At 44.6% G+C, this 143,780-nt stretch overlaps 3 protein-coding genes across 4 annotated transcripts; 2 read left to right on the plus strand and 1 right to left on the minus strand.

Annotated features, from left to right (window-relative positions):
* The first annotated feature begins 78 nt into the window (after nucleotides 1-78).
* Nucleotides 79-78,845, plus strand: LOC111161795 (mucin-16-like). Its single transcript, XM_022525756.1, has 68 exons — nucleotides 79-1,171; nucleotides 3,558-4,103; nucleotides 5,601-5,714; nucleotides 9,484-11,304; nucleotides 11,380-13,182; nucleotides 13,694-13,710; nucleotides 14,295-14,468; nucleotides 14,563-14,630; nucleotides 17,066-17,251; nucleotides 17,491-17,617; nucleotides 17,866-17,869; nucleotides 20,059-20,094; nucleotides 21,110-21,240; nucleotides 21,345-21,412; nucleotides 22,413-22,585; nucleotides 25,438-25,473; nucleotides 25,717-25,782; nucleotides 26,906-27,030; nucleotides 27,125-27,192; nucleotides 29,170-29,400; nucleotides 29,945-29,980; nucleotides 30,185-30,250; nucleotides 33,374-33,530; nucleotides 33,683-33,750; nucleotides 36,426-36,598; nucleotides 36,911-36,946; nucleotides 37,206-37,277; nucleotides 38,767-38,802; nucleotides 40,340-40,464; nucleotides 40,663-40,730; nucleotides 41,309-41,481; nucleotides 41,589-41,624; nucleotides 45,652-45,773; nucleotides 46,130-46,197; nucleotides 47,801-47,973; nucleotides 48,317-48,352; nucleotides 48,618-48,680; nucleotides 50,430-50,554; nucleotides 50,768-50,835; nucleotides 52,896-53,068; nucleotides 53,199-53,357; nucleotides 53,685-53,809; nucleotides 54,004-54,071; nucleotides 54,653-54,825; nucleotides 54,938-55,010; nucleotides 55,144-55,325; nucleotides 55,516-55,551; nucleotides 57,107-57,231; nucleotides 57,327-57,394; nucleotides 57,854-58,026; nucleotides 58,320-58,355; nucleotides 61,353-61,477; nucleotides 61,558-61,625; nucleotides 63,314-63,486; nucleotides 64,845-64,880; nucleotides 66,016-66,081; nucleotides 66,969-67,090; nucleotides 67,191-67,258; nucleotides 67,418-67,590; nucleotides 68,848-68,978; nucleotides 69,314-69,381; nucleotides 70,201-70,349; nucleotides 71,429-71,592; nucleotides 71,936-72,003; nucleotides 75,403-75,569; nucleotides 76,967-77,008; nucleotides 77,214-77,293; nucleotides 78,676-78,845. Exons 1-68 carry the CDS (start codon nucleotides 79-81, stop codon nucleotides 78,772-78,774), a joined length of 11,778 nt encoding a protein of 3,925 aa, XP_022381464.1. The 3' UTR covers nucleotides 78,775-78,845.
* A 2,542-nt stretch (nucleotides 78,846-81,387) lies between these two features.
* Nucleotides 81,388-82,890, minus strand: LOC111161629 (methyl-CpG binding domain protein 3 like 1). The gene is made up of 2 exons (XM_022525390.1): nucleotides 82,845-82,890; nucleotides 81,388-82,041 (listed from the first exon to the last, which is right to left on the minus strand). Exon 2 carries the CDS (start codon nucleotides 82,021-82,023, stop codon nucleotides 81,388-81,390), a length of 636 nt encoding a protein of 211 aa, XP_022381098.1. The 5' UTR covers nucleotides 82,024-82,041; nucleotides 82,845-82,890.
* Nucleotides 82,891-94,424: 11,534 nt separating this feature from the next.
* Nucleotides 94,425-114,448, plus strand: LOC111161801 (zinc finger protein 558). 2 transcript variants are annotated; one of them, XM_022525770.1, is made up of 7 exons: nucleotides 94,425-94,488; nucleotides 95,526-95,614; nucleotides 103,218-103,846; nucleotides 104,458-104,584; nucleotides 109,655-109,750; nucleotides 110,409-110,491; nucleotides 111,227-114,448. In XM_022525770.1, the coding sequence occupies exons 3-7, from the start codon at nucleotides 103,634-103,636 to the stop codon at nucleotides 112,007-112,009; spliced, it is 1,302 nt and encodes a 433-aa protein (XP_022381478.1). In that variant the 5' UTR covers nucleotides 94,425-94,488; nucleotides 95,526-95,614; nucleotides 103,218-103,633; the 3' UTR covers nucleotides 112,010-114,448. The 2 variants fall into 2 exon arrangements, with proteins under 2 accessions (XP_022381478.1, XP_022381479.1); XM_022525771.1 differs by lacking the exons at nucleotides 94,425-94,488; nucleotides 95,526-95,614 and adding an exon at nucleotides 98,288-99,445 and having other exon boundaries at nucleotides 103,218-103,310; nucleotides 103,758-103,846.
* Nucleotides 114,449-143,780: the final 29,332 nt, after the last annotated feature.

Consider the following 143,780-nt stretch of genomic DNA (forward strand, 5'->3'; position numbering starts at 1 on the left):
ACCACAGAGTTGGAGACACATTCAATGTCAGCCCTTGGCCCAGAACCATGGGGTACCGGCACTTCCCAACACACCATCATGAACTCTGAGAAAATCACTGTCCCTTCTCTAGTGTCCCCTGAGTCTACCATGGAAGCCTCCAGGACCAACATCATCTTCTCTAACAGGACATCCATCCCTGGCCTTGCTCAGTCCACGATGTCACCATACATCGGAATCTATACCAGGCTCTCTACCTACCCCGACATGACCGTTACCACAGCTATCTCCATGGTCCCCAAAACAGTTGTCCCTGTGGCTACTTCACAGCACACAAGTACCACGGATGCAACAGCCACGGCCTCCTGGGCTGAGAGTCACTCCACTGGGACTCAGGGTTTTACCCACCCAATTGTGATCATTAGCGAGGACACGGGTTCTGAGGTTGTGTCACAGACAAGCCCTTCCTCTGACCAAAATACCACATCGCCATCCCCCCTGGAGCCCTCGAGTGCCATGACGTCATCTTCTCGACTTTCCCCCACATCACAAGGCAGGGACCTTTCTCCACCCTTCCCTGCCACCTCACCAGGCACACCTGGTTCTCTGGGGATCCCTGGCACATTGAGCACAGGTTTGGGACCTGTGACGAATCCACCTTCAGGTTTGAGCAGGACCTTAGGTGACACCCAGGTAATCTCAGAAGTGTCTGCTGCTACCGAGGTACTCTACCTTTCTGGGAACACAACAGTAACAAACATGGGCGCAATCATGTCTGCACAGGAGTCCCAGTCTTCTACCCCCATGGGCTCAGAGACACCGAAAAGCACCACTGCCATTGTCACCTCTCCTCTCAGTGGGGACACCTCATTTTCCACTCCAATGTCTGACCTTTCTGAAACCACAGAGTTTAGGACACATTCAGCGTCTCTCTTTGGCCCACAACCACGGGACACCAGCACCTCCTGGCACACCATCATGGCCTCAGGGAAAATGACTGTCCCTTCTGTAGTGGTCACTGACACTACCATGGAGGCCTCCAGGACCAGCGTCATCTCCTCCAGCAGGACATCCATCCCTGGCCCTTCTCAGTCCACGATGTCACCAGACATCCCCACAGGAATCAACACCAGGCTTTCTACCTCTGCCCTAGGTGTTGAACCTGGGACAATCAGCTTCATTACCCCGAAAGGTACCCTTTGTTCTATGTCATAGAATATTCTTATCTTGGGTGCATTAACCAGGTTCTGAATAGAGCCATTAGGTTTATCACAGGGTTCATGACCACTAGCATCATAAATGTTTGCAAAGAGTTAACATGTGCTAGTTTTTTTTTTCTTTCTGCGAACTTTTCTTTGTTTTTTTTTATTTTTTAATTTCCTTATTTATTTTTTGTATTTTTATTATTTTTTTAAATTTTATTTTATTTTTTCAGTATTCTAAGGTTCATTGTTTATACACCACACTCAGTGCTCCATGCAGTACATGCCCTTCTTAGTACCCACCACCAGGCTCACCTAACCCCCCATCCCCCTCCCCTCCAAAACCTCAGTTTGTTTCTCAGAGTCCACAATCTCTCATCATTCATCTCCCCCTCAAGTTTTTCCCAATTCACTTTTCCTCTCCTTTTCCTAATGTCCTCTGTGTTATCTCTTATGGTCCACAATTAAGTGAAACCATCTGATAATTGACTCCCTCTGCTTGACTTATTTCACTCAGCATAATCTCCTCCAGTCCTGTCTATGTTGATACAAAAGTTGGGTATTCATCCTTTCTGATGGAAGCATAATACTCCATTGTATACATGGACCATATCTTCTTTATCTACTCATCCGTTGAAGGGCATCTTGGCTCTTTCCACAGTTTGGCGATTATGGCCATTGCTGCTATGAACATTGAGGTGCATAGGGCCTTCTTTTCACTCATACATATCTTTGGGGGTAAATACCCAGTAGTGCAATTGCCAGGTCATAGGGTTGCTCTATTTTTAATTTTTTGAGAACTCTCCACACTGTTTTCCAAAGTGGCTGCACCAACTTGCATTCCCACCAACAGTGTAAGAGGGTTCCCCTTTCTCCACATCCTCTCCAACACTAGTTTCCTGTCTTGTTGATTTTGGCTACTGTAACTGGTGTAAGGTGGTATCTCAATGTGGTTTTGATTTGAGTCTCCCTGATGGCTAATGCTGATGAACATTTTTTTGTGTGTCTGTTAGCCATTTGTATGTCTTCTTTGGAGAAGTGTCTGTTCATGTCTTCTGCCCATTTTTTTGATGTGATTATCTGTTTTTTGAGTGTTGAGTTTGAGGAGTTCTTTATAGATCTTGGATACCAGCCCTTTGTCTATACTGCCATTTGTGAATATCTTCTCCCATTCCGTGGATTGCCTCTTTGTTTTGTTGACTGCTTCCTTTGATGTGCAGAAGCTTTTGATCTTGATGAAGTCCTAAAAGCTCATTTTCGCTTTTATTTCCTTTGCCTTTGGAGACATGTCTTGAAAAAAATCGCTGTGGCTGATGTCAAAGATGTTACTGTCTATGTTCTCCTCTAGGATTTTGATAGATTCCTCCCTCACATTGAGGTGTTTTATCCATTTCGAGTTTTTATCTTTGTGTATGGTGTAAGAGAATGGTCAAGTTTCATTCAACTATACATAGCTGTCCAATTTTCCCAGCACCATTTATTGCAGAGACTGTCTTTTCTACTGGATAATTTTTCCTTCTTTGTCAAAGATTATTTGACCATAAAGTTGTGAGTCCATATCTGGGCTCTCTACCCTGTTCCACTGGTCTTATGTGTCTGTTTTTGTGCCTGTACCATGCTGTCTTGGTGATCATAGCTTTGTAGTAAAGCTTGAAATCAGGCAACATGATGCCTCCAGTTTTGTTTTCCTTTTTCAACATTTCCTTAGCAATTCAGGATCTCTCTGCCCTTCATTTTTCTGGCAGTGATGACTTCCACAAACTTACTCTCTTTTGATTCCTTCTCAGCATAAGTTATTAAACACCTTTCCCATTCCTGACCCCATTTCTCATCTCTGTCCCTATAAAGCTCAGTTTTTTCTTTGTTATATAGTCTTTGAAACCACAATCGTTTTTCCTCTACTTTTCTAACAGTGGCGTCCTTTGATGTTAGTGCAGATAAAAAGAGTGTGAAATTTTTCATTTATGTATTTGTAAGTAATGCACAGAATAGCTCTTGTACGTATGAGGCACCTTCCTCTGTCCCCATTCACTGTGACCCATGCAGAGCCTCTTATCCAATGGATACTATCTATTCCATGGAGGTGACCCCTATTTTCACTTCAGTACCTGTCTTCTTTGACCCTAAAACTTTGTGGCAGGGCCACTTTCCCATCTCTCTTCTAGAGGACTAGAGTCATTCACATCCCTGGACTCTCATCCAGTCACTCCCATAAGCACACTTTTATCTCTTCTGCCCATTCATGTTTTCAAATATTCCAAGACTGATGTCACCTCTTCTCTGAAAATATGAGTTTCAGACCAGCGTTTGTCTTAGCAGTGTGCTGAAATTTCAATGGAAACCTCTCTCTCCCTGTTGTGCTTCTCTCTTTTGCAGGGTCTGCTGGCAGAGCCTCCTTCCCAGAACCCAGGCTTTCCATGTCTGTATCAGAAAAGACTTCTCACCTGAGTACAGTAATGCTGTCCTCATCTGAGACCATTTCAACTGACACATGGGTGCCTTCTTTGTCTACAGCTTCATCTGGAGTTCCAGGAGCCAGCTCAGCCACCTTCTCAACCAGTCCATATTGGAGGACAGAACCAGGCCCTGGAGATGCTATGCCCACCATTGCAGAGAACCTGCCTTCATCAGCTTCAATACCATTCCCCTCTTCAACCTTCACTACTGCTTACTCTTCAACCAACCCAGCCCCCCATGGGATTACTTCCTCACTCGCTACCCAACGTATGGTGGGCACCAGCACTGCGGCAGAGAGGAGCACTGCCAAAGGACCCTTGGTTGTGGCCAGTACTTTGGAGACGTGGACTGAGCCAGTCAGGACATCTTTATCATCCATTATGGGTACCAGAATGACAGAGCATATTCACTTGGGAACAGTGACACATGCCTCTCAACTTCCTTCACAGTCAACACAGTTGACAAGTAAGGTCCCACAGCTCCTGTACTCCCATTATTACTGGCTCATAGGAAATGACTCTTTTCCTGAGAGACATAAAGGAGTTAATTAGAAGTTTATAATTGCACAGAAATTCTTTTAGCAAATGTTTGTTGCTCTAGCCTCAGTTCTAGGCATTGGACTAGGCATTAGGGAAACAAAGATAAATAAGCAAGTAGATGATTCCAGTACCATGATAGATGTTCTAACGTTACTATGATTATGCCAGGATAATGCTAATGACAACAGACTTTTTCTAGCGTACTTATTCTCTGTTAAGAGGTGTTCTATTAAGTTATTTAATCCTCATTGAAACACAATTTGAAGAAGGGATGATTATAAGCCCATTTTACAGATTAGTAAGCTGAGACACAGAGGGTTAAGTAATTTACTCAAGATAATAGAGTTAATATATGGTAAGAATTCGGACTATGTGGCACTAGAAATCTGTGCTCTTAGTTAGGCTAAGTAGGAGTGGTCAGAGAGGAAGGAGAAAATGCAAGAGATTCTGGCATTGCAGAAGCTGTAGGAGGAGAGAGCTTTAGGAAAGAAAATGGTCAGTTCCATCAAATGATACTATAGTCAAATTGAAGTAGGGTGAGACCTTTGACATGTGGGCCCTCAGAAAGGGAGAGAGTGTACATTGAAAAGAACTAAAACTACAGCCTAATTACACATAGATACAGGGGAGATACCCACTTTGAACTGAGTGTGTTTTTATATTGAGGACAGAGTCAAAAGCAAGGGAAAAAAGCAGAGTCAAAAGCAAAAGAAAAAGATGAGCAAAGAAAAATGATGGCACAAAGTACCTGTGGGATGTGGGAAGGGCTGGGGGCCTAGAGGGAGGCACATCACCTCCAAGAGATCCATAGATGAGGAAGGGAACCTCTTGAGGATTTCATTCCTCTGAAAAGTTGAATTTGCCCCCAGCTTTTGTTTGGGAGACAAGTGCAGGGAAGTCCTCTAACTCGTTTAGCACCTGCTTTGCTAGCCAGTATCTATAGGAAGATGACTTGGTTACCTCTCAATTCACAATAAAATTAGACACATTAATAGGTATTGATCCAAGTCTTAACCTGTGGCTCAGTAGTTGAGTCATGGGTGTTCCATAAACAAGTGATGTGCAAGAGGGTAAGAAGGTAGAAGAGTGGTTGGATGGGATAAAGAAAGAATGGAAAGACAGATAAATGAAAGAAGAGAGAGCAAATGTGTAGAAGGGAGGATGGATTTAGAGAAAGGAGGAAAGAAGGAAGGATGGATGGGTAGATATAGGGATGGATGGAAGGAAAGATGAACAGATCTACAGGTGGATGAGTGGGTCAATGGACACAGGTGGCCATTTGTGGCGCAGAGCCCTGGCTCCATCCCATACAGCTGGACTTGAAAAGAATTGAGTTGTATAGTCAATTAAGTGGATCCATTTGGACAGTACTCTTCTGGATGAGATGAATTAACCCAGATTTCTTTTCCACCCTCACCTGTAGGGACTGATGGCATTGTGGAGCAAATCACAAAGAAACCCGATGAGGCAGCCCATGGAGGAGCCACAGGACCAGCCCATGTGTCTGTGGCACTCACATCATCTGCTAGTCCAAAAGGTAGGTTCAACTTCGCTTACTTCCCAGTAGTTTCACTTGAGGTCTTACTTCCTCTTCCAGGGAGAGGAACTGTTTGTTTCTTTAGAGGAAGAACCATGTGGGGTGTCCGTGGGCTTCCTGTCTTAGCTGGATCTTTGTCTAATGGTTACCAAGTGGACATGACCACTTTTCTTTTCCTCATAACATGCAGAGTGAGTTTAGTTCAGGGTTGGCTATGTCAGTTCCACAAATGGGACCCAGTTTAACTTAACTCTGAAAATGCTTATTAATCACTTTCTCTGTGTTAGAGACTGTTATAAGCAGAGGATGAACAGATGAAAATACTTGGGCACTATATCCATGAAGCTCTCAGACCAGCAGGGAAGCAACAAAGGAACGGAATAACTATGATGCAACTTTAAACATATGCAATGAAGATGTATTTGAACTATAGAAGGAAGGCTTAATGAGGAAGATGATATCTGAATCGGGTTTGAAAGGAGGACTAGGGATTTACCAGAAAGACAAAGGGAGTTGATGAAGACATTCTGGAGAGAGAGAACAGCCATGTACAAAGGCACAGAGAGGGGGTAAAACTGGAAATATTTGGGAGATACAAATAACTCGCCTTTGCTAAAGTATGAGGGAGAAGGATGGGGTGGTAGGAAATGATACTGGAGACACGGGCAGAAAACAACATTCAGGAAACCTAAGGCTTGGTAATGCTTGGATATCCTTTAGCAAAAGGACAAAGAATTTTGAGGCAAAACATAAATCAATCAATCAATCAATCAATCAATAGGTTTGGCAGACGTGTTGCTCCTTCTTAAAGAACCATAATATGCATAAGCATATTAAAGACTCTGAGAAATCCTACTGTAAAATGATTTGTTTAACTTTATTCCAACCCTGAGTTTTATACAATTGTTTGGCTGCCATAATCTTTCTCTCTAAAAGGCATCTGCTAACATTTCTCAGTGTGATTGTTCTGCCTAAGAGTTTAAGAGGTACAGGTATAGATAGCAAGGGGTTCTCCTCACTGTGGGGTTAAAGGTAAAGCTCCCCATACCCATTAATTTATTCCCAAGATTTTTGGAGCTCAGACTATTATACATTTTGGGAGTTTTCTGCAACATGCAGGCTTTAGACAGTTAACCCCTACACCACAGTCAGATGATTAGTCTTATCCTGTGACCCAGCCATCTTTGGTTCAATCTCCCAGAAGAAGACTTGAGTTAAGGGTATGGGGCAAATGGTTTGTCTCAGGTGGGGGATGGTCCCAGGAAGCACTGGAGAAGACAAGGAAAGGAAGTCAATGCAAATTGTATCTATGGGCAACAGCGTCAGTCCCACTGGGAAGCTCTGGGAGACAGCATAGAACATGTCAGTGTTGGGCACCTGGGTGGCTCAGTTGGTTAAGCATCTACCTTCGGCTCAGGTCATAATCTCAGGGTCCTGGGATGGAGGCTTGCATTGAGCTCTCTGCTCAGTGGGGAGTCTGCTTCTCCCTCTCCCTCTGTGGTCTCTCTCAAATAAATAAAATCTTCTAGTGTTGTTCTATCTGAGGAGTAAAGTAGATGGCACATTTTTTTTTTATCCAACTCTTCTATTGTTGGCTGTAGGACGCTTGATCCTAGGATAATAACCCTCAACACTTCCAGGCTACCCCCTTCTCCTGCCACAGGCTAAGTGAAAGCCCTTAGGTGTGGGGTCACAGGGGCCGCATCAGGACCCCACTGGGGTCACGATATGGGATATAAGTAGGGCATGGATAGGGTTGGCTACATCAGTTCACCAAGAAATGAGTCACTGGGTTTCAGGTGGTGACCAATATCTAGATGGCTAACAGTCCTCATTGACTCCTTTCTACACAGAGCAGGGTTTCTCAGCCTCAGCCCTATCAGGCAAATAATTTCTTGTGGACTGTCCTGTGTACTATAGGATGCTTAGCAGCATCTTGGCCTCTACCCACCAGATGCCAATAGCACCTCACATACACACACACACAGTTGCGATGAACAAAAATGTCTCCCAACATTTCCAGGTATCTGCTGGGAGCAAAATCACCCCAGGTTGAGAACCTGAACTAGGAAATTTTTGTTTGAACTTCTCTCCAGATGGATATTTTCTCCTTACATCATTCTCTTTTTATCCTGGCCCCCACAAAATCCTGAGATTCAGTTAGGGAGTGATATATTACAGTGCTGGAGAGCATTGGTTTAGCAAGACAGAATGATGTTCAGATTTCCACACAAGCAGTCAGTAGTGTGTGCCCTTGGCAGATAAAGATCTCTGAGCATCTGTCTTTCTCTTCTATGAAACCACAAGAATAATATAATGTACATTCAATGTTCTGGTGAGGATCAAAGAGATAAATCATGCTAGGTGCTTGTAGATGTCCCTCCTCCCCCTCCTCTCTCCTTCCACTCCTCATTGCCAGATACATATAAAGCATTTCAGTATGTCCACTCTTGGAAATGTGAGAGTTCAGGATAGTCTTAGCAAAAGAGGGACATCACTCCCCCATCAGAGTCTAAATCCTCTTTATTTTATCCCTGGATCAAGTGCCAGTGGGCTTTGGGGTCTTTATAGAGAAGCCTCCTGGTGGTTCTCCCTCCTTTCTGGGGACCATTTTTAAAAATATATTTTAAAGGGTAATGTGTTTTATTTACCATTACTTGAACCTCCAGTCAGTAGTTGCTTCTCAGCCAATGTAAGTTTACTCATTTTCAGAGTCTGAATTCCAGGCACCTTGGCCAGCTTTAATACTGGTCTAGCGTGGTTCCTGGCAAATATGACTCAGCAAACACTTATTCTGTAGTGGAAATACAAAAAGGGAGTAATAGTAGTAGAAACAGTAGTAATAACTCCAGTGACAGTAGATAAAAGTAGCAGTAGTAACAATGGTCCTGGGTGGGAAGAGCAGTAACAGTAGTAATGGTAGGTATTAGCAGTGACAGTAGTAATGGCAGTAACAGCAGGTAATAGTAGAAGTAGCGGTGGTAGTATGTTGCAAGCCAGCAGGCATTGGATTTGGTGCATTATTATCAGCATTCTGAGATAGCCACTGTGCTTATACCTACTTCACAGATGAGAATATGGAAATCTAGCAAGGTTTGGTAACACATCGAGTTAGCATAGGAGCCAGAAGCTAAGTGCAGGTCTACCTTCTTCTTAAGAGCCCAAGCTCTTAAGCACAATGACACATGATCTCTCTTAAGCCCACAGAGACCTGTCTCTGTATACAACCATCCATGTAACCATTCATTCACATACTCACTCAACAAATATTTGTGGCCACCTACTATATGCCAAGCAGTCTTCTGGCTAGTAATAGCTGTTACCAAGCAGACTGTGAGGTGTGCTATGGTGCAGATTCAGACAGTAGGGTAAGGAAATATTGAGAAGGGAGAGATGAATTCTGACATGGATTTGTGAAAGTTGATTTGAGTTAGGGTTTCTAGAAGGGCAGAATGTAAGGAATCTGATGAAAGATGGACAAGGCAGACAGAGAAAACAGCCTGAACAAAGGCTTAGGGGCTGTAGAGTACAGACAGTGTTTGGGAATAAGGAGTGGTTAAGAATTCACAGAGTTACTGCACAAGAGGAGAAGGGGAAGGTGCGAGAAGGTCAATGACAATTCCTCTTCCCATCTCAGAAGCATTACGTGCATATCTCAGGCAGAGACATTTCTCTCCCTTTCCTCATTTGGAGAAAAAAATAAGTCCTTGCCAGTCTGATAAGTGGCAATCATTTTGTCTAAACTGTGTGTCCATCCCCCAATTCACAGGACCACCAACAGAGTGGACAGAAAGCACAGAAATCACAGCTCTGAAGACCACCTCTACAGCAACTTTGACCACTACAGTCTCTACTCCCACTTCCGGAATGCTGACTCTCCTCAGGACATCAGGTAAAATGGCCAGCACAAGCACAAGAGGAACGATCTTTACAACCCCAGATGTTTCCCCTGATGTTCTAGAGATGACAGCCTCACTGGCCACCAGACCTGGAGCAGATACCAGCACAGAGCTTCCCAGGACAACCTCATCTGTTTTCAACAGAGGGTCAGAAACCACACCCTCACTGGTCCCTAGTTCTGGGGCAAAGAACAGTCCCGCTGTTCCAACTCTGACTGTCTTCCCTGGTGTACCAGAAATGGTGACCTCGCTGGTAACAAGTCCTGGGGCAGAGACAAGTATGGTCATTTCAACTCTAACTGATTCCCAAGATGAACCAGAGACCTCTGCCTCATGGGTCACCCATCCTGTGGTGCAGAGCAGTTCATCCACTCCAACTCCAAATGTCTTCCCTAGTGAGCCAGGGCTGGTGACCTCACTGGATGCTAGTTTTGCAGCAGAGACCAGCCCAGCTGGTCAAACTCTGACTATTTCTCCTGGTAAGCCAGATACAAAAGTCTCATTGATTACACGTCCTGAGTCACAGACTGGTTCAGCCATTCCAACTCCAACCATCTCCCCTAGTATAATAGGGGTAGAAATCTCACCAGTCACCAATTCTGAGGCAGAAGCCAGTACAGCATTTATAACTCTGACTGACGAACTAGAGGCAACAGCCTCACAGGTCACCCATGCTGGAACAGAAGCCATTTCCACTGTTGGAGCTTTGACTGTTTCCCCTGGTGAGCCAAATACAAGAGCCTCATGGGCTCATTCCACAGAGAACAGCACACCTGTTTCCAGAATAACTCTGGATTTTTCTCAAAGTGAACTAGACACCACACTCTCAATGGCCACCACTCCTGGGGCAGAAGCTAGTTCAGCCACTCCAACAATCACTGTCTCACCTGGTGTACCAGATATGGTGACCTCACAGGTCACTAGTTCTGGGACAGATGCCAGTACAACCTCTTTGACTCTGACTGAATCCCTGCATGAATCAGATACAACAGTCTCCTTAGTCACTTATCCTGCAACATCCAGCCCAACAGTTCCCGGGACAACCCCCCATGTTTCCCATAGGGAATCAGACAGCATGCCCTCAACAGCCACCAGCCTTGAGACAGAAGCCAGTTCAGCTGCTCCAACTACACCTATCTCCCTTGGTGTACCAGACATGGTGACTTCACAGGCCACTAGTTCTGGGACAGGTGCCAGTAAGGTTCTTTCACCTCTGACTCTTTCTGCTGGCGAACCAGTAAGCACAGTCTCCTGGGTTAATCATAATGGAGCACAGACCAGTTTTTCCGTCTCAACTCCAACTGTCTCCCCTGGTGTATCAGAGGTGGGGACCTCACTGGTCACTAATTCTGGGGCAGAGACCAGTGCAACTTTTCTAACTCTTACTGATTCCTCGCATGATTCAGAGACAACAGCCTTATGGGTCACCCATTCTGCAAAGACCGGCACATCTGTTTCCAGAATAACTCTGCACGGTGAATCAGACATCTTATTCTCAACAGCTACCACTCCAGGGGCAGAGATCAGTTCACCTTCAGCTACAACTGTCTCACCCACTGTGCCAGGATTGGTGACTTTATTGGCTACCAGTTCTGAGGTGGAAGCCAATACAACTCTCTCAACTCTGACTGATTCACTGCATGAACTGAAGACCACAGCCTCATGGGTCACCCATTCTGAGAAAAAAGCCAGTTCAGCTTCTCCACCTCTTTCTGTTTCCCCTGGGGAGCCAGAAACAGCAGTCTCATTGGTCACCCATTCTGCAGAGACCAGTCCAACTATTCCCAAGGCAACCCCCAGTTTTCCCCATAGTGAATCAGATACCACACACTCAGTAGCTACCAGTTCTGGGGCACAGACAATTTCAGCCATTCTAACTCCAGCAGGCTCCCCTGATGTATCAGGGGTGGAAATCTCACTGATCACAAGTTCTGAGGCAGAGAGCAGTACAACTCTTACAACTCTCACTGTTTCTCCAGGTCAACTGGAGACCACAGCCTCATGGGTCACCCATTCTGAGAAAGAAGCCAGTTCAGCTGCTCCTACTCTTACTATTTCCCCTGAGGAGCCAGAAACAGCAGTCTCATTGATCACCCATCCTGCAGAGACCAGTCCTATAGTTCCAAGGACAATACCCAGTGTTTCCCATGGTGAATCATATACCACACCCTTAGTGGCCACCAGCCATGGGGCAGAAGTCAGTTCTGTTGTTCCAACTCCAACTGTTTCCCCTGGTGTACCAGATATGGTGACCTCACAGGTCACTAGTGCTGAGAAAGAGGCCAGTATGGCTATCTCGACTCTGAATCTTTCTCCTGTGGAGTCAGTGACCACAGCCATGATGGTTACTCATTCTGGGGCACAGACCAGTTCAGCCATTCCAGCTCCAACTGTCTCCTCTACTGTGCCAGAGCTGGTGACCTCAATGGTCACCAGTACTGGGGAAGAAGTCAGTACAAGTTTTACAACTCTGACTGTTTCTCCAGGTCAACAGGAGACCACGGCTTCATGGGTCACCCGTTCTGGGACAGAAGCCAGTTCAGCTGTTCCAACTCAGACTGATTTTATACATAAGCCAAATATAACAGTCTCATTGGTCACCCATTCTGCAGAGACCAGCCCAAACACCTCTGTCCCCACAACACCTCTGGTTTTTTCCAAAAGTGAACCAGATACCACACACTCAATAGCCACCAGTCTTGGGGCAGAAGTCAGTTCAGTTGTTCCAAATCCAACCATCTCCCCTGGTGTACCAGATATGGGGACCTCCCAGGCCCCTAGTTCTGAGACAGATGCTGATATGACTATTCCAAGTCTGACTCTTTCTCCTAGTGAACCAGCAACCACAGCCTTATTGGTCACCCAGTCCAGTACAAAAACAATCACGAATTTTCCTAGTTCGACTGCTTTTCCTCACTTACCAGAGACCATAGCCTCACTATCCATCCGGCCTCAGCTGGAGATTAGTGCAGCTCTTCCAACTCAGACTGTTTCCCCCAGTCCAGCAGAAATAACATCCTTCACCACACCTGTGACCAAGACCAGTGGAGGTGATCTAGGTCCAACTATCTCACTTGGTGTTCCTGCAGAAACAGCCTCACTTTCCACCCATCCTGGCACAAACGTCAGCACAGCTATTTCAACCTCAACTCTTTCCCCCATTTTACTGGAAACCACAGGCTTACTGGCCCCCAGCCCTCCATCAAATGCCAGCACCAGTATCCCAACTTTGACTCCTGGTGTTCTTGGGCCTGTCAGTACCCCTGCAACCACTGGTGAACCCTCACCACCTGTGACTTCAGTTGGACTCCCTGAATTGTCCAAAACTGTGACTCTGATAGCATCAGAGACCCCAACACCACCGAAAACTGGTCACAGAGAAGGACTGAGTTCAACCACTGTCCTGAAAACCACAACTCTTGAGACCACCAATGTAGCTGCTACAGGTTCAGGCCCCATCATGGCAGAGAACACAACCACCTTCAGTACATCAGCAGGAAGTCCCTTTGTCCCTGAGACCTCACCTGGGACATCCACCATGACCTCTCTGAGTGTGACTTCAGAAACAGGTAAGAATTACTTTTTTTTTACTGTGGTAAAATATTAAAAAAAAATATATATATATATATATACACACACACACTATAAAATTAGCTATTCTAAATGTACAGTTCAGTGGCATTAATTATATTCACAGTGTTGTATAAATATTATCCTATCTTTCTCCAAAACATTTTTTCACCCCAGACAGGATCTGTGTACCCATTAGACTTTAGCTTTCCTTCCCCACTCCTCTCAGCCCCTGGTAACTCTAATTCACTTCTATTGTCAGTTTGCCTATTTTAAATATCTCGTATATGTGGAATCACACAGTGTGTGTGTGTGTGTATGTGTGTGTGTGTGTGTGTGTGGCTTATTTCACTGAGCACAATGTCATCATGTCATAGTGTGTATCAGAAATCAGAACTTCATTTCTGTTTACAGATGAATGATATCCCATTGTAAGGATGGACCACATTTTATCTGTCTGTTCATCTGTTGATGGACACTCAGACTGTTTCCACCTTTTGGCTACTGCAGATAATGCTGCTATGAATGTGGGTGTGCACGTATCTGAGCCCCTGTTTCCAGTTCTTTGGGATGCATACCTAGAGAAAGAACTGCTCAGTCATGTGATGTATTAGTTCATTAGGGCAACAGTAATGAACTTCCAAACACTGGGTACCTTGAACATCAGAAATTTAACAGTTCTGGAGGCTGGAGGGGCCCCTGGGAGAATGTGTAGAACAGGAACTCTGGAGTCATCCTCTCTGCAGGGGGAGGGGGGCGAATAAGGGAGCTGGGGTGTTTACCCACCAACTCCCATCAATCATTGCTAGTGGGGGTACTCCCTGGGCCTGTTCATTCCCCCAAGTTGAAGAGAGGCAGATGCTACTGTGTACTGAAATGGTAAGAGTGAAGGGGAAGTGGGAGTAGGGTGACCAACTCATCCTGGTTTCCCAAGACTGTGTCACTTTTCCACCTGGACGTCGGCATCCCAGGAACTCACGTCATACTGGGAAAAATGGGATGGTTGCTCACCCTATGTGGGAGGGTCTTGAACAGCAGGCCAGTCTAGGCCAAACCCCAGCTCTGTGCTGGAGTTAACATGTGCCCTTGGAGCCTTCCCTTCCACCCCCAGCCCAGGCCTGACTTAGGACTGGGCTCATTTTCTCTTCCCACCACCACAGCTGCAGTTCCTTTCTTGATTCCTTTTACTGTCAACTTCACCGTCACCAACCTGTACTACACAGAGGACATGGAAAACTCAGGCTCTGAGATATTCAATGCCACTGAGAGAAACCTGCAGCACCTGGTGAGAGCCCCCTGCCAATGCTTACCTTGTCCCAAGCCTGCCACACCCCAAAGTCTTGGCCCTTCCAGCTCATCACCCTCTCCTTTGTTCCCAGCTCAGGACTTTGTTCAAAAACAGCAGCATTGGTTCCCTCTATGCTGGCTGCAGGCTGACCTTGCTCAGGTAAGGCATCCTCCAAAGCACCTAGGGAAACCCAATTCTCTCTCTTCTTGCTCCCTCACATCCCAGTCAACCACGGCCTTGGGCCTTATGCCAAGACGCAGCATATCAAGGTGAATCCAAAGTGTCTGGGTTTGAACCCTTGCTCCCCCATTTGCTAGGTCTGTGATCATGGGCAAGTTGCATAACCTCTCTGTTCTTCAATCACTTTATCTACAAAGTAGTGGTAATACTAGTACCTTACTATTGGGGTTATTAATCATTCATCACAATGCCTGGCCAATTGTGAACACTCCGTGGGATCTCATAGTATTAGCCAGTGTAGTATCTTTGCCAACAATGTCCCCAGAATCCCTGACACTCTCCCTGCCCCAGCTCCTATCTACCCTATTGGAGACAAACTCTGGACACTTCAATTCTGCAGTATATTCCTTGAAAAGAGATAGGGACCTTCCCAGAGGATGTTCCGTAGAACCAAAGGGGAAAACAAACCAAGTGTTGTTTTTAGGATATATTGCAATTTTAAAAGCCCTAAATAGACCTGAACCCTACAGAAATGGCCTGTTTTCTCCTCTCTGCCTGTTCCCATTTGGCGTCCTCTGAGGTCAGTGGGCTCAGAATTCTTTCCTTACATGTCACAACCCTATGACCTCTCCTTGGGATACTGCATTCAGCCAGTACCGGTCATCCTGCCGGAGAGGTGGGTCCTCTACTCACGGGGCTTCACGAGAAGAGGTCCCTGGAATATTGTAGACCAAACCCATCCTAAATGAGCTCCACCCACCTCACCTGCCCCCATCTCCCCATGAGACGGGGGAACCAATAAGATAATATTACCCATATGATAATGCCCCCCCAATCTAAGTGATGTACGTGTTTTCATCCATTTCAGCTTTACAACAACATGAGTATTATCTCACATTGTAAAAACAGAACACTGGGGCTCAGAGTAGTTTCCTTGAGAGGAGCTGGGATTTGAACCCAGAGGTTCTAGTTTTTGAGTCTCTCTTGTTAACCACAATACAGTGGTGCTCAAAGTCACTGGGCTCAACATGTTACTTACATCCTTAAAAGGACTCAAAACTCCAATGAGCCTTTGGACTTGAGGGTTATATTTGCTCGTATTTACTGAATTAGAAATTAAAACAAATGTTATAAATATGTACTCATTAATTTATTCAAAGTAATGAATCTATCACATGTTAACACAAATAACAGTTTTTATGAACAATAGCAATATCCACCCCCCCCACAAAAAAAGCACAACAAGAAGAGAGCCACTGTTTACATTTTTTGCAGATCTTTTTAATGTCTGGTTTAGGAAAAGACAGTACGATATCTACTTCTGCATTTAGTATTTGTAGTATTTCACTTTGTGGCCTCTGGAGAACATTTCACAGTATACTCCTGAGAGAATAAAAGTTACAATAATGTCCCTGGGCCACACTTTGAGAACCATGCTTTAAATAGCATGGACAATAGCAAGAATTCCCAGGCAAAGGAAAAAGAGGGTCTTTCTTCCCGTAAGGTCCCTGCTTTGGGTCAATCACTATAGGTTCAGCTTAAATTCAGGAGAACAGTATTTTTGAGGGGCTCCTGGGTGGCTCAGTGGGTTGAGCCTCTGCCTTTGGCCTAGGTCGTGATCTCAGGGTCCTGGGATATAGCCCTGTATTGGGCTCTCTGCTCAGCAGGCTCTCTGCTCCCCCAGCCCCTGCCTGCCTCTCTGCCTATTTGAGATCTCTCTCTCTCTCTCTCTCTCTGTCAAATAAATAAAATCTTTTAAAAAATAAAAAAAAATTTTTAAGTATTTTTGAACCACATTGTCCCTCCTCACCTCTTAATTCATTTTCTCTGTTTTTCTCTAAACTTGGTTGCCTACTCCAAAGGTGCTCTTAAGGGGTTGACCTCAGCCTTGGGATCCACCAACTTGAAACAAAGTCTTCCCTTCAGGCTCCATGATGGTTCTTGCACAATGTCACAAATGCCTCACTCACCTCCTCCAAGGTCTTCTGTCCTTTGCTGTTCCCTTCACATGCTGGGAATCCTGGGGCTCAGGATTCTCATTTCCTCCCTGGGAGCTACACACCCCCAATCTTATGGCCCAAGCAGGACTCAGCTCCTGGAGAGGACGCTATCTGTACTTACATTCTTGCGTGGACAGGGACTGTACTAGGTGCTGGTACTTGAAACAATGAGCATGAACCAATTAATAAAAGGTTTGGGAAATGAAAGAAGAAACTTAGGTGCAGAGTAGCCCTGGAGAACACTTAAGGTTGGGAGGTCTGGATCCCCAAATAAAAGAGAAAAAGATATGTTTGAGACAGGAGATGAAACCCCAAGAAGACCGCTAACATAAACACCAAGGGGTACAATCGTCAAGAGTGACCGGACCTCAAGTGTCTCGGAACATCCCTATTCCCGTGTCCTTCCTTTCCCAGGGCTGAAAAGGATGGAACAAGCACCAGAATGGATGCGGTCTGCACCTACCACCCAGGTCCCACAGGCTTTAGGCTGGACAGAGAGCAGTTGTACTGGGAGCTAAGTCAGCAGACCCGTGGTGTCGCTCAGCTGGGCCCTTACACCCTGGACAGGGACAGTCTCTGTGTCAATGGTGAGTACCTCCATTGCTATTGGAGTCTCCTCCTGAGCCCCAGATGGGATCTCCTTGAAGTGAAATTTCTCAGGACCTGTGTTCATAGTTTTGGGCCAACCTAGAATTTTCATAGGGAAATTCTCTTCCATCAGAACACCAACAAAGCAGCCTTCCTTCCTTCCATCCTCCTTCCTTCCTTCCTTCCTTCCTTCCTTCCTTCCTTCCTTCCTTCCCTCATTCTTCTCCTTCCTCATCCTCTTCCCCTTCCCCTTCTTCTTCTTCCCCTTCTTCTTCTTCTCCTTCCTCCCCTCCTCCTCCTTCTTCTTCCTCTTCCTCTTCCTTTTCCTCTCCTTCCCCTTCCCTTCTCCTCCTCCTCCTCCTTCCTCTTCTCCTTTCCTTTTCTTTTTCTTTCTTTCTTCCTTCCTTTCTTTCTTTCTTATAAAACTAATATTTATTCTGTACCCTGTCATTTTAAATATTAGAAACTTTGAGAATGAAAAGTTTTAGGGGGTGGAAATTCTTAGGAACCTTCTTTTTTCACATGATTTACAATACAGAGAATACCTTTTTCTATGCAAGGGTGAATTGTCATATTACTTTCTAAGTTTCGATCTGATTCTAGCATTTTACCCTGTGTGCTTTCAGTATGGTAAACTATCTCTGAAAATTTCATTAATGTGAAGTTTTATTTGCTGATGTCACTTCCTTTGCCTATCCTCACCTTTTCTGTTACAACCCTTCTCATGAATGCTGATAAATTTGTCTTCACTACATTCCATGGTCAGTTAATTTGTCTCTAAGTCCTACTAGTATTTTTTAATTGTTTATTTTTTTTAATTTCTTTTCAGTGTACCAGAATTCATTGTTTATGTACCACACCCAGTGCTCCATGCAATACGTGTCCTCTATAATACCCACCACCAGGCTCACCCAATTTCCCACCCCCCCGACCCTTCAAAACCCTCAGATTGTTTTTCAGAGTCCATAGTCTCTTATGGTTCATCTTCCCCTCCAATTTTCCCCAACTCCCTACTAGTATTTATTTTTATCTTATTTAAGTTTTTTTTTTTTTAAATCTAGTTAGTTAACAGACAGTGTTTTATTAGTTTCAGGTGTACAGGATAGTGATTCAACACTTTCATACAACACCTAGTGCTCACAGGACAACTTCCAAGGTCTGAAAATAGAGGCTCCCTGCATAGTCTTCTTCATTGCAGTGACCTTTCACAGAAACCCAACTGGAGCATGAAGCCATCAGGGAAGGAAGAGAGTAAAGCAAGCCTATAGTGGCTGTTGGAGTTTCACTCCTCCCCAACAGGCTATGAGTTCCCAAGGTGGTGACTGATTTGCTTCTGTCTCTCTGTTATGATAGCCTGTGGCCCTTCACTCATCCTCCAGAGGCCAGCCAGACTGTATCCCACCTAAGAATCAAACAACAGATCTGTTAGCAATGTTTTTAGTAATAAATCCCTCAACAATGCTCTTAGTAACAAGCCCACAGTAACACCTATACTAAAGGCTAATATTTGTTGAGGGATGCCTGTGATCCCGAACATTGTATATATTATGTTTTGCAAATCCTGTCCAACACTCTATGAGGTATTATGTATATTTTGTGTATTTTATAGAGGAGCAAACAAGGCTCAAGCAGGGAAATCTATTTTCCCAAGATCAGACAGTTAATAGGAGTGTTAGCAACAGAACTCAAACCCTAATTTGGCTCTAAGGCCCCCAAGAGACCCCTTCACTACTAGGCTACACTGCAGATGAACCCAGCTAGAACAAGCCTCAAATCTCAGGATGGAAAGGCATATCAAGGAGCCCCTAATACAACAATTTAAAGTAATGCTCAATTAAATATGTCTCCACTGTATTGCCTTTGACATTGTCTTTCTATCTGGATTAAAACCTGTATTATATTTCAATAGTCCTCGAGATTAACTTAGAGCTGTAGCTGACAGTGTGGGTTTGGGTGATTTATAGGTCTTTCTTTAAGCCTTGGTCCTGTTTTTTTGCTCATCCTGTGGCCCTGGGCAAGCCACACAACCTCTCTAGGCTTCAATTGTCTATTTTTAGAATGGAATTTTTAAAAAACATCATTTAAGATTATTGTAAAGGTCAAATGAGATAAAAACCGGAATAATCTAAGTAAACCACAGGGCTCTTTCTACTAGGTCCAGTCTCAAAGAACAGTTTCATTTGAAGAAACACTGTCATACCACCAAATATAAAATAGGTCTAAGTTTTACTTGCATTCCTAACAGAGCATCAGAGAGGAGCTAGTCCATGATCCAGAGCCATACTTATTCAAACCCTCTTTTCCCCAATTCCCTTTCCCTCTCCAACTTTATACTCTCTGGTTGACTCCTGCCTATGCCTGTCTGCCTCACTCTCTCACACTCATGATCTCAGTTCAACATTACAGAACTCCAGGAACTACGTCAAAGATCATGCTGTCTCTGAAGAGTGGGGTAGTAGGAAAAACTCAGAGACCAAGGAAAAAGTTATATTTAATTGGCGGAGAAAACACAAATAAGGCTGGAAACACTCTCATAAAGTTTTTGTTGCTATACTCATTTGGTGAGGTTGATATTGTCCCAGGCCCCTAGTGAACCCCCATAAGATGAGGGGTATTTTGATCATCGTCTTTGCAGTTGATGATCTTGAGGACAACACGGATGTGAGCACTGAAGTATGAGATAGTTAACTCATAATGAGTTGATGAGTCCCAGAGAAAGCACTCGAGAAGATTTATGTTGAGTGTTTCAAGTCATACCCCTCACACTTTTCTTAGCCCCCTCCCATCAGCTTACTCTTCCTCTCTGGCTCTCTCCACAGGTTATAATCCTCAGTACTGGATCCCCACCACCAGCTGTAAGTCATGAGGGCCCAGATGTCTGTGAACCCCTAGGACACTTCCTCCCTACACCAGATCCCAGGGACTGGGGCGGAAGTACCCACAATCCCCCAGGTTCTCAGCCCCAGAGCAGCTCCAGACCACCCACTAGAGATGCCAGCTCCTGTCAACAGCGCTGTCCTCTCATCATCTCACTCCTTCATGATTGGGCCCAATAATGTATATTCATGCTGTATTCTTTCATTCCCTCAGCTCCAATGACTTCTACATTCTCTCCAGGACTTCCTACTTCTCTACCTCCCACCCCCAGTTCTACAGGTAGGAGTCTAACCTCTGAGTCCCAGGAAGGTTCAACTCCTGTTCTGGTTAGGGAATGCCTTTGTCATCTGGACCCTTCTGCCCATGCAGCCCCAGCCTGTCCCACTATCTCCCTTGCTCCCTCATCTCTGGCCGCACCAGCCGCATTTCTGTTCTTCCAGGGACCAAGCATCCTTCCATCCTCAGGGCCTTTGCTCTCATTGTAATGGCAACTCAGCTCTGTTCCTGATTTCTCTTTGTCCTTCAGATTCAGGTCGGCCAGCCTTTTGCTCAAACCTCTTCCTATAGAGTAGCATTTCCCCACATAGATGGGGAAATTCCACACATAGATGGGATTTAATCTCTATTCTATCTCTATGATCACTTCCTTCATGGAAATAACTACTGTTTGGATTTCTTGACTGCTCAAGGGTTTGTGGCCCAAAGTCTGAGCACAAAAGTCTTGGCCCCCCTTCTTCCCACCAAAATGTCAATGACAGGTCAGCCTTTGGACACTCTGAGATGAGCAGATTGAGGTTTCCTTTTGAGCTGACATGACACAGCTAACATGGAGCTCTCCTCCCTTGGCTAGCTGAGGAGGGAAGGTATCCCAGATAGGATATCTCAGGCTTCACCTACTAGATACTATGGACAGAGAGACGGCACTAGTCTCCTCCTTCTAATATACAGGTGAGGGCTAAGACTGTGATGGGTCTCCCCTCTCTCTCCCTCCAGCTGCAGGTGTGGGTCCTGACCTGGTGCCATTCACTCTCAACTTCACCATCACCAACCTGCTCTACACCCCAGACATGAGGCGCCCAGGCTCCATTAAGTTCAACTCCACTGAGAGGGCCCTGAATCGCCTGGTAAGAGCCCGACAGTGCCTTCCCCAGTCTGCCTTGTCCTTACCCTACCCCCCCGCCCAGTCATCTCAGGCCCTCCTGCTCACCTCTCTCTTCTTCCTCCCTAGCTTGGTCCCTTGTTCAAGAACACCAGTATTGGCCCACTGTACTCTGGTTGCAGACTGTCCTTGCTCAGGTGAGACTTCCCTCCCTTACAACACGAAGGCTTGCACTGTCACAGGCAAGTTCACCTGAAGGAAAAGACCTGAACATAGCAACTAGAAGAATCATAAATGACTGGGGTCTTCCAGGAATTCAGATGGGTGGCATGCCCTCTGCCTGAGTGTATCAGAGAGGGCTTCCTGAAAGAGGTGGCTGTCAAATAAAGGTCTTAAATTACTTGGAGAAGCAGAGCCATGGAACATTCATACTCATTGGCCAGAAAGGTCAGCCCTGACTCATTGGGCAGACATGAAATGAGGTACTGAGGCCATGTCCTATGACAGGTGCTAAGGGCACCAATGTCACAGGCCCTTCCTTCAAGGTACCCACAGTATAGGGAGGACAGCAGCCATATGGACTTAAAACCATAATAGGAAGAGGATTAGTACAATGATAAAGCACTATGTGGAGGTCATAGGAACCTGCAGGATGGACCTTTAGCTCATTGTGAGGGAGCTAAGTGGAGACAGTCTTGAGAAGGTAATGCCTGAGCTGAATGAGCATTCGCCAGAAGAAACTTTGGCAAAGGTATTTCAAGGGGTGGCATCTCTCTCAGATCTGTGGTCAACCATGGAGTTGTGAGCAGAGCTTTGATGTGATGTCATTTATTTTAAGTAGTGCATTGGTAGGTACAGGGATGAGAAAATTTGATGTGAGGATGGGACGAGAGGTGGGGAAACCAGTGAGATGTTGAGCTGGACCTGGATGTTGCTTCGATGTGGGGGTGGGGGGTGACCAAGGACAGGGGAAGGTCCAGGATGCTTCCACATGTTTGGCTCCACATGTTTGGCTCATCCTAGATGAACAGGTCCCAGAAAAGAATGCATATGAGGAACCAGACAAGACCCAGTTAAAAAAAAAATCATCAAACCAAGACTGGGGCCGGGGCCAGCAACCTGAAGGTGAGAGACGAATGAAGCACATAAGTCTCCCACATCTCAGGAGGCCTCTATTCCCATGTCCCACCACCCTAGGACTGAGAAGGATGGAGCAGCAACTGGAGTGGATGCCATCTGCACCTACCATCCTGACCCCACAGGCCCCAGGCTGAACAGAGAAGAATTGTACCAGGAGCTGAGTCAGTTGACCCACAGTGTCACGCAGCTGGGCACCTACATCCTGGACAGAGACAGTCTCTATGTCAATGGTGAGTGTCTGTGCTGCAGCTGGGGTCTCTAGTCCCACACTTCCTTATACCGGTACACCATATACTGGGCTGATTCTGCTCCCCGGGGGATATTGGCGATATCTGGAGATATTGATATTGGCATGTCATAATTGGAGTGGTACCAGGGACATCTGGTGGGTAGATACCAGGGTGCTGCGAAACATCCCACAATACATAACACAGCCCTCCACCATGAAGAATTAACGAAGCCAAATTGTCCATAATGCTGAGTTTGAGAAATTGCTGTGTACAAATGTATATATAGTTCTGATGCAAACCTAGCCTTTCTTTTTTTTTAATATTTCATTTACTTATTTGATAGACAGAGATCACAAGTAGGCAGAGAGAGAGGAAAGGAAGCAGGCTCCCTGCTTAATCCCAAGACCGTGGGATCATGACCTGAGCCGAAGGCAGAGGCTTAACCCACTGAGCCACCCAGGTGCCCCAACAAACCTAGCCTTTCCTTGGGGACTCATTTTTTAGTGCTTAACAAACCATGAGAAGCTGATTTCCTTTCTCTTTTCACCTCCTGGATGACATCTTTCTTCCTCCTTATTTCCACTGCTTCCCAGAGGAGCCTAACTGGAGTGTACAGACTCCAAGGAAAGAAGTGGGTGATGCATGGGGAGATGGAGAGAAGGGAGTGGAGGGAAATTGGAGGGGGAGATGAACCATGAGAGACCATGGACTCTGAAAAACAATCTGAGGGTTTTGAAGGGGCGGGGGTGGGAAGTTGGGTGAGCCTGGTAGTGGGTATTATGGAGGGCACATTTTGCATGGAGCACTGGGTGTGGTGCATAAACAATGAATTCTGGTACACTGAAAAGAAATTTTAAAAATTAAAAATTAAAAAAAAAGAAGTGGGTGATGCAGAACTCTGTGGCTAAGGTTTCTGAATGGGCAGCAGGGGACCATGCTGGCCCTCACCCCATGTCATTCTCTCCATCTTGACAACCAGTATTCTGAGTTCCCACAGGCCAGTCAGAGCTATACACACTTCATGAGATAACGTCATACTGAGCACGTCCTCCATGAGTAATAACCACGTACACAACCTCATTGGCCACAATGCTCCTAAGAGCAATGCTAACAGTGAGAAGAGTAACTATAATTGTGGCCAATTCTTTTTTTTTTTTTTAATATTTTATTTATTTATTTATTTGACACACACAGAGAGAGAACACAAGCAGGAGAGCAGCAGGAAGAGTGAGAAGGAAAAGCAGGGATCCAGAAGTGGGGCTTGATTCCAGGACCCTGAGATCATGACCTGAGCCGAAGGCAGAGGCTTAACCCATTGAGCCACCCAGGCGCCCCAGTTGTGGCTAATTCTTACCAGAACATTCTTATGTGCCAGGAATTGTGATAAAATCTTCATTTGTATTATCTCCTATTAATCTTACCCAAAACTCTGTGAGTTTTTATAGCCATTTTTGCTGAGAGAGCCAATTTGCATTCAGACAGGAAGTCATTTGCCTGAGATAATTTAGCCATCATGCATGACAGTGTCAAGATTCAAACAGCCCCAGGATTGATTCTATACCCCAAGTTCCTAGCCACAAGGCAACACTGCAGACCATGCAGATAGAGAAAGCCTCCAATCTCAGGACAATAAAGGACATGAATGACCTCTAGCCTAACAATCTAATCTAATGCTTGATTAGTTATTTCTCCTCTGTATCAACTTGGAGATTTCCTTAAAGCAATGGTTAACAGTGTGAGGATTGGTGAGTGACAGATCTCTGTTTTATGTGATGCTGGACATGCTTTGCAACCTCTCAAGGCTTTAATATCACATTTTCAGAATGGAACAAATACACATACCATGCAGGATTGTCCTGGTGGCAAAATGAGGGAGTTCAGGAATAACCCAAGTAAATCACAGGGTCCCTCTGGGTCCGGTCTTTACTCCCACCACTCACAGAGCATCCAAGATGACCATGACTCAGAGAAACACTCATGAAAAATTCTCTTTTCCCCAATTCTTTTCAGACTCCAATTTTTATACCATCCATCTGACCTCCAATTCTCTTCTCATGTTCATTCTCCTAGTCCATTTCCAAAGTTCCTCTAATATTGCAAATCACACATACATTCCCCCTCCTCTATCTTGTTCCCCTCCACAGACCACCCTCTCAACCTGCCACAACTTTACAACTTCTACATCACACACACAAAAGAAAACCCAGAAATTAAGCTGGAAAGACAAAGTCATATTATTATAAAATTTAGTGAAGGGCGGGAAGCTGAGAGAGCAAGGATTAAGTTATTTTTGTGGATTGAGAGGACATGGATAAGACTTGGACATGAGGGGCACCTGGGTGGCTCAGTGGGTTAAGCCTCTGCCTTCGGCCAGGGTTATGATCTCAGGGTCCTGGATCGAGCCCCACATCGGGCTCTCTCCTCAGCGAGAAGCCCGCTTCCCCCTCTCTCTCTGCCTGCTTCTCTGCCTGCCTCTCTGCCTACTTGTGATCTCTCTCTCTGTCAAATAAATATTTAAAAAAAAAAAAAAAGACTTGGACATGAACACACTTGTTTGTAAATTTTCCCCATTTCCTTGTTGTGTGTTGTTTAGTGTTATTTCTGGTGCATAGTACATTCCCAATAAATAGGGACAGCTCTACTATTGTATTTTTCTTTTGGTAATAATAACAGTGATGATGTTCATCATTATTTGCAAAGGACAAAGCACATAAGGGCATGGAATAAAATGTAGCCATTATTGTTCATTTATAAATCTCAGCAAGTTTGTTAATGAATTTTGTCTCTAGGTCTACCTTCTACACCCTTCTTAACTCTTACCCATTATAACAGCCCTTTACTCCTTTCTGCAGGTTATAACCATCGGTACTGGACCCCTACCACCAGCAGTGAGTATTCGAGACTGTGAAATTTCAGTGCCCAGTGGACCCTTATTCCCCAAAGCACATTCTTCTGGAAAGAAGCTGCCGATGCTCCCTCCCTAAGTGTCCAGCCACAGACTCAGAGGAGCCCCCAACCCACCCAGGGTTTTGCTCTGAGTCCAAACAAAAGCCCAAATTCTAATGAACAGCTTCTGTCCACATTCCTTCAGGATGAGACTTAATAATTTTTCCCATATTCTTTTTTCTCAGCTCCAGTGACTTCCACATTCTCTCCCGAATCTTCCACAACTCTGTCCCCCACCCTCAGCTCTACAGGTAGGAGTCTGCTCTCTGGGACCTGTGAAACTTCAATTCTCCATGGTCTGGTTGCCCTCAGCCACCTGGCCTCAGCCTGTTCTACTCACTGTCTTCTCAATCTCTAAGCTTTGGCCACATCAGATACTTGTCTGTTCTTCTAGTGTCCTAACCTCTGTGTGGACTTTCTACTAGCCCTTCCTGGGGATCACTCTCAGGATTGTGGTGAGGGTAAACTGAGATAAAGTGCCTGGTACAAAGGCTAGCACACAACTGGTGTTCTTCAGATGAAATTTGTAAAGGGTATAGTCACTCAGACCTGTGGCCTTTTGATTCTTCATCCCACAGGTTCAGACCTGTGGCCTTTGGATTCTTCATACCCTAACCCCAGGATGACCATATAGTTGGTTTTTTGTTTGTTTCATTGGTTTGGGGGACACTTTTGACAAAGAAAGGGAAGGTTGAAATTAATATTTATATGAGAGCCATATGACTGTCCAGGGGACACCAGGAGATGTGATCAGTCCACCTATACTCCAATCTCCAAAGATGGCTTAATGGAACTAAGGCAGAAGTCACTCACACAGGGAACAGGCTTGACCACTCCAGCAGCCGCACATTCTCTCATGGCAAAATCAGAAGAGATGGAGAGGAGAAGGGAGTTGAGGGAAATTGGAGGGGGAGACGAACCATGAGAGACTGTGAACTCTGAGAAACAGTCTGAGGGTTTTAAGGGGCGGGGGGTGGGAGGTTGGGTGAGCCTGGTGGTGGGTATTATGGAGGGCACGTATTGCATGGAGCACTGGGTGTGGAGCATAAACAATGAATTCTGGAACACTGAAAAATTTAAAAAAATAAATAAAAGTTTAAAAAAAAAAAAAGACTGTGCAAGATCTCCACCCCCAGGGGGCAGCAGAGTGACTCTGCTCCTCTCCTCCCCACCCCCCACCCAAAATGTCTACCAAAGGTTTGCCTTTAGAAACATCAGGTGGAAAGCATCCATCCCGTAGAGAGGCCCCTCCCCATCTGTAAGTCTGGCTGGATGCAAAGCTGACACAGACGGGGTGATAACCCTGGATCTGCCGCTTACAGCCATCCCAGCCAGAGGTCATAGTGAACCCGCTCTCTCCCTTTCTGGCTGCAGGTGTGAGCCTGTCTCTGGTGCCCTTCACCCTCAACTTCACCATCACCAGCCTGCGCTACACAGAGGACATGGGATCCCCAGGATCTCAGCTATTCAATTCCACAGAGAGGATCTTGAATCGTCTGGTGAAAGTCCCCCCAATGCCTACCCTCCAGTGCCCACTTTTGTTCTGCCCAGCCCCTCGGCCTGTCTACTGACCCACACGTCTTTCATCCCCAGCTCAAACCCTTGTTCCAGAACAGCAGTATTGGGCCTCTCTATTATGGCTGCAGGTTGACCTTGCTCAGGTGAGAACTCCAGGGTCCACATGCAGGCAATGTGTAGGGAGTTGGGGGGCACCATGAGCTGGGCCACCTTCCCAGGGACAGCTTGACCCATCTGTGTCACATTGTGTTTCTAACCAGAAAATGCAGGATCCTCTCAGACTCTCCTTCCCAGGTGACAAGGTTGAACTTTTCAGAAAGATCATCCTTCTGGGACCCATCAAGAAAACAACTAGTCAGTCATGCTGGCTTTACCACAAGAGAGCCCTAGTTTTCAGCCAGGAGTGATTTCCCTCCCAGGGCAGCGATGTCTGGAGACATTATCTGTTGTCACACCTCAAGGGTAGAAGTTGCTACTGACATCTACCGAGTGGGGTCAGGGATGCTGCTTAAGATTCTACAAGGCAGAGGACAGTCTCCCAGGGCCAAGATTGATCTGACCCAAAATATGTACAATGCCAAGGTTGAGAAACCTTGCTCTAGGGGATGCATGATTCTCTCTCCTGTTTATGTCACATTTTAGCTAATGATTGACTTGCCCTGAATACCTAGCCAGCCCTCCCTTATACTGTCCCCTGGCAATGACCAAGTCCTGCTTTCTGACCTCTCAGAAGTAGACTTGGGATCACTGAGTAGTATGTACAGTGGTTATATAGTTTTAGCTAGAGTCTGACAAGCCTAGCTCCCCTACTTCAAGGCTGTGTGACCTCTCCAAGTTACTTAGCATCTCTGTGCCTAGCCTCCTCACCTATCAATTGGAGTGTCTCAGTTTGCTTCCTTGCACAACAAATGTAGTCAGTGATTCTTTTGGATGGTGATTTGTTTGGGATTCTGCTGGGAGATTCTCCTGCCTAAGCTGGCTCACCTGATCTCAAACAAGGCTCATTCCTGCACCTGCTGTCAGCTGCTGGCTGGGATACCTTGATTCTCCCCCGTGTTGTCTCATCCTCCAGCAGGCTAGCTTGGGCTCATTCACATGCTCAGAGTCCCCAGAGCAGCAATAAATGACAAGCCCTTTTGTGTACATGCTTTCCAAGCCTTGTGAATGTCCGTTGGCTAGTGCCAGTCCTGTGGCCAAGTCCAGATTCAAGAGGTGGAGAAACAGACTCCACTTCTGATTGAAGAATTTGTGGCCAGTTGTGTGAGCGTAATGAGGATCAAAATGGAAGGTGCTTAGCAAAGGAACTAACATATAGAGACCATGTAGTGAATTATTCATGACCTTTCCTAGACCAAAGTGCTGAGAATACTCCCAACGTGTACACTCGGGTCACCTTAGCTCTTGTGTGAGATTTCCCAGTCACTGGCCTTTTGTCTGAGGATGGAATGCCCTCAGCTCCAAAGACGCCACTATTCTCCACCATGATGCTGTGCCTTCCCTTTCCACTGGCCTTGAGATCTCTCTGGCTCTGGGATGCCGCTTAGGCTCATGCCCATCTCCACCCTAGGCTGGCTGCTTGGCCTCACTGTTTCTTTCAAAAGGCTCAGTCTCTCTCACTGCAAGGTCCATTCACACCAAAACTTTGGACCTATTAATGCCTAATAAAAATAGCTATCTTTTCTTGAGTACTCACTAGTGCTATGAGGTCTGTCCTGCATTTGATAGATGAAAAAAATGAGACCCAGAGAGGATGAGAGACTTACTCAGAGTCACCCAGCAACTGAACAGCAGAGCTGGGATTTAAGCAACTTGACGTTGCTTTTTTTTTTTTTTCTTCACCTTGTCTGAGTCTCCTCCATCATGCGCCTGTTAGTGGATATGTTGACTTTTTATGATTTTCATCTCAGATCTCAGCACAAACATCAGCATTCGGAGATGCTGCATCCTCTGTGCTCTGGGACCTTGGTCGTCCTATTCATTTCCAATCCCCCTCCAGTACCAAGGCCATTCCAGGTTGCCCACCAGTCCTCCAGCTTTCACTGTCCCCTCCCTCAGGGAGGCTTTTCAGGACCCTTGTCTGGAATCCCCACCTTCTCTTTCCCATGTCATTCCCCGCCCAGGCCTGAGAAAAAGGGAATAGCTACCGGAGTTGATGCTGTTTGTACTTACCATCCTGACCCTGCGGGCCCTAAGCTAAACAGAGAGAAGCTGTACTGGGAGCTGAGCCAGCAGACCCATGGTGTCACCCAGCTGGGCTCCTTTACCCTGGACAAGAACAGCCTCTGTGTCAATGGTGAGCAACCTTTTTGTAACCACCAGTTGAAGCAGAGAATCTGCCCCCAGGAAGGGATGTGGGCTCTCCACTTGGCCACAGGGCCTGTCGTATGTATCATTTCCCACCTGAGCAATGTCCCCTAATGAGTCAAGGACCCCCAGAGGCCTTCCAGTTTGCAAACCCCCTCCTTCCCTTTGTATCCCTGCATTTCAGGGCTGTGATTTATATACTTGTCTGGGCCACAAAGTCTTTATCTAGACTGATGAAAGAGGATATCCCTTGGGCTGCCGTCAATGACAGTTCAAGCGTCTGGCCATCTTTCTTCCTGTCAACGTCTCAAAATCCCTTCAGGACCCTGAAAAGCACAGTTGGCAAACCCATTTCTAGAAGCACTGGTATATTTATCTTCCCAAATAAATTGTAAGCTCATGAAGACAGGGGACTGGATCTTTGATTTCTCAGCCTTTTAGGAAGAAGATAAGAGTTACCCCTGAATCACAATTGTTGATCTGTGTAGACTTGAAGTCTTTGTTGGGGGTAGGGGCTGGTGGGATTGAGTCTACATCTTGGACCTCCCTCCCATGCCTGCATTCCAGTTCTGTCTCCTTTTCTCATTTCAGGTTACAACCACTGGACCTCGGCCCCCACACCCAGTGGTGAGTACCCACAGCCCTAATGACCATATGATCTGAGCTCCTGGTGAACAACCACTGACCCCCCTACTCCAGGGCCTGGGGCAGAGAAGAAGCCAGGAGACCTGGCAGTCTTACCCAGTTCTTCCTACATTCAGTGGCTATAGATGGATAAGAAGGACACCCCACTCAGAATCGCCATTCTTACTCCAGACTGTTTATCCTTAGCTGCCGTGACCCCCATGCTCTTTCCAAGGACCTCGGTGGTGCCAACCCACTTCTCCAGCTACACAGGTAGGCAACTTGTCTCTCCAGCTCCTTGTAGGGAAGCTCAAAGCTAGATCTGGAAGTTATAGAGAAAAGCTGCAGTGAGGGAATCTGGAGCTACCATGGGCTCCCCTGGTCTGAACTCCTCAAAAGCAGAGACTGTGTCCTCCTCATCTGTCCAGCTGTGTCAACGTTGGACAATTGCCTGACCCTCTCAGTGTCTCAATGTCTTTACTTGCCAAGTGGAATAACCATACTTCACAAGGTCGCTGTGAAGGTTGAATGAAAACATATGGAAGCACACATCCCTGGAGCTAGCAGGGAATACAGTATGACGGATACTGTCATACTGGGCACATGACAGGGCATGTGACCTGGGCCAGGCAGGGGGGGAAGGTGCTCTGTCAGGTGAGGTCCCTCCCCTCACCGAGTTCCAGTGTATTGAGAGACTGGAACTGAATATGCAGTTATAATTAATGATAAAAGATAACCATGTTATTCAGCACCTAAACACGCCACACTGCGTAGTATTCTTTTTAATTTTTTTATTTTAATTTTTCATTTCATTTTTGTGATCAATAAAGATTCATTGGAAACTGCAAAATGTAGTACTGAGTTCCCTGTAGGCTTCACCCAATTTCTCCTCAATGGTTAACATCTTACATAACTATAGTATCATATCAAAACCCGGAAATTAAATGTGAAAACCTACAGACCTCAGATTTCAGAAGTTACTGGTTTTACGTGGACACGAGTGGGCGTGCACTTGCGCATGCGCACGTGTCCACATGCGCATGTGTGGGTCTGCGGCATTTTATTACATAGGCAAATTTTTGTAAGCATCACTGCAGTCAAGGTACAGAGCAGTTCTATCACTGCAAAGATCTTTTACCATCACACCCACCCAGCTTCACCCTGGCAACCACTAATCTGTTATTTTGGGAATGTTGTGTCAATGGCATCATATAGCCTGTGACCTTTGGGGACTGGCTTTTTTCACTCAGCACAGTGCCCTTAAAACATACTAACTCTTTTAACAAGCAGCCAGTTAACCTTAAAAATTTCTCTACAAAGTAAGCTATTCCCCCATTTTATAGTTGAGGAAATGAAGGTATGAGGAAATGAAGAGTGGTCCCCTCTTATCCATGGGGGATTTGTTCCCAGACCCCCAGTGGATGCCCGAAACCATGGAAAGTACAGGCTCCTATATGTACATGTGTTTTCCTATGCATACATGCCCATGATAAAGTTTAATTTATAAACTAGGCACAGGAAGGGATTAAAGCAATAACTAATAATAAAATAGAACAGTTGGGTGCTTGGGTGGCTCAGTGGGTTAAGCCTCTGCCTTCGCTTAGGTCATGATCTCAAGGTCCTGGGATCGAGTCCCACATCGGGCTCCCTGCTCAGTGGGGAGCCTGCTTCCCTCTCTCTCTGCCTGCCTCTCTGCCTACTTGTGATCTCTGTCTGTCAGATAAATAAATAATATCTTTTAAAAAATAGAACAATTATAACAATATACTGTCATAAAGGTTATGCGAATGTGGTCTCTCTCAAAATACCTAATTATGCCGTACTCACCCTTCTTCTTGTGATGACGTGAGATGATGAAATGCCTAGGATATGAGATGTGGTGAGATGAATGACGTAGTGTTAGGCTGCTACTGATCTCCTGATGATGCCTCAGAAGGAGGACCGTCCGCTTCAAGGCTGTGGTTGACTCCAGATAATTGAAACCATGGAAAATGAAGCTGCAGTTAAAGGGGACTACCATACAGACAGTTTTAGTGTCCATGGTCACGTCTCCTGGGGAGAGGACAGAGCGAATTTGAAACCAAGTCCGACTCACTATAGTGTGGTGGTTGGTAATCATAGTAACCACAGCTCTATGCATGGTCTCTACGAAAGGTCAAATCCTGAGAGTTATGGGGTGGGCGGGGTAGGGTAGGTTGAGCAGAAGACAGGAGACCTCCTTTAAGAATTGCTGTTTGACTCATATTAAAAAGAGAATCTTTCTTCTGTGTTGGATGGGACTGAACTGATTTTTTTTTCCTTTTCTTTCCCCCCTAATCCATGAGATGGCTCCAATCCTGTTACTTTTAACTTCTCAAGTAGAAACTATCAAGGGCCAGTCTAGAGCCTCACCAGGGCCCAAGACCTCAACCCCTGCCACCTACCCTGGCCCACATCCAGATTCAAGAGCCCCATGACCTGCATTTTGACCCAATTGCTGAATTAAACAATTTTATGCATAACATAGAATTTACCATTTTAACCACTGTTAAGTGTACAATTTAGTGACATTCCCAATGTCATGCCACTCACCACTATCCATTCTCAGGAATTCTTCATTACCCCAAACAGAAACTCTGTTCCCATTGAACACTAACTCCCTATAACCCCTACCCCCAGGCCCTGGTTACCTCTAGTCTACTTTCTTTTTCCATGAATTTGCCTATTTTAAGTGCCCCCTGGAAGTGGAACCATACCATAGTTGTCCTTCCATGTTTGTTTTATTTCACTTAGTGTAATATTTTCACGGTTCATCCGTGATGTGGCAGGTGTCAGAGTTTCCCTCATGTTTATGGCTGACTATTATTCTACTGCATGTATATGCCGTCTTTTGTTTATCCATTCCTCTGCTGATGGGCTCAGGTTGTTTCCACCTTTTGGCTATTGTGAAGGATGCTGTTGTGAACATTTTTTATTCAAGGATATGAGTCCCTGTTTTCAGTTCTTTTGAGTCTATACCTAGGAGCAAAATTGCTAGGTATATGATAATCCCATATTTAACTTTTTGAGGAACAACCAGACTGTCTTCTGTAGCAGCTCTACCAGCATTCCCACCAACAATGCATGAGGATTCCAATTTCTGCACATCTTTGCCAATATTTATTTTTGCCTGCCTGCCTTCCTTCATTCTTTCTCTCTTTCTCTTTCTGTAATAACCTAATATCCCAGTAGATGTGCTGTATTTTAATTAAATGTACTGCATTTAATAGCATCTGGCTTTGCTCTTTATCTGGCATCTGTCTTTGGTCCTAAGGCAGCTGGCCTATGTGCCTACTCTGACCCCCTGCTTCCCAATATCTGGATCCTCCATCCCTGTCCCCAGAAGTTGTCTTAGAGACCAGCCCCGGCCTGACTCAGGCATGGCCTCCTTTTCCCTTCCCCTGCTACAGCAGCGGTTCCTTTCCTGGTGCCGTTCACCCTCAACTTCACCATAACCAACCTGCACTACGAAGAGAGCATGCGGCATCCAGGCTCTTGGAAATTCAACTCCACAGAGAAGATCCTGCAGGGTCTAGTAAGAGCCCCGCCCACTGGTGCCAGCCCTGCACCTAACTTCTGCCCCCACCCATGCCCATATCACTTCTGTCCCATTCACTTCACCAATACCCCAGCTCCCCGTGGCCTCCTTCAAGTGTTCCTTCTCACCTCCCCTCTCCTTTCTCATAGCTCAAATTCCTGTTCAGGAATAGCAGTCTGGGATTCCTCTATTCAGGCTGTAGACTGGCTTCCCTCAGGTGAGTCTCTCTCCCCAAGAACACAGCCCAGCAGGTGTATGGGACCTTCATCTATGGGCTCCCTGACTTCGTCCATACTTGGGACAACTACTGCCAATGGGTATCACACACCATCATCAACAGTAACAACCCTAGCCTCTAGCAATTCCTAAGATCCAAGGCACTGGGCTAGTACCTTCCATTTCACCCTGCCAGCCCTCAGGACAGCCTCATGGAGCAGGAACCAAAGGTGCGACAGGCTCAGAGGGATTGAACCTGCACTGCAGGTTCTAGAGCCCAAGTCCTAGCTCCTAAACAGTGCTGCCTTCCTCTGCCTCATTATGACCTGGCAGCATGTGGAAATCACCTATCTGGCAAACTCTAAGAGGGAAGAATCAAAGAGGGAAGGAAAGCAAGCACACTGTTGCAGAGCGAACGTGGGCTCCTAGATGGCTCAGACTTATGGGAGGTCTGACTTGCCCTGGAATGGTTCAGGCTTGTGGAGGACACCATCCCTTGGGTGCACTGGGGGTGGGGGAGGTGGGTGGTTGACACCATTCCATACCTGGCATTCTCACCTCCCACATCTCTCTAGAATCTCTAGGTCTGGCTCTCCTCACACTCCCGTTTGATCACAGGCATCTACCTCCAGCTCTCCTTCCTTCCTGGGGGAAGAGCGGGCAGAAGAGCCTAGTGGCCAAGAGCCTTGGGAAAGCCAGAGCGGAGCTCAAACTCCAGCTCTGTCATTTGCTGAGATCCTGGGCAGGTGCCTGAACCTAGCTGTGCCCCCATGACTCTGCGTGTTATGTATATGATATATTAGGCCCATACATAACATATGCACATGAACATATGTGTGTATATGGAGAGAAAGATTTGACCCTTGGATTGCGTGGGTTTGAACAGCATGGGTCCACGTATACATGGATTTTGTTTTGATAAATATAGTGCAGTGCTATGAATGTATTTTCTCTCATGATTCTCTTAACATTTTTGTCTAGCTTACTTTATTGTAGGAAAACAGTATATAATACTTATACCATAAAAATATGTTAATTGTGTTATCAGTAAGGCTTCTGGTCAGCAGCATTCTATTAGTAGTTAAGTTTTGGGGAAGTCAAAAGTTATATGCAGATTTTCAACTGTGTTGGGTGTTGGTACTCCTCAACTCCATGTTGTTCAAAAGTTAACTGTATACACACACACACACACACACACACACACACACACAAACAGAGAGAGAGAAAGAATAGGTATAATTCTATAGTATATCTTATATCTATACCATATATATATATAAAAAATACCTATATATATAAAATATATACAACTATAATATATATACATTATACCTATATATAATATATATAACTATAATATATATGCCTATATATAATATATATTATGTATATAGATATAATAAGTATAATATATAATTATACCTATACTTAATATGTAGGTATATATTACACATGTTATATATAGACATAATAGGTGTAATATGTTATATGTAGGTATATCTAATATATATGACATATATAGGTATGATTCCTAATGTATATTATATCTCATATAATATACATATTACCTAAGTATAGATAATATGATATACAGGTATAATATATAATTATGCCTATATTTTATATACAGGCTTATGTTATATATGTTATATATAGGTATATTATGTATAGGTATAGTATCTTTTATATATGATATGTATAGATATGAACCCTAATATATATTATCTATTCTATATATTAGGAATAAGTACAAAAGGTATAACATATAATACAATAATAAATTAAACAAAATAAATATGTAACAAATCTATGTCATATACTTACATGTTAAATAGATCATTATATTATATTATGTCTAATTGCATTGTGTATGATATATAGTGTGATGGGTATAGTGACAACTGTGGGAGTTGAGCAATACAGCCCACAGGGACGCTCTGAGGGTTAGGTTCTGCGATCATGAGTACAAAGTTCTGGGCCAGCTGCGTGCTCAGAATTTAACAAGGGGTGGTTGTTATTATAAGAGACATTCTATCCATGGCCCTGGAGTGGGAGCACCTTTCTCTCCATATCTCTCAGGAGTGTATGGCTGGGTGGGCATGTAGGTGGGTCAGTGTCCTGTGGCCAGAGCTGGTGCTGAGACATGGACAGGTCACGCTTTCAGACAGACCCACCCAAAGGGCCTGTGTGTCTCTCCAGCCATTTAGTCTGTTGAGTCTTTAGAAATGCCCCAGCCCTGCATCCAGACTCAGTGACTTTAGCTTTTCGATCTCACTATTTGAAAACCCCAACTCTCTACAGGAAAATGTCACCAAACCATGCTGCGGTCCCTGTCCTGGGGCCACCAACACCCATTGCAGCATGACCCCCAGGCACCTTGTTGTGCCCATCAAGACCTGTGATGGTATGTAGCTGTTGTGGCTGCAGGTGGCACCTTCTAGGATTGCTCACCCCATCAACATACCCTCAGTGTTCTGCCACACACCAGGGCTTTCAGAGGCTCCTCTCCCAGGCATGCAGGAGGCTAGCTGTTTATGGAGGGCGTCTCCCTCATGGCGGCAGCTTCTGTTACCTAGGGTTTCCCCAGTTTCTGCCTTAGGGGCTGGCAAGGAGAGAGAGGGAAGGACCAATAGAGAGAGAGATGGTTAGACCAACTATGTGATGATTCTTATCCAGGCCTGAGAAGGATGGGGCAGCCACCAGAGTGGATGCCATGTGTATGCATCACCCCAACCCTGAAGGCCTGGGACTCGACAGAGAGCAGCTGTACTGGGAGCTGAGCCAGCTGACCCATGGCATTGCCCTGCTGGGCCACTACACCCTGGACAGGAACAGTCTCTATGTCAATGGTGAGCACCGTGATGTGGTCAGAGTCTCTTCTCCCTCCTTGGGCAGCCTCTGTCCTTTGGCTTGAGAAGGCATGCCCTGTGGGGCCCTTCAGGGCTTGGCCCCGCGCACTCTGTGTGCTCATTCATGGTTTCCTCTTCATCTTGGACTGACTTCACCCTCATAGCCTTCCTTCCCAACAGGTGCTGATGGAGAAAGATGATAACACCCCCTGCTAGAATCCCCTCCACTGCTCCAGGGTAGCCCTGCCTCTTGTTTGGTCCTCCACCTCTTCTTTAACCCTTACCTACAACACCCTCTCCCTCTCCCTACAGGTTTCACCCATCAGAGCTCTGCACCCATCACCAACAGTGAGTATTCAACTATGACCCAGGGTCCCTCAACACACAGGGCAGGCAAAGCCTTGATGCCTCCTTATGCCTGCTTATGTCACCTCCAGGAGGGACAGAGCTCCTGGGAGGCCACGAGTTATTTACTATCCTCTCTGCCCCAGTTCCAAAGGGAATCTCAGTTCAAGCCCCACATGAAAGCCTAATAAGTAGTCTCTCTTGTTGGCATTTCTGCCATGAGATTGCCTTTCTCCTTTCACTGATGAGAGCTTTTCCTCAGCTCCAGGGACCTCTACAGTGCACCTGGGTACCTCTGGGACTCCATCCTCCTTTCCCAGCTCCAGCCCCATGGGTAAGTACCAGTCAATGGCACATCTGTTAGAGGAGACCTGAGGAGTGTAAACACATTCGACATTATTCATTCAAATAAAGATGGAAAGTCGTAGTAAATCTAGTGATAATGAGTCAGTCAACAACCTTCATTGAGCATCTACTCTGTGCCTGGTCCTGGGGAATACAGCAGGGAACACAAAACAGAAAAAAGTCATTGCCTTCATAAAGCTATATATAATGATGACTATGGTGATGTTGATGATGGTGGTAATGGTGGTGACGGTGATAATGATAATGATCATGGTGGTGATGGTGGTAGTGGTGATGATGATAATAATGGTGATGGTGATGGTGGTGGTGATGGTGGTGATGATGATGATGGTGGTGGTGATGATGATGGTAGTGGTGGTGATGATGATGGTGATGATGATGATGGTAGTGGTGGTGATGGTGATGGTGATGTTGGTGGTGGTGGTAGTGATGATGGTGATGGTGGTAGTGATGATGGTGGTGGTAGTGATGATGGTGGTGGTAGTGATGGTGGTGGTGGTGGTGATGATCGTGATGGTGGTGATGATGGTAGTGGTGGCGTTGATGATGGTGGTGGTGATGATGATGGTGGTGATGATGATGATGGTGATGATGATAGTGGTGATGATGGTGATGGTGATGATAATAGTGATGGTGATGATAATGAAGGTGTCGTTAGGTTATTTGTGCTTGGTAAGTCCACGGGAAGTATGTGGATTTTCTCAGGATTAGAAGGAATGAAATACACTTCCTTGTAATATGTGGAAATATTCCCTCCTTGTCCTTGTTCAAATCTTTAATGACTCTCAGATTATGTCCAGGACAAATATATGACATCTGTGCCATTACTCCCCAATCCCTCGTCCATGACAGACATCACTAAATGGTAATAGCCTCCATTCTTTCCGAGTTCAAAGCAGCTTGAGAATCCTTACCAACGAAATACCCTAGGCAGTTGCTACCAATTCAGTTGAAGTTGCTGTGGGATTGTGGGACAGAATTCACGGAAATTAGGTTCCTTGATGGGTGGAAGGCTCTCTGGTTTTCCTGGAAGGCATTCATGAGTAGGGAGACTCTGCTCAAGCTCAGCTGGGTCATGACTCAAGCTCAGCTTGGTAAAGCCTGTTCACATCTCCTCCTGACCAGTGTCCAGGAAAAGTCAGTAGTGAGTTTGGCCTGCAGAGGAAGTGTACATTCACAGCTCTTCTGGGGATTCACTGAGGGATCAAACACTCGAGGAAGAGGAGGGTTGCAGGTGGCAGAGAGATAGTCTGCGGATGACCTGGTAGAGAATTCCTCCCTAGGTCTTGGTGGAATTTTCTGGACTTTGTCTACTGGGTCTGCAATTTGAAGGTGTTCTCTAAATGCAGCTTACATAAATAGATTCATAGACACCCAAGGAACCCCAGATTTTTGCCACTCCCTTCCTTACCCCATCCTTACAACTCTTCATACTTTCTCTTCCTGTCGTTCTGCAGGTTATACCCATCAGGTCCTGACCTCCACCCCCAGCAGTGAGTAGTAATTTGGGCCCTAGCATTGCTCTGCCTTGGGGCCCATCTCTCCTGCTCGCTACACCTACCTCATGTCCCCAGGGACACAAAGAGCCTGGAAAGCTCCAGGGTTTCCCCCATCTTCACTCCCAGGATCTGAAAAGACAAGCCTGGCACAGGCCTGAGGAGTGTCTCATGGACCCACAATGGGCCCTATGTCATTGGGGAGGCCCTCCCTCCTGCCATATTTGCCTCACTGTGTTTTTTTTTCACCAGCCTCTACCATATCCCCAGCAACCTCAGCGACCCCCATCCCTGCCCCCACAGGTAGGAGCTTCCTCTCTGTTATTCCTCTCTTGCAAAGGTCTCCTGCACTTGGCCAGTGGGAGGTATCACATGAAGTACCATGCCCATTCATTCATTCATTCTTTCACTCAAGAAGCATTCATTTAGCCCTTACTAGGTGACGGGCCCTGGTAAGGCAGCAGCGAACAGAATAGAAAGGACCCTAGTCTTTGATGGGTTTCCAGCAAGAAAGAGAATAAGGACTTGAGTATACAAATAAGAATTGAATTACAATCAGCATGATTGTGGGGTGAGTTCTGCAGGTGTGGCGGGGGGGTCCTTTCTCCTGAGTACTTGTTTTTCATTTCCAAGAAAGAAGGGAGCAGAGTGAGCTACATGTGTACCTGAAAATGCCCTCTTACAAATCCCTATTAGAGACTCCGATTGGGCAGACTCTGATTGGGCCAAGGGATAACTTCCCATTCTTGGCATCTCAGTGGCCCAAAGTAGATTTTGATATCACCTACTGACCCTACTGAGGGTCCTGGATGACCCATCATTACTAATGCTGTCTTACTTGAGTCTCTAGTTACTCAGCAGCGAAGGCCTCTTGAAGGTGTTTTGACCACTGACCACTCAGGCCAGAGTGAGCAGGTCACTGTGTGGACCCGCCCTTAGTGCTTGGGTGGATGGGTTAGGAGCACAGACTCTGTGACCACAACACCCAGTTTTGAACTGCCCTTTTTAGATTTGCTCTGCCCTTTATAGATTGTGTGACTGCAGGCAGATTCTTTAACCATTCTTGGGTTCAGTATTTACATCTGTGAAATGGGGATAAGAATACTATCTCCCTCTGAAGGGTTTACCTCAAGGCTTAAATGGGTTAAAATTTAAGTGAAGCACTTAAAACAGGGCCTGGCCCAAACAAACTGCAATGTATTTCTTCAAATAAATCTTTAAAAATCAGTAAATAATTGGATCTCACAGAAATAATTTGGGTTAAAAAAAAAAATACCCTCAGGAAAAGGGGATGTCTGTCAAGAATTTTAGCCAACTGCTTAGGCTGTGTAAGGCTGTGTAAGGCTGCATTTACCTCCATTGTGTAATTTTCCACACTCATCCCCAGAGCCCCTCACGTAATGCTAATGTCTGGGATCTCCTTCCTATGGAAACTGCCCATCTGGGAGGAAACCCCTCGCCAGTGCTTGAAGAGACAGATGTGGGATGACCCACACTTAGGCTCTCTGGTGTCTTCCTCCTGCTCCCACTGCAGCCACTGGTCTTGCCCCGGTGCCGTTTACTCTCAACTTCACCATCACTAACCTGCAGCACCAGGAAGGTATGAGTCGCCCTGGTTCCTGGAGGTTCAACAGCACCCAGAGAAACCTGCAGAGGCTGGTGAGTGCCCCGCCCACAGCACTCCTGCCTGTCCACTGAAGCACCACCTCCCTGCTCTCTGCCATGCCCACAAAGACCCCACCTACTCACCTGTGCTGCCTCATTCAAGCCCCACCCACTGGCACCAGCCCCACCCATCTCATGTTCACCCTGCTCTCCACCCCTCAGACTTTCTACTCACTTCCCTCTCCTTCACAGCTTGGACCCTTGTTCAAGAACACCAGTGTGGGGCCCCTCTACTCAGGCTGCAGGCTGACCTTGCTCAGGTGAGTCCTTGCAATCCCAGGCCAGGACCACCTCAAGGGCTCCCAGACCCCAGGAGTTCCCTCTGCTTCCTTCCTTCTCTGTCCATGTTCTCAGAAGAGGTGGAATTCAGGAACCACTGGCTCCAGGACCAAGGTCTCTTCTGATTGCAACCACCCCCAACCCCACCAACTGTCCCCACGTTCTAGGGAGCCCCTCAGCAGGATATGACCCTAGGGTAGTCATCCTTCCAAATTCCCTCCTACCTCCCTTTGACCAAAGAGGGCATTTCCTTTAGGTTTTCAGTTCCATCCCCAGGATTCCTCTCAAGACAAGCATGCCTTTTCCACTTGCTTTAATCCCAAATTCCAGCTCTTCACCTGTCTCAAGTAGGAGCTCTCCTGTCCCCCAGCTTGCAGGTTTCAGACCTGCAATTTAATAAAAATCCTCCCACCCACTGACTGTGTGCACAGCCCCAGGCTGGCCAGAGGTGGGTGCCAGCCTTCTCGCTTGCTCTGGCCCCTTCCTGTCCTGCTCCAGAGGGGCCAGGCACCCTGCCTGGGGACTCCATCTGTTGTTACCCCTACCCACCCACCCCCAGGCCCGAGAAGGATGGGGCGGCCACTGGAGTGGATGCCATCTGCACCCATCGCCCTGACCCCGTGGGCCCTGGGCTGGACAGAGAGCGGCTGTACCAGGAGCTGAGTAAGCTGACCCGCGGCATCACCAGGCTGGGTCCCTACACCCTGGACCCAGACAGTCTCTACATCAATGGTGAGGGATTACCATCTGTGTCCACCTTTCAACAGTCCCCACATCCTCCCCTCTATTGTTTCGCTCATTACTCGCCCTCCTCACCCTTTCTCGCTCTACCTGTGCAGGTTACACCCGCCAAACCCAGGCTACCACCCCCAGTGGTGAGTGTCCAGAGGCTTCCAAAGTCTCTGAAACCTTGTGGTTCCCTCTGCAACCCTAGAATGGAAGCGGCCAGGAGCCAGCTGCCTGCCCTCCGCACCCCTGCTCTACCCCAGCCTCGGGTGAACAGGGACCTATGCCCAAGAAATTGCCTGGCATGACCACCCCCTCGCTGGTATCCGCAGGGTGAGGAATCCCCACCCCCAAGCTCTTGGGTTTTTTCTCTCCAGCTTCTATGGTGGCCACAGTTTCTGCAGGGGTGCCAGCCTCCTTCTCCAGTCCCACAGGTAGGCGTTCTCTCCTCTGAAGAGGCTCCCAACTACTCCTGCTGGGCCCTATTCCCAGGACATGGGAGGAGAAGTAGAATGGGTGGCATCTCTTGGGGGAGCCCAAGGCCAACTCTTGAGAATCTGCTGGGCACTACCCAGGTCCTGGGGATTTCTTGAACACCAATCCCACTCCCAGCACTGGGGGACCTGAGCCATTCTCTGTAACCTGTCTGAAACCTATAGGGGACCCCTGACTTCCCAATCATCCTGCAACCCATGGAAAGTAGAGTACAGATTGGTTCATTGATAATAGATTTGTCCAGTGGCCAGTTTGCCAAAGCCAACTCAGTAAAGGATCGATTCTTCTTCAGTGTCCCCAGTTAACTGATTTACCAACCGCTTGTTTTAAGGAAGAGTCTCTGTGAATATATTCAATAGATATGACTTTATTCTTCTTATAACATCTTTATGACTTGGTTCCTTATGAATATACATCGTCTCCCTGACCAGAGTCAATGCATATAATCATTTCATTTTAGTGGCACTTTAAGGAATTTTTTAAATTTTATTTTATTTTTCAGTGTTCCAAGATTCATTATTTATCTGTCAAAGTCTAGGGACCATGGGGTCATTTCCACTTTTCATGAATATTTTGTGTGTGTTTGTCCCCCCCCACCCCTTTTTATTATGAAAACTGTCAAAAGTAGCAGAAACATTGAAAAAATAGTGTGAGGAACATCCATCTGTCCACCACAGTGGTTGACCTTCTGTCTTTCTTGCTTCTTGTACATAGTTCTGTTATGATACAGCATGGATGTCCCCAAACTATGCTATGCAAAATCACACACTGGAGAAAAGCACAGGGCTGAGGCTGAGCCTCAACACCCAAAAACCTTGTCAGTGACATTAAAAAAAAATAAAAAAAAAACCAGACCTCTAATAAAACAGCACAGTTTTACTTATGTTAAATGGCTAAGAAATACAACATAAATTACTGCAGTAAATATAGCGCTTTTCCCAGAAAGAGACCTGACATTTGTTGTAGAAGTAGTCATGTCAGCAAACAGATTGAAGCTGGTAAGTAATTGTGAAGTTCAGGAGGGTTGCCCGAAATCCTCCAGAAACTGGGAACCCAAGGTGGGTAAAGGTAACCCCCCTAACATCTCGGGGGTGTGATTAAGCCGGTAGAGGGTGGAGCTGTGTGTGTGCATTTTGTGTATGCCCACAGAGCTAGGTTCAGCTGGGTTCTGGGTTTAACTGGTGTTCCTTTTGTGTGTCTTGCAGACAAAATTACACATGCCCCAACGGGAAATTTATATAATGCTCACTTTGTTCCCTAATGTCTCAGGGACCCTGAAGAACTGTGTTTTCAAAACAAGCATTATGGCAGAACTGACTATAGAAAGTGGTAGACATAATTTTTTTCCTGAACCATAGGAAACTTGCAAATATCACGATGCTTCACTATTAAGGATTTCAGCAAGAACTGTCACAAAATTAGGACATTGCCTAATGTAACTGTAATAGCATTACCATGCTTCAAAAAATAGGAATACTTTGTGTCATCTAGCATGGCATTCATATTCACATTTTCCCCAATGTCTCCCTTGTATAGGTGGCTTTTTTCAAACCAGGATTTAGTCAAGCTTTCCATATTGATTAGGTGATTGTCTTTTTAGCGTCTAATTTTAGAATAATGCCACGTACCACCCTGTTTTTATTAGGACATTGATTTTTAAAGACAACAGAAGGCAGTTTTGCCTGCTTGCTTTAAATATACTTTTGAGTAAGAATATTCTTTTTTTTTATTTCTACTTTTATTTTATTTTATTTTTTTATTTCTTTTCAGCATAACAGTATTCATTGTTTTTGCACCACCCAGTGCTCCATGCAATATGTGCCCTCCATAATACTCACCACCTGGTTCCCCCAACCTCCTACCCCCCGCCCCTTCAAAACCCTCAGATTGTTTTTCAGAGTCCATAGTCTCTCATGGTTCACCTCCCCTTCCAATTTCCCTCAACTCCCTTCTCCTCTCCATCTCCCCTTGTCCTCCATGCTATTTGTTATGCTCCACAAATAAGTGAAACCATATGATAATTGACTCTCTCTGCTTGACTTATTTCACTCAGCATAATCTCTTCCAATCCCGTCCATCTTGCTACAAAAGTTGGGTATTCATCCTTTCTGATGGAGGCATAATGCTCCATAGTGTATATGGACCACATCTTCCTTATCCATTCGTCCGTTGAAGGGCATCTTGGTTCTTTCCACAGTTTGGCGACCGTGGCCATTGCTGCTATGAACATTGGGGTACAGATGGCCCTTCTTTTCACTACATCTGTATCTTTGGGGTGAATACCCAGTAGTGCAATTGCAGGGTCATAGGGAAGCTCTGTTTTTACTTTTATTTTATTTTAACTCAACTAATTAACCTATAGTGTATTATTAGTTTTGAGGTAAAATTCAGTGACTCCTCAGTTACATGCGACACCAGCGCTCACTAAGTCCTGTACCCTCCTTAATGCCCTTCGCCCAGTGACCCCATCCTCCCACCCTCTTCCCCACTTCCCCTCCAGCAGCCCTCAGTTTGTTTTCTAGAGTTAAGAGTCTCTTATGGTTTGTCTCCCTGTCTGATTTTGTCTTGTATAAGAATATTCTTGAAAGGAATTATTCACAAGGTAACTCTTATTAAATGAATACATTGGGGGGAAAATTGTTAGTGAGCAAATTGTTCCTGAGGCAAATTTTCAAACTTGGCATTGAAGGCTGAACCTGTCTAGGGGGGTAGGGGGTGGTCTTCAAAGAGGCCCTGGTAGGCGGGAGAAACTGGTCAAGCCAAGATAGTCTTATGGTCCCGAGCTATGGGTTTCTCACCTATTCTTCCAGTTCAACCCCAGGTAGGGGTTTTGAGGGATTTCTGGGGGGTGATCCCTACTCAAAAGGGGAGAAGGGCAAGGGGACTCCAGGGGAAGGGAGTGGTCAGAGAAGACATCCTCCTGTCTAGGAGCAATGGGGGCTCCCTGCTCAGTGGGGAGCCTGCTTCTCCCTCTGCCCCTCCCCACTCTTGTGCTCTCTCTTGCTTGCTCACTCTCTCTTAAATAAGTAAATAAAATCTTTAAAAAACACAGACACACACACACCTGGATATAAAAATTTGAGTTTGTGGACTCTGAGAAACAAACTGAGGGTTTGGGAGGGGAGGGCATGGGGGGATGGGTGGGCCTGGTGGTAGGTATTAAGGAGGGCACGTATTGCATGGAGCACTGGGTGTGGTGCATGAACAATGAATCTTGGAACACTGGAAACAGAAAATGAAATTTTAAAAATAAATTAAAAAAATAAAAAGATATATGGCAGCTGGGGGAAAAAAAATTGAGTTTTGTCCTGGCAGGCTTTTGAGCTCACGGGTCCCAGCCCACTGTGAAGAATTAAATACCCCATGAGCCCATAGGCAGACACCATGTCTGGCTCTTTATGTAACACCCAGACACCAGCATCTTCCCTTTCCCTATGTGGCCAAAGCCAGAGACCATGGGTGACAGAATAAACCACTACCTCCACTCCCCACCCCCTACCCCCCATCTCCAGGCCCAGATGGGACTCAAGGGAGTCCCAGGAGAGGGCAGCCTCTCCTTGGTATCGCCGAGATGATGGGGTCCTCTGAGCAGGCTGGGCTTGTGTCCCGGGGGCCTTTGCCCCACTTCTGGTCCAGGCCTGACTCAGGGCATGGCCTCTTTTTCCTCCTGCCCCACTGCAGCTGCTGGCCCTGCCCCGGTACCCTTCACCCTCAACTTCACCATCATCAACCTGCATTACACGAAGGCCATGCGGCCGGGCTCTGCGAAGTTCAACTCCACAGAGTCAGTCATACAAGGCCTGGTGAGAGCCCTCTTCTACCCATCCCTCTTCTCGGACTCCCTCCCCATCCTCTCTGAGTTTCCTTACTACCCTTTTGGAGGATACAGAGGGCTTGAAGAGCAGACTGTTTCTGGGTTCAAAACTTGGAACTGCCACAGGCCAGCGACGTCCCTTTGGAGTCATGATCTTGCCTTTTCAGTACCATTTCCTCCTCTGTACACTGAGACAAGAGAAGCCTTGATCCCAAAGGGTTCTTCTGAGAATTCAGTGTCATACTGAGATGATTGGAGAACTGCTGTTTTATCTGAAAATCTCGTGTTTTAAAATGGTGGTTGCTTTTCCACTTCTTTTTCATTCACCCGCTTCTTCCTCCTCAGCTCAAGCCCTTGTTTGCCAACAGCAGCATTGGGTCACTCTACACTGGCTGCAGAGTGACCACGCTAAGGTGAGACCTCCTCTTTGTCTGGCGTTAGGAGGTGGAGGCAGGCGTGGGCTCGTTGGGTTGGACTGGCCAGGGGCCCGGACTAGGGAAGCAAGCAAGATGCCTGCGGCAGAGATTTGAAGGAATCACTCACCCTCAGGGTTAGCCCTGCCTCTGCACAGCCCCGAGAGTAAGCACTCCCTTAGATACCATATCCAGGCACCTTGCTGGTTTCACACAGTTCCCAGCTCTGGTGCCAGTCCCCTGTGCTCCCCTCTCTAGGTTATCTTAAGCCCAATCAGAGGATCAGGCTTATGTGACCTGAATAGGGCCATACACAGACAGGAAAGGACATGTCAGCGGGTAGCACAGGGCATTCTTTTTTTTTGTAAGAGCCTTCTTGGCAGTCTAAGGACTATTCTTTTGGCATCCAGGTGACAGTTAATGTGCAAAGAAATACAACCTCAGTGGAGGTTGCTGGAGGGGAGGTGGGGTGGGCAAATGGGCTCACTGGGGGATGGGCATTAAGGAGGACCCAGGATGGGATGAGCACTGAGTGTTACATGCAACTGATGAATCACTGAATTCTATCCTGAACCTAATAATATGCTATATGTTAACTTTAACTTAAATTTAAACAATTAAATTAAATTTTTTAAAAGGGAAAAGTAACCTCAGTGGATAGACGTCTTACATGTCTTAGGTCCCAAAAGGTAACCAATATCTCTTGTAAGCGTCCTGAGCAGTTAAGAGGTTTACCATACCTAAGGAAGCCCAAAGCTAGAGCCTCCTGCAAGCAAGATATTCTTGTCTATTTTCCACCCTCCCAGAAAAGACACAGTCATCAGCAAGGGGTCATTTTCACCATAAGCAACATCACCAGTCAACACAACTGACATTGCATCTTTATCAAGTTTCTAGGAGACCAGAGCTGGAAGCAGCTTGGCTCAAGGTCACTGCTGATCGTGCAAGGGATACTCTGTTTCTCCCCAGTAATACCCTTGGCAGTGCGACCTGCTGGATCCCCCAGGTTTTCCCTTCAGGATTAATTTTTCCTACCTCCTTCCCCCATATACCTGGGAATACAGGAAGCAGGTGGGCTGTGGGTGGGGGTCTTTGCTATGTAGCATCTCATGCTCAGGTGCTCAGGTCCAAAAATTGGGTTAGATCAGCTTTTCAAGAGCTGATGAATCTGCAGAGCTGTTCCCCAGTGCTAGGGACTGTCAGTGTTTGGCTCCGTGAATATTTGTTTTATTAAACAGTTAATTAATGGGTATTTGGCACCAGAGCTAGGTGTGGTATGTCAGTCATTTCTGAACCTCAAGACATTCCAGCAATAGGGTTAGACCACTATCCATGCTGCAAAGGTGAGAGAACCAAGTCAGGCACACTTAGGTGGATTATTCGGTAAGTGATGGAGCGAAGGTTTGAACTGGTGGTCATTTGACTTTGGAATACCCACTCTGGTCCTTTGTTGCACAAGGATGCCCATTCTCTTAGGAGCAGCACATGTCTGGACCAGGAGAGCAGATAAGCAGGTATTCATATACAAGTGGGCTGATGAAAGGATGTCCTGGCAGGGATGTCCCTCAGTCCTGTTCCCATACTCATGTCCTTCTCCCCCCAGGCCTGAAAAGAGTGAAACAGCCACTGGAGTGGACGCTGTCTGCACCTACCAACCTGACTCCTCGGGTCTCCAGCTGGATAGGGAGCGGCTCTACTGGGAGCTGAGCCACCAGACCCATGGTGTCACTCAGCTTGGTTCCTACATCCTGGACAGGGACAGTCTCTATGTCAACGGTGAGCATCTGGTGGTGACAGGGGTCTTGTCCTGCACCCCAGATGGATTATTCTCTTGATGCTCTATTCTCTTGATTCTCTGGCCAGAGGGATACATCCATGTCTGCTTCTAGACTTTTCTCTCCTCATTCTTCCTTTCCTTGTGAGATCCCCCTTCCCTACCAAAGGCTACATCACCCACAGGGAGGTGGGAGGTCAGAGAAATGTTATAGGAGGCACCACCCACTGTCGGGCAGGGAGAGGACCTCATGATGGCAACTGTTGTTCCACCAATGGCCCAGCCCCTTCATCCCCTGCTTAAGCCTCTCAAACATCCCACCTCCCTTTTATCCACCCCCTGTAGGTTACACCAGACCACCACTGACCTCCATCCCCAGTGGTAAGTGCTCAAATCCTGGATGGCTCCATGCCCCCCATACCTTGTGGGAACAGCTGCTCCCTCTGCCCTAAGCCCAGGGCTTCTGGGAGGAAGGGAGCCTTAGCTGCCTGGTCACCTGCCTTCCCCCACCTCTGCCTTCTGTGACTCCGGCTGGGCATCAAGCACCCCTGCCTCTGGCATCTCCAAGGAGACAGGGCCCCATCTCTCTTCCTCTTCCTCTCTTCCTTCCTTCTCTCCCTCATCTCTTCTGCTGCTTCCTCCTCAGTTCCTGTGACTTTCACGCCCTCAGGGACCTCTGCAGCTCCAATCTCCTTCTCCAGCTCCACAGGTAAAAGCCTTCTCTCCGTGGCTCCCTCCTCCCCTCCCCCACCTCTGTGCTTTGCAGTGAGAAGGGAAAGAGAGTACGCACACACAGCTCAAAGCAAGGGGACAGCATGGAGGAGGGGATCCTCCGATCAGGCCCTCGTCACTGACCAGTCCAGCTCCATCCCTAGGTTTGGGGAGCTCCGTGACTAGCTTTTCCATTCCAGGCTGAAGCAGTGACTCCTTTTAATGCCCCCTTTGCTTTCTGTGAAGGTTTTGTATCAGCTAGGTTTACCGTGTAACAGACGACCCTCACATTAAGACAATCGTCTACTGCTGCTCACTAGTATATAGGTCAGCAGGGCGGTTCCTCTGGCCTGAACCAGCCTCCCTTATGTGTCTGCAGTCACCTGAAGCTTAGCTAGGTGACTCTGCGCTGGAGGAGGCCTGACTGATGGCTGGGGTGCCTCCGTCTCCTTCAGGTGGCCTCTCCCCATCCTGCAGACTAGCTCTGGCTCTTTCATTTGCTGGTCATGGGCTTCCTAGATGCAGGAGAGGGCAAGCCTCGGTGCACAGGCACTTCCCAAGTTTCTGCTTGTATCACGTTTCTCTTGTCGCATGGGCCAAAGCAAGTCAGGGCCAAGCAGAGTCAGGAGGTAGAGAAACAGACTTGTGGAAGTGGCTATGAGACCACACCAAGGGTGCAGGTCCACAGAGGTAAAGAATTTGTGGTCACATTTATAGGCTACCCTGGGTGGCCAGCCAGGGACCATATTGTGACCCTTTTGGCTTTAGGGACCCATGGGGTCAGTTAGTGAGATTAGATGCAGTGATACATTCTGGAACAATTTTCAAAGCTTTAACTTCTGCTCGAATGGAATGGATGTAGTCAAAGGCAAACCCAGGACTAATTCCCCAAGGGCAGAGACTAAAGCAGAGGAAGCAGATGTAAGGAACAGTGAGAGCAGTATTGACTGGCCATGTGTCACCTCATGGACACCCTGCTTCACACGTATGGTCTTCGACCCCAGCAGATGGACACTGATCTTTCTCTGTTTAGGAGAGACATAAGACCGGTCCATGTGGGGCTAGGTGTTTTTCTAAGGTCAAACAGCCAGTGGATGGGCAGGACTTAAGTTTAAGTGATTCAAACTCTAGAATCTGAACTTCTGCCTCAAAATAGCTGTGTGGTTTTGGGGAAGTGACTTGACTTCTCTGAAACTTATTTTCAGCCTCTGTCATTTGGAGTAAAAGGATTCACTTCCAGGGTTTGTTTAAGGATATGAGATACTATATGGAAAATTCTTTTTTTTTTAAGATTTTGTTTATTTATCTGTCAGAGAGGGAGAGAGGTGTGCGGGAGCACAAGTAGGCAGAGCAGCAGGCAGAGGCAGAGAGAGAAGCAGGCTCCCCGCTGAGCAAGGAGCCCCATGCAGGACTCGATCCCAGGACCCCAGGATCATGACCTGAGCTGAAGGCCACAGCTTAACCAACTGAGCCACCCACGTGTCCCTAGATGGAAAGTTCTTAGCACAGAATAGGCTCTTACCAAAAATCAGGTCTTACTATTACTGCTATTTTTAGTGTCATTATTAATATCATTACTGTTAGCAGAATAACAAAGTTTCCCTTTGGGGCGGAGATATTCCGAGCTCTCGCACCAGATGTGAATACACTGGGCACCAGGGATGTGGATGCAGACTCTACCCCACCATCCCTAAATCCAGCTGAGGCAGTGACTCAGGGCATGGCTTCTCTCCCAACCTCACTGCAGTCTCTGGCCCTGACCTGGTTCCATTCACCCTTAACTTCACCATCACCAACCTGCGCTACACGGAGGACATGCAGCTTATGGGCTCTGCCAAGTTCAATGAAACAGAGATGACCTTGCAGAGCCTGGTGAGAGCCCCACCCACCCCATCCCTCCACCACCCACCCCATCCCTCCACCACCCACTGATGTCCACCTAGCCACTGATGCCAGCCCCACCTGCCTCTCCCATGCCCCGCCCACCTCTCCCTACCTCCCAACTGATGCCAGCCCCACCCAGTTCACCCCAACCCTGCCCTTGTCCAGATCAGTCCTTCTACTCACCTCCCTCTCCTTCAACAGCTCAGACCCTTATTCAAGAAAACCAGTGTCGGCCCCCTCTACTCTGGCTGCAGACTGACCTCGCTCAGGTGGGACCCACAGGAGATGGCCCTGTGAGGCACAGTGGATATTCTTACCATAGTCCTTTAGGGCTGGGTCCTCCCTTTGGCCTCAGCCCTTTCCAGCTCCCAGCCTGGCGTAGCCACTGTCCTTTGGGTTATGGGCCCCCAGGCCCTGCTCTGGACCTTCCCATCGTCCTGAGCCTCAGATCTCCCATGCAATATTTCGTAGGAATAAAATGACAACATAGCAACTGGAAAGTATGCATTGAAGCCCTTTATAAAGATTGCATCCCTGAACCTCCACAAAGGATGCAATCCCCAGTCTAATGTACCTCCAACCCCACACCGCATATAAATATTTCTAAAGGTGAACACACAGCAAGTATTTAGCATGTGTCAGACATCAGGGTTCTTGATGTATGGTCACTATTGACATTCTGGGCCAGAAAGTTACTGTCATGGGCGGTCGTTCCCTGAACAACATAATATTTAGCCACATCTTGGCCACTAGATCGATTCCAGTAGCATCCCAGCCCCCAAAGTTCTGACAACAAAATCTATCACCAGGCATTGCCAAATGTCTCCTGAGATGCAGAGCACCCCAGGTTAGAGTCACTGGGTGAAATGCGTCCTGTCCATCATCTCCCTAGACTCACTTACCATCACTACTATTATCCCTATTTTGCAGAGTAGTCAAGGCACAAACAGGTTAAGGAACTTTCCCAGAGCGGATGACTGCCAAATGTTGGAGCCAGGATTCAAGCCCGGTCTCCCTAGAGTCCACGCCTTTCCCCACTAAGCTTGCTTTGCTTCTTTTCTCTGGGAAGAACCATAGGCTCTCTCCCCTCCCCCATCACCCCAGCCTTCAAATCCCTGCTCCCTTCAGTGCAGAGACGGGCTACTCGGCCCCCCTTTACCAAGTGATAGGGCTTCTCAGCATGCATGGGCTTCTCCATTCCGAGGTCCCCTGGAGGGTTTAGCCTCATTGGGCATCTCCCTAGGACTTTTCCATGCCTCCAAAAATAGAATCGGAGAAAGGATTCCCTCCCTGTGATGCTAGAATAGAGAGGGATGGAATGAAGCCCTCTTTCTTAGGACCTAGCCCAGGTTGCTGATGCACCCACGGTAGAAGTGGTCTCTTCACTCCCCTTGCCTGGATTTCCACAAATTTCCTTTCCATCCACAAACATAGCTTGAGCGCCTACTGTATCCAAGCTTTGTGCTGAGCTCCAAAATCTCCATAGAGGTCAAGAGCATAGACTCTGCCATCAAGAAGAGTGTCTTATATTAATTATATGTAAACATGTGCAAACACATTTGTACACATTAATTATATGTGAATTATATAATTATATGTAAACGTATAATTAATGCTATACTATTTTATTTATAAAATAGTGACAGACACTCCCCTAGCCCTTAGGGATGCACCAGATACTATTGTAAACATTATATTAATATCAACAGATTTAAACCTTAAACCTCACACTTGGGTGCCATGATTATACCCATTTTTGAGGTAAGAAACTGAGGCCCAGAGAGACTGTTAAAGGGTTGGGATATGGGTAGTGTAGGGGGTCTAGGAGGAACTGAAGTGGCAGCTCATACCTAGAGAGGAGGACGCTGTGGCCTGGAGACACAGCTCTGGGCCAGGAGGACTGATTCGGGGAGAGGGAAGCCCAGGTGGAGAGGCTCAGGGTAGCGAACACGCAGAGCAGAAACCCTCACCTGCAAGGAGGGAGGCAGAGGGATGCGCAGGGCGGGCGGTGGGTGCGGGGAAGTGGGTGTTGTGAGGGGCACAGCCCAGGTTCCCCCACAGGCAGAAGGCCCCCTTAAATTTCCCATTTTAAGTGAGACTCGGTGCTGTGATGACAGTGGATCGTGAAGCGCGGGGAGGCCCGGGATCAGCCCCGTTTTCAGAATGTGGAGCAAATTCCCTCAGCGGTGGGTGGCGGGCCTCCGGGACCCGTCCACAGGGGCCCCACTACGTCCTAGCTTTCCCCAGGGTACCCCCCGAATGGTGCCCCTCAAGAACGCTCTGCAGATGGATCTCAGTTACCCGCCCCGCTGGGTCCTGCCCTCCCCAGGCCCCAGAAGGCTGGAGCAGCCACCCGCGTGAACGCCGTCTGCTTCCGCCGCCCCGACCCCACGGGCCTCGCGCTGGACAGAGAGCGGCTGTACTGGGAGCTGAGCCGGCTGACCCATGGCGTCACCAGGCTGGGCCACTACACCCTGGAGGAGGACAGTCTCTGTGTCAGTGGTGAGCAGCGGCCCCTGCACTCTGCTGAGCTGTCAAGCCCAAGGTCCACCCCTCCATCCACCCCCACCCTGTCTTCTTTTTTCCCTTCTCCACCTCAGCACCTCCCCTCTCTCCTGTCCTCTCTCCGCAGGCTACACCCACCAGACACCAGTAACTGCCCCCAGTGGTGAGTACGCGGCGGGTCTTCAGACTGCCCCCCCAATCAGGGAAAGAAGCAGCAGACCCCCGCCCACACCTCCAGCTGTCGGGGAGGGCAGGGGTCGGGGATGCAGACTGGGAGTTCACTGCAGTACGATTCAGCTGTGCATCACCTCTGTGCTGTTGGCTGAACACAGAGAAATGGCCACCACGTGGGGGTCGAGGGATGGAAGAAAGTACCAGAAGGCAGGCTTGAATAAATAAGAATGTTAGTTGGTAGATTGTCTCCTGCGGATCCTGCCCACCTTCACCTGCTGCATGTGATGGTCTCAGGTTGTCCTCACGGGTGGTTCTGGCACTAGGTCCCCAAGGACCCTCAACACTTGCTATGGTCTCCGGTGAGATAGCTGCGGGTCCCAGGCCCTGCCCCCGTACCCATCCCAGGCCTGACTCATCTCCTCTCCCTCCTCTGCTGCAGCCACTGGACGACCGCTGGTGCCATTCACTCTCAACTTCACTGTCACCAACCTGCACTATACGGAGGACATGCAGCCTCCAGGCTCCCGGAAATTTAACAGCACAGAGAAGTCCCTGCGGCTCCAGGCGAGAGCCCCGCCCACCTCCCCCTGCCAGCCCCGCCCCCTAGCCTCATCCTGCCTACTGATGCGAGGCCACCCCTATTCCAGCCCAGACCTTGGGGGCTAGCCCCTCCCACCTCCCTCTTGCCCCACCCACCGATGCCCGTCCAGCCCCTGCGTCTCAATTCACTTATTTACTTCCCTTGTTTTCACCCACAGCTCGGACCCTTGTTCAAGAACACCAGTGTGGGCCCCCTCTACTCAGGCTGCAGGCTGACCTTGCTCAGGTGAGTCCTTGCAATCCCAGGCCAGGACCATCTCAAGGGCTCCCAGACCCCAAGAGTTCCCTCTGCTTCCTTCCTGCCTTCTCTGTCCATGTCCTCAGAAGAGGTGGAATTCAGGAACCACTGGCTCCAGACCAAGACCTCTTCTGATTGCAAGCACCTGCAACCCCACCAACTGTCCCCACGTTCTAGGGAGCCCCTCAGCAGGATATGACCCTAGGCTAATCATCCTTCCAAATTCCCTCCTGCCTCCCTTTGACCAAAGAGGGCATTTCCTTTAGGTTTTCAGTTCCATCCCCAGGATTCCTCTCAAGACAAGCATGCCTTTTCCACTTGCTTTAATCCCAAATTCCAGCTCTTCACCTGTCTCAAGTAGGAGCTCTCCTGTCCCCCAGCTTGCAGGTTTCAGACCTGCAATTTAATAAAAATCCTCCCACCCACTGACTGTGTGCACAGCCCCAGGCTGGCCAGAGGTGGGTGCCAGCCTTCTCGCTTGCTCTGGCCCCTTCCTGTCCTGCCCCAGAGGGGCCAGGCGCCCTGCTTGGGGACTCCATCTGTTGTTACCCCTACCCACCCACCCCCAGGCCCGAGAAGGATGGAGCGGCCACTGGAGTGGATGCCATCTGCACCCACCGCCCTGACCCCGTGGGCCCTGGGCTGGACAGAGAGCGGCTGTACGAGGAGCTGAGCCAGCTGACCCGCGGCATCACCAGGCTGGGTCCCTACACCCTGGACCCAGACAGTCTCTATATCAATGGTGAGGGATTGCCATCTGTGTCCACCTTTCAACAGTCCCCACATCCTCCCCTCCATTCCTCCATCTCACTCATTACTCGCCCTCCTCACCCTTTCTCGCTCTACCTGTGCAGGTTACACCTGCCAGACCCAGGCCACCACCCCCAGTGGTGAGTGTCCAGAGGCTTCCGAAGTCTCTGCAACCCTGTGGGTCCCTCTGCAACCCTAGAACAGAAGCGGCCAGGAGCCAGCTGCCTGCCCTCTGCACCCTGCTCCACCCCCAGCCTCGGGTGAACCCATTAAAGCCCCAGACATAGGCGCTGGTCCCTGGCATATGCAGGATGACGAGGTCCCCACCCCGAGAGCACTGGTTTGCTGCCAGCTTCTACGGTGACAGAGTGTACATCATTGGTGGGGGCCGTGTTGGGCTGTGGGCCTCCCCTGTGCCGAAAGAGGGCTTCTACTGCAGCAGGATTCTTCATGAGTTCGGATCTCCACTGGGGGTTCACATTTCCAAGTTCTGTAAGCAGGTCCTTTGTCTGTCTGGAGATGGGAGTGGAGCAGGCCTGGATCCCCTTCCAGTGCATAATCATCTTCCTTTTAAAGAATTTCAGCTGTGATGATGTAGCGGCCATCTTTCCAGCAGCCCAAGTTGCCTCTTCATTGAGGACCTCTCCCTTCCCCTCCTCACTGTCACTCCCTCTCTTCGCAGGTTACACCCATCCAGCTTCAGCCACCACCCCCAACAGTGAGTATTTCAGACCTCTGTGTGCCTGGGACCACCACCCTTTCCTTAAAGATAGGAGCTGCTGAACCAGGAAGGTCTTGCCTCCTAATCCCCCCCTTCTGGGTGGGAAGGAGTACAGAGGATGTTAATGGAAGTGCGGGCTGAACTGGAGGTCACAGGACCCACCCCTCCCTGCCAGCACAACACACCCGAGGATGGTGCCCGGACTCCAGGCTGAATGGGGCATAGGGCCGGGCACACAGTTTGTGATGTGAGCTGCCACCATGGCCATCATTCCCTTATAGGTGTAACCCACCTTTGATTTCATCCCCTGTGTTCTTTTCCCTCTGTTGCTGTGACCTCTGCAACCTTCCCCCGTCCTCTCTGCCCTATCCCTCAAGTTCGCAAGTAGGAAGGTCCTACTGGCACCCAAATCATTTCTACAAAATCATCCATTCAAGATCACTTCTTCCCTCATTATTGCTTACTTAGTTTCCCTGAGGAAACTCATCCATTTCTGTGGGTTTCAGGGACCACATAACAGCTCAAGGTCTAGCTGCTCAGAATCCTAATCCTGAGTCCAGCCCACTCTACACGGCAGCTCCTCACCCTTGGTCCACCCACCTCCTGGACATCACCTGACCCCTCAGTCTCTGACCCTAAAGTCACCATCTTCTCCCAAACGTGCTCCTTTTCCTTATCACCAAAGGCAGGGACACACGTGCCAACCTTCACCCTCCTTCCCACTCACCTCCCATCTATCCATCACCAAATCATCTCTTCTCCCTTCATAATATCCCGCCAAGTCTTCTCACTGCATCTGTGTCATTTGGCCTTTATTCAGGCCACTGGCATTTTTTGCTAGGACTGGTACAGTAGCCTCTACTCTGCCCTCCTACAGTCCTCTGCACAGCAGCTGCCAACCGCCCTCCCAATGTACTTCTGTCCATGTAATTCCTGTCTTATTGACAATCTTTGGATGACTCCACCTTATCTACAAGTCATGTCCAAATCCCTGAGCTGTATAGTCACTGCATACTTCCACAAGGCCATAATGAAAACATTCGAGTCCCTTGAGGGCAACTGCATAGTCTCCTGTCAGGCTCATACCCAGACTGATTCTTTTGCTTGAGCACTCTGCCACTTGCTCAGACCCTGTTCACCTACCTCTTACTCGTGCTTTCAGTCACACCTGAAAAGATGCTTCCTCCTGAAAGCTGTCCTCGGTCTTTGGTTGGGTGCCTCTCTGGGACTGAAAACCTTCCTGGCTCCCCTGCAGCATAATGGTCTGGCCACGCTCCTGACCACAATATTAGGAGACTGTGCCCTATTCACCCTTGGACCCCCAGAACCCAGCACAGGGCTTCACACACATTAGATACCCAATACACACTGGCTGAATGAATGAGTGAAAGTCCCCAATGTCTCAAAACTCCTGTAACATTCTCTCCTTCAGCTTCTGCAGTCTGTGGCTATACTTAGGTCCCTTGCTGGTGCTCCACTGTTGGAATTCCAGGCACCCTTGGTCCTTACTATGGTCCAAACTGGACATTTTTCTCTTCTTCCCCCACTGCAGCCACTGGCCCCACTCTGGTGTCCTTCACCCTGAACTTCACCATCACCAACCTGCACTATACTCAAGACATGCGGCACCCAGCTTCTTCCAAGTTCAACTCCACGGAGAGGATCCTCCAGCAGCGGGTGAGAGCCCCCCAACGACCACCATCAGCCCTGCCACATGCCTGCTTGTGTTGTCCTTCAGCCTTTCTGCTCATGCCCCTTTCTTTCCCCACCAGCTCAGGCTTTTGTTCAGTAAGACCACTATCGGGCCCCTCTACGCTGGCTGCAGACTGGCCTCGCTCAGGTGAGACCCCCAGATGGAGGGATGCATTGGGTCCAGTGGACCTCATGTACTGGCCAGCGGGGCTCAGTTCTTGGGAATGCCTTTGGCATCACTGGCCTCCAGCACCCGCCGTAACACCTTCCTGTGTTCTTCACGCCCACGGGGTGGGAATGTTCAGGTCTTAGAAATGAGGTGTCATGTTTGTCCTTACAGAATCCAGAGATGATCATTTGTTTTAGATGAAAGCTTTCCTCTTGGAAGAAGCACTATCTCTTGTCTTCAAGTGTTAAAGTCTTAACGTGTCTTCTCTTAAAGTGTTTTTTGTTCTTAGTTGCAAGGGGGTTGTCTCAGATGAGCTACCCTTTGGAGAGCCCCTCTGGGCTTGAGCCCTCTCAGCCTCCTGCCTTCAGCTCTCTTGCTTTCCACGTTTAGAAGGACCCCTCCTCAGTACTCCACATCCCCATGTCCTTCCTTCCCCAGGCTTGAGAAGGGCGGAGCAGCCACCGGAGTGGACATCTTCTGTGCCATCCGCTCTGATTCCGCAGACCCCAGGCTGGACAGGGAGCAGTTGTACTGGGAGCTGAGCCGTGAGACCTATGGCATTACCCAGCTGGGGCCCTTCACCCTGGACAGGGACAGCCTCTATGTCAACGGTGAGGGACTGTGCTCCAGGCAGGGTCTCTCTCCTGGGAGAGTTTTGTGTTTCTCTAAAAGGAGCTGTGGTATATCTCCTTCTTCTCTGGTCTTGGTTCAGTCTTCATTCCAATGACATAACCATGGGCTCTAGCCATCTACAGTCTCCTTGCCTGGATGTCTCCTCCCAAACATCCCTCCACTGCCTCATCCCCTCTGCTTTTCCTACAAAGTCCTGATAAATCCTGCCTTTCCCTTAATCCTTTATGTTCACCCTGACTCTGGCTCAGCTCCTCTGGCTTTTTCTCTGCAGGTTACACCTATGGAACCATAATACCGACTACCACTAGTGAGTATTCCTGGCCCTGGTTTCCTGGGTCCCATCCCCACTCTGTTCTCCTTTTACCTCCCGTCTTCAGTGCGGGAAAGACCTGGGAGGGCTCCTCACTCCCCACTTCTCCCTCTGGGTTCTGGTGGAGAGTCCCAGCCCAAGGCAAGAGCATCTCACACACAGGCCCGTCCTCCCACCATTCTGACCTTCATGTGGTTATCCCTCGGATTCTTCTAAAACCCTGCCCTGGCACTCTTCTCTTATCCTTCCACTCACCTCTCTGTCCATTGTTCTGAGAGTGTCTCAACATCAGTGTTACACCATTTGTTAGGTTTTTGGTGAACATGTATTGAACTTGGTGCCTTCCGGGCACCGTACTACATACGTTATGTACTGTCTTGATCAGCTCTGGCTGCCAAAGCAAAATACCCAGGCCAGGTGGCTCAGATGACCAACACATATATTCTCACAGTGCTGGAGGCTGGAAGTCCAGATCAAGGTGCCAACAGGGTTGGTTGCTCTGAAACCTCTCTCCTTGGCGAGCAGGTGGCATCTACTTGCTGCCTTTTGGCATGTCATTCCTTTGCACACACATTCCCGGTGTCCCTCTGTGTCCTAATCTCCTTTTCTTATACCGATAGCAGCCAGACTGGACTAGGGCCCACCCCAAAAGCCTCATTTTAACCCAGCTACCTCTCTAAAGGCCCTGTCTCCAAATACAGTCACCTACTGAGGTACTAGGGATTAGAGCTTCTTGAATTTGGGTGTGTGTGTGTATACAGGAAGGACAGGAGACACAATTCATCCAAAAACACATGCTCTTTATCCTTTAGTTCTTGCTACAACCATGTGACTCAGCTCCATTTTACAGATGAGTAAACTCGGGCTGGGAGAGGCTGCCAAGCCATACAGCAAATACATAATAGAACCAAGAGTTCCTGTGACTCCAAAAACTCACAGTCTCACTCCTCCATCAGTTAATTTCTTTAAAAAGACATGCTGATTTTTGGTGTACACCTGTTATGTTCAAGTTCATCCCTAGCAAACCCTGGAATGAGGACCTTGTAGCTTTTTCAAGAATTAATTGCCCCTGCATTAGAGGTGTGTTTTTGGAGCCCTCTCAAACTCTCTTCTTGGGTCCATCTCTGGTCTGTTACACCACAGCATCCTCCCTCGCTCCTTCCAACATCACTGGGGGTCTGGGCTCCTCAGGTACAATGACAACCATCTTTTCCCAAATGATAAGAGGAAAAATAAGTTAAAGTCAGTTGGATTGACTGTGTTTTGTTGCTCAGTATCCACTCCTCAGAATAGTTCCTGAAGCATTATAGGATCAATTCAATGTACATGGAGGAAAGACACAAATGGATGGATGGATGGATGGATGGATGGGAGGGAGGGAGGAAGAAGTGATGAAAGGGAGGGAGGACAGAAGATGGATGGGCAGATGGAAGGAAGCAAAGATGAATGGAGGGGGAAAAGGAGGAAGGGAAAATGTCTAAATAGATGGAAGGAATAGACATGAGAGAAAGGAAAGATGGATGGATAGATGGAAGAAAAGAAAGCGTGGAGGAAGGAAGCAAGGAAAGGTGGATAGATGGACGAAGGTGGGGACAGAAGGAAGGACAGACAAAAGGATGCATAGAAAGAGGTGTGAATGGAGAAAAAGGAAGGAAAAGAAGGAATGAGGCAGGAAGGAATGATGTGTGAAAGGATGGTGGGTGGGTGGATGGATGGATGGATGTCATGGGTACATGGATGGGTGGATGGGAGGGTGGGTTGATGGATGGAGACATGGAGGATGGATGGATAGAAGGATGGGTGGTTGGACAGGATGCTAGGTAGACAGATGATAGAAGAAAGGAAGAAGGGATGGAGGGAGGGAGAAGAAAAGATGAATAGATGGAAGGAAGAAAGAATGAATGCATGGATGAATAGAAAGAAAGATGGAAGGAAAGAAGGAAGGATGGAAGGAAGGATAGACAGAAGGGAGCTTGGAAGGAGTAGTGAACAGAAGAGAGGGAGGGGAGAGGTAAGTTTTTCTTCCAAAGGTTTGTCCTGATTATCCATTATAGAGCCAGGCCATTGGGCCTCTGGTCTCACTTGAATCATATGTTCATTTATTACACTTCCCCTGGGGTCTACTCAGGTCACCCCAACTATTGAACACTGAGCCAGCTGCATGTGTCTCAGCAGGAGCGTGTGTCTTCACAGGGGAGGTCATGAGCAAGCACTCTGGGGTTGGAGAACCTGGGTCCAGAACCAGACTCTCCCTCTCCAGTCATGTAACCCTGGGCAGAGGACCATTTCTGTACTGTGGTTCCTCCTCTGTTTCGTGTGGGTGATTCTAGCTCCCAGCTACTTACCCAGGTTTAAAGTTCCATATGTAGTGAGTGATCAGAAAGTATTTGCTTATTTGTTTTATATAATGAATATTTATATAGTGTTTACCCTGTGCCCAGCACTGTGCTTAGGCACTTTACAGAATCTGACTTGTTCAAACCTCATTTCAGCTTTTGAATTAGGAATCATTATCTTACAGATGAGTAAATCAAGGTACAGAGAGATTGGTTAGAGCTCCTAGTTGGATTTTTTTTATGCAATGCATAGAAGTTTGGCATATCTGGGTGTAGGAGAGACAGAGAAGAAAAGAGAGACGGAGGCACAGAGAGATAAAGAGTTAGAGATGGGGGAGCAGAGAGCATATGGAGGACAATGTGTGGGGTTTTCCCCGGTTCTACATCAGTATGGTAAGTTGGAGCCTTTCCTTTCTGGGAAGAACAAAGCCACTAGTGTTTCCACAGAGCCCCTCCACTCCTGCACCTGGGTGGGAATACCATCTCCAGCCCCCAAATCATTACACCTGTCCTTACTTGCTGCTGGAGTTGTCCCCATTAACAAGCGACCCTCGGGTTTATGGACGGAGGACAAGAGGCCCTTGGAAGCCCCATCATGGGTGGATGTTGGGTGCCCCAATGTCCCCATAAGCTTTGGCCCTCTCTGCCCCTGTCACAGCTGGGGAGGTCAGTGAGGAGCCATTCACGCTGAACTTTACCATCGACAACCTGCGCTACTCAGCGGATATGGGCCACCCCGGCTCCCTCAAGTTCAACATCACAGACAGCCTCATGCAGTACCTGGTAAGAGACCAGCTTTTCCATGACTCCTCCTCGGGGCTGTCACTGGGTCTGACCACACTGGCCCTCTCCTTCCTCTCCAGCTTGGCCCGTTGTTCCAGAGGAGCAGCCTAGGAACCCGATATGCAGGCTGCAAAGTCACTTCACTAAGGTGAGAACCCCCCCCCCCACCCACCATGACCCCCTGCGGCAGGACAGGATTTCTGACTGTGGGGGCCACTGCCAGTTGTAGCAGACTGTCTTGGAGGGTCCTTGTTGGCATCCATGTCTCCATGTTACATTATTGTTAAAATTGTGACAAAATACATATAGACATAAAATTAGCCATTTCACTATTTTCAAGCATACATTTCAGTGACATCTGTTATGGGAACGATGCTATGCACCCATCATCCTACTCATTCTGAAACTTTTCATCGGGCCATTACTTCCACTTTTCTGGGTTGGTGTGGGTTCTGTGGGGGTTTACAAAGTATTTCTCCAGCTGTGTTCTCAGTCCGCTGTCATCAGTGGTGCAGCTCCCCTGAGGCAGGTGGTGGGCACCATGGTGACAGCACAGGCACTGTCCCTGCACTCATCTAGTGGAGGAAGAAGAATCTAAGTGGAAGAATAAAAAATCTGAAATGGTTTCAAATATAGTAAGGTGATGCGAAGCAGATATGCAGAAAGATGGGAAAGCAGCTTTACCTAGGGCACAGGATAGTTCATGGAGGTGATTTCTGAACGGTGTCCCAGGTGGAAAAGGATTTGGCCTTGAAAACTGGCTGTGAAAACTGTTCCATGTGGAGGAAACAGCATGGGCAAAGGTCCTGAGGTAGGAATGAGCTTGGCATATTCAATGAACAGCAAGGAGGCCGGTGTGGCTGGAACAGAGAGAGAGGGACAGAGAGAAAGGTATGTTTCCAGACAGCAGCAAGGTCCACACCATGTAGAATCTTGGCAGGAATGGATTCTTTTTTAATTGTGATAAAAGACACACAACAGAAAATTTGCCATCTGAATCATTTTTAAGTGTCCAGTTCAGTAGTGTTAAGTGTGTTCACATTATTGTGCAACCGGTCTCTAGAACTTGCAAAAACTGAAAGTCTGTACCCATTAAACAATGGCTCCCTGTTTCCCTCTACTCCCAGATGTTAGCCATTACCATTCTACTTTCCGTCTCCATGAATCTGACCACTCTGGGTATCTCACACAAGTGAAATCATGTGGTATTTGCCTTTTTGTGTCTGTCTTACTTCACTAAACATAAAGTCCTCAAGGTCCATCCACATTGTGGCCAGTGTCAGCATTTCCCTCACTTTTAAAGCTGAATCATATTCCATTGTATGGATATATCCTATTTTGTTCATCCATTCATCAGGACTTTGGTTTTTGCATGGAACAGGCAATGGCCAAGGTGCTGGGAGTTCAGCACAATGGTGAGCTAAACTGTCCCATTACTTGACCTCATGGAGGCCTCTGTCTAGAGGGAACAGGAACAAATAATATAGGTTCACACTGGGGGCCATCAGAGCTGTGATGGGGGAAGCATGGTGTCCTGTGGCAACCAGGATCCTCTCCTGACTCTGCCTGGGAGGGCTCTTGGAGAACAAGGAGGTGTCTAAGTTGAGAGCTGATGGATGACCAGGAAATTATCAGAGAGTAAGGAGAGAAGGGGAGAGACCTCCAGACAGAAGGCACTGCATGTGCAAAGATCCTGGGATGAGAGAGTGTGGCCAGGTGGAGAAACTGTGAATGGTTCAGTAAGGCTGGAACACAGGACGTGAGGTGTGCAGCACCCACAGATAAAGAGGTACCGTGTGGGCTGCACTCCCTACACATCAATCTCTCCTTCCTCAGGTCTGTGAAGAATGGTGCCAAAACAAGGGTGGACATCCTCTGCACCTACCGGCAGCCCCCTAGCAGCCCGGATCTGCCTGCCAAGCAGGTGTTCCATGAGCTGAGCCGGCAGACCTGCGGCATTACCCGGCTGGGTCCCTATTCTCTGGACAAGGACAGCCTCTACCTCAATGGTGAGCAGTTCTCAGCACCCCCTCACTGCTTCCATACCCCTGTCCCACAGGTCAGGAAACCTAGAGGAAACCTTGAGACAAATTCAGGTGTGAATCTCAACTCTGTACTGACCCCTACCCTCCAACAGTCACTCTGTAAGGCTGTCCCTGATCACACCTGTTCTACAGATGAAGACATGGAGGCTCTGAAAAGTTAAGTAATTTGCCCAAGTGGGTGCAGCTAGAGAAGGACAGAGCCAGGCCTGAGCCCCAGCAGTTAGCATCCAACACTGTGCTTGACCCTATGCTTTTAACTCCTGAAAGATCATTCCAGGGGAGGCATGGGAAAAGAAAATCCCACATCTGTTTTCTCTCCCAGCTTCTTACCCTAGACCAGGGATGGGCTTCTCTCCTGGGTGGGGCCCTAGTGCCAGGAAATGAGGTAGGCACTCTGGACATCTGTGGGGTCCAAGCTTTGGACATGCCGGGCATCTTTCTAGAAGCCAGGAAGGGACAGTGTTTAAGAAGGTGACCACCCCCTCTGGGGTTCTGAGAGGCAGAGCATGGAACGTGGTGAGGTTTATTGGAATAATTCAGCTTCTCTCCTCTCTGTCCCCAGCTTGGAAATGGTATTTGGCAAATCACACTTTCTTATCCCCATTACCACAACAGGTGGACAGGGAGACATCCTGGCCCTTTATGACTCCCATTTGAGCAAAGAGGGAGATGTACAGAGAAGGAAAGCAACCTACCCATGCCACTAGTCAGTCTGGGTCTTGATGTTGTGCGTTCACATCTTTTCCCTTCACCTTGGCCCTTGCAGGGGCAAGTTTAGGATATTTCCCCCCCTGTAAAATATGCTTCGTTTCGTTCACTCAGCCAGCAGTCCCCAGAATCTGCTATAAGCCAGGCCTTGTGCTTGGCACCAGGGACACAGGCTACATGGGCAACCTGTCCTAATATGAGCTCCAAAGGGACAGAGATATTTTGTTCAGTGATATATTCTCCAAATGTAATAGAACTTGGCACATAGTAGGTTCTCAATAAATAGTTGTTGGTTGGAGGGATAGATTGGAGGGAGGGCGGAAGGGTAGATATTGGGACGGATATATATGTGGGGGAATAAATGTGTGAACATAAATGTGATGAGGGTCTCTTAGGGGCATGCTGGAGAGGTGGATAGGGAAGGGTCATCTCTACCTGGAAGATCAGGAAAACCTTAATGATGGAGATGACATTTGAGTCTGATCTTGGAAAATGCATAGATGCTTCCCTGGTACACAGAGGGAAAGGCCAGCAGGAGCCCCACATGGACAAAGGCATGGAATATCTGGGATTGTGCTGCCATCTCCCCTTACATGTGACATTTTTGTTTCCAGGTTATAATGAACGTGGTCCAGATGAGCCTCCTACAAGTATGTATCTTTGCAACCAGTACCCGTATCAGCCTCTACCGGTCTTGAGCCAAACTTTTCTCCTCACTAATAAAGGGAGCTTGCCCCAATCTCAGGCTGCTCTCCTGAGTGTGGCCAGGGATCAGTGGGAAGAAGCATGCTGAGTCCTTGGTCTCTTCTGGGCCTGCAGCCATGGCATTGGCTTTCTAAACTTTCCACACCCTTTTGGGTTGGAGGAAGAAATTTGAACAAACATTTCCTACAGGGATGCGGGGTTGAGGTCAGATGATGAGTCCATGCCTCCTGAAAACAAGATCTCTTACAAGGGCCACAGAAGTGGCCTCAATGTCAAGATGCAACTGTGGTGGCCACTCAGTGGTTTGGCCAAATTTGCCTGTTCGTTGTCCAATGGTCCCTTCATCTATCTTTTAATCCATCCATTCTCCCATTCTCAAGTTATCTCTTCTCTCAGACTTCTCCATTCTTCCTTCCCTCTATCCATCTTTTCTTCCTTCTTTCCCTTTGTCCGTCCAAACTTTCATCCATTCTTCCTTTCTTCAATTCATCCATCCATCCTTCCTTCCCTCCTTCTCTCTCTTCTTTTATCCACCCATCCATCAATTCATCCATCCATCCTTCTATCTCTCCTTGCATCCATCCATGCTTCATTCCTTCTCTCCTTTGTCCATCCTTCCATCCATCCATCTTTCATTCTTTACTTCTTTCCATCCATCTGTCCATCCATCCAGCCTCTGCCTATTCACTTGCTTGTCTTTTCCTCCTTTTTCCCTTCTATCCATCTCTCCAACTTTTCTTCCTGTGTTTATTCTTTCTTTCTTTTTGACCCTTCATTTGTTCATTATTCTTCTGTCCACCCAGGTATCCCCCCTGTCTGTCCACTTTTCTGCCCATTCATCTCCCTGGCCTCTTGCTTAATCTCTCTCTTGTTCGCCTACCCTTACTTTCTTGAGTTTATTTCACTTGTGGGCTCATTCACCCCTCTGCTCACACAATTCCTCCTTCCCTTACTCTCATTGATGACATACCTGTGAATGCTTGTCCTGGGGCAACCACTGCTAGAGCCCAGGCAAGCTTTGGGGAGTTTCTCCCACTGTGTGGGGACTCTGTTCCTTCCTGATGACTGCCCTTTCCACAGCTCCTGAGGCAGCCACCACATTCCTGCCTCGTTCATCATCACCTACACAACCAGAAGCCACCACAGGTATCTGGGAGATCCCTTTTCCTTCCCAAGAAAAGCTCTGCTCTACCAGTCAGTTGTAAAATTCTGGTGTAGGTCAGTCATGTCAATTGCAAAGATCACACTGACAATTCAGTCTAATGCATACCCTTATGGAGCCACTAGTTTTGTGAGATCAGCAGACCATTATAACAACAATGTGAGATATTTTGGGGAGAGGCACATAGTATAATTTTGGGGGGGAAGTCTTTCTGGAGAAAGTTTCAACCAAAATGAGAGTTTAAGAATGAGGAGGTGTCATCCAGGAAAATAGGGGATGAAGAGTTTTCCTGATATAGGAGATTTGATGAGCAAAGTCTCAGTGGCCAGAAACAGCATAGTGTATGGAGAGAACTGAGAGGGATTTAGTTTGCATAAAGCATAAAGCTGAACCTAGAGTAGATGGATATGTGAAGCTGAAAGGATCACAAGAACCATATTGGGAAGAACCTTGAGTGCCAGGTCAAGAAGTTTGAACTTGACACTGAAGGCCAAAGGAAGCCATGGGTAGTGGTGACTATACTGAGATTTTTTACTTAAGGAAATTTCTTCTAGTTTTCAGTGTAGAGAACATTCTTTAGAGAGGGCATCCAGTAAGTCTGCTGGGGTGTTGGTCCAAGTGAGAGAAGAAAAGGCTTGAACTGGGAGAGGATAGAAAGGATGTATATGAGGACCATTCTGCAAGTGGTGTTGGGGTTACTTGGAGGGGAAGGAGGAGGAGCTGAGCAACATGATGGTTTTGAATTGGGTGACCAGATTATGGGTGGTGGTGCCGCTGGAAGAGAAGATGACAGAGTACAATGAATGTAGGACTCTGATTTGGTCTCAGGCCAACTCTCAGTAATAGCCATCTCTCCCCTCTCTTCTTGTAGCTATGGGATACAACTTGAAGACCCTTACACTCAACTTCACCATCTCGAACCTCCAGTATTCAGTGGACATGAGCAATGGCTCAACTATGTTCAACTCCACCAAGAGGACCCTGCAGCGCCTGGTGAGACCCTGGTCCCAGAAGTTCCTAGTGGGATCAATTCCACCCAGCCCTTGCCCCACTTTTGTCTCTCCTGTTCATCCTCCTCTCCCTTCCTCCCCAGCTTGGATCCTTGTTCCAGAAGAGCAGTTTGGGCCCCTTCTACTCAGATTGCAGACTAATCTCCCTCAGGTAGGACTCTTTTTCTGAGCATTTGCCAGTAGTGACCATTTTGGTGACCAACCCTTCCAGTCTTCCCGCTGATCTCCCATTTGTTACCCCCCTCCTTGTGATCCCCATTGTGAGGTTTCAGGACCTACCTTTAGAGTCCCCACATCCCTCTCTCCCCAGACCTGAGAAGGATGGGCCAACCACCCATGTTGATGCCATCTGCACCTACCGCCATGACTCCATGGGCCATGGACTTGACAGAGAGCAGCTTTACTGGGAGCTGTACCAGCTGACCCATGGTGTCACCCAGATGGGCTTCTATACCCTGGTCCATGACAGCCTCTTCGTCAATGGTGAGTGATTTATAGCAATCATTATTGGTCCTCATTCTACTTTACTTACTCTTTAACAAGTCAGCCCAAGTTCTGATGAGGCAATACCCTCCCCAAACTCTCCATGGAAAAAGTCTCTCCTGTTATTTTAGGTAAATAGCATGAAATTCTTTGACAAATTAATATAATGGATTCTAATTTGAACCCCGAGTGTCTGACTCATGGGATCTCTTGGGACAGGAGTTCTACAATGTGAGGCCCCTCTATGTCAGTGGTTCTAACCTAGAGACAATTGTGCCCCTCGGGAGACACTTGGCAATGACTGGAAACATTTTGGTTGCCACAACTGGGGAAGAGTGCTACCGGCATCTAGTGGCTAGAGCTCAAGGGTGTTGCTAATGTCCTCCAACAAACAGGAGATCCTCGCCACCAAGACTTACATAGCCCCAAATATCAGTAGTTCTGAGGATGAGAAACCCTGCTCTCCATGGTCCCATGGTTCCTAGATGGGCACCAGACCAACTAATCATATTTCACTACAATTGTTTAATTATCCAACTCTATGAAATTAAGGTCTTGTAATGTGTCACTACAGCCTCAGTTCTTTAGTTAGTATATCCTCATACACAGTGAATGAGTAAATGAGTGAACCATTGGGAGAAGAGTATCTCAGCCCCATATTTGAGGATCTACTGAAGTTTACATTCACCCCTTCAACAAACACATTTACATTACCATTCTGTCCCAAGCCATGTGCTGGGTACAGGGATAGAACACACAAGTTCTCTCCCTGAAAAATCTCATAACCAAGAGGACTGAATATTACTTAGGGACACACCAAAAAGGCAGAGACACTGTTATTAACAGGGTGCCATGGAAACACAGAGGGGGAACAATTCAGGGAAGGCTTCCTAGAAGATATTATGTACCCAGTACTGTACTAGGCCCTGGAACATGGCAAGAACAAGACAGAGAGATCCCTGCTCTCCTGGAGTTCCATCTCATTGGGGTTCTGAAACATGAGTAGGAGTTTTCCAGGAAAAGCAGAGGATTAAAGAACATTCCAGGAAGTGAGAATTGCATAAGTGCAATAGAAAAACTCACCCTGGGAGAATCCCTGTAAAATTCCAGTTTTCCCCATTGTGGGGTGACTTTCCATTTGGAAGTCCCCAGCATGTGGGCCTAAGTTTGGCTGACTCTGACAGTAGGCACTATGCCTCTCTCTGTGCTAATGGCGAAGAGTCTCCAATGGTCTTCTCCTCCTCTCGTTGGCTCCAGGCTATGCACCCCAGAGTTTATCTACCCAGAGGGAGTATCAGCTAAATTTCCGCATCATCAACTGGAACCTCAGCAACCCAGACCCCACATCCTTGGAGTACACAGCCCTGTGGAGGGACATCCAGGACAAGGTAGTGTCTCTCTCACCAGTCCTGTCTCTCCTTGCCCTGGGTGCCCCTGTCATTCCTCTGATTCACATATATTAAGTGATTATTTCAATTTTGCCCTTTGCCTATGTGTTTTGAGTTCTCTCAGTTTCCAAAGGTGGTGCTCTGGCTGCCTTCCCCATTTTCCAGGTGGGCAAACTGAGGCTCAGAAGGGGGAGTGGTGTGCCTAAGGTCACACAGCCAGGATACAAACTCAGAGCTCCTTTGCTCCAAGGCCTGTGTTCTTTCACTGGCTCCAGTAGCCCCCTTCAGCCCCAGGAGGCCTCCATCTCACCCACTGTCCGCACCCTTTATTCTAGGTCACCAAACTCTACAGAGGCAGCCAGCTACAAGATATATTCCACTCCTGCCTGGTCACCAATTTGACGTAAGTTGAGGAGGTTGGAAGCGCTGGCTGAGCTGGCAGCTTGTGGCTCTGAGCTTCCATCCTGGCACAGTCTTTGAGATGAAAGTCACTGACAAGCTCTCCATGCTCCCCCACGTCCCTGTCAGCCATTCCTACCATCTCCTTCCATAGGACTTTGAGAAGGGGTAAGGGAAGGATTAACCTCATGGGGCCACCAACACTAGCATCCACCACCTTCTCCTCTTTGAGATACTTTCAACAAAGATCAGCCCAATAATAACATTTCCCGTGGCCCTACCCCTGCTGAGCACTTTCATGCATGGTCATCTCATGGGATTCTCATACAGCTCCTGTGAGATGGATTCTATTGTGATCATCCCCATTGTTCAGATGGGGAAGCTGAGGCTTGGAGAAGAAAAGTAAACAGCTCAAGAATTGCCCAAATTTGGTTGGAATCCAGGTCTGTGAAGAATGGGTGGAAGAACTGAGACACTGGGGAACAGGAGGATCATGGGACACAGAGCCAACTTTGAGTGTTTCCAGACTTCAGTTCTTTTGTCTTTAAGATGGGGATAATCATAATGATACCTTCCACCAGAGTGACAGTGAGGGAATGTTTAAGTCACTTCCTAGAGGTGCTCTGTAGATGTTCATTCTTCTTATAGTTATTTGTTCTATTCCCAACTCGTGGAAACCTTGTGTTTTTGGTCAGGGTGTCTTCTCTAGCCTGGGAGATAATCTCTCACCTCTTGCCTTTAGGTCTTTGAGCCTATTAAACAAGAACTCAGGAGACACTGCTCCTGTTGAGTGATGGCTGAGTTCCATGGTCTCTGTCTCTAGGTTGGGCTCCATGTTGGTCACTGTCCAGGTACTGTTCTCTTCCAATGTGGACCCCAGCGTGGTGAAGAAAGTCTTTCTGGACAAGACCCTGAATGTCTCATCCCACTGGCTAGGGGCCACCTATCAGCTAACGGACCTGCATGTGACAGGTGCAAGATTGGGGGTTGATTTCATGGCTTGAAGAGATGGGGTTATGAGGAAGGAAGGACGGGGCTTCTCAGGAGCAGTAGAATGGATGGAGGCTCTGGAGGGGAAAGGGGGACTTTCTGGAGGCCCATGTTGATGACTCATGACATTGGATCATCCAACAGGAAGTAGGAAAAAAACATGCAGCAATTGCACCCAAGGAAATGATTATTTTTCTCAAATCTTTCCAAACCAAAATGTGGAGTATCCTGAGTTGTTTTCTTAGGCCCTCTGGCTATGACTCATACATTGATTGATTGAAGGACACATTCATTCATTCAACAAGTATGTCATGAAAGTAAATAGTCACTGATGATGCACTGTGGAAACTGCTACAATCAGAGAATTTCAAGAACCTGAGGGAACCCCAAGGAGGGACACACAGCCCATCTTGGAAAGTTTTCTGGAGGAAGTAATGAGCAAACTGAGATGTGATGGTGAACATGACCTAGCCAATGGGAAGAGTTAGGGAGTCGAGTTACATGTGTTTATATCCTAGAAGACAGAATATTTGGGGAGGCTCTAAGGAGTTTGGTGTGGCTGGAGCAAACACTTTGACATGGGAGAAGTGGTGGGTGAAGCTATAGAAGCAGGCAGGGACTTTCTTGGGCACTGGAATGGTTTGCAGAGGAACATAACAGAATTCTGCTTTAGAAAGCTCATCCTCTGGGTGTTGTATAGAGAGTGGATTGGGAAGGGGAGAAGACCAGAGGCAGCAAGACACATTAGGAACTTAGGTCAACAAAGGTGTATGACAGATGTCCCCTAGGGTGATCAGCACCTGAACTTGCCTTCTGTGCCCCCAGAAGAGCCCAATCTCCTCATCCCCACATACTAGTGAGCTCTCATAATGCTTGGGGGAGAGTTGGTGGATAGAGAGATCAATGGATACAAAGTGGCTGGGTGGATAGAGGGCCTTATGCAAAACATCTTTAAAAATCCAACTCCGGTCACATTGCCAGGAATAAGTAGACTAGCTGGAATGACTTTTTCGCTAAAATCTTCACCTGATTGGGACTTTTATACCTTCTTTTTATTATAGAAGTGGAGCCATCAGCTCATCTACCAACAGACATACCAACAAGCAGTCCCAGCCCTGAGCACTTCCAGCTGAATTTCACTGTTACCAACCTACTCTATTCCCAGGACATAGCCCAGCCAGGCACCACCAAACACCGGCAGAACAAGAGAAGTATTGAGAATGCGGTGAGAATCCACTCCATTCCCATGTAGAGACAGACCTATGGACACTGGGTAGTCAGAGGGTGATTTTTCTTAACAATTTCATAACAATTCATGAAGATAGGTTCTTATGCCCATTTACAAATTAAGAAACAGGCCCAGAGAGTTTCAGTAGCTAGTCCAGGGTCCTGTAGCTAAGTCATACTCTGGAATGGGATGTCCTTTGGTACACTTATCTGGGCTAGTGTTTGTTGAGATAAGAAAAAATAGATGGGAAAAAATAGAAGGGAAGTATGCTCAGTGGCTAAAAATTCTCCTGCCACTTGGCCTGGGATGGTGATCAAGGGAACATTGTCCTATCTTTCAGCTCAACCAGGTCTTCCGAAACAGCAGCATCAAGAGTTTTTTCTCTGGCTGTCAAGTTTTAGCATTCAGGTGAGTTCCAGCTCAGGATCTAATCACTCTGGAGACTCCTGATGTCCTTTAAGTAAAAGTGTCCCCATTGTCATGGTCCCAGTTCTAGCTCTTATGGAAAATAGCCCTGGGAGTATTGAACTGTTACCTAAAAACCAACTTATTCCTAAACCAGTGAACCCAACTGGCTCAGAAATTCAAGAAAGCCAGAGTAGACTTCAGCAGACCTGGAGGCACCTGATGTTGGGCCATGGGATGTGGAGTAGAGCATCCATGCCTTAAGAAATTAGCCATTGAAGTCAGGATCCATAGAAGATGGGGGTGGCTAGAACCAGATGACTTAGAATCCAGCAGTCGGACTGTGCTGCTCAGTAGTGTAGCCACTAGTCAAAAGAGCCAATCCAAACTTCTCATATATCTACTGAGATAGGATCACATAGAAAATGGACCCCTTTGAAGTGCTCAATTTAGTGCTTTATTTGTAGAGTAGTACAATCATCCCACTATCTAATGGTGGAATTTTTTAAAATTATGTTCAGTTAGCCACCGACTAGTACATCATTAGTTTTTGATGTAGATGTGATGCAGGGTGTGGAATGTTCTTTTAAAAAAATCCTGTCCCCATTAGCAGTTGCTTCCTACTCCTCCCTTAATCCACATCCCATAGCAAACAATAACCTACTTTCTGTCTGTCTGGATTTGCCTATTCTGAACATCCCATATTAATGGATTCAAAAACTACGGGGCCTTTTGTGACCAACTTCTTTCCCTGAGCATAATGTTTTCAAGATCCATCCATGTTGTAACACGTATAAGTACTTCATTCCTTTTTTAATGACTAAATAATATCTGTTGTATAGCTCTACTACTTAAAAAAAAACTTTTATTTAAATTCAGTTTAATTAACATACACTGTATTATCAGTTTAAGAGGTAGAATTTAGTGATTCATGAGTTACACGTAACACGCAGTGCTCATTGCATCACATGCCCTCCTTCATGCCCATCCCCCAATTACCCCATCCCCTGCCCCAGCAACCCTCAGTTTGTGTCCTGGAGTTAAGAGTCTCTTACGGAGGCAAACTGTAAGGAGGTAAACCACTTTGCATTTATCCATTCATTCACTGATGAACCTTGGGTTATCTCCACTTTTATGTCTATTATGAATAATGTTGCTATGATCATTTTTGTGTAAGTTTTTGCATCAGCTTGTGTTTTCAGTTCTCTTGGGCATGTACATAGGACTGGTATTGTATGGTCATATGGTAATTCCAGGCTAACTTTTGAGGAACTACTGAAATGTTTGCCACAGAGGTTCTACCATTTCCCACTCCCATAAGCAATGTATGAGTTCCAAACTATCCCGATCCTCACCAACAATTGTTATTATCCCTTTTTTTACTACAGTCATCCCAGTGGATGTGAAATGGTATCTCACTGTTGTTCCAATTTGCATTTTCCTAACAATTAGTGATGTTGAACTTTTTTAAAAATTTTTTTTATTTTTTTTATTTCTTTTCAGTGTACCAGAATTCATTGTATGCACCACACCCAGTGCTCCATGCAATACCTGACCTCCATAATACCTACCACCAGACTCACCCAACCTCCCACCCCCCGCCCCTTCAAAACCCTCAGATTGTTTTTCAGAGTCCATAGTCTCTCATGGTTCATCCCCCCCAGTTTCCCCCAACTCCCTTCTCCTCTCCATCTCCCCATGTCCTCCGTGTTATTTCCTATGCTCCACAAATAAGTGAAACCATATGATAATTGACTCTCTCTGCTTGACTTATTTCACTCAGTATAATCTCTTCCAGTCCCGTCCATGTTGATACAAAAGTTGGGTATTCATCCTTTCTGATGGAGGCATAATACTGCATAATGTATATGGACCACATCTTCCTTATCCACTCATCCGTTGAAGGGCATCTTGGTTCTTTCCACAGTTTGGCGACCATGGCCATTGCTGCTATGAACATTGGGGTACAGATGGCCCTTCTTTTTACTACATCTGTATTTTGGGGGTAAATACCCAGTAGTGCAATTGCAGGGTCATAGGGAAGCTCTATTTTTAATTTCTTGAGGAATCTCCACACTGTTTTCCAAAGTGGCTGCACCAGCTTGCATTCCCACCAACAGTGTAAGAGGGTTCCCCTTTCTCCACATCCTCTCCAACACACATTGTGTGTTTTGGCCATAAATCAAAACCACATTGAGATACCACCTTACACCAGTTAGAATGGCCAAAATTAACAAGACAGTAAACATTTATTTTTTAGTTCCGATTGGTCATTTCCTATCTTCTTTGCAGAAATTTCTATTTAAATCCTTTTCCCAGTTTTACACTGATTTTTTTATTGTTGAGTTATCACCATTTTTGTGTGTTCTGGATACTAGATCTTTGTCAGATATATGATTTGTAAATATGTTCTTCTATTTGTCACGTTGCCTTTTCACCTTCTAGGTACTACCCTTTGAAACACATCTTTAATTTTAATTTCATCTTTAATTTTGATGACTCTCAATTTATCAATTTTTTCTTTGGTTGTTTGTGATTTTAGTCCCAAATCAAAGAAACCATTGCCTAATCCAAATTCACAAAGATTTACACCCAGCATTTTTTTCCTAAGAGTTTTATAATTTTATCTCTTATATTTAGGCATTTGATTTATTTTGCTAATTTTTGTCTGTGTTGTGAGGTATGAGTCCAACTTCATTCTTTAGTTTATGGATATTTAATTGTATCAGTACCAATTTGTTAACTAGGCTATTCTTTCCCTGTTATCTCGGCACCCTTGTTGAAAATCAGTTGTCCATGATTGCATTAGTTTATTTATGGATTTTCAAGGATAGTATTTAATGAGTCATCAGTTGCATATAACACCCAGTGCTCATTACATCAAGTGTCCTCCTTAATGCCCATCATCCATTTACCTGATCCCCCCACCCACCCACTTCCCCTTATTTTTTATTTTTTTGGAAGGACACACTTTCAGAGTTTTCAGCCATTTTTTCTGACATCCTATTTTTTTCTTAACTAACCGATCCTCAGATTGTTACAAGCCTTTGGTTAATTTCTAGACTTCTGAAAAAGTTGATTTTGACCATTCTTGCCAGTGTTCTCAATGATTTTATGGATTTTTGGAAGTCCTTACAGCAAACATTTCAAAAATGTTCTCCCCATGGCTTTTTATTTATAACCTAATTAAATTAAACAAAATGAGACATTCATTTCCTCACCCACACTAGCATATTTTAAGTGCTCAACAACAAAATGGGGCTAATAATGACTGTATTTTGACATTGCAGACACCAACGTTTGTATTATTGCAGAAGGTTCTTTTGGACAGGACCTAGAAGCAGGGAACCTGAAGCAAGGTAGAATTCAAGGTAGTCTTGTTCATCCCTTTTGCCCTTCCAGGTCTGTTCCACACAGTAGCCACACTGGGGTGGATTCACTGTGTAACTTTTCACCATTGTTTCGGAAACTGGGCAGAGTTGCCATTTATTTGGAGTTCCTGAGGCTGACCAATAATGGCACCCAGCTGCAGAACTTTACCCTGGACAGAAACAGTGTCCTTGTGGATGGTAAGGCTTCTTGGTCATTGGGGCAGGAGTTTAGGGGTCCAACCTCCACATGTGGGGTCTTTCCTGGGAATCTAAAGACCTGGGGTTGAGTCAGCATTAAACATTTTTAGGCTTATGGGAGGTGGCATATTCCCCCCAGGCTTTATCTACCATTGAGGGAGAGGAAGGGATACCCAGTGGGATATTAGAGACACTTGCTTTCTCAGAGATAGCTCTGTGACCTCAGGCGGGTCACTTCACCTCTCTGGAATTCTGTTTCTCATCCCTGTACTAAAAGTCACTTGGCCAGTGGTCAGTGGGGGATTCTAGCTCTGAGCTGCATATGAACTAGCCTTTTCTCCAAGACAGGCTGTATAAAAAGAGGACCTGTGTAAGAATGGACCTGACTTGGCCCATAGGCTGTAGTTTGCCAAGTTCTGCTCTGGATCAGCACCATGCAGTAGCACTTTCTGCAATAATGGAATGTTCTCTATCTGTGCCGTCCAGCACAATGGCTGCATGTGACTGTTGTATACTTAAAATCTGGCTATTGTGAGTGGCTTTTATAGTTACTGATTTTTAATGTTACCAAGGTAACAGATTTTTAAATTTGAGTTGATTAAAATTATTTTTAATTTAAGAAGCTACTTGTAGCTGCTCCGTATTGGACAGCACATCTGTAAGAAGTTGTCTGGGGAGGGGCTGTCCAGTAGGGTGACCTGAAACTCTCTCCCATGCCCAGTGGGTGCTATGTGTCCCTACCTTCATGGGGTTTATGCTGCAGTTACAATGACAAGAATAGGCAATTGGAAAGTATTAATTATTTGGTGTGAAATAAATCATACTTGGAAGTGGTCATCACAGAAGCCTTCCTGGAAAAAACTTACATTGTAGGTGAATCCTGGAAAATGAGTATAAAACAACTTAGTAAAGGAGAAGGGGTGAATGTGTTTCTGGGCAGGGAAGAGAGCTTTTGAGTGGGAATTTACAAATTTAGAGACATCTCTTGGTCTTGTCAGCTATGATAACCCATTCTCCCCAAAACCATCATAAGATGGCCCAGCCCAATTTCAGCCCTCCTTGCCCAGAGGTATGAATTTGATTAATTTATTACGCTCCTTGGATTATGTAGCAAAGTGTCCTCATTTTTTAGAGAAAAATGGGTGAACATTATGATTTCTACTTCAACATTTCAGGGAAAATACGAATGAAGCAAGGGTGGCAAGTGCTAACAATTTATACATTGGATGAAATATTGTTTTAATTGGGTAAAATATGCATTGTTAAATCTAGATGATGTATGTTTGTGATACTCTGTTTTTCTGTGTATTTGAAAAGTCTTATTTAAAAAGCATAAAAACAAAATTTAAAAAGCACAAAACACGCTCACATGCATTCTCCATTTCATTCATTTCCAGGGTATTCTCCCAACATAAATGATGTCTTAACTGAGAATTCTGGTAAGTCTCAAAGAAGTCCCAGCCCAGGATGTCTTGGGGGAAGGAATGTCTTGATGCTGTACTTAACGAAAACCATGTGCCCAGAGTCTTGATAATGGTGAAAGCTGGACAACCCATGTCAGGGACTGTTAGGCACAGTGCAGGGAAAGCAGGAGCTTCTAGGGGAATGACAGGAGGTGACTCACAACAGCACTTGTCTCCCCAGACCTCCCCTACTGGGCCATCATCCTTATCTGCTTGGCAGGACTCCTGGTACTCATCACATGCCTGATCTGCTGCTTCCTGGTAAGTAAGGAGGGTTGCTTGTCTTCTTACTATTAGGTTATAAGAGTTCTTTATGCTTTATAAATATATTTCCTTTGCTGGGAATATGTTTTGTGAATTTCTCTCATAGTTTGTGTGTGTTTTGCTTTTTCCTTTTTTAAAGAATTTTTTAAAGATTTATTTATTTGAGAGAGAGAGAATGAGCAGACAGAGGGGAAGAGGGAGACAGAGAGAGAGAGACTCCTCAAGCAGACTCCCCAAAGAGCGTGGAGCCTGACAGGGGGCTCCATCCCAGGACCCTGAGATCATGACCTAAGCTGAAGTCAAGAGTCGGCGTCTTAACTGACTGAGTCACCCAGTGCCCCTTGCTTTTTCCTTCTTTTAAACAACATAAGTCTTAAGGAAACATAAGTGAAAGTCATAAGAGATACTATGACACATGAGGATGGCTAAAATTGAAAAGATTGACTCTGACAAATGGTGATAAAGATGAGGAACTACTAGACCTCTCAGAGAATGCTGTTGAGAAATAGCTTAGATGCATTTTTAAAGGTTGCATATACCTACCCAGCCATTCCACTCCTAAGAATTCATGCAAGAGAAATAACATTAAATTAAATTAAATAGTTAAATTAAATTAAAATTAGAATAGACTAGAATCTATACAAAGACTTGTACACAAATGTTCATAATAACTTTATTTTACCAGCCAAAAACTGAAAACAACCCAGAGGTCCGTCAACAGATGAATGGATCAACAAACCCTGGTCTAGCCCCACAATGGAATACTAATTCAGGAATAAAAAGGAATGAATGACAAATACATGCACTGACATGCATAAATCTCAAAATAATAATGTGGAGTGAAAGAAGCTAGATAACAATGAGTACATAGTGTATGATCCTGTTTATAAACAAATTACAGAAGACAAGTTAATCTACAGGGATATCAATCAGATCAGTGGCTCCCTGGGAATGAGAAAGTTTTTGCAAATGGCAGGGAAGGAGGAATTACAAAGGAGCAAGAGGACACTTTGGGGGATGACGAGCTTTCCCTGTCTTGATTGTGGTGATGGTTCACAAAGTTATAATCAAAACTTGTCAAATCATTTGCTTTACATGCATACAGCTCATTGTACACCAGTTAAACCTCAGTTAAGTAGAGGGTGCCTGTGTGGAGGGAGGGAAGGAGAGGATATGAATGGGGTATCAGAGAAAAGGGTAGAAAAACAGAGTTGAAGGGAAGAGAGAAGAGAAAGAGATAAAAGGACGAGGCATGCCTGAGAGAAAATGAAGTAGAAAAAGGTTGAGACACACACAGAAGGCACCAGGCATCTGTGGCTTTGGCCACCCTCATCCCTGAGGTCCCAGGCCATTCTTACGCCCTCTTCTTGCCCTCACAGGTCAACGTCTGCCGGCGGAAGAAGGAGGGAGGCTACGAGGTTCAGCAGCACAGCCTGGGCTATTACCTGCCTCATCTGGACCTGAGGAAGCTGCAGTGAGAGCTCTGCCTGGGGGCTCCAACAGGAATAACCACACTGGAATAGGAATAAACCACACTGGTCAGACACAGTCTCTGGGCCCTTCTTGACTTGGCCTCTGACTGGTTCACAGGAGACCGAGATGAAAGGTTTTTCCTTTCACTGAGCCCTGAAGGGCAGCTGCAGTTCTGTCTTTTGGCTTCACACCATTTCCTCCCTCAGAGGCATCAGAACTGGCAAGAGACCCAGACATTGTATCATGTAAAATCAACATTCCACCTCAATTCGAGGTTTCTCTTCCTAGAAACCTTGGAGCACACCTCCCCTTGGCTCTGTGCCAACCACCACACCCATCTCCGTTCCTCCATATTTCCCCACCCCTGATGTTCTCCTGACACTGTCTCATTCTCAGAAGCTCGGGTTCACCAGGACTTCCAGACCAGTCTGCCTGAGGGGCTCCTCTCCCCTCATGAGTCCTCCAAGATGGGAAATGGTCCAAGAAGGAATGAGTGAGTCAGGAATGACTGTGCAATCAACATTGGGACTTGGAGCCGAAATGACCAGGTATCTGGGAAGCCTCAGTCCCAGAGAAACCTCAAGGCTTGAGAGACATGGTTTCTGCTTTGGATATAAAGTTAAATAACACTCAGTGGGAAAGAAAAAAATCTGAGGAAAAGGCTAGACAGTCTTTCTTCATCTTTCTCTGTGCTGACTCCAACTAGATAGAGCAGGGTTGCCCCAGCAAGCAGCCCCAGATGAGCAAGGCATGAGGCAAGCTGTGCTGTCCTGCTTTGGATTTGCAGGACTAGTTGGCATGAGCTCTACACCTTTTGCAGACAACCACAGCTGAAGACACCCAAGGGCAGAGAAGTCACGGCAATGCCACCTGTTCAAACTTACTTGGTGTGAGAGTCATATCCTCAGTCTTAAGCAGTCATTCTCTGAGAATGCCTTCTCTGGAAATCATAATAATGATAACAAGAGCTACATCATTATTGATGCCTTAATATCTCCTAAGCAACATGAGTGGCAAACTTTCCCAGCTGCCTTCTCAGTCTCTAGCCTCTGCAAGCATTGTCTCAGCTAACACTCACCATCCTTGAGAGCTGCATTCCCATTTTATAGCTAATGATACAGAGGCTCAGAGATACTAAATAACCAGGAAGGAAAAAATTTACTAAGAACCTAAGTTAAACACCTCACCACACTATCTGTTGAAGAAAAAGGTAAAAACACTTTCTGAAATATGGACAGACTCAACATTGCCCTGCCAGAGGCCTTCAGTCAAAGAACCAGTCAAGGATGTACATCAGGAAGCAGAAATGTGAACCCAGAAAAATGTAACAGGAGTGATGAGGGAAAGAAAAAATTCAGTGTACCTAAATCAGAATTAGTCTTCAAACAAGGTGTTAAAGCACATTCTAAAATTCCAGATGAGTGCCTCATGGAAGAAGAGAGGATGGGATATTACTGAGCCATCAGAAAGGATGAATAACCAAATTTTGCATCAATATGGACGGGACTGGAGGAGATTATGCCGAGTGAAATAAGTATAGCAGAGGAAGTCAATTATCATATGGTTTCACTTACTTTTGGAAGATAAGGAATAGCATGGAGAACAATAGGAGAAAGAAGGGGAAAATGAAGGGGGTTAAAAATCGGAGGGGGAAATGAATCATGAGAGACTGTGGACTCTGAGAAACAAACTGAGGGTTTTAGAGAGTAGGGGGGTGGGGGGATGGGTTGGCCTGGTGATGGGTATTAAGGAGAGCACGTATTGCATGGAGCATTGGGTGTTATATGTAAACAATGAATCTTGGAATACTACATTAAAAACTAATGACATACTGTATGGTGACTAACATAACATAGTAAAAAACAATAAAATAAAATAACTCATTTTTAGGTAAGATAGAAATACTACAAATATTATTTTTTAAAAACTCATTCTCAGAAACTGATGAACCCATGAGACAAAAGTTAAGTAATGATGAAAAGGCTTTAAATATTACCACAGTTTGCTCAGGCAAATTGACAATTAAATCCCAATGAGCAGTGTGGTTCAGTGATAGATTAATGATACTGAAAACAGTCTCTTTTGACATCAGGATCCCCAAAATGGCACATCCATTTTTGGGAATCAGATTTCCAACACATAGAGATATTTTAAAAAGTGAGAAGTCTGGTATTTCCTTGTACTGAATTCTGAATTAACATGCAACAAAGAACAGAAAAATAGAGACCTACAAACATACATCTTCTTTGAGAACATAAAAAAAAAAATTATGTTGGAATCTGTTGGAATCTTAACACAAAAAGAATAGTCCATTTCAACCAGGCATGTTTTACCCTGACTGTGAAGGCAGAACACTAAATAATGCCATGACTTTGACCACTCTCTGTTGACTTTAAAATGCAAATAACATACAGAGTAAAAGAAGATAACAGTACTTCATGGAAAGGAAAGACCTCCTTTCTCTCCTCACCTGAAACCCAATCTCGCAGCTCAAAAAGATCACTGTGTCTATTGTCTATGTCACACAAAATAATTTAATATAAGCAAAGTACCAGTACATATTAAAGTTTCGAGGGCTCAGGAGCATATGAAGGCACCATGGACACTGCAAAGAGACCTTAATAAAGTCCCACGCTCCATTTCACCTGCACTAGCTTCTCTTTTTTCTCATGGTGTTTTTTGGGATGTGCTTCTTGGCCCCTCATTTTCTCTGCCTCTCTAGCAAGTCTGTCTACAGCCAGTGCCATGGCCAACCTTTCTCTTGCTGTCTTTACTTTCCTTTCCTGTTTCCTGATATCTTCCTCAGTCACCAAAAACTGCTTGCACAGAAGCTGTGGGATACCCAGACCAGCTCCTGGAATCACTTTTACCAAATCTGAAGACACAGTAGAGGTGGGCGTGGGGCTGGGGTTCAGACCACCTGCAAGAACACCTGGCAGATATTCACTTGAGCACCTAGGAACAAGTTTTTGCAAGGCTTTGGCAAGATCCAACGTGCTTAAGAGTTCCCCTGCACTGCTATAGGCCTGGAGACCTTGCAGCCTCTTCTGCCAGCACATCTGCTGGGGCTTGTCCAGGGTTTCCTCCCAATGATGGCATCTGACCTCATTTACAGGATAGGATGCGATTCTGGTTACTGGCCTCTTGAATATGTGACTGGACATCCTCAAAGGGATTGAGACACTTAAGCAAGACATTGGTTTGGATTGGTTTCCACAATCCTGCTGCTTCCTCTGTGGAGTCTTGACCATCATACTTCTTTTCCTTTTACCCTATAAACATAAATCATGAGATTGGTTTAAAATGTTTTAAAAGGCTGCCTTCTTAGGAACACCGTATTGGTTATCTTCTACTTCTACCTTCCTTCTCTACTTCTGGGGATAGATGTGACCTGTGTCCTGAGAATGCCTCAAATAGATTTGAGTGAAAACCAGAAAGTTCAAGATCAAAATTCAGGACCTACCCCAGATCATTTCCCCTTCACCATCTTTTTGTTGTTGTTGTTGTTGTTAAAGATTTTATTTATTTATTTGACAGAATCACAAGTAGGCAGAGAGGCAGGCAGAAAGAGGGAGGAAGCAGGCTCCCTGCTGAGCAGAGAGCCTAATGCGGGGCTTGATCCCAGGACCCTGAGATCATGACCTGAGCTGAAGGCAGAGGCTTTAACCCACGGAGCCACAAGATCCTCTCTTTTATGATTTATTCTCACTTGTCCTTGTCACTCTTAACCATACAATTCCTGTTCTTCCCCCCCACCCCTAGATCCACAGTGCCCAGTGTTTTTCTAAATCTCCAGCCCCACCACCCGTCTGTGTTAGGTGACTATTCATTTGGTCTACCTGCTGACCACTTGGTGTTCAGAGCTTAAACCAATAGTGTAATTATCATCTGCCCCACTCTTAGCAACTCACTCCCATATCCCAGACATTCACATCAACCAACAATGTCATGGTCAAAAATAAATAATTCAGAAAACATATTCACCTACTACAAATTCCTGATTTTCAGTTTTCACTCAAAAAATACAATATGCAATATTGTATACTTCTACAATAATTACCTTATACAATGTTACCTGTTCCTTGAGATTGGAAGTGATGCCAGATCACCATATCCTCACCTTACTTTCTCTCCTATTCCTATCAATCCTGGATTCCATGGTCTATGATCTCAATAATTCCCTTGGAATAATCCAGAATTCCTTAACATGTATCGTATCTGCCTTGTAAAATTTCAAATCTGGAAGACCCTGGTTATCCACCATGCCATAGCTATTGCTAGTCTTAGGATAACTGGTGAGGAGAGCACACATACTTTGGTAATCACTATAAATCCAGAATCAACCGCTTCCACTGCAAAGCATCCATAATGCCTGGAATTTTACTCTGATTTTTATGTGTCAGCATACTTACTCCTTGGCTTTTCACAAAACTTGTTTCAAACATTCCCTACTTTTCTTTTTACATCATACATATCCAAGTTCCCTTAACTTGCCTGATACTTCACAGAGAAATGGCTCTTTCTACTCCTTCCCTTTCATTGTGAGTCATGGAGAAAAGATCATCTCCATCCTGTGCCTCTGGGGCCTCATCTTCAAGCACCTCCTCAGACCGCCCGACTCTTCCATCTGCTCTCACCATTCTGTGGGTTCTTCCCTGTTAAGGTCACAATGACTCCTTTGTTACTAGACCCAGGAGGAACTTTTCAGTATTCACATGACAAGATCTTTAAGTTGAAAACTTCTATACAATCTAAATACAAAGCAGATACATCCGACAAGATTCAACTTAAAAAATGAGACTGCGTTATAAATGCTGAATTTCTGATATTCAGCACACATGAAAAACATAAACTATCTCTATTAATTTTTACATTGATTGCAAGCACAGGTAAAAATATCTTGGTTATAATTTTTTTAAATATACTATTAAAATTCATTTTACACCTTTTTAAAATCTTTTTTTTTAAGATTTTATTTAATTATTTGTCAGAGAGAGAGAGGGAGAGAGAGCAAGCACAGGCAGACAGAATGGCAGGCAGAGGCAGAGGGAGAAGCAGGCTCCCTGATGAGCAAGGAGCCCGATGTGGGACTCGATCCCAGGACGCTGGGATCATGACCTGAGCCGAAGGCAGCTGCTTAACCAACTGAGCCACCCAGGCGTCCCCACCTTTTTAAAATCTTTTTAAAGGTGGCTACTAAATTAAAAAAAATTCATGTTATAGAGTGTTTAGTGGTCCTATTGACAGCACTGATAAAACCGTGTATAAAAATAAAGCCCAAAGCAAAATGTCTGGGGAAATTCTCCCAAGAAGAGTCTACTTCAACGCCACAGCAGATTCATCACACACACACACTCAAGTACACGTCATCCCAGAATACCACCATTACTTCTCAAATGCCATGAGGTCACACTCCCACAGAGTCCAAACTAGACTTGATCTCAAGAGAGAATTCAGAAGTCCATAAAATTTACCAGTTAGAAAGAGCCAAACCAGAGATTATGCATCAAGATTTTTTTTGTGAGTTGCCCATCCTTGGGTTCTATTATAAATTCAATTTGTTTGGGAAACAATTTCAGGGAAAGTCATTTTAAAAATACACAGGAAATGTAACTAATAATCACTCTGCCCAATAAATGAAAAGACGATAGAACACAAATATCATTATTATCAAATCACTACCGGATTTGTGAGTCAGTCAGGGAACAGAAGAGATTGGATTAACATGGCCTCATTGGGCTGATTCTGATTGCATGTCCATGATATTGATCCTATTACCTTAGGCCTTCTGAAACATGCCAGCCCTCCCAACTATTTAACCACCAAGGCCCGTCAACCAGACCAGCTGTTGCTGGCAAATCCCCTGGCTCCATCCCTCTGACAACAGCTGGAGGATTTTTCCCAACAACCCACCCCACCACTGCATTCTATCTGCTACAGGGTAAGGAAACATTTTCTCCAAGGTTCATGCTCCATGTGCCAAGCTCTGGGGGTGACCCTTCTCTCCCAGGTGAAGAGAAGGATCAGGGTGCAGGCCCTGGGAGCTGCAGGGATTGGACATGGACTAGGATCTGCTGACACAGAGAAGAAAATCTATAGTGTGCAAGGTTAACAAGGTCCAAGAAACCCCAGTGATTCCTGGATAGAATCAAAGAAAAGGATGCCAGACAGAGCAGGTATGTTTGGGTATGATTTTGCTTGGGAATATCGGTCAGAGGATGTGTGACACAGGTAATGCATTCACAAACATTATTCATTCATATATCTACCCTCTGTTGTGGAGTAATTTCTATTTACATCAAGGCACTAGTTCTTGCCCTCTGGAGCTTCTTCTGCCAGAAGAATTTGTAAATTTTGTTTATAATATACAGATACAACACTTGAGATACGTTAGGTGTTCAAAGCATTTTCAAACACTAACCCCTTTAATAACTCTCCATGACCTTACAAAGTAGGTACACTTGTTATTGCCAATGACAGAGAAACTGAGGCACAGACAAGGTAAGTAATTTGTCCAAAGTCGAACATCTAGTAAATGATAGAGCTGGACCCCAAGCCTGTTTTGAGTGGTATCCTGTGCTCTATCCCCTTCTTGTAATTCTCACCTCTTAGTTTCTTCATCAGATACATATGTCATCACCCCACCGGTGTTGCAGATATAATCTCATGTACACCTGGTGATGTCAGAGGGAAGTAGTTACTAGTTCATACTAGTTCAAAGGATGTTCATACAAGTTCATACCACATTGTGCAAGTTGGGAGACTGGAGAGACCTCAGTGGCACAAAGGCTTTTCCAGAACAGGGAACTGACAGAGAAAAAAGATGACTGAACTCAGCTCTGACTCCTCCAAGCTGGGGCCCTGGTTACATTCCCAGTCAGTGGTGGGGTGGACATTTGTGTAGTTATGGAGATGACATGGCCAAGGAGGGGGAACAGTCAACAGTCTAGTGGAGAATTTGGGTGGTGTCAATGACAGAAGGGGTTCAGGAAATGGAGCTTTGAAAAAGTGACCTAACTTCATTGGTGACAGAATCCAACAGAATTCTGATCATCAGGCACCCACATTCTAGAGACAGCCCCTCATCCAACTCACTTGACCAGAGACGCTCAACAGAGCAACATTCAATCCTATTGTATCCCTATTTTCCGAGGCTCTGGCCTCAGGAGACCCAAGAGTGAGAGCCTTATCAGTAGCCGTCAACATTGGCTCAACCCTTATTTCTAACACCTCTGGCCATTCACCACAGGGTACCCTAAGGTAACACAGGCCATCCCAGGACAGGTCAGTCCAGGCCAAGCCACAACTGTGATCCCACCAGGGCAGTCCCACACCCCTTACCCCTTCCTATGTGGGGTGGGGGGAAGGGGGGGGGAAGGCAGGAAACGAGGAGGGGTACCTTCCTGGGCAGCAACAGGTTGCTAGATGTAGGAAACCTGGCAATCTGTCACATCCATACCCCAGGTCATGGCTGGCAGGATGGAAAGATGAGTTCCTGGTACCAAGCACCTCTACCCACATCCCACCCCTCAAGGTGTCATCTTGTTCCCTCCCTGGCTGGAGGTCTATGCAGATGCTCCCCTGTGCTGGATCTTGAGAGCAGAACTGGGGGTCTGCATTCCCTCTGGTGGTGTTGTCCAAGAAGTCCCCTGAAGCCTCCACTCCAGTTACTCTTTAAGAGCTTTATGGATTAAAATGGGCCCCAGGGGAAATAGGCATTCAGGTTTTCTCTCTTAAGTCTCCAACACATTTTTAGGCTTTTGAACAATAAACCACTCAGATATATAACATTATATGTTTTTTCATTCAAATATTAGGAAACAATCAAAACTATTTTGCCTCTATCAACAGATTATCCCCTCCCTTTTTAAGAGTCCCTGTCTACACCTATCTTCAAAGATCAAGACTCATGGTTGGTGTTCCATCTCCTATTAACACTATCCTTGAGGATTTGCTGCTATAGCTAGCTATGTCTTCCACCACTGAATACACAGTAAGTATGTACCCTATTGCTTCAGCCACTCCTCTACCCTGGAAAACTCATTTCCTAACTAAGAACTTTTTAGACCACCCTTTATGTACCTTCTATGTTTTGTCTGATCAACTGACAGTATAAAGATTCACATTTGGGTGAAAAAATCTAACTTATACATGATTTTTCCATGTTGTATTTGAACTATTTTAGTAAAGTTGTTAAATTTAAATTTTAGTTTTAAAACTTTTTCTGGGGGCGCCTGGGTGGCTCAGTCATTAAACGTCTGCCTTCGGCTCAGGTCATGATTCCGGGGTCCTGGGGTCCAGCCCCCCATCAGGCTCCCCCCTCAGCTGGAAGACTGCTTCTCCCTCTCCCACCCCCCCCTGCTTGTATTCCTTCTCTCGCTGTCTCTCTCTCTATCAAATAAATAAATAAAATCTTTTTAAAAAATAAAAATAAATAAAATAAAACTTTTTCTGAATGCAGACATTAGTCAATTTTTAAAAGATGCAATATATTCTCCTCAATTTTAAATAATCACTTTCCAACTTACTTGAAATGCTAAATTTATCAAATACTAAACTTCCATATATACAAGGGCTTGCTTCTGGAACCTCCATATCCCTCTTCAATTTGTTTGGATTTTTCCTCCCTTAACAAACTTTAGACAATGTCGTGGAATATTACTTTTTCCATATCTTCCCTTGTTCATTTCTTCCTGCAAAAAAAAAAAAAAAGAGAGAGAGAGAGAGAGAGAGAGAGTTCTTATTTCCCTTTGAAAAATTTCACTTCCAGGGCACCTGGCTCAGTCGGTTAAGCATCCAACTCTTAATTTTGGTTCAGGTCATGATCTTGGGGTCCTGGGATCAAGCCCCGCATCGGGCTCTCTGTTCAGCAGGAAGCCTGCTTCCCTCTCTCTCTGCCTGCCTCTCTGCCTACTTGTGATCTCTGTCTGTCAAATAAATAAATAAAATCTTTTAAAAAATTATGGTTCTATTCTAACTTTATTACATCGAATCAAATATTTGGGGTGAAAATAAATTCTTTATTATAAACCATTGATAAATACAGCTTATTTTATTTAATCATGGATTTTATTTCCTTTTTAAAGTTTTATCATTTTTCATATTATCTATTGTATTTGTTTTATAATTTATTGATGTTATTTTTGTCATTATCACCTTACTTCTTATTGCTTTGAGTGTATTTTCCTCTTTTTAAAACTTCTTGAGGTAGGAGGTTAGATTAACAATTTCAGACATTTCCCTTTTTCTAATGTAAGCATTTAGCATTTATAAATTTCTCTCTAGGCACTGCATTATCTGCATGTTACAAATTTTGATATGTTGTATTATTTTCATCTTTTTTTAACTTAAATTTGATTAGCCAAGGTACAGTACATCATTAGTTTTTGACATAATATTCAATGATTCATTAGTTAAATATAACACACTGTGCTCATTATATCACATGTCCTTTTTAATTCCCATCACCCAGTTTTCCCAGCCCCCCACCCACCTCCCTTTCCACAACCCTCAGTTTGTTTCCCAGAATCAAGAGTCTCATACGGTTTGTCTCCTTCAATGATTCTTCCCATTCTGTTTTCCCTCCCTTTCCCTATTGTCCTCTGCACTATTCCTTATGTTCCACATATGAGTGAAACCATATAATTGTGTTTCTCTGATTGACTTATTCCATCCATGTTGATGTAATTTCAGCTTTTTTTAGAATTTCATTTGAGAGTGCTTATTGAACTATAAATTATTTATAAATGAGCTGATTAATTTCCAGTTACTTTGGAGAGTCTCTTGTTACCTTTATGTTGTTGATTTAAGGATGGTTCTCTTATGGTCAGAGAATATACTCTGTATGATTTCAGCTTATTTCAACTTGTTGACATTTGTTTTATGACCCAGTATGTGTTCTATCTTGGTGAATGTTCCATGGGGACTTGATAAGGATGTGTATTGACTGTTGTTGCATGTAGTGTCTTATAAAATCTCAATTGAGTGCTCTGCAAATCTTAATTGGATACTGATATTTAATGACATTGTTCAGTTCCTCTATATCTTTGTTGACTTCTTGTCTAGTAGTGCCATAAATTTCTGAGGGGGCTTTTGAAGTCCCCAGTTATAATTTTGGATCCTTCTATTTTTTCCTTCCAGTTACATTAATACTTTATTTTAGATTTTGATTTTATTATGAACATTTTCAAGAATACAGCAATTGAAAGAACTTTACAGTGAATGCTTGTATACTTACCACATAGATTTTACCATTATAATGTTTTGCTATACTTGTTTGTTTTAGCATATAGCCATCATCTATCATCAATAAAACCATACATTTTCTCTTCTTTCCAGCTTTATTCAGATATGATTGACAAACAAAATTTGTATATATTTAGGTTGTACAGTGTGGTATCTTTTTTTATGGTGTACAACTGTTGATATATCAGTTTTTGATTCATATATTTTGATTCTCTGTTGTAGTCACTGTCTTTTTGGTGGACTGATTCTTTTATATCAAGTAATTCCCTTGTCCCTAGTAATTTTCTTTGATCTGAAATCGACTGTTGGCATGTTCTTTCTCCAGTTCCTTCCTCTCCAAGATCCTCTCTCTGTCTTTAATTCAGTGAATAACGGATGCCACGTGCCACCCCTGGAAGGGAATGGAAGTTCAGACTCCATCTCCACTGACAATATGCTAGCTGGGAAAGGGAGTGAAACCTTGGGTTGCCTGCTGATGCCACTTAGGGGGGATGGGTAGTGAGTGACCAGACTTCCTACTCATTTTCCCCTGACACTGATCCAGCAAGCTATCTTCTACTGCACCAGTGGGAGACAAGAGAAAAGACTCCCAATTCTGTGTCCACTGATGTTGCCAGTGGAATAGGAAAGCACCCACCTGGGATGCCTGCTGTTGCCCAATGGGTGGCAAGAGTCCAAGTGTTGGGGCGCCTGGGTGGCTCAGTGGGTTAAAGCCTCTACCTTCGGCTCGGGTCATGATCCCAGGGTCCTGGGATCGAGCCCCACATCGGGCTCTCTGATCAGCAGGGAGCCTGCTTCTCCTCTCTCTCTGCCTGCCTCTCTGCCTCCTTGTGATTTCTGTCTGTCAAATAAATAAAGAAATCTTTAAAAAAAAATGAAAGAGTCCAAGTGTCTGACTTGCTCTTTGTTGTTGCTGCTGGTGGCACAGAAAAGTGTCTTCCTGGGGCATTTGTTGCTGCTGAATCAGGGAGTCAGTAGAGACTAAGTCACCAGGTTAAGAAAGTACCTGCCTGGGCTGCCTGATACTGATGGTAGGAGATAGGTGTCTATATTCCCCACTCAGTTCCCACTGACAGCACAGACTCTGGGTGGGGTAGGGTGGGTATGGTAACAAAAATTCTCCTGCCCTGCTGAGTTTTCCATGACCTGACCCTGTAGCCAGAAAGAACGTGCTTGTCTAAGGGCTTTTATTTTGCCTAGGTCTGTTGGTGATTCCAAGTTGCAGGCATCTCTGGTGATCAGAATTGGGTAAATGAAAAATTCTAAAAAAATGTTAGGAACTTGTCACTGTGTCATTCCTCAAGTGCTGAGGTCCTTAGCCAGTCCACCTTCCTCTTCCCATTTTTTGGTCTTCATACAGTTATTTGCTGAATTTTTTCCAAGGCTTTAGGTTATGTTTAGCAGGGAGAAACAGGGGAAAGTGAGTCTGTATCATCTTGTCCCAAAACTGGAGCCACATTTTTTTCTTTACTACTTGAGTATTTCTTTTTTTTTCCTAAGTTTTTGCTTCATAGTTTTCATGTTTTTGTTGATCTAATAAAGGAGTTGTTTTTCTCTATTAGAACACAATATGTTATCCTCAAGTATAAAAAGCTATTTATGTATTGGTCTTGTATGCAGTCACTGTGATGAGCTTATCGATTATAAATCAAATTGTGATGGGATGCCTGGGTAGATTAGTCCATTAAGTGTCTGACTCTTGATTTTGGCTTAGGTCATGATCTCAGGGTCGTGACATTGAGCCCTATGTAGCACTCAGTGCTCAGCAGGGAGTCTGCTTGAGATTCTCACCCCCTCTCTCTGCCCTTCCCTGGCTTGTGAACTCTCTCTAAAAAAATAAATAAAATAGAAATCAAATTGTGAGTAGAACCTCCAGGTTTTCCTGGGAAGATTATTTTGTCATTAGGAACATTAATGATGCTGCGGATATCCTTGTCCTGGTCTCATACAGATTGGGAGTTGTTCCACTCCTTAACCATTAGTGATGGCTTTGGGCTAAAGTGTGCACCATCCCCTCCCCCGACAATTCCTACGTTGGAGCCCTAACTCCCTTATCTCAGAATGCATTTGAAGATAAAGTCTTTATAGAGTTAATTAAGTTAAAATGGGGTCAACAGAACAGACCCAATCCAAGTGACTGGTATCTTTACAAGAAAGGAAATTTGGACAAAGTTGTGGACCGCAGGAAGGCCATGTGAAGACAGAGGGAGAAGACAACTATCTACAAGCTAAGGAGAGAGGCCTGAAATAGAGTCTTCCCTCATGATCCTGAAAAGGGACCAACTCTGGTGACACACTGACCTCAGAATACAAGCCTCCAAACTGTGAGAAAATAAATTTCTGTTGTTCAAGCCACCCAGTCTGCAAGACTGCTTTAGCAGCCCCAGGAAACTCCTACAGGTCTTAATGCCCTTTTAGTGTTTTCCAAATTAAGGAAGGTCTTTCCATTCTGTGAGTTCTGTATTAGACATGGATATTGCGTTTCTCAAAATATTTCTATCATGAAAAAAAGACCCATCACATAAAACTCATCCTGACAATTGCCAAGTGTATATTACAGTATTATTAATCACATGCACGTTGTCCTGCAACAGAGCCTTAGAATCACCCCCAATCAGCCCACATGACTGAAGCTTCTACACACACCAAACAATTCCCCATCAATCCCTACCCCCAGCCTTGACCCCCACCATTTATTTTTGTTCCTATGAGTTTGACTACTTTAGGGTTCTCATATAAGTGGAATCATGTAGTATTTGTCATTTTGTAACCGGTTCATTTCATTTAGCATGGTGCTCTCAAGGTTCACACACGTTGTAGCGTATGACGGGATTTCCTTCTCTTTTAAGACAAATAATATTCCATTGTATGAACACATCACATTTTCTTTATTCTTTCATCCAGCAATGTACATTTAGGTCATTTCCATCTCTTGGAGATTGTAAATACTGCTGCAGTGCATTTTCTCAAATGTTTTCCTGGCACTCAGTGAGATTGAAAAAAATATTCTTATATACATCAGCTAATGTAACAAATGACCTTTCTAAATTTCTAAAGTTTAAATATTTGCTACTCTCTAAATAAATCTTGCCTCATTGTGATTTATGTCGATATCAGTTCATTAATAATTTAAGATTTTTTCATCAAATATTTTTCCATAATGGCTCTTTGTGGGGGTTCAGGAAGTTTGCATATGATATGAGGGCTTCCTAATTCTTATTTAGTAGTTTTCTAGTAAATCTTTAGGATAGGAAGTATCTTCCTAGATGTGAGGCAGAGAGCAGAAAAATAATAAAGTGATTGCTATACTTAAATATATCCAAAGAAAACTGTAGTTTTATTAAGTCATTTTTACATACCCTTTGCTTGTTAGAATAGCACATATTGTTTTATTAATGAAAAAAGAATTCAATAAACAATTTTAAAATTAGACAATATCTATTAGATTTCTATGAAATATGAAAATTTTAGCAATATGCTGCTATCAAGTCCCTCATCTGTAAAATGTAGGTAGATAATAGCATCTTCCTTATAGATTTCCTATGAAAACACTCTGTAGTGATATGCATAAAATGCTTATCATCATGTGCATTGGAAAGTAATGCTGTATTCATTTTTCCACAAGGATGATTATAGCTTTTTTTATGCTTAAAGACTGAAATTTTCAAAATATATTCTGTTGTTGCAAAGTGAATCACTTTTATAAATTCTTCTTACAGTTTGATGATCCCTTTGGAATACAAATTCAGGCTTCTGTGCATGTATGCATGTGTGTGTGTCTGTCTATATATCTTAAATAATACTTAGAGCCTTATAATGAAAAGCTATCCTCCTCACTTCTGACTCTCAGAGACAACTTCTTTATTGTAAACTGTAACTCTGTATTTCTAAATCAGCCCCTTATACAGTGTTTTCGTTTTTCAGCTTTTGACTTTTTCTAATAACTTTTCTGAAAAAAAATGCATGCAGTTCTCTTACATATCTTAAAACATAATTTCCCTTACCCAATATAATTAATTAGGAGAAACCAAAATTTGATGTCTATTGTCTTATTACATAAATATTTAGCACCTTATGACATATGAATCTTATCTGTTGATATGCCAGGTAGGATATTATGAAAACATTCTCTTTTCTCATTTTTTCTCTTAACCTTTTAAACGGTGAAATTTTTTCTTTCTTTCTTTTTTTCTATCAGTTCATCTCTGGTTTATCCCTCTCCACCAGAAATTTAAATCTCTTTTCTGTAGATTCAGGTGCATGGCACAGTTTATCAGCTCCAGTTTTTGCTTGCCGACATCCCTTTTGGGATTGAGCATAAACATACGCATACATATACACCTATATCTAAAAGGATAGAGGAGGAAAGGATGTTTATCTCTGGGCAAAGGACTGGGAAACAGTACTGGGAGTGAGAATATTTTACTGACTTTGCATCTTTTAAAAAAGATTTTATTTATTTATTTATTTGACAGAGAGAGAGAGAGAACAAACGGGGAGTGGCAGGCAGAGGGAGAGGGAGAAGCAGACCCCCTGCTGAGCAGGGACCTCGACCTGGGGCTCCATCCCAGGACCCTAGATCATGACCTGAGCCGAAGGCAGACACTTAACTGACTGAACCACCCAGGCGCCCCTCTCTATCGTTTTTTAAAGTTTTCCTGTATGTGTATCTATGAACTAGTACCCTCTCTGTCCCACCAAAATTTTTAAAAGAGCCTTAGATCTCTAAGGCAAGTTGTAGAGCTATGTGATTATATAATCCATTTTTAAAGAAATTAAGACAGCAAACATGCACAAAAAATTAAAAGCCCTAACTACGTACACGTCCTTCTTTAGGGTTGTGTGAGGCTGTGTAAACGTGGAGAAAAGATTGCAGAAAATTTTCTTGTGCATCCTGTTGCTAGTGCAGGCTAGAGGAACACGTGATGCCCCGCCTCCAGCCCCGCCCCCGGAGCTGATTTCCTCCCACAGTCCTGCCCACCAAGCTTATTCCGGCCACATTCTTGCCCCTGGAATTGGTCTCCGCCCGCCATACCTCCCCTCGACTACGACCCCGCCCATTGCCACGCCCCAGAGCTTGTCACCGCCCACCTGCCCGTCCGCCCTCTCGCTGTTCCCGCCCACAGCCCCTCCCCCAGACCTGGTCTCCGCCCCGATGCCTGGCACTGCCCACAGCCCCGCCCCTTAGGGCTGGTCTCCGTTCCCTGTGCTGACCCTGCCCGAGGCGGTGGGTCCCTCCCTCATTAAACCAGAAATCCTGGCCAGAGGCTGCGATACGCGGTGGTCGACCCCGCCCGACCCCATTCAGAGCCCCTAAACTTCCCTCTCCGCGGCTGCTCCACGGAGACCGGAACTGGGGCGCGAGGCGGCCAGCCCGAGACCGGAAGCGGAAGCGTGGGGCGGTGCCGTGGAAGGAGCCTCGGGTGGTTGCTGCGTGGGGTGTGCGCTCTTCTCCGGGTGACCGGCTTCACTTGGTATGTTTGGCCTCGGGGCGAGGGGCCGGACTCGGAGCGCAGCGGGCAGTCCGGGGCTTCCGGTAGGCGCCCAGGGAGGGGCACGGGCCGCGCGCCTTCCCAGGCCCGGGCTCTGGCGTCCCCGCGTCCCTCTGTCCCCAGCCAGAGTCCCGTTTCCTCCCGTGGGCTGTTTCCTCAGGTCGGTCCCAAGCTGGTGTTCCTCCCAACTCCGGGCACCGCCCCCCTCCACCTTTGAGGGGTGGTTTTGCCCCCGCAGGGGACTTTAAGCAATGTCTGGAGGCATTGTTTTGGTTGTACTAATGCGGGTGTGGGGAGGCGCAACTAGCTTCTAGCGGGTGGAGGCCGGGGATGCAGCTCAGCATCTTACAGTGCACGGAACAGCACCCCTCCCCCAAAAAACGATGCGTAATCTTTAGTGCCGGGCTCGGGACTTCGTGCTGTAGGGCCCCAAAATCTCTGAAGTCCTGGGTCAACCGTGGAAATTGTTTCAAAGTCAGCTGAGTCACTTACCGCCCCCTAAGTGACAAGCCCGGTTTAAAGTGTCCGGAATCATTGAGCGCCTGGGTGGCTCAGCCGGTTAAGCATCAGACTCCCGGTTTTCGCTCGGGTCACAGGATCTCAGGGTCCTGGGATCCAGCAACCCTCTGGGCTCCTTGCTCAGCATGGAATCTGCCTGAGATTCCTTCTCCCTCCCTCGCCCTCCCCTTCCGCTCCTCCTCCCCTCCTCTCTCTCAAAAAAATAAATAAAATCTTTTTTAAAAAATTAAAAAAACATAAAGTATATATAGTCCCCATAAAATCTTGATCCAGCCAGATGAGTTGAGCAAGTCAAATGCACACACAGCATGATGCTGCTTTCTTCCACTTGGGGTGCAGATGGCTGGTGGGGAATCAGGTAAATCCAGTCACTGCCAAAATTTACACTTTAAATAAATTAAAAAAAAAAAAAGACGGGTGGGTGGTCTATTTATCCATGAACAATTACTCCCTATAAAAAGGCCTCAAAAATGATCTTTGTGTCTTTTTTTTTCCCCCAGACAAGAAAAGCATCTCTTGAACTCAAGTTTGTGTTAAAACCAGCTTCAAGGCCCACCAGCCTCACTGATCTGTGGATTTCTGTGACCAGGTGAGGACCATGAGGAATTTGTAACAGGTTCCAGAAGCCTTCACCGTGCAGATGAGCAAGAGTGGGGTTTGTTTTTTTCTTTAAAGATTTTATTTATTTATTTGCCAGACGGAGATCACAAGTAGGCAGAGAGGCAGGCAGAGAGAGAGAGGGGGAAGCAGGCTCCCCGCTGAGCAGAGAGCCTGATGCGGATGCAGGGCTCGATCCCAGGACCCTGGGATCACGACCTGAGCCGACCTGAGCCGAAGGCAGAGGCTTTAACCCGCTGAGCCACCCAGGCGCCCAAGTGAGGGTATCTTAAGAAAAATGTGTATGTTTGTTGGATTATGTTCAAAGGAAAGATACTAAGGTGAGTGTGGTTATGTGTGTGGAAATAAGGCAATAAATACATTTATATGCAAACAAGGACACAGTAAACAAATATGTAAATCACTAAATGTGTGTAATGGTAGAGAAATACAGATTTTCTTGCATTCTGTCCTACTAAAAATTTCAGGATTTTATCTGTAAGGATAAATGCATAAAACTTTTACATGTATATGTAATATTACAAGTCATCCCACTAAAGATTAGCAGGACTTCTCAGCAGTGTTCCCTAGACCCATTCAGTTTGAAATCTAAAGCCCTATCAATGCTCCACAAGGATTAAAAATATATGGACATCTGGGGGAAAAATTCTTTGAACTTCTTTCTGTTAGTAACAGAAATTTAAAATTGAATTGACCAGCAATGGATTTTTTTTTTCATAATGAGATTTAACATTATTTAGAGGAATACCCAACAACTTGTGTGTTGAAGGTAGGGCACTTGTTTCCACAAAGACTGTCCTCTCTACCTTGTCTTCTGGCAGGAATTAACTTTATTTCTTAAAACTTTTCTGAGGTAGGGGCGCCTGGGTGCCTCAGTGGGTTCAGCATCTGCCTTCGGCTCGGGTCATGATCACAGGGTCCTGGGATTGAGCCCCACATCGGCTCTCTGCTCAGGTGGGGGTCTGCTTCTCCCTTTCCCTCTGTGATCTCTCTCACTTGTGCTCTCTCTCAAATAAATAAATGAAATCTTTAAAAGAAAAAAAAACTTTTCTGAAATAACAGTCTGGTGATTCATGTTACAGAGGATCCTGTTAAGTAGTCGTCTGTTGTTGGCTTTTACTAATTCCATGTATGGGTGCACGTGTGTCCCAATTTCATTCTAGATTTCCTGTAATGTTTTGGAGGAGAGTGTTTATTTGTCATGCAATAGATACTCTTTGAGTGCACAGTTTATGGCGAGCAACCCTCCTTGTTTATTTGAAACTGAGAGGCTTACCAGGACACAGGACATTTAGTGATCAATCCAGGACAGTTCTAGACAAACCAGCATGGCTCATGCTCTCGGTGAGCCAGGCCCTGGGCCAGATAACAGAGACCTGGGAGAGCCAAACTGACCTTGTTCTGCCTTCATGGAACTTAGATTCTAATAGGGAATTAGAATTAAATAGGGAATAAAATTACTTACCTTTTTAAATTTAATTCTGTGTTTTTTCAGTATTCCAAGATTCATTGTTTATGCACCACTCCCAGTGCTCCATGCAATCCATGCCCTCCTTAATACCCACCACCAGGCTCACCCATCCCCTTACCCCCCAAAACTCTCAATCAGTTTGTTTCTCAGAGTCCACAGTCTCTCATGGTTCATCTCCCCCTCCGATTTCCCGCAATTCACTTTTCCTTTCCTTCTCCTAATGTCCTTCATGTTATTCCTTATGCTCCATGAGTAAGTGAAACCATAGGATAATTAACTCTCTCTGCTTGACTTATTTCACTCAGCATAATCTCCTCCGGTCCCGTCCATGTTGATAACAAAGCATAATACTCAATTGTGTATGTGGACCATAACTTTTTGTCTGTTGAAGGGCATCTTGGTTCTTTCAACAGTTTGGCGACTGTGGCCATTGCTGCTGTGAACATTGGGGTCCAGATGGCCCTTCTTTTCACTCCATCTGTATCTTTGGGGTAAATTCCCAGTAGTGCAATTGCCAGGTCAGAGGATAGCTCTATTTTTAATTTCTTGAGGAATCTCCACACTGTTTTCCAAAGTGGCTGCACCAACTTGCATTCCCACCAACAGTGTAAGAGGGGTCCCCTTTCTCCACATCTTCTCCAACACTTGTTTACTGGCTTGTTGATTTTGGCCCTTCTAACTGGTGTAAGGTGATATTTCACTGTGGTTTCGATTTGAATTTCCCTGATGGCTAATGATGATGAACATTTTTTCATGTGTTAGACATTTGTATGTCTTTGGAGAAGTGTCTGTTCATGTCTTATGCCCTTTGTTTTTTACATGATTATCTGTTTTTGGGGTGTTGAGTTTGAAGAGTTCTTAATAGATCTTGGAAATCAGCCCTTTGTCTGTAGTATCATTTGCAAATATCTTCTTCCATTCCGTGGGTTGCCTCTTTGTTTTCTTAACTGTTTCTTTTGCTGTGCAGAAGCTTTTGATCCTGATGGAGTTCCAAAAGTCCATTTTTTAATTTTACTTGTTTTCTTTTTTTAAGATTTTATTTATTTATTAGAGAGAGCACAAGCAGGGTGACAGGCAGAGGGAGAAGCAGACTCCCCACTGAGCAGGAAGCCCAGTGTGAGGCTCGATCCTGGAACTCCAGGATCATGACCTGAGCCAAAGGCAGACCCTTAACCGACTGAGCCACCCAGGCCCCCAGGAATTGTGATTTTAAACAACTCATGACAGGAGTGATGTGGGAGCTTGGCACAGAGAACTCAGTCGAGGGAACAGGGAGGCCTTGAGAAGGGCTGACATTTACCGTCAGAGCTGAGGTTGGGGTCAGATTTAGCTAGCTGTAGAGTTTTTGGAGCAAGGGAGTATTTTCAAGAGAGCATTTCAGGCAAAGGGAGTAGCATAAAGACAACCCCAAAGCAGGAGAGAGCCTTGTGTCCTCCATGAGCTGGGAAGACCAGAATGGCTGAGTCGAGACAGCAAAGTGGGGAGCACAGAGCAGGGCAGGCTGGACTGGGTCAGGTCTTAGATTGGACTCTGCTCTGGGACCAGTAGAGAGACATGGTAGCGATGTGAGCACTGGGAGGATGTGATTCACCTTTGGTCTGTGCATGTGGATTAAAATGGACTTCAGGATTCAGAAGGAAGACTTCAGAGGCAAGACCGGGCATGGTAAGAGGAGGTTAAGGGATAAGGTGATGGTTCCCTAAGCCCCAATGGTGGTTGTGGAGTAGGAACGAAGTGGGAAGAGGAGACCCGGGAGTTCAGAACTGAGAAAATGTAATGATACTTTCATTCGTGCTTGTGTTTGTTAGATGGTACCGGGCCCTTCCTCTGCCCCCAGCTCCTGTCCATGAGAACCTGCAGGCCTCCCCCCTCACCCAGGCCCATGCTTTCATCCTGCTTTGCCACTCATAGGCACCCTCCTCCGCATCCTGGAAGAAGTCAGGCCTGAGTAGTCCACAGCTGCCCTGTCTACTGCAGGAACCACGAGTCACCTGTAGCTATTTCAGTGAAACCAATGAGAAACACGATCAAAATTTCATTTTTTTTTTCATTCGTCCTGGCCACATTTCAGTGGCTCAGTATCCACATGTGGCTGTGGCTACCAGCTGGACAGAGCAGAGTTAGAGGACATCTCTGGCATCCCAGAAAGTTCTGCTGGGCAGCACTGGCTCCAGGTGGCCTACCGTCTCCGACCTTCTTCTGGCACAGACATGCATCCAGCTGCAGGCATCACTGAATCTCTAAACTGAGCACAGACCCCCTCTGCCCTCCTGTGACATGTCACCTGCTAGAAGACCCTGATGGGGTCCTCGGAGCCTGAAAGTGCCCCAGGTAACCTGCTTAGCCTGCTTTTCCTCGGGGGCTCCGGGAGGGATCCCAGCCCTCTCATGGCTCAGCTCAGTGACGGGGCTCTTCCAAAGTGCAGATCGGGTCCCTGGTGGGGAGAAAGGAGACATCCTGCCCCTGCGGAAGGGAAGGAGGCTCCACAGCAGTTGGCTGTGGCTGCCCTAACAAATGACCAGAGACTCGGACAGCAACATGGATTTCTTCTCCCATTCTGGAAGGCAGAAATCCTCAGTGGTCAGCAGGGCTGCATTCCTTCCAGAGGCTCTAGGGGAGACTCCTTTTCTGTGTCTTTTCCATCTTGATGGGTCCGTAATCAAAGGGTCGAGACTGATACAAAGCGAAAGTCAAGCAATGCTTTATTTCGCGCCAAGCATCGAGAATCAAAGCAACTGGTCGGAGCCGCCTCTCAAAGAGAGGGCGACCCCTCCCGGCCTTACTGACTAACTTTTAAAGGGCAAGGGTCATGTGGTTGAGCCTGGCCACACACAGGTGACCGATGGGATTGCAACACACAGAGAAAGCTGCATAGTCATGCTAGGTCACACACGAGTGACCAGTTGAATCACAATTTACCCTATAGTAGATATTTGAACGAGCCTATCACCTTGGTCAGAATTGGCGCCCAAAAGGCGGGGCCCACACTCCTTGGTAGCTAGGGAGACAGTATGCGCCCCCACTGGTTGGATGTCTCCACCTGGCCTGACCCGCCCTTGTATTTGGGCGTTGTTACCTGGGACTGGTTTCCCGGACTTGCTTTTAAGTCAGTCCCCTGGGGGAGGAGGGAGGCAGGGTCAGTTTTAAGTTTTTCTGCATCAACAACAAAATCACTGATTAACCGGATGGAATCGCTCTGGCTAAGTAGGCCCTCACACTCTCACAGAGGCCACCTGCGGGCCTTGGCTTGTGGCTCCTGCCTCTGTCTTCAGGGCAGGGCAGGGGGAGGTAGGTAGCAGCTTCCAGTCTCTTTCTCTGACTCCTGCTTCCATCATCCCAGCTCCTTCTCTGACCTGACCATCTTACCTCCCTCTTGTAAGGCCTCTTGTGATGACCTTGGGCTCACCCAGATAATTCTGGATACTGTCCGCATCTCGGGAACCTTACCTTAATCACAGCTCCACAATCCCTTGTCTATGGAAGCTCACACTTTCACAGATTCTGAGGAGTGGAGTCTGGACACCTTTGGGACAGAGGCCCAGGAGGCAAAGAGGCCCTGAACTCTCTCTCCACCCGGCCCAAACTCTTAGTGTCCCAGGTTCCCCTCCCTGCTCACACTCAACAGCCTTTATTGCGTTGATCTTTGGGTGCAGGGAGGGCACAGAGAGACCTCAAGAAGCTGGGTTCTATGTAGTTACATTTGATTCCCGAACTCCAGGGAAAGGAGGCATTCGTTCCCTTTTTATGAAAAGGAAACATCCCTTTTTATAGGGATGACACTGCTTTGAAACTTTTTTTTTCACTTAATTTTAATTTAATTTTAATTAAGTTTAAAATTTTTAAATTCACTTAATTTTAATTTAATTTTTTTTTTCACTTAAATTTATTGGAGATAAGAATGTCTATCAATACCTAGAGATCATCTGTTTCTTTTTTGGCTGGGAGAGTTTCTTCATTCTGTGGGTAGTCCCTAGTTCGTTGAGCTGATTCCCTATTGATGGTCCTTTGATATTCTAAATAAGGCCGGGGTGAATCATCACACCCTTGACCTTTAGTATTTGTGTCCTTGTCCTTTAGTATTTGTGTATCCTGGAGATAGGTTCCTAGATTGTGGTTGGCAGGGAAGGTGTAAATGTTCCTGCATTTTGCCTGCAGCTGGCAATTTTCCTTCCTTAGGAATTAGGTCCCAGCAGTGTATGAGCATGCCTTTCCAGACAGGCTTGCCAAAAGGAGATGTGGTCCACTAGGTCTGTTGATCTGACAGGTTTTTTTTAAAAAAAAGGTTATCTGTGTAGTTGCCGGGTGCATCTCTGTTATTATGAATAAGATATAAGATCACAGGAGGTTCCACCAAGGGTCGTGTCCTTGAAATGGTCGTGGAGAAAACCAGAGGGTCCTGGGCTGAGGAGGAAATGAGTCAGAGCGAGACCCTGTGCCTGTGATCAGAGAGCGAGGGGCTGGGTAGTAAAAGAGAGAAAACGGAAGATAGATTTATTTCACTACTCAAAAACACTGCATCGGGTTTCCATAGTGTAAGAAAGCGTCCATAGAGTGGTCGAGCTGGAAGGGCAAGGCAGGCATGAGACAGTCCGTTGTGCGCGGCTCCTCAAATGTCAGGCAGGACGGAGCCCAGAACAGAGCCGCAGACGCTGGCCTGATACAGAACGGGGTCAGCTCCAAGTCTGTAACAGGAGGGAGGGAGGAACTGTGGTGCATGCGGCCGCTGGGGAGGAGGACCTAGGCGAGCAGGTAGAGCTCCTCCCGTGAAGGTTACTCTGAGAAGTAGGAGGCAGGACCAGCAGCTGCAAGCCAGGGTGTGTTTGTTACCTGTTGTCCCCGACAGAATGTCCCAAACCTCATTGACCGAAGACAATAATGATCATGTGTCATCTTTCATGGTTTTTGTGGTTGGGGAACTCAGAGCAGCTCAACTAGAAGGTTCTAGCTCAGGGACTTTGATGAGTTACCGGCGGGTTGTCCGCTGGGGCTGCAGCGATCCGAAGTCTTGCCGGGCGCTGAGGGTTCACTGCCAAGGCGGTTGGCTTCCAGGCCGGCACGCGGGTGCTGTGTCGGACGGAGGCCTCAGTTCCTCTCCGAGTCACCTCCAGGGTACTCCTGTCACGTGGATCAGCCTGACGCAGGTGGGTGTGGACACCAGGAGGCTTGGGTCACCGAGGACCATCTAGGAAGCTGGTTCCTCTGGAGGGAAGAGAGGAGGGCGTGTGGGGTGTAAAGAGATGGGAGCAGGTGGGCGGGTGGGGAGCTGCACTGACCTACAGGGTGCCGCGCAGGGTCAAGGGCTCTGCGTGCTCGTGACCGTGTTGCCCTAGAGGTGACAGCATCACGGCGCAGGCAGAGGTTTGGAATCACGCCTGGTGGGAGTGCTGCTGGGCAGGCGCAAGGGGGGGTGCAGAGATGAGGACGTGCGTAAGCGCGGGCTGTGAAATCCAAGCTGGGGAAGCGGGAAGTGAGGACAGGGCTTGCCTGAGGAAGCAGGAGAGCGGCTGGACCGAGTCCTTTGTGTGATAGAGAGACATGGAGTGAACAAGGGTGCAGTCTGGGAGGCTGGGTTCAGAGAGACATTTCTGAGCTGCTGTTCTAGATGGTAGAACGGGGTCAGGTGAAGACAGGGTCTAGGGTGGTGCCGATGGAAGGCGTGGCCAACGTGGATGGGGGCAAACTCGCAACACAGTGAGGGTCATCCGCACACCCTCTGACGTCATCTTGACAGTCGTGGGACTGGCGGGGGAAAGATTGATGGGAGGCAGGTGCCAGCGTGTCCAGTTGGTAAAGGGTCGTAGCTGGGACTGTGTGTGTGACAAGCACTTGGATGGGAAGAACGTGCCCTGAGACTCGGTGAGCCTGAGGATTCCATGGGGGCAGCGCAGGCCTGTGCTGGTCGTACCGGTTAGGACAGAAGAGGACAAGTTCTGCCTTCACATGCCCTGCGTTCATCCCCTTCTGAGCAAAGTAAAGACCCAGGACTAGAGACCCCACGTGCGCTTCGAAGGAGGACATGGTGGGCAGGCTGCGACAGGTCCGTCCTCAGTAGCCTGGGGAGGGAGAGAGGCTGTGAAGGCTCCTGTTTCCCCATTTCTTCCAGAACCTGGCCTGCGTGCGCGGTGGGGACGAGAGGAGGAGCGTCCGGGTTCTCTGAGTCCCAGGATGGCAGCCGTGGTTCTGTCCCCCACCTGCGGTAAGTTGGGGGGTCCCCAGAGTCCAAGCATTAAAGGCCCCTGCCCCACAGAGCAGGAGTCACAGGGACCCCATGTAGTTCTTGGGATTTGGGGTGTTGCTGGTTTGGGCGACTGTGGAGATGTCACCTGTGTGGTGAATATGGGAGAGTTTTTGAATTATGCCTCAAATTCTTTCTGTAAACTTGATAAAACAATAGTGCTAGCCCTTGAACTTCAGTTTCCTCCACTGTGAAAGGAGAACTATCGCCTTTTCCTCCAGTGCAGTAAGAGTCTTGGCCTTGGTGAGACAGGGCTCTGCTCTGGCCTCCTGTGAAAGTTGTGTATGCACGCACGTGTGTGTGTGTGTGTTGGGGTATGGTCAGTTACGGGTAGGTGGGGAAGCCCCCACACCGTGAGTGCTAGAATACAGAGCCATCCCGACCTCCTCGGACTCACTTCTTCTCCAGCTCAGCCTTCCCTGTTCTCAGCCTCTCCTCAAAAAGGGTGCACAGAGGAGGAAGGGTCAGTGCATGGCTTCCTGACAAGCTGGTTACCGGTAAGTCAGATACTCCTTTTTCCAAATCATCATTCCCTTGATCAGCAGTCGGATTATCTCTCAGTGACCTGGAGCCCCACAGCCAAACCAGGCCTCGGACGGCGCAGGGTCTCCGGGCTTCTGATGGGGGTGAGGGGCTGCCCAGCCAGCGGCCGTGTTTGTCAACATTTTCTACGTGGCAAAGCTTCCTCCAGGGTTGCTGGCTACGTCATGTTCCACTGAGAATTTTAAGGGGGAGGTAAACTCAAGTGTCCTAGACTCAAGTGATTGATGGTGGCTGTGAGGAAATCACTCATTCATTTACCAGGTATTTCTCTGGCATCTGCCATGTCCCAGGCCTGTGCTCAACCCCAAGACTGAGGGAGATAAGACTGCAGGATTTCACAGTCTCCCTGGAATCAGGGACTCACTTAGAAGAACATTTCACCTTGGCAGTGGGCGTCAGTAGACAGGAGAGGAGCACTGCAGGCTGAGCCCAGAAGCAGTGGAGAGCACAGCTCAGAACCCTCCTCGTATATCTTAAGCTTGGGGTTCCCTGTTTCTGTTCCTGTCGCCTTATCAGCTTGGTGGGGGTAGTCCTTGGCTAAGCCTTGATTCTTATGATGGCTCAGGACTTGGTGACCTTCGAGGATGTGGCCGTGGAGTTCACGCAGGAGGAGTGGGCACTGCTGGACCCCTCTCAGAGAACACTGTACAGAGACGTGATGCAGGAGAACTGCAGGAACCTGGCATCCCTGGGTAAGCCCCGCCTCAGCCCTGCATTTATTAAATGACTCAGGTGACAAGACTTCCTTTTGTCCTTTTTTTTTTTAATTGTCATAACATTCCCATACCATAAAATTCACCATTGTAACTATTCTAAAGCGTACAGTGCAGCAGCTTTTGCTACATTGGCGTTGCCCTGCAGCTAGAACACTGTCCAAATGGGGAACAGTGTCATCCCCTCTCAGCCCCACCCCCGGAAGTGCTCAGTACCCGGTGCCTTTCCCCCTGCCCCCCGCCAGCAGCCACTAGTTTGCCTCCTGTTTCTGTGGCCGAGCCTGTTGAGAACGGTTCACATCATCGGCGTTCCCCAAGATCTGATCTCTTTTGTCTGGCTTCTTGCTTTCGGGCAGCATAGTCGTTAAAGGTCCAGCTGTGGCGTGGCCTGTACCAGCTCGTTATTCCTCGTCGTGACTGAATCACATGCACATTTTTAAAATTCATTCATTGGTTGATAAACATTTGGTGGTTTCACACTGACCAGCTGTTGCAGACAGTGCTGCTGTGAATATTTGTGTCCAGGCTGTCCTTTCCACGTGTTTCTGCTTTTGCTGGGGACGTGTCTGGGAGGGGAAGGCTGAGTCATGTGTTACCACGTTTAGCCTTTTGGGGAGCTGCGCACCATTTTCCACGGCAGCTGCACGGAGGTGTGAGGGCTCTCTTTTCCCCGCATCCCCCCCAACATTTGTTTTTCCGGGTGTAGCCATCCTCATGGTTGCGAAGGGGGATTCCGTGGTTGTTTTGATTTGCATTTCCCTCATCACTAATGACGTTGAGCACTTTTTCACGAAGTAGTCGGCGGTTTGTAGATCTTCTGTGGAGAAGTGTCTGTTCAAGCCCATTTGAAATTCGGTTGTTTATCTTTTGTTCTTGGACTATAAAGATTGGTCATATATTGTGAACACTGATTCCTTATCCAAAATATGACATGGAATTAATTTCTCCCATGTGGTGGTATATTTTGATTTTCTTGATAGTGTCCTTTGACACACCAAAGTTCTTTATAGTTAAAAGTCTGTTTCTGGATTTATGTGTCTTTCCCACCCACCCCCCCGCCTTTGTTTGTTTTGTTTCTTAAATTCCACATATGAGTGAAATCATATTTTTCCAAAGAAGACATCCAGATGGCCAACAGACCCATGAAAAAGTGCTCAGCATCACTCATCATCAGGGAAACATACATCAAAACCACAGTGAGGTACCACTGCACACCTGTCAGAAGGGCTAAAATCAACAACACAAGAATCAGGTGTTTGTGAGGACGTGGAGAAAGGGGAACCATCTTGCTCTGTTGGTGGGAAGGCAAACTGGTATACCCACTCTGGAAAACCGGATGGAGATTCCTCAAAATTAAAAACAGAGCTACCCTATGACTCAACAGTATTTATCCAGAGGATACAAAATTTCTGCTTCAAAGGGACACCTGCACCCCAGTGCTGATAGCAGCAATGTCCACTTCTGTAGGAGACTGTTCTTTCCCCATTGAATTGTTTTTTACTCCCTTGTCAGAAATTGACCACAGATGTATGGGTTTACACTCACTCAGTCCTGTTCCATTGATCGCTGTGTCTCTTCTTGTGCTGGTGCTGCGGCATCTAGTACTCCAGCTTTGACCTAAGTTTTGATGTCAGGAATTGTGAGAATTCCTATTTTATTCCTTTTCAAGACTCCTCTGTTTGAGATCCTTGGCAAATCCACATGAATTTTAGGGTCAAGTTTGTCCATTTATGCAAGTAAGAGCTGTTGGAGTTTTGGTGCTGATTGCGCTGAATCAGTATATCACTTTGGTTAGTATTGTCACCTTAACAATATCAAGTTTTCCAAGACACATCTTTCGGTCACTAATTTTTTTTTTATTCTATTATATTCAGAGAAAATACTTTCTATGATTTCACTGCTTTTAAATTTATTCAGACTCATTTTACGGCCTAACATATGGTCTGTCTGATCTGGAGAACGTTCCATATGTGTATGGATGAATGTGTGTTCTGTGGTGGAGCGGAGTATTTTATATGTCTGTTAGGTCTGGTGAGTTTGTAGGATTGTTTAAGTCCTCCTTTTCCTTATTAACCTTCTAACTAGTTTTTCTACCCATTGTTCGAAGCGGGATGTTCAAGTCTGCAACTATTGTAGAACTCTCCATTTCTTTCTCCCTTCAATTCTGTCAATTTGAAATCTAGTATTGTAGAATTCTGTTTTTATTGGTCTGTAATTGTTACATTTTCTGGATGAATTACCTTTTTATCATTAAAGAATATCTTTGTGTCTCATAACAGTTTTTATCTTAAAGTCTGTTTTGCCTGAAATTAATGTAGCTACATTATCTTTTGGTTGCTCTCTGCATGGAACATATCTTTCCATCTGTTGACTTTCAGCCTCTTAGTGTGTTTGGATGTAAATTGAGTCTTTCATGGATAGCATATAATTGGATATTTCTTATCTATTCTGCCAAAATCTGCCTTTTATTTGGACAGATTAATCCATCTACATTTAAGGTAATTACTGATAAAGACCCACGTATGCCATTTTGTTATTTTCTACATGTCTTATACCATTTTTGTTCCTTAGTTCTTTCATTATTATTTTTGTGTTAGATGTTTTCTAGGGGACCCTTTGGATTTCTTTTTGTGTTTTAGTTTTTTTTTTTTCATGGTTGTCCTGGAGAACTGCAATTAACATTTTAACTTATAGCAGTTTGTTTTGGTTTAGTACCAACTTTGTGTCAACAGCATACAGAATTTTTGCTCTTGTATAGGTGTGTGCACACACACACTCGCTTTATATTGCTTTGTCACAAATTGCATGTTTATGCCTTCTGTGCCCATTAACATAGATTCATAATTATGGGCTTAGGCATTTCTCTTGTAAGTCATGTAAGAAAAAGAAGAGAATTTCAAACCAAAAATACAATTATTCTTGGTTTATGTATTTTCATTTCTCTGATTCTCTGTTTCTTTGTGTGATTTGAGTTAATATCCATTATCCTTTCATTTCAGCCTGAAAGCCTCCCATTAGCATTTCTTGTAGGATAGATGTGCTAGTGATCTCTGTGTCTCAGTTTAGCGTACTTGAGGTTTCTTAAACTTTTGGTTGTGTCCATTTCTGTTTTTCATCAGTTTTTTTTGGAAGTTTTTGGCCATTATTTCTTCAAATATTCTTTCTACCTCATTCTCTTCTCCACTTAAGGAACTCCCATGATGTGTCTGTTGGTGTGTTTGATGGTATCCCACAGGTCTTTAGGGCTCTGTTCATGGGGGGTTTTTTTTGTTTTTTTGTTTCCATTTTTTTTTTTCTTTCTCTTCTTCCAGTGAGGTAGTAGAAATTGTCCTGTCTTCATGCTTATTGAGTCTTTCTTCTTCCTGCCAATATCTGCCGTTAGACAGCTCTTCTGACTTTTTTTCATTTCGGTTTTTGTACTTTTCAACTCCAAAATTTCTATGTAGGTTCTTTTTGTAATTTCTGTTTCTTTAACATGTGTTCTGTTTCATGAGAATTCATCCTGGTTTCCTTTATTCTTTATACACAGTTTTCTTTTCATCTTTGAGCATACTTTAAAATAGTTGATTTAAATTCCTTGGCTACTAAGTCTAACAGCCGGGCTTCCTCAGAGAGGAATTTTTTTTTTCCTGTAATGAAAATATCAAATCAAAATATTGTTGTTGCAAAATGGACATTTGGAACATTATTGTATGGCAATTCTGGAATCAGGTTTTTCCCCATCACCAAAATTTGTTGTTGTTGCTTGTTGTATGTATGTTTAGTGATACTCCTGAACTAATTTTGTAATGTCCGTACTTGTCGTGTGTGGTCCCAGAAGACTATTATGTTAACTTCATGGTTAAAGATTTTTTTAAAGGGTTGGAACAAAAGTAAAAACCTGTTGTCTCTGCAGATGTGTTCCGTGTGTGTGTATAGGAACATACCTTCAAATCAGCAGGCACTGTACAACTCTGCCGTTAATCTTCACTTTCTGCTTGTGCAGAACTTAAAGGTCAGCCAAAGCTGAGGACTTAGTGCTGTTTCAGGTCTTTTCTGAGCATGCGCCCAATCCTAGCCTTCTAGATGCAAAGAAATGGGAGGGCAACTTTTTGGGGTGGTGGGGCAACTTTTAAAAATTCCCCAAAACATCTTATTTCATACTTTTCTTGCCAAGTTTCTTGGGTGGTCTTTTGTTTTCCTGTAATATTTCATAGGCCTCAGGCAGTGGTGGCTAATATATTTTCCTTGAAATGTATTCAGTACATCCCCACTGAGTACCCAGCTCAGCCCTTGGAGAATTTGAGATTAGATAAGTAAAGGCAGGCCCTTGGAGCCAAACCTTCAGAAAGATCAAAACAACCACAGAACTTTGAGAATAAGGTCCATCCTGCTCCCTCTGGTGCTAGGAATGTGGGCTCTCATCTTCAAGGTCACAGCCAAAGCAGAGAATAGAGGATGAGACAAGAGTCAGTGAAAATGTCAGCTGGTTATTGTCCTTGAATAAACAATTTCCAAGTTGCTATGAACTTTTGATAAGTTTCCAAAGTTCTGATAAAGTTGATTCTGATGGTTTTCCCCAGTTTTTTCACTGTTTTTTTAGAGTTATGGACTTTTGGTTCAATATCCCTCAGTTTTCACCATTGTCTCTTCTCACCAGTCTTTCTGAAGCACTTCTGTGTCCCCGGGTCTATGCTGGGTTTAGGAATACAGTGATGAATGAGACAGATGTCTCATGGAACTTTCTGTCTGATGCCTTCCCTGTGAACTGAATAGCTGTTCCTTACCCTGACTTTACATTCTCCATGGTTAAAAGCTTTAGAGCTTCTAAAGTATGTATGTAAACTTGGACATGGACTTTGGGACAGTGTATGTCCTGTCACTTGGGTATTGGGTGTGCTTGAATTTTTGTTTCTTGGGAGTTACTATATTCATTATAATTTATGTGTAGTTATTCCACTGCTGCAAAAGCCATACTTGATCATCTTCAGAATTGTCAGCTCCAGTTTCATGGGGTTGCTTGTCACCTGTACAGTCACCCAACATCTTCTGTCTTTTCTCTGTGAATAGGGTATCACGTTGATAAACCCAGTCTTATCTCCCAGTTGGAACAAGAAGACAAGGTGGTGACGGAGGAGCGGGGAATCCTCCCAGGCTCCTGTCCAGGTGAGCATCAGGTGGACTGGTGGAGACTTGTCATTTTGAGGAATAGCTCTGGTCCGTGATTTGGGGCTTGGGAGTATTACATTTAGGAAATGTCAAACAGGGAAGTTTATACAATGTCTTTTTCTCTGACAAAGATGGTCAAGAACATTTGGTATGAGCTTACTTGTATACATTCTTTCTTTCCTTTTTGCCTTTTGTTAAGTATCTCATACATTACCTTGGAGTCAGAGGGAGGGGGGATAAAAGACATGTTTTCATTTTTTTTTTAATTAAAGTGTAATTACATACAATGTTACATTAGTTTCAGGTGTACAGTGTCATGATTTGACAAGTTTCTTAAGTTGTACTATGCTTACCACAGGTATAGCTACCATCTGTCACCATACAATGCTATAATAGTCCTTTTCCTTTTTAAATAAATCTCATATGAGCACTTTCTTCAATGCCTTCCTACTTTGCACTCCTGATAATCCCTTCTTCTTAAATCTCTGATCGGTCTTAATCCTTTTAGAATCATTTTTTGAATACCTACAATTTTCATACTCCTTGCACTTTCATGGCAAAATGCTGATCCCTCAGAGTCTGCATTTACTCATATGTGCACTTTACTATTTCTTTTCTCCATCAACTTAAATTTCTTTTCATTTTTTTCCCCCAGATTTGGACACAGTACTTAAAGCCAAATGGTTAACTCCCAAGAAACATGATTTTAGAAAAGAACATTCCAGTGGTATAAAAGCGGTAAGACTAATATGGCTGATTTCTGGGTTGTTGTTTTTTTTTTTTTTTTTTGCACAGTAGGAGAGTAAGTTAGAAAAGTCGCAAAGTAAACAGAGTCATTAAAGGAAAGTCATTTACACCATGGGAAATTGTGTCTCGGGAGAGATTCTGTGAAAAGCTGTGAATTTGGGGAAAACTATAAGTTAGCTCCAAACTTGTTTCTTCACTGGGAGTTTCTACAGGTAAATATTTTCTTAAATGTGACCAGAATATTGGCTGTTGAAATACAAAGTGGTTGGGGCGCCTTGGTGGCTCAGTGGGTTAAAGCCTCTGCCTTCGGCTCAGGTCATGATTCCAGGGTCCTGGGATCGAGCCCCGCATCAGGCTCTCTACTCAGCAGGGAGCCTGCTTCCACCTCTCTCTCTATTTGCTTGCCTCTCTGCCTACTTATGATCTCTGCCTGTCAAATAAATAAATAAAATCTTTAAAAAAAAAAAAAGAAATACAAAGTGGTTTATCAGAGTTTATCAGAAGATGCTCTGTGAATAGTGATAAGGAATTGTGGCAAAGCATCCATCTTTTGTAATTTCTAAAAGCTCAGACCAGGCAGAAGCCATATTAAGCACTGAAAATAGCCAAAACATCGATTGTAATAATACAACAGAATTCCTGGGAAAGAGCGTTCATATGCATAAAAATTCATTGAATATTAAAAATACTATAAATTACAGTTATGATTCATCTCTCAATTAACAGGAAAGAAATCATCTTGGAGTAAAACTCAACGAATGTAACCAGTGCTTTAAAGTCTTCAGCACAAAATCTAACCTCACTCAGCACAAGAGAATTCATACTGGAGAAAAACCCTATGACTGTAATCAGTGTGGCAAATCCTTCAGCAGTAGATCTTACCTTACTATTCATAAGAGAATACATAATGGAGAGAAACCCTATGAATGCAATGACTGTGGGAAAGCCTTTAATGATCCCTCTTCCCTTAGACTGCACGTGAGAATTCACACTGGAGAAAAACCCTATGAATGTAATCAGTGTTTTCATGTTTTTCGCACTAGTTGCAACCTCAAAAGCCACAAGAGAATTCATACAAGAGAGAATCACCATGAATGTAATCAGTGTGGCAAGGCCTTCAGCACAAGGTCCTCCCTTACTGGGCACAATAGTATTCATACAGGGGAGAAACCTTATGAGTGCCACAATTGTGGGAAGACCTTTAGGAAGAGCTCATATCTGACACAGCATATGAGAACTCATACTGGAGAAAAACCCTATGAGTGTAATCAGTGTGGAAAATCCTTCAGCAGTAGCTTTTCTCTTACTGTGCACAAGAGAATCCATACTGGGGAGAAACCCTATGAATGCAGTAACTGTGGGAAAGCATTTAATAATCTCTCAGCTGTTAAGAAACACGTGAGAACTCACACTGGAGAAAAACCCTACGAATGTAATCACTGTGGAAAATCTTTCACCACTAACTCTTACCTTTCTGTGCACAAGAGAATACATAATAGGTGGATATGAATACAATAACTAGGAAAGCATTCATTGATTTCTTAATTCTCAGACAACTGATGGGAACTCACTAGATGTATGAGTTAGCTGTTGCTGCGTAACAAATTTCCCTCCGAAGCACAGGGGCTTCAGACAACATACGTTAATTATCTCACAGTTTCTGTAGGTCAGGGATTTGGAAACAGCTTAGCTCTGTAGTTCTGGCTCAGGATCTGTCATGAGGTGAGGCCAAGATGTGAGCTGGAGCAATGCTCATCTGAGTCTTTACTGCTGAAGAATCTTCTTCCAAAATGGCTAGCTCACATGTCTGGCACATTAATGCCAGTTGTTGGCAGGGAACCTTCATTACCTCACTCTCCACAGGGCTATAAGTATCTTCATGATGCAGCAGCAGGTTCCTCCCAAAGCATTTGATCTATGGGAGTGCTAACGCAGAAGCCACATTGTCTTTTTCGACCTAGCCTCCAAAGAATCTGTTATCACGTCTTCCAGACTGTATTGCTCACACAGTGGGGGAAGAAACTACACAGGGTATGTATAGTAGCAGACAGATCATAAGGAACCATCTGAGAAGCTTGCCATGAAATCAGTGAAGAAAAGCCTTTAGCGGACTCTCGTTCTTTTAACCTAGTCTATATGAAGTAGCCTTTAATAAGTCATGTTAATTCACTCTGGAGAGAAACATCATGCGTGCAATCTTTGTGGTACGCTTGCAACGCAGACTCACCCCAACGTCCACAAAAGATTACTTGCGGGGAGAAACCTGAAGGAGACAGTAGCTGTAGGAAAGCCTTTGTGATATTTCTAGGGAGTCGTGCAACAGTTCAGACTAAGGAGAAAACCTTATGAATATCATCAGAATGCAGAAACCTTCATGGACTCCCATCACTGAGAGCACATGTGAGAAATCACTACTGAGGAATATTCGTAGAAAGAATGTGGAAAACCCTTCAGCACAAGTGTTCGCATTACCGAGCAAAAGATGGGAGAGATTCTGAACACAGTTACTGTGGGAAAGCCTTGAATGTCCTCTCAGTTTCTAAGAAGCATGAGGATTTATCCCGGGGAGAGAGTCCTGTTGAATGTCATCAGTCCTGCAAAGTCATTTTTCCACATTCCTTAGGAAGCTGAGAATTCCCTGCAGACACTTGTGAATATAAAGACCAAGGGAATGCCTTGACAAATACCTCCTACATTAGGAAAAATAGCAAGTTTTCTCTGGATGCAAAAGTTGTGAGTGTATTAATTTTGAAAAATCTTTTAGTGATTCTTTGTTGATTTGTGAGAACCTACATTGGAGGCAAACCCTAGAAAAGTAATCAGTATGAGGATGCCTCAGCTCTTTACTGAATGGCCACAAAATAAACTGGGAATGGAAAGAATAGTGAGTGTGAGATTGCTTCTGTCAGTGTCTCATACTAAGATTGGGCCACTAATTCATTAGTCTTTAGTCTTTTGTTTTAGTATAAACATATATCTATAGCTGTACCCTAAAATAAACCTTAAGTTATGTCCCATAGTTTTGTAGGTAATATGTTTGCTATAATTTACTCTTTAAAAATATTAGTGCATAGCATATCCAGAAAGGCATTTCTGAATATCTCCTGAGTAAATTCTTTTATCGTAGTGGAAATTAAACTATATTTACTGTGTACTTTTCATAGTTTAAAGGCATTATTGTCAGGTAAGTGGAGTTGATGATGCGGATTCTTTTTTTACCTTTCTACCCTAGTATGGCATTTTGTTTAGCTTCTTTCCCAATGTCCATTGTCCCCTGCTTATTTACTTTAAAAAATGTTTTTATTGTTGTTCAAGTTATCAATGAGCAGGATTGAAAATAATCTATAAGGCTTCTTTGAAGCCCAGAGGGGTATTGCCTTACTCTCCTGACCATATAGAAGTAGGTAGAAGTCACTGGGGAGAACATCATTTGGCTTGTTTGCCTCATCTATATCCTGTTCATCTTGCCCGTTCTTTCTCTTGGAAATGGACTCAAGGCCAAGAGTTGGAAGAGCTATATTTTTATCATAATGACAAAAACCACAGTGCAGCAAAAAATTACAATGATACGGGCATCTCCAAAACTTCTGATTGGCAGTATCTGCTCTGGACTGCTTGTTCCCAGACTTATCCTTATATGATTAAAAGTAACCTCTAACTGGTTGAAGCCAAAGTCCTTTTTTTAGTTTGTTTTTGAGATGATGTTCTGTTCCTGTCCAGCTAAATGCAATATCTAACTGGTAAGCCTATTAGTTGGTCACATTTTATTAGTGTTTCATGTTTCTTTGAAAATAATGTTTATTCTCTAAGTTTTAGATGTAGAGTATGTACCCATAAACTCAAGCTAATTGTGTTTTCAGATATAGTATGTACTTTGAGATTTCTGTCCTCAAATTTATTTAATGATAGATATGTATTAAAGTCTTGTGCTATGGGTATGGATTAACACTTTTTTGTCATTTCTGTCATTTTTTTTTAATGTATTTTGATGTACAAGCACATTCAGGATTAGGTTTTTTTCTTGTGAATTGTTCCTTAGGTTGGGATCATTTTTTTATACTGGATTATTTCAGTACATTAATAAATGACTGAACACTTACATAGCCCTTCCTATAGATGAGGCACTCTTCTGAGGTTATTATTGAGTACTCAGTGTAAGCTTAAGGAAATATGTACTGTTACTGTCCTCATTTTACAGTAGAGAAAACTAACATGGTAGTTTGCCTGTTACTTGCCTGAGCTCCCTGGCTAGTAAATGGTAGATCCCGGATTTGAACCCAGACAGTCCATGTTCTTAACCACTAGTCTATCTATTGAGTATAATGTATATGTCAGGTACTGTTTAAGACACTGGTGTTCATAGCAATATGTGAAACTCAAATTTGCTATTGAAGCACTTACATTCTAATGGGGGAAAGACAGATTATGAAAAAATCAAAACGTGCTATTTTGAGTGTTGAGCAGAAAAACAAAGCATTATAAAATAGTTAAAGGGGATTGGGATCTTTCCATTGTATAGGCATAGAAAGGGAAAACCTCTTAGTTAAAGGATACTTGAGCAGAGACCCTAATGAGTTGAGAAGGTGAGTCATGAACTTGTGTGACTTCACCTTCTTTCATCCTTCTGATTTCATGCCCAGGCTCCCCATTGACCAAACCCAACCAGAGACCTAAGGCAAGGAAGCCCATTGATGTAGCTCATATTGATTAACGTTACTAGGTTGAGCAAGGTAGAGAAAGTGGGTCCATTGGGGCAAATGGAAGCTATCCAGAACTGTTCACCCCTTCTGCTTCTCAGTCTACTTTTGTCAGTCATCTGGGCAGAAAGTTCTTATCTCTGAATTCTATCAGCTACCATACTGTCTTGGGTATTGTCAAAGCACTGATGCTCCCACCTATCGTCTAGAACAGTCTCCTTCACAAGTGTTCGTATAAGATGGGTTGTGGGCTCTTGGAAGCAAAGCACAAAAATAACCTAAAAGCCCTAGTTTCCAGAGAGGGAACACTTTTCCCAGCAAAGTAAGGGTCCCATTGAGCTTTGTGATTGCTATGAGACCAGCACCTGAGGAAAAAATTCACCCTAGCTTCTGCACAGGTGGTCCTGTGCCAGAGGATGTGGGGTTTCTGTTCTACAGTGAGGGCAGAGAAGACATTTGGCACTCAGGTAATCCTTTGGGATGTCTCTCTCCCCAATTTTGTTGATAAATGTAGCAGCTATATCCTGAAAAGGGCATGTTGACCAGGTGTTCAAATTCCTCAGAGGTGAGGATCTGGATCATCCCTCCAAGTAAGCCTCCTTGTCCAGCAGAGGTTGTAGTCAAGGGTGTAGGGAATCTAGGATGGGATAGTAGAAGTGTGGTGATTAAGTATCAGTTGCAAGGTGCCTGGGTGCTCAGTTGGTTGAGGACCTGCCTAACTCTTGATTTCAGCTCAAGTCATGATCTCAGGGTGGTGAGATCAAGCCCCATGCTGGGCTCTGCCCTCAGCATGGAGTCGGTTTGTCTCTCTCCTTCCCCCCTGCATCTCCTCCCACTTGTACTCGCTCTCTCTCCCTCTTTCTTTCTCAAATCATTAAAAAAAACAACAAAGTATCAGTTGCAACACCATGAAAAGCTGCTTTTGAGAACTGTCTATAATTTGTTCTACTATTCTTCATCTTGAAAGTTTGCAACAAAGATGCAGAAACTAAGATGACCAACCAGAATCCTGTGTGCATTTACTTTTAAGAAGCTAGTGTATCCAAGTGGCGTAAGTGTTGGGCCATAGTGGTGACAGTGATATATTTCTCCGATTCTTTCAGGACTAAGTTACTCATTCCTCCAGCTGCTAGAAGCATTCTAATGGTTTGTCCTGCCATTCTGTTTGGAATTCTCTTGGGCCAAAGGAAAGCACCACACCTCCGTTTATGTCCACGCTCAAGGGGCAGCCCAATTCCAATAACTAGTTCATATGAGGCATACAAATGCCCAATTCCTTTGCCTCAATTTGTGACACCCCTGAAGGGCCACCCAGCTCTAGAACTTCCCATGGGATCAAATGTTACCTCTGTTTTTAACTTTACTAGAGTTCAGTCTCTTATTCTGCCCAATCTTGTTTCTCTCCTTTAGACATGGTTACATCAAACAAATGACAGACTTTTTGTCCTAAAGTTTTATTTCTTCATCTGTAAAATAGAAACAATGAAATGCCTACTTTGTAGATTAGTATTAAGGATTCAGTTAACATATATACGGCATTTATGAGACTTCTGGTGTATAGGAAACATTTTATTTTCTATTATAAGTTAATTAAAATTTACTGTAGGAATATACTGAGCAAGATAAGCCACACAAAGTAAATATTATATGAATCTTAATTTTTAATCTTAATTTTAAGAACAGCAAAATAAAAACTGATAGGAAAAAAATCAGAGTATTGGTTGCATCTAAACTCAGGTTGTGGAGGTGAGGGATAAGGAGCAGGGATTGACTGAGATGTGACATGAGGGAACTTTATGGGGTGAAAAGAATGTTCTGCCTCTCAAAAGAAGTATAGTTTACCTAAGTGTATGCATTTGTCACAACACATTAAACTATACACTCAAGATATGTATATTGCATTGCATGTAACTTATACCTCAGTTTGATTTATTTTGCTAAGGGAAAGCAGCCAAATATGAAAAACCATTTATTCTATGATTCCATTGTATGGCATTTGAGAAAAGACAAAACTCTAGGGAAGGACAACAAATCAATGATGTTCAGGGGCAAGGAGTAAGAAAAGGGGATGGTTGCAAAGGGGCAGCGCAAAGGAATTTGGGAGTGATGGATTTGTTCTCTTGTGACTGTTGATTGATACACAACTCTATGCACTTGGCAAAACCTACAGAAATGTACACCATGAAGAGTGGATATTATTGTAAGTTAAAAAAAATAATCTGCCAGGTAGCAGAGGGAATGCAAAATAGACTAAACTGTAATGAATAACATAACCACAAGGAAGGAAACCAAATTTACTTTGGAAAGCTGTATTTTGACCAGATATGTAAGACTGGCTACAAAAAGAAGAGTCCAGAAATCCTGCACTTCAGTTCAAAAATTTGTTTCTTACAATGTTGTGGATTAGTGATTGCAAAACTTCTATGTGTATACTAAGGTTGAACAAGTAAACATGTAGCTCATGAAAGCTTCTCACTGTCCAAGAGAAATTTTACAAACAAGAAGAGAGAGAAGACTAAAACACTGTGGTGTTGGATTGGATTGGAGTTGGAGGTAGGTAGTATGAATTCATGCTTTTTGATGGATGGATAGTGTGTGTGTGTGCACGTGCGTGCGCGTGCATAGGCTAGGACACATTCTTATATTCCAAGACCTCTCAGTTCAGAAGGCCCAGTAGCAATGACAGTCCAGTAGGAATGAGAACACTTACTGCCTACCCAGATCTAGGTTTCTAAAATACTATTCTTGAAGAAAAGGAAGAAGAAGAAGAACCAGGGCTTTTTGGAGAAATGGGGGCTGTTATAGAGAACATAGAACCTCATCCTGAAATATCTTGAGTTTTTCCTAATGGAAAATAAAGACTGACTAAGAAGAAGCCCCAAAAATTTGCCCAAAAATTTCCCTTAGGTCCTTAAATAATACCTAAGCTAGGCATGTGCAGGGGAAGACACTAGGAGGCTTCGAAGAGAGTAGCTATTGAAAGCTGAAGGTTGTGCAGAGATTTCAGAGATCACACATGCCAGGAGTTGGAGGTTGGTTTTTGGACTCTTCTGGAGTGGAATGACCCTGGTAAAATACATGCATATATAGTGGGTTTCAATTAATGTCCCTAGAAATGTCACACCTTGAGACTCAGTACCACGCACTACCAGTAAGGACTGCATCTTAGAAGTCAGGGCAAAAATGGAATATATCTATGCTTTTAGAGGCTAAAACAGCCTTTATAGACTCAAGGTCATCTATTAATACTATAACTTCCTGCCATAACAAAACCTAATCTTCAGAGGAAGGTACAATTGTCGCGGCCGGCGCAACAAATCGACCAGGGTCGAGAGGGTAAGAGGATGCTGAAAAATTAAGAAACAGAGATGGGGGCAGGAGGAGCACCAAGGAGGATGTCCAATAGTGCCAATTTTATTCAAGGCAGCAAGGCATTATATAGCTAACAGAAACAATCATAAGAAAGTATCTATTTTTAGCTGATTACTAAAGAGTTTGCAACATGCACAGAAAATCCTTCAAGCTTTCCCATTATCTATTTCCCAAGCACCAATGGCAGACCCTCTAGCGCCAGATGTACTGACTTCAAGGCCACTCAAGACATAGTTTATGTAAGCACAGCACAGTCTTACAGTGGTGTAGTCTATAGCCTGTGCAAGGACAGCAAGGACCAGCCAAGAATTTCTGACCCCGACCAAATCATCTCTATCTGACTAGCAAATGTGTGGGAAGTCACGTAGGTGAGCGCACAACACATAGCACAGACCCTTTCTCAGTGCTACTCGACTTTATCGACCTAAGCCTTTTGTTCGGCTATTCAGCCTTTAAAGGAGGCACAAGTCAGGGCCTGGTTTGGTTCTCGTCTCAAGCCTTACCGTGGCCTCCCACATACAATAATTAAGAGCCTTTATCAAGTATATTGTTCACAAAATGCAGCAAACGAGAGTACTAGACATGCAAAGCAGCAAGAAGATTCTTTCAATTAGGAAGATGTGAATCAATAGAAGCAGACCCAGACACCAGATACTGGAGTTAGCAGACAAGGACTTCAGAATAACTATGAATAACAGGCTAAGAAAAATGGGAGAAGATGTGGAAAAATTATAGAAAATGAAAGACAAGCTGCAAATCTTCAAACCAACCAAAGAAAAGACGTTGCTTTCAAAGGAGCAACAGACTGAAAATTTTCCAAAAGAAACTGTGGAAGTGAGATAACGATGTCTGACATCCAGAGGTTTGAATGGGGGGGAGGGGATATCAACTGTAAAATTCAATGATCTAAGAAAAATATTCTTTGAAAATACACCCAAATTGAAGATGTCTTCCAATAGGGGTTTTAAGAAAACAAAAGCGAAAATAAGCAACAGCAGAACTGCACTTCAAGAAAACCCAAAGAGTGCTTTTAGGCTGGGGTGCCTGTGTGACACAGTTGGCTAAATGTCCAGCTCTTCATTTGGACTCATGTCATGATCTCGGGTCATGAGATCGAGCCCCATGTCAAGCCCCACATGTCCGTCTGTCTCTCTATCAAACAAACCTTGTAAAAAAGAGCTTTGAGGCTGAAGGAAAATCATATCATGTCAAGACACATAACTCCCAAGAATCTAGATCAGCAGGAAACAAAATATAGGCAAATATAATGAATATTGACTGTATCAAACATTGTATAGTTTAACTTTTGTGTTAACCTAGACTTTTTCAAAATAAAATTCTTTTAAAAACACATGGAACCAATCCCCCAAAACTAGAGATGATGTAAGCCACTGCAGGAGATCTCCCAGTCCATCCCCCAAAACTAGAGATCAAGTGATACAATCTGCACCCAACAGTAGAGCAGACAGAAGCCCTAGTAGAGGACCACCAGTTCTATTCAAAACTAGAAACAACAGGACCTCAAATAGCAACTATCATCCCCAAACACAAATGATGGGGTCTGAGCAAGCAAGACCTCCCACCCCCCCAAAACTAGAAATGATAGAAACTCTAGCAAGTACACCCCACCCAGTCATTTTCAATTCTGGAGGTGACGGCAGTCCCATCAGTGACTCCTTCATCTGCTCCTCAACACTAAACAATGAGGAGCCCCATCCGCTGACCCACCCAGTCTATACCAACAATACTGACAAGGGGAGACCCAGAAAGTGACTTCTTGTCTGCCCCTCACACTAGGTAAAATGATCTATATAAAAAGAGCCCCCCAGTCCCCATCACTAGAGATAAGTGGGATCCCATGCAATTATCCCCCAATCCTCTCCCCAAATTAGAGATAATGGGATCTCCATCCAGTGGTCCCTCTGTGTCATACCAACACTTAAAAAATGGGAGCCCCTGATAGGCAGCGACCTTGAAATCCCACAGCATCAGAGGCAATAGGAGCCCCAGCCTCATACTTTCCAGTTACCCCCAACATCATGAGAGTTCCATCTGATGATGAAAGTTTTAGCAAGTATCTCCCTTATCCCTCCAAGATTAGGATGGAAACACCCAAAGCAACTTAAAATCCCCTACACACTAAAGGAGAAAGGAGCTCCAGCAAATGTGACACCATTCTCACTCAAAACAAATCCCAGCTTGCTTCCCTTGCCTTCTTCAGAGTAGATATAGGAGTACTCTTATAGCAAAGAGTAACCCGTCTCCCCGAAAGCAAGCAATACCAATTTCAATAAGCAAACCTTCAGGTTCAACAACGTGTCAAGCATTCCCAGAAAGCTGTATCTCTTCTCACTAGGTCAGCAAGCAGCACCTTAACCACACAAGGAGGGAAGCCCACAGTGCAAATCCCTCAAGTGTTCCCCAACATGAGATGACTGCCCCTTGGTGACCCCTCCTTTACCCCAAACACAGGGAATAATCTGAACCCCAGCAGGAAACGTTCAGCCTTCTCTTGCAATGCAGATATCTCTGTCCCCAGGTTATAGTGGATATATAGAACACCATCAAACCAAGTGTCCCCCGTCCCAGGAAATGTTGAGGACCCCAGCCCCAGAATAAGGGAGACAATCATAGTCCTGATAAGCCAGCAGTATGCAGGGGACAGGAACTCAGGAAGCAAAACTTCCTCCAACATATCCCGTTTCAGATAGCAGACCCTGCTTATCGGCTTCATTTCCAGCTGACCCCCAGAACATCTACTCAAAGGGGCACTAGTAGGTAAAAAAGGCTGGAGCTGGGGTCAAGGCTGAGAGGAATAGAGAGGGGAGAAGAATAAAAGAAAGTAAAGGGGGAAATGCGACCTTCCAAGTTGTTCCACCCCCACACAGAAAATTCATGAGGCTCCAAACAGCGACACTGAAACCAGGCTCTCAGGAGAAAATGAGCAGAATAAAAGAATTCTGGGCTGATGAAGCAAAGGGGCCTAGAGAAGAAAGAGGTGGGTGCCTCAGCTGGCCTCCAAGATGGCCACCAAGCTTCCTGGCCACCTGGTATTCGTGCCCCGTGCAGTCTCCTCCCACATGGAATCCGATTTGCCGCAGGTGAGAAACACAATGCTGCAGCCATGGCAGGATGTCATATCTGAGGCCGTGTCCTAAAACATGTTGGAGCTTCTTCCTTAGTCTTCAAAGTTGCTTCCTCTCCTAGGGAAGCCATCCACCCTTCCATGGAGATGCCCAAGCGAGCCCAGGGAGATGTCCACATGGAGAGGAACCAACTCACACCAAAGCGCTAGCCATGCAATGAGCGGCCTTGAAAGATTGCCCCAGCCCCATTTTTTGAAGTCTAATTAATATGTGTGCTATATGTTTAAGGGGGAAGTCTCCTGCTGTCTGTAACCTACTTCAAAATGCTTTTTTTTTTTAAGATTTTATTTATTTGACAGAGAGAGATCACAAGCAGGCAATGAGGCAGGAAGAGAGAAAGGAGGAAATGGGCTTCCCACTGAGCAGAGAGCCCAATGGGGGGCTCCATCTCAGGACCCTGGGATCATGACCTGAGCTGAAGGCAGAGGCTTTAACCCACTGAGCCACCCAGGCACCCCTGCTTTTTTTTTTTTTTTTTTAAAGGTGGATCGATGGCTGGGAGAGGAATGGATGCAGCAAAGTGAGCGTAGTGCAATGTGACAGACTCTGAGTGGTACATTCTGTTTAGTTCATTAGAACCGCCATCACAAAATACCAAAGACTGAGCAGCTTAAACAGCAGAAATGTACTGTCCCACAGGTCTGGAAGTCCAAGCTCAAGGTACCAGCAGAGCTGGTTTCTCCTGAGGCTTCTCCCCTTGGTCTGCAGATGACTAGTTCTTGCAACCTCTTTACGGGCTCCTCCCTCTGAGTGCGTGAGCTCCTGTCATCTCTTGGTCTGTATGTTTTAATCTCCCTCTAGTAAGAACACTAGTCAGATTGAATCAAGGCCCATCCTAATGGCCTCGTTTAAATCTTAATTCTCGAAAGGCCCAACCTCTGAATATAGTCATGTTATGAGGCACCAAGGATTTGGACTTCAACATATGAACATGAGGGGACAGAATTCAGTCTACAACATGGGTGTTCACTGTAAAACTTTTTCAAATTATCTCTATACATGAAAATTTTTCATAATAATCTGAGTGCAAGTGATGTGCTAAATCAGTAAAGGGAAAGTGGATTGTTTTTGAGAATCATGAGGGAACCACGAACTGGTCTGTGTAATAAGCATTATATTTGATTCAAAAATGAAAGTTGAAACTGTGAAAGTCCAGGAAAAAACCACGGCGTAAATATTTTACATATATCTCAAAGGAGAGATGGTCTTTTAAAACTATACATAAAACAACAAGAAACAAAAATGGACACGTTTCATTTTTAAAAATCTGCATGGTGGGGCGCCTGAGTGGCTCAGTGGGTTAAGTGTCTGCCTTTGGCTCAGGTCGTGATCCCAGGAGGGACCAAGTCCCACATTGGGTTCCTTTCTGGGCAGGAAGCCTGCTTCTCCCTCTCCCACACCCCCTGCTTGTGTTCCCTCTCTCTCTCTCTCTGTCAGATAAGTAAATAAAATCTTTTAAAATAAATAAAAACAGCTAGAGGCAGAAAAAAAAATTTAAAAAGAGGAAAACATTGGCAACTCATCACCAAAAGCTTATTTATTCATATTACAGAAATCCTGCCAAGCAAAGGGAAAGACCAAGAATCCACTGAAGAATCGGTATATGCTGGAACAGAGCTCACAGAAAATACAGAATAGTCTGAACAGAAGACAGGATTCCCAACTAAACCCACCAAAAGAAAAACACAAAATAAAATACAGAGATTCCTTTTTTCGTGTATCAGGTTGGGAACATTCTTTTTTTTTTTTTAAGTTTATTATATTAAAAAAATTAGAAAGTTTAAAAAGTTTATTATGTTAATAGCCAGGATGTGGGGGAAGTGGCGCGCCCATACCACGATGACCGGGACGTGGATTCGAACCTCTGTCAACAGACAGAAGCCCCTGAGCGCACCCAGCGAGCCCGCCAGAGCCCAGTGTGGCGGAGAGAGGCGGAAAGAGCCGAACGGTGGCGGCGAAATCGGAGAAGGCGGAGAGGCGGAGGGAGGCGACGCTGCACGGAAAGAGCCGAAGATGAGCGGAAGGAGCCGAAGTCCGGCGAAGGGCGGGGTCTGTGCGCCCGGGAGAGGGAAAGAGGCCAGAAGCCGCGGGAGAGCCTCGCCCAGCCCTCCCCGGTAAGGACCGAGAGGTCCTGGGGGGCGGAAAGCCCAGAGCCTGGGCTCTCGGGAGCGCGAGGCGGAGGAGAGGGCCACCGTGCCATGCCGGGGGAGCGCTGGAGTGCAAAGTGTGGGACCGTCTGCCCCAGCGAGGTGGCCGTGGTGGCCGCCACCTATCCCAACCTCTGCCCCTTAGGGCGCTTGCTGAGGATCCCTCAGGGTTTGCTCTGAGAGAGGCGCCAGCGTTTGAATCCTTGGTCGTGAGTCGGTTTTCCCAGACTCTGCGCTATGGACTGTTGGGGCTGCCTAACTGCTTTGTGATGCTTGAGAGTGAGGCGGGAAACAGGCAGAAGAAAGATTAAATTTCCTCCCTTCCTACAGCCCCTTGACAAGTGCTGGTAGCAGGCAAATGGCCACAGAGACATTCTTCTAGGGACTCAGCCCCCCCCCCCCCGCCCCCGTGACCCTTTGCTAAAGGCGAGAGATAATCCTAGCCCGACCTCGGGGGAGAGCCCCCCGCCCCCATGATCCCGTAAGTCTGCTTTAACATATAAAAATTCCTTTAGAAATTTCCTTTATCTCTAACCCTCCCTAAGATAAGGGTTGGCAGTCACCCCGCAAGCATATGACCCCCGCATACACATCTGAAGGATCTCTTGGCTAAGGTGTTATTAGACGGTAATAAATGACCTTTCCCCAATAGCTAGCCCCCTGAAGGTCCCCGAAACTTTGCTTCCGAATTCCTTAGAGACAGGCTCTCCCTAACTCCCTCCCCGCTTCAAAGTACATAATGGGCCACTCCTCCTGACCCCAGCGCAGCTCTTTCTGCCCACGGGTCCTGTCCCTGTGCTTTAATAAAGCCACATTTTGCACCAAAGATGTTTCAAGAATTCTTTCTTGGCCTTAGGTGCTGAACCCTAACGTTCCTTCCTACATCAAGAGTACTCCTGGCCTCCACCCACTAGTGCCAGTGGGAAGCCTCTTCCCCCCAACCTTGTGACAAAGAGGTCTTCAGTCACAGATGACCACTGGGGGTAAATTGTCACCAGTGCCCTTGACTTGCTATTTTCCGAGCTACACCGTAAGGACCTATTATAGCCAAAACACTCCCATTCAGTTTAAACAATAACCTTGTTGTTTAACCCTTAAACTGTCCCTGCCCCTCTTCCCCCAGGGGACTTACTCAAAAACAAGTCCCAGAAACCAGCCCCAGGTAACAAAGCCCAAATACAAGGGTGGGTCAGGCCAGGTGGAGACATCCGATCAGTGGGGGGATGCATACTGTCTCCCCAGTTACCAAGGCGTATGGGCCCTGCCTTCTGGGCACCTTTTGGGCGCCAATTCTGACCAAGGTGATAGGCTAATTCAAATATCTACTAGGGTAAATTGTAATTCAGTTGGTCACTGTGCAGCTTTCTCTGTTTGTTACAATCTCATTGGCCACCTGTGCGTGGCCAGGCCCAACCACATGGCCTTTGCCCTTAAAAGCTAGTCTGTAAAGGAGAGCAGGGTCGCGTCGCCCTCTCTGTAAGAGGCGCGGCCCAGAGTGTTCAGTTTGATTCTTGATGCTTGGCGCGAAATAAAGCTTTGCTTGACCTTTGCTTTGTATCAGTCTCTCTCCTTTAATCACGGGCCCATTATTGGGGGACCTAACAACACCAGTTTTATGCTTAGAATGATTTTAAATTCCTCTCTTGGGTCACGACAACCCTTCATTGTTCACCCATCTCACTTCTAGTGCCGGTGTCGCTCCTGGATCTTAGCCCAGTGGTTCTCCCACTTGGGCACCTGCATCAGACAGCTCTGCTTTGCCCTGGGACACCTGCTTTAGGTAGAGGGCCCAGGTCTTCACCTCTTCTCAAATTTCAACCCCAGAGAACACTTTCATCCACTTCTTTTCCACAACAGCCTCCAAAGTCCACAGCGAGAGGCAAGAAATTAATTTCCTGGGAAAGTGGGATTGACTAGGGGAGAGCAGATCCCTAAGAGCTTCCTTTCTTCTGGATCAGCAGTAAGTCCGGGCCGCAGCAAATTCCCACCTCACAAAAACAGTCTCAGTAGCCTCTGACCATGCAGCTGGCTCTCTGCTCCTTTTTATTAATTCTCATGATGGTTTTCTTCTACAGGTGCTCCTGGTTTGGAACAAGATACCAGTTAGTTTGCCCACCTGGGGCTAAGGATTGTAGACAACCTCCTCTACCTGATTTTTTTTTCAGTATGTTCAAAAATATGGTAAATTCAACTTAAATTTATACTAAAATTTATGTTTCTACTATGGAAGGTTGAAGGCTTAAAGAATAGTATAAGGGTTCCATGTAATAAATGAAAACAGGGTAATATAACTTGAATATCACTATTTGCAACCGCGAACGGCATACGGGATCCAAAGAATTAGGAGTCTTTGTTAACTTCAAAATCGGATTCTTGGGGCGCCTGGGTGGCTCAGTGGATTAAAGCCTCTGCCTTCAGCTCAGGTCATGATCGCAGGGTCCTGGGATCGAGCCCCGCATCGGGCTCTCTGCTCAGCAGGGAGCCTGCTTCCTCCTCTCTCCTCTCTCTCTGCCTGCCTCTCTGCCTACTTGTGATCTCTGTCTGTCAAATAAATAAATAAAATCTTTAAAAAAAAAAAAAAAACAAAATCGGATTCTTACAAGACATCGGTCGACTGCTGAGGGATGGTCACAAACCCATCTAAGAATTCATCTTCCTAAAAAATAGAACATGAACAATCAAGCCTTCATTTCCAACTGTCATTCCCCTGGAACAACAGATGTCAGACTTAAATGTTAAGTGAAACCATGGATTGCAAAAAGAAAATCCAAATTGGATTAAGCTCTGCAAGACATACAACACCATCCCTTCTAGAAATATCCCCCCCCCACATCATCATCCTTCTCCACCCCCACCCCAACACGGATGAGCTATGGAGACAGTAGCAAATGGTGGCTTTTACAGAGATCCTAAATCAAATGAAATGTAAAACCAGGGAACAAACAAACAAGACAATTGGAGAAAATGGAAACTCACAAGATATTTGATTATGGGCAGGATTTATTTTAATTTTAGTAGGTGATGCTGTTGTTGTGTTCCTGTTCTAAAGATCCCTGTCCTTAGGAGATACTAAAATGTTTATGGATAAAATGATACACTCTGAGAAATCTGCTGCACTTTCACTCGCGGGAACAGCATCCAAATCATTTGTGAGTTGACATTTTTTGAGGTAACATGATGGATGCATAGGAATTGGGTTTTCTTTAATCTTCTGCAAAATTTTGGGAAAATCTCAGGACAATGTTTTAATATAACATACTCAGTTTACTGTTCACATCACAATACTTAAAAAAAAAATTGAACATCACAAATATATGAGTCCCTCTGAATGTTTGTTTCTGGTCCCTCTTCACTCTCATTGCATGTAGAGAGAACCACTATCTAAAATCTAGGGGTTTTATTCTAATTTCACATTCTTTGAATTCCTTGTGCCCTCTGGGCCGTTAAATGCTAGTTTGCCATCCATCCCAAGGTCACTGGTCTCAAGGAGCTACTTATACCAGGTGATCCAGAGAGTAATTTAATTAGCCCTTTCTTCACTGATTGCCATGAATTCACCTTTCTCCAAACTTAGTGCTGTGGCTGGCCCAGTTAGCTGCATGTTTAAGTCACCTAGTAAGTTCCAAGTTACTGTTGCCTTCCCCACCCCCTACAGATACAATTGACCCTGCCTGAGATCCAGTCCTTCCCAATTTTACCAAGTAATTCTAATGTGCTGAGAAGCCTGAGAAACTCTGAAATGAGAACAGGGTCCTTCATTTGTAGTCAAAAAGCTTAGAGTTCATATGAAATAAATTCTGCTGTCCTGGCCCCTCCCACGGCCATTGTGATACACTTGGTCTGGGACACGTCCAGGCACCCACAGCATTACAAACATTCCAGGTGTGTTTGACACAAGTCAGGGTCCAGGACCACAGCCCTCCAAGCAGCTAGAGGAGTAGTTTCTCATCCTTGGCTGTCCTGTAGATCCCTGGGGATTTGTAAAATTCCTGCAGACCAGGCTGCATTCTGCATCAGAAAATGAGAAGGGCTAGGACTGGATACAGTTTGCAGTGGGGTTTTTTTGTTTTTTTGTTTTTTAATTTTATTTATTTATTTGAAAGATAGAGATCACAAGTAGGTAGAGAGGCAGGCAGAGAGAGAGGAGGAAGCAGGCTCCCCGCTGAGCAGAGAGCCCGATTCGGGGCTCGATCCCAGAACCCTGAGATCGTGACGTGAGCCAAAGGCAGAGGCTTAACCCACTGAGCCACCCAGGTGCCCCCAGTTTGCAGTGGTTATAAACTGGCCAGGTGATTCCAGTGTATACCCAGGCTGAGAGCAGTTAAACATCATCAGATGTTAATCACAATTAAAATCAGGTGATGCCAGATGATAAATTTGGATTCTCACTCTTTCTCCGGAGGAACTGGTCTGCAACAGTCACAGCCTTTTTGACCTAAGCATGAGAGGCCATATTTCCAGGCTTTGGGGCAGCTTTTGGAAGGAAGAGGAATTTTGGATAACAGGCTTAGCAATCAGGAAGTAAGTGCTACGAGGGTCCCTCATGAAGTGGGAAGCAAAGGGAGCACCAAGAAATCCCCCCACTGCCCCGGGACTCTCAACTCTAGTTATGTTGTCACTGGCCACACTCACCATCCCTGGGTACTCACTGCACCTAGGTACTCACTCACCATCCCTGGGTACTCACTGCACCAATGCCTGGGTCTCTAAACCAGCACCTATATTGTCTAAGGATTCCACCCCCTTGCTTTACCCCATTGAGTCTCAGGTCAGACTGGGGTATCTCTCACCAGGCAGGCTCCTCCTGACCTGTAACAGCACCATGGAGAAGTTTCGCCAGTTTTAGTGTCTTGCAGGCAGGGAAGAGAACCACATGGTATTCACCATCTTGGGAGAGGGTGAGTTCAGGTTTGCAACATGGCTCCTGGGTATTGTGTCCTCTGTGAATTCGTGCTGCCATGGGCAGTGTCTGCTCTCCTGAGGATGAGTGTGTGGCTGGTTTCCAGCTCGGAGGTACTCTGACTCCAGGTACTGGGGGGCGGGGGGGCGGGGGGGAGGGTATGGACATGCACACACTGAAGTTGGGAATGTTTGTGCACAGGGAAGAGCGGAAAGTGCATATTGCCACCACAGCAGGTGCTGTCAAGGAGTTTTGCAAAGTAAACCGACAAATAGGCAAGGACCAAATTGGTCCTACTGACTTCAGGTCTCACTGGCTGTTCGTGAATGATCAGTTGCTTCCTCGTCTTGGTAGCCCTTGACATTACTCTTTTTCATTTTAGCTAAAAGTGCCATGTTTACAATAGTCACTGTGGTTTTTATTAGCATTTCCCTGAAGCTGAAGAGGTTAACATTTCCCCTCTTTGACCATTTGTTTCTCCTCTTTTATGTAGTGCCTAGTCAAGGTTTTGTGTGTGTGTGTGTGTGTGTTTTACCATTTTTCTTTTTTTTATTATTATTATGTTATAGTAGTCACCACACAGGACATCATTAGTTTTGGTTGTAGTATTCCATGATTCATTCTTTGCATATAACACCCAGTGCTCCATGCACTACATGCCCTCCTTAATACCCACCACTGAGCTAACCTATCCCCTCACCCACCTCCCCTCTAAAACCTTCCGTTCATTTCCTGGAGTCCATAGTCTCTCATGGTTCGTTTTTCCCTCCGATTTCCCTCCCTTCCATTTTCCCTTCCTTCACCTAATGTCCTCCATGCTATTCCTCATGGTCCACAAATAAGTGAAACCATATGATAATTGTCTTTAATTGACTTATTTCACTCAGCATAATCCCCTCTAGTTCCATTCATGTTGATGCAAAAGTGGGGTATTCATCCTTTCTGATGGCTGCATAATATTCCATTGTATATATAGACCACATCTTCTTTCTAATGGGTTTTCAGAATATATTTTTTATCTGATAAAACTCTTTACACACTCTTTACACTCTCTGGTTTAATATACTTCATCAGATATGTAATGCCAATTTTCTCTCCCACACTAGTATCCCAACCCTTCTCCCTGGTAAATTTTGATGCAAAGTAGCTCCTAATATATCTTAATATAAGCCAAGTTATAATTTTCTCCCTTCCATTTTGTGTTTTATTGTTATCATAAGAAATTTTTTTCCTCCTCAATTGTGAGGCTGCTCTTCTGTAATTTTCTGAAAGCTATTGTCTTCCATGTTCAGATCTGAAATTTAGAACATAAACGAAGATTAGACCAAAAGGCTGAGTTACTTAACTGGAATATGGTTCAAGAGCAGACATCCCAACAGAAACACGAGGTGAACAGTATTTCCCAATGGACTCAAGACCGAATTAGAAGACAGGTGGGATGTGATTAAAAAGGGAGCAGAGAGAACTAGTGGAGGAAATGTTACCAAAGGTGAAGATACACAAGCATTTTCCAAATTGCTGAAGGACATCAACCCACAGATTCAATTAGCCCAATACACCCTAAGCAAAATGAAACCATAACCAGCTACACACCATTGTCTGAAAAAAAAAAAAAAAAAGAAAAGAAAGATTTTAGAGACTACAGAGGCCAAATAAGCAAGAAAACGGTTGACAGATGACATCTCAACATAAACAAGACATTAACAAGAACCATTTTTAAGTGTTAAATCTCCTGTGAGGCAGATTTCCATACCCAACAGAAAAATAAAAATTCCTGAAGAGATATGTAAGCTGAAAATTTAATTGTTTGTAGCCTCAAATAAAAAAAAAAAAATACTAAAGTGAGTTCTTCAGTCCAAAGGAAAATAATTCCATATTGAAAACTGGAAATGCAAGAAGGAATGAAGGGCACCAGAAAGGATAATATATAGAAAAATATTATGGAATATCATTTTATAAAGTTGGCCTAGAAAAGTCTCCTAGAGATTAAAATAATGTAAGATTAAAATGCATGACAATAGTAATGGTAAAAAGGTAAAAACAGGATTAAAAGTGTTTTAATATAGTAGCTTTCTGGGGGACGTCATGAAAATAATTATATCAAGCTATATTAATAAAGGATTCACAATTATTAGTACAACTTCACTGAAATTTGTGAATCTAAAGAGATTATAGAAGGAACAACGAAGTATTGAAATATTCAAAGGAAGTCAAATGAGGAGACTAAACAAACATTAAAAAGTTAGCTGTGGTGTGGTGCATAGACAATCTTGGAACACTGAAAAAAAATGAAATTTAAAAAAGGCAAGAGCATCAGGAAATAACATGGTTGAAATAATCTGAAACGTACTGACAATGACTCAAAATGTAAATGTATAAAATATTAACTTTGTGGTCATGTGACATATGCTATAGAACTGTAAATAGATGTTTTAGATGTCTTTTGCTGACGAACAATAAAGAATCTCTAATTTTTCTCCTATCAATATTGTTTGAGGAACACTTGGGTGGCCCAGTTAGTTAAGCATCCAATTCTTTTTTTTTTTTTTTTTTTTTTTTTAGATTTTATTTATTTATTTGACAGAGACACAGCAAGAGAGGGAACAGAAGCAGGGGGAGTGGGGAGGGAGAAGCAGGATTCCCACCCAGCAGGGAGCCCAATGTGGGGCTCAATTTCAGGACCCTCTGAGATCATGACCTGAGCCTGAGGCAGACACTTAACTGACTGAGCCACCCAGGTGCCCCATTAAGCATCCAATTCTTGATTCAGCTCAGGTTATGATCTCAGGGTCATAAGATCAATGCCCGTGTCTGGCTCCATGCTGGGCATGGAACATACTTAAGATTCTCTCTCTCCCTTTCCCTCTGCCCTTCCCACCCCCTCCCCAAATGTTTGAAAACGTTTGTGCATAGAAACTGCTATTCCCACAGAATGTATTCGAAGATGTTAAAATAGTGGGAGAGAAAGAAACATTGAAACTATGGATAGAAGCTGTAGATCCCACCCCTCACACACGAATATGTTCAGTTTTTACTTCTACAAACCATATCTGACGGTGTGATAACCCCAGATTTTTGTGTTTTTGTATAAAGATTCAGGAGTTCCTTAAATACTATGGATGCGAAACCAGATGTCTCTTCTGGATTGTCTGCTCTGGGTTATCCACCCACTTATTCCATAAAAGGGGGATCAGAAGCTGCTGCATTTTCCAGCAAGAGACAGGCTGCTTGCCTCTTAGGAATGGGAGAACCTCCATGGATCCTGATGCCAAGTCAGCCTATTCTGATGAGTGCAGTATCCATATTGACAGAGTGCCCATTTGTAACTTTTCTCCTTCTGCTAAACCTCCATGAGTTAAGTGGATTATTCTTTTAAAATATCTTTTGGAAAGTTAACTCCAAGTTGTAAATATTTGCTGAGCGATATTCAAGATATTGTGTTCTTTTGTCTATGAAGCTTTCTTGGGATAATGGGCTAATTTTATTTCTTAACCTCCACCACTAGGTAGAGGAAACTATATTATTTCCTGAACTGTTCAAATTGTCTCCCTCTTTGGAAAATGCTTTATCCAGCAGGTGTTTGTCTTCTTTTACTCATCTCTCTGCTCAGATATCATGTTGTCAGTCAGTCCTTCCCTAATCTTTCCATCTTTAATTGTCCTCCCTCCATCTCCTCTCTGCATTACTCTTTATCATGATGCTTAAATCTACCTGATAGTAGAAATTCATTAGTCTGCTTATAATCACTTTCCACTCACCAAGATTAAACAGGGGCAGTGCCTGATAAGTTTGTTTCTGGATCCTGGGTTTTAGTACTCTGCCTGGCACATAATATTGTCTCTATAAATATATCAGTTGTGTTTCACTTTAAACTAGAACATCTTGGCTACTAAAGTAGACAGTATCCATAATCATACCAGCACAACTGGAATGAACTGAGAATTACGGTCTGCCTTTCTAGAAATATCAGCTGAGGATAGCAATGAAGGATTTTAAAAGAAAGGTGTGCTTGTTAGGTTTGCATTTTAAACAAATTATTGTGACTATTATACTTGTATAATAGGGAGACTGAATTTAAAGCTTAACGATTAATCTATTGCAGAATACAAGTCAAAAGATTGTATCATTGTACTTGTTCTGTTCCTTCTTTTAATTTACATACAGTATTAGTTCCAGGTGTACAAGATAGTGATTCAGTATTTTTATATGTTACAAAATAATCACCACCATAGCTCTAGTCATCATCAGTCAGCATACAGAGTTGTTACAGTATCTCTATGTTCCCTCTGCTGTACAAGTGTAGAATTTAGTGATTCATAACTTACATACATATGTTCATCACCTACATGCAACTCCCAGTGCTCATCACAAGTGTACGCCTTAATCCCCACCACCCTTTATGATGTTCAAGTATGTTCCCTCTATCCCTACTTTGCTGAGGCTATGTATCAAGAATGGGTGCTGCACCTTGTCAAATGCTTTCTCTGCATCTATGGAGAGAATCATACGGTTCTTCTCCTTTCTTTTATTAATGTGGTGTGTCACATTGATTGGTTTGCAAATATTGAGCCACCCTTGTAGCCCTGGAATAAATCTGACTTGATCAGGGTGAATAATTCTTTTAATGTACTGTTGGATTCTATTTGCTAGTATTTTGTTGAGAGTTCTTGCATCCATGTTTATCGGGGATACTGGTCTGTAATTCTCCTTTTTAGAGGGGTCTTTGTCTGGTTTTGGAATCAAGGTAATGCTAGCCTCATAGAGTTTGGAAGATTTCCTTCCATTTCTACTTTTGGGAACAGTTTGAAAAGAATAGGTAGTAATTCTTTAAATGTTTGGTAGAATTCCCCTGGGAAGCCATCTGGCTCTGGATTTTTAATTACTGACTCAATTTCTCTCCTGGTTATTTGTCTGTTCAAATTTTCTATTTCTTCCCATTTCAGTTTGGTAGTTTATCTGTTTCTTCCAGATTACCCAATTTGTCGGCATACAATTTTTCATAATACTCTCTTACAAATGTTTGTATTTCTTTAGTGTTGGTTATGATCTCTCCTCTCTCATTCATGATTTTATTTATTTGGGTCCTTTCTCTTTTCTTTTTTGCTAAGCCTGGTTAGGGGTGTATCCATTTTACTCCTTCAAAGAACCAGCTCCTGGTTTCATTGATCTGTTCTACTGGTCTTTTGTTTGCTTGCTTGTTTGTTTCTATATCAGTTATTTCTACTCTATTATTTCCCTTCTCCTGGCTTTAGTCTTCATTTTAATGTTCTTTTTCCAGCTCCTTTAGGTGTAAAGTTAGACTGTGTATTTGAGATTTTTCTTGCTTCTAAAGGTAAGCCTGTTATCACTATATATTTCCCTCTTATGGCCATTTCTGCTGCATCCCAAGCATTTTTTAAAATTAATTAATTTTTAAAAAATTTTTTATAAACATATAATGTATTTTTATACCCCAGGGGTACAGGTCTGTGAATCGCCAGGTTTAAACATTTTGAACTGTCATGTTTTCATTTTCATTTGTTTCCATTTATTTTCTTTTTTATTCTTTAATTTCCTGCTTAATCCATTCATTCTTTAGTAGGATATCCTTTAACCTCCATGTATTTGTGGTTTTTCCAAATTTTTTCTTGTTATTAACTTCAAGTTTCATAGCACTATGGTCTGAAAAAATGTATGGTATGTTCTCAATCTTTTTTGTATTTTTTGAGGCCTGATTTGACCCAGTATGTGATCTACTCTGGAGAATATCCCATGTGTACTTGAAAAGAATGTCTAGTCTCCTGCTTTAGTATGAATTGTTCTGAATATACCGGTTAAGTCCATCTGGTCCAATGTGTCATTCAAAGCCATTGTTTCTTAGATTTTTCTCCTTAAATGATCTGTTCATTGCTGTGAGTGGGGTCTTAAAGTCCCCTACTACTATTGCATTATTATTGATGAGTTTGTTTTTTACACTTGATCTTAACCAAAAGGCCAAGAAGCGATGAGTTTGTTTTTTATTAATTGATTTATGTATTTGGCTGCTCCCAAGTCAGGAGTATAAATATTTACAATTGTTAGATCTGCTTTGGATAGATGCCTTTATTATGATAAATTGCCCTTCTTCATCTCTCGTTACAGTCTTTGGTTTAAAATCTAGTTTATGTAAGAATGGCTATTTTGGCTTTCTTTTGACGTTCATTAACATCATAAATGGTTCTCTATCCCTTCACTTTCGATCTGCAGGTGTCTTTAGGTCTAAAATAAGTCTCTTGTAGGCAGCATATAGGTGGGTCTTGAGGGGGTTTTTAACCATTTTGACAACCATTGTCTTTTGATTGGAATATTTAGTCCATTTTCATTCAGAGTGGTTATTGATATGAATTTAGTGTCATTGTTTACTTGTTAAGTCATTTTTTCTGGAGATTTCCTTTATTCCTTTCTAGTCTTTGTTGGTCTTGTCTTTCTTTCCTACAGAAAGTGTCTCCTTTACTATTTCTTGCAGCGTGGGTCATGAACTCCTTAGTTTTTATTTTTTATTTATTTATATTATTTTATTTTATTTTTTTACTCCTTTAGTTTTTAATCCATTTTGAGTTTATTCTTGTGTGTGATATAAGAAAGAGGTCCAGTTTCATTCTTTTGGACATTGCTATCCAGTTTTCCCAATACCACTTATTGAAGAAACTCTTCACCATTGTATATTCTTGCTCCTTTGTTGTAGATTAATTGACCATATAGGTGTGGGTTTGTTTCTGGTCTCTCTCCTGTTCCATTGGTCTGTGTCTGTTTTTGTGATAGTACCATACTGTTTTGATTATTATAGCTTTGTAGTATGTCTTGAAATCTGAGATTGAGATACCTCCAGTTTTGTTCCTCTTAAGATTGCTTTGATTATTCAACAGCTTTTGTGTTTCTATACACATTTTAAGGCTATTCTAGTTCAGCAAAAAGTGCTATTGGTATTTTGATAGGGACTGTGTTAGATCTATAGATTGCTTTGGTAGTATGGATATTTTAATGATATTAATTCTTCAAATACATGAACATAATTTATCTTTCCATTTGTTTGTCATCTTATTTCTTTCACCAATAGTTTCTTTCATCACAGTTTTAATAATATAGGCCTTTCAACTCTTTACTTTCGTATCTTGACTACTGTAAGTAGTGCTACAATAAACATAGGCATGCAAATATCTTTAATTAGAATTTTCATTTTCTCTGGTTAAATACCCAAAAGAAATACCCAGAAAGTAGCAGAATACTGGATCATATGGAAATTCTATTTCAGTTTCATGAGGAACCTCCAGACTGTTTTCCACAATGGCCGTATCAGTTTGCTTTCCTCCAGCAGTACACAAGTGTTCCTTTTTCTCCATAACCTCACCAACACTTGTTGTTCCTTGTGTTGATTTTGGCCATTCTGACAAGTGAGGTGATCTGTCATTGTAATTTTGATTCACATTTCCTTGATAATAAGTGATGATGGACATCTTTTCATGTGTCTGTTGGCCATCTGTATGTAGTAGAGCTTGAGTATACTTGGAGAAATATCTGTTCATGTCTTCTGCCCAATTTTTTAATTGGATTATTTGCTTTCAGGGTATTGAGTTTTACAAGTTCTTTACATATTTTGTAAATATGTACATATTTTGTACACAACCCTTAATTGGATATGTCATTGCAAATATCTTCTCTCATTTCATAGGATGCCTTTTAGTTTTGTTGATTATTTTCTTTGCTGTGCAGAAGATTTTTATTTTGATGTAGTCCTCATAGTTTATTTTTGCTTTTGTTTCGTTTGTCTCAGAAGACATACTGAGAAAAAAAAAATGCTGCAGCTGATTTCAAAGAGGTTACTACCTATGTTCTCTTCTAGGATTTTGATGGTTTCACATTTAGGTCTTTCATCTGTTTTGAATTCTTTTTCTGTATGGTGTAAGAAAGTGATCCAATCTGTCTTTGCATGCTGCTGTCCAAAACCATTTGTTGAAGAGCCTGTCCTTTTCCCATTGGACATTCTTTCCTGCTTTGTTGAAGATTAACTGACCATATAGTTGTGGGGTGTTTTCTGAATTTTCTGTTATTACATTGATCTATGTGTCTGTTTTTGCACCAGTACCATAGCTTTTTGATTGTTACAGCTTTGTAGTAGATCTTGAAATTTGGGATTGTGATACCTCCCGTCTTGTTCTTTCTCAAGATTGCTTTGGGTGTGTATGTGTGTGTGTGGTTCTATATCAATTTTAGTATTATTTGTTCAAGTTATTTGAAAAATATTGTTTTTTGATAGGGATGGCATTAAATCTACAGATTGTCGTGGATAGTATGGACATTTTAACAGTATTTGTTAAATGCCCAATCCAGGAGCATGAAATATCTCTCCATTTGTTTGTGTCATCTTCAATTACTTTCTTCAGTGTCTTAGAGTTTTTGGAGACTTTCACACACTTGGTTAAGTTTATTCCTAGGTATTTTATTGGTTTTGGTCATTTGTAAATGGGACTGTTAATTTCTCTTTCTGTTGTCTTATTAGTGTATAGATATGCTTTGATTTATGTATATTGATTTTTGTAACCTGAAACCTTACTGAATTCATTTATTGTTCTAATAGTATGATGGTTGGAGCCTTGAGAGTTTTCTTCTTTTTTTAATTAATATATAATGTATTATTTGTTTCAGGGGTACAGGTCTGTGAATCATCAGTCTTACATAATTCACAGCATTCACCACAGAACATACCCTCCCCAGTGTCAATCACCCAGCCACCCTACCCCTCTCCCGCCAACCCAGCAACCCTCAGTTTGTTTCCTGAGATTAAGAGTCTCTTATGGTTTCTCCCTCCCCGGTCCCATCTTGTTTCATTTTTCCCTCCCTTCCCCCCACCCACCCCTGCCCTGCCTCTCAAATTTCTCACATCAGAAAGATCATGTGATAACTGTCTTTCTCTGATTGACTTCCTTTCCTTAACAAAATACCCTCTAGTTCCATCCACATAGATGCAAAAGGCAAGATTTCATGTGTTTTGATGGCTGCATAGTATTCCATTGTAAATATACAGCATATCTTCTTTATACATTCATCTGTTGATGGACATCTGGGCTCTTTCCATAGTTTGGCTATTGTGGACATTGCTGTTATAAACATTCGGGTACACGTGCCCCTTTGGATCCCTACATTTGTATCTTTAGGGTAAATACCCAGTTGTGTGATGCTGAGTCATAGGGTAGCTCTATTTTCAACTTTTTGAGGAACCTCCATACTGTTTTCCAGAGTGGCTACACCAACTTGCATTCCCACCAACAGTGTAGAAGGATTCCCCTTTCTCTGCATCCTCGCCAAAATCTGTTGTTTCCTGACTGGTTAATTTTAGCCATTCTGACTGGCGTGAGGTGGTATCTCCCTGTGGGTTTGATTTGTATTTCCCTGATGCTGAGTGATGTTGAGCACTTTTTCATGTTGGCCATTTGGATGTCTTTGCAGAAGTATCTGTGCATTTCTTTATTGGATTTTTTGTTGTTTGGGTGTTGAGTTTGAGAAGTTCTTTATAGATTTGGGATACTAGCCCTCTATCTAATATCATTTGCATACCCATTCTGTCAGCTGTTTTTTGGTTTTGTTGACTTTTTCCTTTGCTGTGCAAAAACTTTTGATCTTGATGAAGTCCCAATAGTTCATTTTTGCCCTTGCTTCCCTTGTCTTTGGCGATGTTTCTAGGAAGAAGTTACTGCAGCTGAGGTCGAAGAGGTTGCTGCCTGTGTTCTCCTCAAGGATTTTGATGGATTCCTGTCTCACATTGAGGTCTTTCATCCATTTTGAGTCTATTTTTGTGTGTGGTGTAAGAAAGTGGTCCAGTTTCATTCTTCTGCATGTGGCTATCCAATTTTCCCAACACCATTTGTTGAAGAGACTGTATTTTTTCTATTGGACATTCTTTCCTGCTTTGTCGAAGATTAGTTGACCATAGAGTTGAGGGTCCATTTCTGGGCTCTCTATTCTGTTCCATTAATCTTTGTGTCTGTTTTTACACCAGTACCACACTGTTTTGATTATAACTTTGTAGTAGAGCTTGATGTCTAAAATTGTAATGTTGCCAACTTTGGTTTTCTTTTTTTTTATTTTTTCATTGTTCCAAGATTCATTGTTTATGCACCATACCCAGTGCCCCATGAAATACATGCCCTCCTTAATACCCACCACCAGGCTTACACACACCCCCCACCACCCTCCCCTCCAAAACCCTTAGTTTGTGTCTCAGAGTCCACAGTCTCTCATGGTTCATCTCTCCCTCCAATTTCCCCCAATTCACTTTTCTGTTCCTTCTCTTAATGTCCTCCATGTTATTCCTTATGTTTTCAACATTCCTCTGGCTATTCAGGGTCTTTTCTGGTTCTGTATAAATTTTAGGATCATTTGTTCCATTTCTTTGAAAAAAAGTTAATGGTATTTTCATAGGATTGTATTAAATGTGTAGCTTGCTCTAGGTAGCATAGACATTTTCACAATATTTGTTCTTCCAATCCATGAGCAGGGAACGTTTTCCATTACTTTGTTCTTCAATTTCTTTCATGAGTACTTTATAATTTTCTGAGTACTTTATAGTACTTTACAGTTTTCTGATTCTTTGCCTCTTTGGTTAGGTTTATTGTAGGTATCTTATGGTTTTGAGTACAATTGTAAATGGAGCCAACTCCTTAATTTCTCTTTCTTCTGTCTTGTTGGTGTATAAAAATGCAACTGATTTCTGTGCATTGATTTTATATCCTGGCACTTTAGTAAATTCCTGTATGAGTTCTAGAAGTTTTGGAGTGGAATATTTTGGGTTTTCCACATAAAGTATCCTATCATCTGCAAAGACTGAGAGTTTGACTTCTTTGCTGATTCAGATGCTTTTATTTCTTCTTCTTGTCTGATTTCCCCCAATTTACTTCTCCTCTCCAACTCCCAGTGTGCTCTGTTATTCCTTATGGTCCACAAGTAAGTGAAACCATATGATAATTGACTCTCTCTGCTTGACTTATTTCACTCAGCATAATCTCCTCCAGTCCCGTCCATGTTGATACAAAAGTTGGGTATTCATCCTTTCTGTTGGAGGCATAATACACCATTGTATATATGGACCATATCTTCTTTATTCATTCATATGTTGAAGGGCATCTTGGCTCTTTCCACAGCTTCTCTATTCTCCATCATTTGGTCTTCTATATCACTAATTCTCTCTTCTGCCTCATTTATCCTAGCAGTAAGAACCTCCATTTTTTATTTCACCTCATTGATAGCTTTTATTTCAACTTGGTTAGATTTTAGTTCTTTTATTTCTCCATAAAGGGTTTTTATTTCTCCAGAAAGGGATTCTCTAGTATCTTCTATGCTTTTTTCAAGCCCAGCTAGCATCTTGATAATCATCATTCTGAACTCTGGTTCTGACATCTTACTAATATCCATATTGATTAGGTCCCTAGCTATTGGTACTGACTCTTGTTCTTTTTTTTTTTTTTGAGGTGAGTTCTTCTGCCTTGTCGTTTTATCCAGATAAAAATAGATGAATGAGAGAACAAAATACTAAAAAGGTAGCAACGAACCCAGAAAAATGTACACTGACCAAATCAGAAGAGACCCAAAACTGGGAGGAGAAGAAAGGAGGGGGAAGGGCAAAAAATTTTATATATGTGTGTGTGTGTGTGTATGTATACAGTATATACTATGTATGTACTATATATACATACTCTCTCTCTATATATAGAGAGAGATATATATATATATATGATATATACACACACATATATACATACATACACACACACATACATACATCATACATACATACATATATACATACCGGTTAATAAAACAGAGCCACACAGTTGATTTTGGGTACATTTTAGTCTGTTAGAAGAAACTGCCTTCCCAAATTTTTTAAAAGATTTTATTTATTTGACAGACAGAGATCACAAGTAGGCAGAGAGGCAGGCAGAGAGAGAGGGAGACACATGCTCCCTGCTGAACAGAGAACCCAATGCGGGGATCAATCCCAGGACCCTGAGATCATGACCTGAGCCGAAGGTAGAGGCTTAACCCACTGATCCACTGGGGCCCCCGTGCCTCCCAAATTTTAAAGGAAGAAAAACGTATATATATACAAAAATAAGGGTAACAGGATTAAGGGATAGAATATGACTAAAGATGAAAGTTTTAAAAAAAAGTCTATAAAAGGAATTGATTAGGAGTTGGTTGGGAGGAAAAAAAAAAAAGGAAAGAATGTGATGAATGTGATCAGGCTGGAGAATAGAATAAAGCCATATGCTAGATTTAGGTATATTTTGATCTGTTAGAAGAGACTGTATCCCAAAATTTTAAAGGAAGAAAAACTTATATGTATACATAAAATAAGGTTAAATACAATGAAGGGATGGAATATGACTATAACAATGAAAATTTTTAAAGATTTTAAAAAGGTATTGATAAGATAAAATAGTTTTATTTAATTTTTTAAAAGATTTTATTTATTTATTTGACACAGAGAGAGACAGTGAGAGGGGCTACAAGCTGGGAGATTAGAAGAGGGAGAAGCAGGCTTCCCACTGAGCAGGGAGCCCAAAGTGGGGCTTGATCCCAGAACCCTGGGATCATGTCCTGAGCCAAAGGCTGATGCTTAATGACTGAGCCACCCAGGCGCCCAAGATAAAATAGTTTTAAAAGGTTAAAATAGGAAAGAGGAAAAATTAGAAAAGAATAAGAAAAAAATAAATTTAAAAAATTTAACTTTGAAACACTTAAGAATCAGGAGAAAAGAAGCCATGAATTCTATGGGCTGCATTCCCCTAGCTCTGGAGTTCAGCAGTTCTCACTGATCGGTGAACTTGTTCTTGGCTGGATGTTCTTGCTGATATTCTGGGGGAGGGGCCCATTGTAGTGCTCCTCAAATGTCTTTGCCCGGGGCAGAATTGCACCACACTTGCCAGGGGCCAGGCTAAGTAATCTACTTAGGTTCACTCTCAGAGCTTTTGTTCCCTGAACACTTTCCATAGATCTTTGGAGGACGGGAATGAAAATGGTGGCCTCCCAATCTCTGGCCAAGAGGAACCGAGAGCTCAGGGCCCCACTCCTCAGTGCACCCTCAGAGAAAAGCAGTCAATCCCTCCCATCTCCCTGATCTCTGGCCACACTCTGAGCTCACCCAGCCTGTGACCAAGCGTTTCTATCTCTGGTGCACGGTCCCGTTTGGAGTCTCCAAACCCAGCAGATTCCTGCCATGCCACTCCTCCCAGAGGAGGAAGGGGAGTCTCTCCAGATCTGCCACTTGTGGGGTCCTTCCTAAAAAAGCAGGCTTAAGGTAACCCTGCGCTGAGAGCCCCTCCTTGGCTCCATCTCTGTTGCTGGCTTCCCCACTCTTATATCTGGGAGTTCTGCCACCCTCAGACACTCCTGGACTTTCTGTGACCTGTGGGTCCTGAGACCACACTGGTCCCATGAGGACTCCAACCACCCCCCCCCCCAACTTAGCCCCTAGAGCAACATCCCTCAGTCAAGCAGACTTCTAAAAGTCTTTTGTGCTCTGCTGTTCTACCCTGGCCAGGAGCCAGTCCCTCCCCCGGTGGTCTTTCTGTCGCTTCGGAATCACTTCTCCGCATGTCCCACCTTCCAGAAAGTGGTTGCTTTTCTGTTCCTAGAGTTGTGGCTTTTCTTCTCTTTGATCTCCTGTTGAGTATGTAGCTGTTTTGAATGGTTTGATAGCTATCTAGCTGAATTCCTGGGACCCCATAATATTTAGGTCTCCTACTCATTTGCCATCTTGCTCTTCCCCCAGAGTTTTCTATATATAGTATCCTGTCCTTTGCGATAGTGGAAGCTTTACTTCTTCCTTGCCAGTTTGGATGCTCTTTTCTTTCATTTTTCCTTTCTGATTGCTTTAGCTAAGATTCCCAATACTATGTTGAATAAAAATGGTAAGATTGGACATCCTTGCCTTGTTCCTGTTCTTAGCACAAAAGCTCTTACTTTTCCCCACTGAGTATGATGTTAGCTGTGTGTTTTTCATATATGGCCTTTATTATAATGAGGTACAGTGTCTAACATGAATGGTTGTTTTACTTTGTCAGATGCTTTTTCTGCATCTACTGAGGTCATATAGTTTTTAACCATTTCTTTTTAATGTGATATATCACATTGATTTGTTAATATTGAGCCATATTTGCATCCCTGTGACAAATCCCACTTGATTGTAGTGAATAATTTTTTTAATGTATTGTTGAGTTTGGTTTGCTAATATTTTGTTAAGGATTTTTGCTTATTTGTTCATCAGAGCTACTGGTCTGTATTTTTCTTTTTTATTTGGTTTTGGTATCAGAGCAATGCTGGCCTCATATAATGAAAGCTTCCTTTCATCTTCTGTCTTTTGGAATAGTTTGAGAAGAGGTATTAACTGTTCTTTAAATAATTCACCCTTAAAGCCCTGGTTCTGGACTTTTGTTGTTTGGGAATTTTGTTTTATTACTGATTCAACTTTATTGCTAGTAATAAGTCTTCTCAAAATTTCTATTTCTCCCTGACTCAGTTTTGGAAGGTTATATGTTTCTAAGAATTTATCCATTTCTTCTAAGTTGTCCAATTTGCTGGCATATATTTCATAATATTATTTTATCTTTTGTATTTCTGCAGTGGCAGTTTTTTTCTCCTATTTTTTTTATTTGAGTCTTCTCTTTTTTGTGGGGAGATTGTATCATCTTTAAAATTAGTTTTTAAAATTTTCAGTATGACTAACAGTGTTGTATTAGTTTCACGTGTTCAATATAGTGATCAACAATTGTATACATTACTCAGCAATCATGACAAGTGTATTCTTTTTTTAAGATTTTATTTTTTTATATTTCTTTTCAGTGTTCCAGAATTCATTGTTTATGCATCACGTCCAATGCTCCATGCACCACGTGCCCTCCATAGTACCCACCACCAGGTTCACCCAACCCTCCACCCCCCTCCTCTCCAAAACCCCTAGTTTGTTTCTCAGTCCACAGTCTTATGGTTTGTCTCCCCCTCCAA

Source organism: Enhydra lutris, unplaced genomic scaffold (genome assembly GCF_002288905.1).
Source record: "Enhydra lutris kenyoni isolate GAN:26980312 unplaced genomic scaffold, ASM228890v2 scaffoldscaffold86, whole genome shotgun sequence".
Taxonomy (NCBI): domain Eukaryota; kingdom Metazoa; phylum Chordata; class Mammalia; order Carnivora; family Mustelidae; genus Enhydra; species Enhydra lutris.

Coding starts and splice junctions, on each gene's coding strand:
- LOC111161795 (XM_022525756.1), top strand. CDS start 79: ATGAACTCTGAGAAAATCACTGTCCCTTCTCTAGTGTCCCCTGAGTCT. Junction 27,031..27,124: donor AGAGGATCTTGAATCGTCTG/GTGAAAGTCCCC, acceptor TTTCATCCCCAG/CTCAAACCCTTGTTCCAGAA. Junction 70,350..71,428: donor AACGGACCTGCATGTGACAG/GTGCAAGATTGG, acceptor TTTTTATTATAG/AAGTGGAGCCATCAGCTCAT.
- LOC111161629 (XM_022525390.1), bottom strand. CDS start 82,023: ATGATGGTCAAGACTCCACAGAGGAAGCAGCAGGATTGTGGAAACCAA.
- LOC111161801 (XM_022525770.1), top strand. CDS start 103,634: ATGCACGCACGTGTGTGTGTGTGTGTTGGGGTATGGTCAGTTACGGGT. Junction 104,585..109,654: donor CAGGAACCTGGCATCCCTGG/GTAAGCCCCGCC, acceptor CTCTGTGAATAG/GGTATCACGTTGATAAACCC. Junction 109,751..110,408: donor CCTCCCAGGCTCCTGTCCAG/GTGAGCATCAGG, acceptor TTTTTCCCCCAG/ATTTGGACACAGTACTTAAA.